This window comes from Cololabis saira, chromosome 2, assembly GCF_033807715.1.
Source record: "Cololabis saira isolate AMF1-May2022 chromosome 2, fColSai1.1, whole genome shotgun sequence".
NCBI lineage: Eukaryota > Metazoa > Chordata > Actinopteri > Beloniformes > Belonidae > Cololabis > Cololabis saira.
The window spans coordinates 42921905-43038520 of record NC_084588.1 but is presented as its reverse complement, the minus strand read 5'-3'; the positions used below and the strand labels follow the sequence as shown (position 1 = coordinate 43038520).

Here is a 116616-nt window from a genome sequence, read left to right as displayed (position 1 = left end):
TATGGGCAGGGAAGTCCATTCTATAGGAAGGTGAGGCTATGATAATATTGATTTCCTCCTCTTATGTAACATTCTGAAAACATCCTCACGTTAGTGATGCCCAATCACTTTTAACTTTTCTTTTTCATCTGTTTCCAGAGAGTGAATCAGTCTCTTGTGTTGAATCTTCGATGTTCATAATAGCTGGGAGGGAATATGTCAAAAATCATAAAGATTGTGCACAGGGTCGGCGCCAGAGCAAATATTCAGAGGGGGCACGAGGCTTATTAGGGCGGGCACCAAATCAGCATTTTAAGGAAAAAAGTGCATTCTCACTACTTTCCTATTAATAATCTGTCTAAAACATGTGGAGAAATAAAATCACTTAGGTGGAAATAATGCAAGGAAGCGCACATTTTACTTTGACTGAAAACGTTTTTAGCCTTTTTCATAGAGTTCGCACAGCAGCAGCCGCCGCTGGCTTTGCCATTCATTGTGTATGTGCTGCGGCTCTGCGCAAAAGCACAGCCGAGGTCGGCGGCACGCATCACGGCGCACGCCGGGATGGGCGTCTCTGTGAGTCTGTGTGAGGAGCTGTGGGATGCGACACTGCAGGCCTATCGGGACATGAATAAAAAGGGACAAAAGTGGAGAGAAATCTCCTAGAATGTGGACATGCCTGGTGTGTTTAAAAGTGGTAGAAATGTGATATTCTTTTGCTCTTTTAACAATAAAATGTTCATTTAAAACAAAATCTAGCATTTCCATGCCTCATATCAGGATCAATTGAATCATTTATCAATATATGGTTATGAAACTTTTTTTTTTCGGAGCAGAGCCGGCTGTCAGAGAGCTGACAGCCGGCTCTGCTGCGCCAGGCGAGGCGCAAAGTGGGGCGCAGGTTTTTGCGCAGAGCGAAAACGACCGGTGTACATAGCGAGATGGCAGAGTCTGGAAGTCAGGCTCTGTTGAAGGGGCTGACTGGACAGACTGCAACCAGGATGGCTGAGTCTGTGTTGGATGGAGAGGAGGATAGTGTAATGGAGGAGCGCTTTCGGGAAATTTGTTTACCGCCAAAGAAGAAAAGTGAGGGGGCACAGTGACTGAAGTAAGGGGGCACTGCCCCCTGGTGCCCCCCCATGGCGCCGACACTGATTGTGCACTTGGTGACAAGTTTTTGACATTTGGCATGGTGGTAGGTATGGACATAAGGTTTTCAAAAACCACCGCAAACAAATTGGGACGGCCCTCTAGTGGCCGGTTCGCAGAAAATTCAAAATGTCTCCCGCCGAAAAGACCAAAAGGTCATATCTCAGATTCTCTTAGTCCTACATTGTTGCATATTGTCACTTTCTTTACTTTTTTAGTGCTAGGAATTCAATTCTGAGATACACTTCCTATTTCAAGGTCATGTTGAAGGTCAAATTTAATTTTCAAGGTCATTTTTTGCACAAAAAACTGCATATCTCTAGAATTAAGTCACATCAAAATATTGTATAGGGCTTTAGACCCATATTTTCACCCACAAGGAACACAATTTTCTGTTTATTGGACAGGTCACTATCGCTGTAGTATCAATAATCTAATTGGGTGAGCATTATGGCCATCGTTCAGGTTTAAGATGAACTCAACTTCAGAACAAAGCCACAATGAAAGCATGATCTTTGGGGAAAAAAAACAAAAACTGTCCATGTATCTGAAACAAAGTCACATAGAAAAATTACAGGACTGTAGCCCCATTCACTCCCATGGAATTCAATGGGTTTTTTGGACATATATTACAGCCACTAGTTTTGTTGCAAAATGCAAAATCATTAGCAAAAAACTGTCCAAATCTAACGCCTCAAACATAAAGCACGGGAACCGTTCACCATAAACACTGAGTCACTACTATTATTTAGGACCCTAGACCCATATTTTCACCTGCATTTCAGACAAGCTTGACATGATTCTGCTAAACAACCTTCATCAGAGCTTCATGTTTGCCGATTAAGGAAAGGTACATTTTAAACCGATCGCCAATATGTTTGCGGTGGTTTTTGAAAACCTTATGTCCATACCTACCACCATGCCAAATATCAAAAACTTGTCACCAAGTGCACGATTTTCATGAATTCCCTCCCAGCTATAAGTAAAAATGGGATCCACTGTATAGATATAAAAAAGTGTTTAATATTTTTTATTTGTATTTATTTATTTATTTGACAGGGACAATGCAGTCAAACATAGATACAAGCTTGCAGCTGATGTGATGCATGTAGAGTTTATAGCTAGTGCTAATTCTCAACTCCAGTCCCCAGTTGGGCTCTTCCACAACATTGCAGTACAATATAAAATTAAAATACAGTACATCAATATATATATATAAATATAATATATATATATATATATATATATATATATATATATATATATATATATATATATATATATATATATATATATATATATATATATATATATATATATATATATATATAGGACTGTCTCAGAAAATTTTAATATTGTGATAAAGTCCTTTATTTTCTGTAATGCAACAATGTCATACATTCTGGATTCATTACAAATCAACTGAAATATTGCAAGCCTTTTATTATTTTAATATTGCTGATCATGGCTTACAGCTTAAAAAAACTCAAATATCCTATCTCAAAAAATTATAATATTCTGGGAATCTTAATCTTAAACTGTAAGCCATAATCAGCAATATTAAAATAATAAAAGGCTTGCAATATTTCAGTTGATTTGTAATTAATCCAGAATGTATGACATTTTTGTTTTTTTAATTGCATTACAGAAAATAAAGAACTTTATCACAATATTCTAATTTTCTGAGACAGTCCTGTGTGTATATATATATATATATATATATATACAAAAATGATTTTATTGAACCGCAATGTCTCCTTTTCTTCAGTCAGTTTTTAGTAAATGATTGTTTATCATTACTTCAGTGACCATTATGTTTTCTTTTTGTTTTTTAATGTGATATATATAAAGTATGTATATACAGGACTGTCTCAGAAAATTCGAATATTGTGATAAAGTTCCTTATTTTCTGTAATGCAATTGAAAAAACAAAAATGTCATACATTCTGGATTCATTACAAATCAACTGAAATATTGCAAGCCTTTTATTATTTTAATATTGCTGATTATGGCTTACAGTTTAAGATTAAGATTCCCAGAATATTCTAATTTTTTGAGATAGGAGATTTGAGTTTTCTTAAGCTGTAAACCATGATCAGCAATCTTAAAATAATAAAAGGCTTGCAATATTTCAGTTGATTTGTAATGAATCCAGAATGTATGACATTTTTGCATTACAGAAAATAAAAGACTTCATCACAATATTCAAATTTTCTGAGACAGTCCTGTATACATAATTTAGCATAAAGCTGGTGTAATCCATGCAGCATGCACTTGTTTCCAGCATTTGCCTCATAAACTGACAGCTGAGCCTGAGAGCACAGTAGCAGGTGAAACTCTGCAAAGGCGTGTCCATATTTGGCCTAAGAAAGCTGAGGTACCTGCTTAAAAGGATGAACGTAGTTGTGCCACATCAGTTTACCCAAGAGGCCTGTTGATCCTGACCTTTTCCTCCAGCCTGACACAGTGAGCCCCCCATCTGTACGAGGCTGGTGTCCAGCTCGTATTCACAAACAGAGGCTGGTCAGTCACCCAGTCCTGAGGAGACCAAATCAAATTACCAACACATCTCTCCCACAATCTACTGCGACAGGATCACCCTCCAGGCAGGGCCGAAATGGATACAGCAATATACAACCAGGGGAAAGCTGGAGGAAGGAGAGGGGGTGGCGGGGAGCAAAGAGGAGAGCAGGCGCTGTGGGTGGAAGAGGAGTCAAACTGTTGCAAGCACGGTAACAATGTGATTTAATTGATTCTATGCCATCTCATCAATTTTGATCAAAACGAAATAACCCTCTGTACGTTTGAAAAGGTTAAAACAAATTGAACGTGGAAATAACAGCTGGTAATCACAGCTTGTCCAACAGCAGGCTTTTAATGAGGAGATTCTCCACCGCATCCTTCATTTTCAGCTACTAGTGTGCGGTGTAAGCAGAGCGAGGCCGCTCTTTCTCTGTGTGTACGCGTGTGAAAGCACCGGCGTCTGTAAAGGGTGTGGAATGGCGAACACGGGCTGACATATTAACACCGTGTCCATTTCTGGCATAAAGGGTAAAAAGGAAATCCATTTTTAATGGGCAATATGACCTATCTGCTACCAAAATGACAAAAAAGAAAGTTTTTCCCTCTTTTTCCAACTGAAATTGAACATTTTGAGAATTATACACGCATTGTAAAGTAAATGTGTTTGGAAAAGTCTTCCTTTGGCTCCCAAATATAATGTCTGTTGACTCACAGTGTAGGCAGGCGGAGGTTTATTTATTTATTTTTTAATAATTAACCCTCTTGTTTTTTTGTTCCTCAGGAACATCAATAATGTTTCTGTGTCAGTCTTACCCGGGCCATGCTTCATTATCCAAACGCTCAAAACCCCCAGATATCCCAACAAACATCCTTTATATCTCATTATTAATGCCGTTTCAGCCAACATTCAGTGCAGTTCTTTACCTTTCACAGCTCATGGTTCATCGAGAATCATTCACTCATTTTCCGCGAAAGGCCTCCACGTAAAAATACGATCATTTCAAGCATGACCCTTGTACCCTGACTCGTCTAAGCAGCTTTCCAGGGTAAACCTGGATGTTCAGTGCACCCCTGGGGCCCATATTTTTATTTTTTTTAATCAAATATTACCTAAAAGGTCAGTGACCTACCTTTGAACGCCACAAGCGTTTCATACGGTGACGTTATCGGCTGGATTATGGATTATGGAAGCTGCTCTACCTTCTTGTCCCAGACTGTTCTCCCTCCCATCTGACAATCCACGTCTCCTGAGATGCTGCGGCACCAAATATCGGCTGTCTCTGCATCCCACACGCTCGCTGAGGATTCTTCCTCTGACTCCAGCGAGGATGAGGACCCCCTGATGTTCATGTAAATGCCTTTTATCCCCCTTAAAACACTCCTTCCATCTAGATCAGTCATTTCTAGAAGGATTGTCTTCATTGAGTCAGCTTTTGATTGTACCCAGCACAAAATCTGACTTGATGTTCATCACACAAGTCACTTCCTTCCTCGTGGGTCCTATTACCGTCTCTATGTTTTCCATTGGTTTAATTCACCATACGAATTGTTACAGATTACTTTTGTAATACTGTATTTGACCCGGCCTTCGTACGTTTTGACCGTATACAGGACTGTCTCAGAAAAGTAGAATATTGTGATAAAGTTCTTTATTTTCTGTAATGCAATTAAAAAAACAAAAATGTCATACATTCTGGATTCATTACAAATCAACTGAAATATTGCAAGCCTTTTATTATTTTAATATTGCTGATTATGGCTTACAGTTTAAGATTAAGATTCCCAGAATATTCTAATTTTTTGAGATAGGATATTTGAGTTTTCTTAAGCTGTAAGCCATGATCAGCAATATTAAAATAATAAAAGGCTTGCAATATTCCAGTTGATTTGTAATGAATCCAGAATGTATGACATTTTTGCATTACAGACAATAAAGGACTTTATCACAATATTCTAATTTTCTGAGACAGTCCTGTAGAAATGTAATTCTTGCCATTTTAAGAATGAGATGTATTGTATACCTGCTGTACTCTACTGCCCTTACTTTTTAACAACTTGCACTTTTTATTATTTTATCTCTTTTCTTATCATTTTATTTGTTATTTACTGTTTAATTATGTCTTGCCGCTTTTAATGTTGATGTAAAGCACTTTGAATTACCTTGTGTTGAATTGTGCTATACAAATAAATTTGCCTTGCCTATGTTTCCTGCAATCACTTTTGCCTGCTGTCTGGGGGCAAATATGTTAAAAGGAACCACTTTCATTTTATATATTGATTCCACTTAATAAGCTAAACAGAAGAAATTTCATACCCAAATAATACTCTTAATTATTATTATTTTTAAATGGGTCAATTTGGCCTGCAACATAACAGGAGGGTTAAAGATCAAATTGTTTTGAATGAAATCAAATTGAGATAAAATAAAATATCTTACACACTAACATTCTTGACTGCACATATGAAAATAAGCTCATGCGTTCCCTTAATCGTAAATCCTATTTTAACTTAAACTTGCCCCCAACGCTTGAAAACAGATGACAAGAAGGTCGGCAGACTCTCCCAGGAAGGAACAGTGCAGGACTGTCGCAGGTAACTGCTGGCACCTGGTGGCGGCTCGAGAGCAGCAGCACGTTCACCTGCACCGGCTCCCAATCATTAACAAAGTCTGAAAAAGTCATTACAAGTTTCTTAAGTGATAAATGCAGAAAAAAACAGAACACAAGCGAGGGAAGAGTATTTATTGTATTCTTGTTTTATTTTAAAAAAGCAGACTTTGCAGTGTTAACAAGAAAAAAAAAAGAGAAAAATCCACATTATGCGCTCTGCTAAATAAATAACAATGCCTCTTGTTAATCTCAAAGCATATTTTGCTGGGATATGTGGCTGTGAAGACGCGCTGTTGCCTTTTTGCTCACAAATTGGCCTATTTTCTGCGGCTGATATTCTTTAGTCAACTTAAAGCCGAACAGACGCAGTGCTGTCTCAGCAACAACATTCTTCTGTAGAAATGCAAATAGATACACATGCAGAGCAAACCTCTGGCTAATTATGCACCAGTTTTACAAGGTCTGTGTCCCTGAGCGCTGGAAAAAAGTGTAATGCACAGCATCTATGCTCGTTGTTAACATAACTTCAATACAGAATACATCTCTTGATTTGCCAGACTAGAAAGAAATTGCTAAAGCTTACTGAACGCTAATTAAACTGCAATGCAGAGGCTCCTCGCTTAATTAAAAAAAAAAAAAAAAAATGTTAGTTAGGCAGTTTTTCCTCTCATTTAAAGAAAAAACATAAAGACAAAAGGCTAAAGAACATGAGGATGTATTCATCTCAGTGCACGAACGGGGAAAGTCCCGAAAAAAAGGTCACAAATGGGGTGTTGAAGTTAACAAGTACATCATCTAAGTTAATTCCAACATTTGCAGGGTTTATGCAGCTACTTTAAACATTTAAATTGACATAATTTGATCCTATCACATTTCTTTTTTTTTCTAGTCCCTGGCAACTTGGGGAATTTCTCATTAAAATCTCTATAAGGCACTAATATTGAAAACAAAAGAAGTCTACCATCCTAAAGAAACAAACTCGACTTGAACTTTCTAATTCTGCTCCAGCGAGGCGGCAGCTGGGATCCCTGTGTTTTTTCCTGACGGAGCTTCGGAGTAAAAGGTCACATTTATTCTCATTTTCAGTCGTCTTTTTTGTCAGATGTGCTGTCTTCATCGTTTTCCCCTGGATCGTTGTGACCGGTCAGCTCCAGATCCCCGGGGTCGGCCTCCTGGATGGCCTGGTACCGCTGGAGCTCCAGGTAGGTGGTGAAGAGCTTGGCGTACTCTGGGTGGGTGGTGGCAAAAGCTTGAAATTCACCTAATGAATCACAAGCAGAGACAAAGATAAAACCCAGAAAATAAATAAAAGATTGAGATCATTTTTCAGGTCAAGGTACAGTATCTGTCGCAGTAAAAATGATATTGATTGCACATATTTCTCACTTCGATGGTGTAAAAAAGAATTTAAAGGGAACATATTACCCAAAAACAATACATTTTTTGTGCATGAGAACATACTGTAAGTGAGGCTATTTTAACCCTTGTGCTTCTATCCTTCTTTCCTCCTGCCATGCTCTCTCCTTCCTTTCCTCTTTTCCTAATTTTTTACCCTCCTTTACTCATTTTTCTTCCTACCTCCCTTTCATCATTCGTTCCTTTATTACCTTCTTTGCTTTTCCTTCCTTTTTTCCTTATTTTCTCCATTCCTTCCTTCTTCCCTCCCTTCCTTCTTTCCTTTTCTCCATTCCGTCCTCCTTTCTTTCCTTTTCTCCCTTCTTTACTTCCTTCCTTCCATCTTTTCTCCCTTCCTTACTCCCTTTCCTACTTCCTTCCTTCTTTCCTTCTTTTCTCCTTTCTTTCTTACTTCCTTCTTTCCTTCCATCTTTTCTCCCTTTTTTCTTTTGTGTAAATTCTTTGTAATTTTCCTTTAATTTCTATCATCTATAGATTTCTAACTGCTCATTTGTATATTTTGTTTTTATAAGTTTGATATTAAATTTTATGCCAACTATAGTTGGAGGCACCTGATAAGCCCTTTGAGTTTTCGCCTCTTCCTGTACTTTAAATTTGTAAAGTTGGTACTTTTATGTGTGTAATGTTTAACTGTGCAAATAGATAAATCTAAAAAAATCTAAATTGCTTCCTTCATTCCCTCTTTTCTCCCTACACCCTCCCTTGACCGAAAGACAACACAAGGGTTAAGTGATCACCAAGTCAAACACTCCAACATTAAACAATTATTCATTCTTTTAGAGGGGTCACCAATGTTATTGAGTGAGCTGTTCAGAGAAATTTGTGACATCATAGATTATTTCATCGATTATCCAGCTTCCTCATCTTTATCTCTACTCAGCTTCATTTGCTGCATCTTTGAAGTGGACATGGCAAAGCCTCAAAGATCTCCCCCCATGTATAGTTGCAATAATCAAGGTGTCAAGTTTTAAAAGGAGACTGAAGCAGCTGTGGTTCAGAAGGAAGTCACGATCGGTCCTAGGTATATATTGTGATTATTGTGCAAATTGTAAGTATATTATAAATGTAATAGTAAATATATTCTAAATTACTGTAGGCTATGAGTGTATATATAGTATAGTAGTATAAGTATATTATAATGTATGAGTATATTATGATATGTAGTATATTTATACTACTATGAATAGAGGTATGGGTATATTATAAATTATAAAGTCGTTGCAAACTATTTTGCTCAAAAGTGGATACAGATCTGGTGATAGTAGCAAATATTGTTACTTAAGATGTGGATGGTTGGATACTTAATCTTTTATTTTTGTTTCAATTTATTATTTCAGGAATTCTAATGAATGTTTTTCACCCTTTTTGAGTTTTATTATTGTAATCTTTTGTATGTCTATGTGTGGACCCCAGGAAGAATAGTCTTCCCATGGTGAAGACTAATGGGGATCCTTTTTAAATAAACAAATAAATAAATAAAAGAGATGCACTCTGCTAAAGAGGGGATGGGAGAAGAGGACTCCTCCTCCTAAAAGTGTCTGCTATAAACAGTGGTGTGAATACATGGTTGACAATGGAGCTTTTGTCCTACGTCAGGCATTTCAGCGACACCTCGGGCAGTAATGTTAACTTAAAAAAAGGGCATGATACGTCTCCATTAAAACACTGAAATGTGGCTTCTCTTTAGACCTCGGGCCGGAGGGAGGATCAACTCACTGAAGGTGATGAAACCGGAGCCATCAGCATCAATCTCCTTGAAGAGCTTAACCATGTTCAGATCGGACACACCCAGAGCCGAGCGCAGCAGAGCGGTGAACTCATCGTGGGTGATTTTCTCATCTTCATCTGTGTCAAACAGCTGCAAAGAAAAACAACGAGCGCAATCATTTCTTTTAATTATTTTTAATTAGGATGGAGCAGTAGACATAAAATGTGGTTGGTTAACGTCTGATAATTTAGCCAAACAAGAATGATCTAACAGCTGCCTTCGCATAAACACCAGCTCTTTGCCCAGAACTACGTCTGACCTTACGGCCAGCAAACAGACACACTTTGTTAACTTGACATTATCCATGGCTCAGTGAATGCTGCCTCTGTTCTTCCTACAGTAGCGCTACTACTGACAACAGACACGGGGATGGCAGCTGAATTTTTGCATTTGTTTTTACATTTTTACATTTCCTGTTCATCTTTTGTATACACATCAGCATCACACAGTTATAAAACTTGCGTGGTTGTAAGCAGTACTCGAGTTGTAAAAAAAAAATCAGGGGGGATGGTGGATTTTATCATATGGGGACAGATAATTTGTGCTGATTACAAATAATATAATATATTACAAATTATAGCACTGACCAAAACAGCTGCAGAAATACTGCAGGAAGGTTTAAATATCCACTGGGCTTACATCAAATACACCAAAACACAACAATAAAAAACGGTTTTCTGAACAAATCAATATGACTCTGTCCTTCACAGGATAAGTAAAATGGATCACTGCAAAAACTCAAAATCTTAACAAGAATATTTGTCTTATTTCTAGTTAAAATGTCTCATTTTAGTAAAAAAAATCTCATTACACTTAAAACAAGACTCATCACTGGAAAAAACAACAATTTTCACCTGTTTCAAGTATATTTTCACTTAAAATTAGCAGACAAATCTGCCAGTGGAACAAGATTTTTTTGCTGGAATAAGAAGATAAATCTTGTTCCACTGGCAGATTTTTCTACTTATTTCAAGTGAAAATTGTCAAATAAGTTATTTTTCTGGTGATGACTCTAAATGTTGAAATAGCAGTAATACCATATTCATTGATGAAATGACATAAGGGATGGAAAGGGGGGATGGCAGTTTTACAGGGGGGATGATTTTGACCGTTTTTATTTCAGAGGGGATGATTTTGACCATTTTTATTTCAGGGGGGGGATTCCATCCCCCCTCATCCCCCCTCAACTCAAGTACTGGTTGTAAGTCACTTTGGATAAAAGCGCCTGCTAATGCAAAGTAATGGATACCAATAGTACTTATATGCAATGTTTACTACAGTACAGTCCTGGATAACCCTCAGTCCCCAGCACAAGTACATCAGTGGCTTTATAGTTAACCATCCTACCTTGAACGCCAACTGTAGAACATCTTCAGTGTTAGCTGGTCGGCACAAGATGGTCACGCCGATAACATACTCCCTGAAGTCAATGGTGCCATCTCCATTCTAGGTGGAGTCAAAGACACAAGACAACCCAGATAATCACGACTTTTGATTTAATTTGATATGAATTGAACTGAATCAGTATCGACAAAAACAGAAAACGTCACATGGTTGAGAACGGAAGTGATCGCAGCTTCGTTAGGGATGATGATTAGGATGGTAAAGACTTTCCCAACTATAAGTGAAAAGATCAAGGTAAAGAAACGTAACGTAATGATCCTAAATTGGATTATATATCTAACACATTACCTGCAACATGCGTGAGAATTGATGTACTGGATGGATATATATACAGGACTGTTTCAGAAAATTAGAATATTGTGATAAAGTTCTTTATTTTCTGTAATGAAATTACAAAAACAAAAATGTCATACATTCTGGATTCATTACAAATCAACTGAAATATTGCAAGCCTTTTATTATTTTAATATTGCTGATCATGGCTTACAGCTCAAATAAAAAACTCAAAATATCTCTCAAATAACAAACTCAAATATCCTATCTCAAAAAATTAGAATATTCTGGGAATCTTAATCTTAAACTGAAAACCATAATCAGCAATATTAAAATAATAAAAGGCTTGCAATATTTCAGTTGATTTGTAATGAATCCAGAATGTATGACATTTTTGTAGAAAAATGTAAAAATGTAAAAAAAGTATATATATCCATCCAGTACATCAATTCTCACGCATGTTGCAGGTAATGTATTGGATATATAATCCAATTTAGGATCACATACTGAAATAACACAATTCTGATTTGAAATCAGGTTTCTGTGTCAGATCCAACAGGATAAAAATGAGAGAGGAGTCACATCAAAGAAAAAAAAAAGCTCTTCCAGCCAAGAAATGCGAACAGTGTCAAGTTCAATGTTTCAAAGGGGTCATATTATTGGTCTGCATTGTGAGGCAAAAATAGAACTAGCAAATGAGTTGAGATATTGCTCTGTCTGTGGAAGCCAAGTGCCCTGTTGTTTTAATGCTGCCTGATCTTACAGCAGCATTTGAAACCGTGGACCATGCAGTCCTCCTGTCACGTCTAAGCGATCATGTTTGTATCCACGGCACTGCATTGAAATGGTTTATGACATTCTGATCCAGTATAACCTTCTCCGTCATGGTTGGTGACCTGTCCTCTTCCAGTGCTCCTCTCTCCTGCGGAGTCCCACAAGGGTCTATTCTTGGCCCTATCCTCTTCTCATTGTTTATGTTACCACTTGTTTCAATTATTGCAACACACTTTATGTTGGAGTCTCCCAATCTTCTCTTAGTCGCCTTCAACTTGTCCAAAATGCCACCGCCTGTCTTTTAACCGACACCAACAGACATGTGCACATCAATCCCGTCCTTGACTCCCTCCATTGGCTTCCTGTCATTAATTTTAAAACTTTTGATGATCTTATTAGACTTTGTTGTAATTTATTGTTTTTCACTGTTCTTTCATTGTTTTTGATTGTTCTTACTTAGCTTCCTTTTTATTTATTAACTGCTGTAAAGCACTTTGGTGCACCGAAAGCTAGTTGTAAAGTGTTGTAACAATAAAGTACATTACATTATAACTTGGAAAAAAAGCAATGAAGCATAATCTACGAGGACGATAAAAGATTTCTAATGATTATGATGAAAAAGTCTAACTAAAGGAAATACGTGAGAGTAATACCTTTTCCACATCATCAGTGTGAAAAGAACTCAATATATTGGGACTAAACATTTGTGAAGCCTTAGAAAAACACTGGTCAGTGAAGTTAACTAAAACTCAGTCTGGTGAGTCCAGATTGAAGCTGTTCCAGAGTGAAACAGCATCCGTGTATGAAGACCAGTGTATGATGCGATGCATCAGCCTGTTTGGGAGTCTGTGGAGGCAGCTCCTCATAATTATCCTGATTTTAAAAGTGAAGAAGAGTTATGACAATTTTGATAACAACTTTGGTTTTCAGGAAGCATAAAACCACAAGTCTCTTACAGTTCAATGTCACTGATGCATGTGACGTCTCCACACAACGGTGCAAACCGCTGAGTTTACAATGCTGTTTGTCAGGACAGTTTTTATTTATTTATTTGGTTTTTGTACCAAGAGTTACTGAAAAAAATTATAATACTAACTTCGGTCTTCAATTAGTCATTCAAACTACAGGACTGTCTCAGAAAATTAGAATATTGTGATAAAGTCCTTTTTTTCTGTAATGCAATTAAAAAAACAAAAATGTCATACATTCTGGATTCACTACAAATCAACTGAAATATTACAAGCCTTTTATTATTTTAATATTGCTGATTATGCCTTACAGTTTAAGATTAAGATTCCCAGAATATTCTAATTTTTTGAGATAGGATATTTGAGTTTTCTTAAGCTGTAAGCCATGATCAGCAATATTAAAACAATACAAGGCTTGCAATATTTCAGTTGATTTGTAATGAATCCAGAATGTATGTCATTTTTGTTTTTGTAATTGCATTACAGAAAATCACAATATTATAACTTTCTGAGACAGTCCTGTACTGCTATTTAGTGATCTGAAGTAAGCTGGTTATGTAAAAATGATCAGGGGACAACGTTTTTGATTTGCAGGTCCTCACCCTGTCAAACAGAGCAAACAGCTCCTCCAGCATGGGGTTGACAGGAATCTTCAGAAACTTGGCAAACTCCTCAATGGTTATACGTCCTCCCTTGCAGGTGCTGGCTATGGTTGCAAAGCCCTCGAGCTCCTTCCTCACGTTGTCCCACTTCAAACTAAATATGAAACACAAAACAGAGTCAGTTCCTGTTATTAAACAATATCTTTGTAAGTGATCAACAAACGGAAGATGCTCTTACTTGAGTTTACGGCTTATCTTGGTAAACTCAACCAGGCCAGCCTCCATGGGAAGTGTCAAATCTCCGGCTGAGATCATCAGGCGACAGTCTTCATACGTGTGGTCGGTCACCGGGACTCTCAAAGCCCTGAAAGCAGAACGTTGACTTAGCTGTCAGCTTAAATCAGGGGTCGGCAACCCGTGGTTCCAGAGCCGCATGCGGCTCTTTAGCGCCGCCCTAGTGGCTCCTGGAGCTTTTTTTAAAATGTTTGACCTTTTTTTTTTTTTTTTCTTTTCTTCTTCTTTTTTCCTCTTTTTTACCTTTTTTTCTCCTTTTCTCCTTTTTTTCTTTTTTCTTCTTTTTTTCCCTTTTTTTCTTTTTTCTTCCTTTTTAATCTCGACGTTTCGACTTTTTTCTCGAAATTTCAACTTTTTTCTCGACATTTCGTCTTTTCTCTCAACATTTCGACTTTTTTTTAACATTTCGACTTTTTTCTGGAGATTGTACTTCAACATTAATTTCGACATTTCAACTTTTTTCTCGACATTTCAACTTTTTTCTCGACATTTCAACTTTTTTCTCGACATTTCGACTTTTTCTCGAAGTGCATAATGAAAAAAAATCTTCCCACAGTTATAACTAATATAGATACATGCAGCATGTGTTGCCTTCATTCTAAGACTTTTCATTTTTTGCGGCTCTAGACATATTTGTTTTTTGTGTTTTTGCTCCAATATGGCTCTTTCAACATTTTGGGTTGCCGGCCCCTGGCTTAAATGCTTGTGTGGCGCGAGAGGGAGCAGGTGAGGAAGAACAGCAAAGATCAGGAAGATCAAAGCAGGGCAGTCACAAAACTCGCCTTAACATACTCATAATAACTGTTCACAATTTACTTTACTGCTCGCAGGAATATGCACTTTTACTTTCCTATTGAACTGTATTTCACTGCAGTCTCGAGGGTTACAGTGGAATGTGCAATTCAAAGCAAGGAAGGTGTTTTTTATGGCACTTTTCATCAACTCAACACGCTTTCCATAGGTCATAACAGGCATATCACTGATAAACACCCACTTGGCCATAGCTTCTCGCACTCTGCTGGCAAAAAGAGTGGGGCTTTTCTTCTCCTCCTCTGTGGGGACTTGCGCCGGCAGGAACTGGAGAACAGAACAAACAGAAGAGAAAAGGCTACAAGGAAGCTCGGCAGAAGTTACACTCCTGCACCTCTGCACGAAAGCCAGACATTTTCTCTGAAGGCACTAAAACAAATCAGCGTACAACGTTTCATTTGGACGCACACATCTGTTACCTCTATCTCTACGGTGGTGTAGAGCTGGGAAAGTGTTAGAAGCAGCAGCGTCTTCCTGCACAGAACACAAGTATTATAGTCGACTGCAGATATTCAATCAAAGCTATTGCAAAACAAGCTGTCTGGAAGGTTGTTAAAGTAGTGATCACTGTCGAATACAGTGCCAAGAAGAGTGATGATGCTCCTATTGGGAAAGTACAGCTGTGAATTAATGCGTTTGCACTGGTGAGTAATTTAACCCTTAACTGTATTTCTTCCCATAATCCTTTTTAATTTTCTCCCGTTCAAATCCAATTAATCGTGTCGCGGTGGGGCTGATCTCTGCAATTGGAAGCCTTGTATAATAATTTTTAAAATCTGGGTTATTTTCTTGGAGGATGTCGTTAGTAATTGTTCGTTTTTTTCCCGTACTTATTCCACCAAACACCGAAAGTGTTTTTTTGCTATTTTCGGCCGAACAATTTCGGTTACCGAACATTCGGTGCATCACTAGTCTTCTTATTCCTTAAAACGATTCTCGCTACTAGCCACATGGTCCAGTTCCAACACAATTCTGATTTGGTGAAGATCTGGTTTGATGGTTCACTGCAACATGAAGTATTACTAGATTGAATTGAAAAAAAGAACGAGTCTTAGCTCTACTCAGCTTTACTCGATTGCACACGCCGGTGTTTTGTTTGTTTCCCATTACAATTCAGTACCACCTCAGTGTAGGTGGGGTCGTCGCACCGAGGCGGCCCAAAACCCCGGTGACGTCTCTGTATGCGACAACTCCGTTCGTGTAGAGCGACACATTGGTAACAGAACTATGGAGCACATTGAGGTGATGGTAGGCCTGCTGCTCGGTCTGTGTGCACCCATCATGCCTACGGGCGTGTCTGTGACGACCTGGGGTTGCAGGTCAAGGTCATAATAAAGCTATAGACTCAGCTTTGGCCAGGCACTGTAAAAAAAATGTTTTTAAAAAGCAGCAGAAGCCATGCACACGCTTTCACAAAACATGCAAATGGTCTTGTCCAACAGACAACATCAAACATTCTCTAATAAATCCCACTCACGAGGTGAAACCTTGCCACGTCCATGTCACCGTATCCTAAAACAAAACAAAACATAGATTTATAGACCACCAGAATAAGATGATTATTACCATTAGTAGCCGAGTTTCTGATAATACTACATTACAGTTCCAGGGGCTCACCAGTTTGTTTGGATATCTAATGAGGATCGGCTGGACGGGGACACCTGGGATAAAAGCCCCTGTAGGCGGAGAGGAGAACGCACAACAAGAGACAAAGAAGTGGTGGAATTTACTGTCAGGAAAGAACTGAAGAAGAAGAACAGCTTTGACCCTGTAATGCTGGATGCATATTTATTATTATTCTTATTATTAAAGGGTTTAAACTGTAACATCTGAACCGGTGGTTCACAAATGGATCCAGAAGCTGTGGTACTGTTCAAAAGTGTTAGGCCATGCATAGTGTTGTAATTACGTCAAAGTTTGATCACCTATATTTGTTTTTCAGTCCCTTTAAGATACAGACAGAGACAGACTCTTTATTCTTAATTCATGTAACTGCAAAACATCTGCATGGGACAGACTTCTGCACGAGTCACGACGCTGTTCATCCTTCTCAGGACTGATAGCAGGATGAACCGCGGAACAGTCTTCCAGTTGTGCAGCCTTTTCTGCTCAGTCGAGGAAGTTTAAAGCAACTCTCTGGTCTGCTTTGAGCCGCAGAGAAAAGAGGAACTACTCTATAGGAAAGAGCTGTTTTGTACTTTTATGGTTTATTTTCCTATACTACACAAAAAAACAAATAAACAATCACATTTACATGATATAATATATTTTTTACTTACCTTGTTTAAAAGTGATAAGACACGAGCGATTGGTACACGTTCCCTCTGGAAATATCAGAAGCTGAGGAACAAAGCATTGTCAAGTTTCAATCATTTTTATCAAGTTTACTGATGCTCGGACTATACATTCAGTCACTTTGATGTAAAAGCAAGTCAACACTGTACATGCTCTTTTAGTTGGAGAAAGAGTCATATTTACAGAGAGGTTTCTGTGATCTGTGCTGTTCAACAAACCTGTGGCCAGTGGCCTTCCGACTTGGCCCGACTCTCTATTTCCTGGATTGTATTCTTCCTGGAGTCTGGGTCCTTTCTGGACACCAGCACTGGCTGGAGGCAACGTACAAACCCTGCAGAGAGGGCAGCAAAGCAACATTTACACATACTTAAGGAGGACGCAGGAATTGTTTTTTTCTCGTATCTTTTCCCCCCCGATTACGCCGTGTATGCATGCATGCATGTATGTATGTATGCATATGTATGTATGTATGTATGTATGTATGTATGTATGTATGTATGTATGTATGTATGTATGTATGTATGTATGTATGCATGCATGCATGCATACACACACACACACACACACACACACACACACACACACACACACACACACACACACACACACACATACATACATACATACATACATGCATGCATGCATGCATGCGTGCGTGCATGCATGCATGCGTGCATGTGTGTAGGAATGCATTCATGCATGGATATGGATATGTGTGTATGCATGTATGCGCATATGCGCGTATGTGTGAATGTATGCATGCATGTATGTGTGTATCTACACATCTATGTCGGAATACATCCATGCATGGATATGTGTGTATGTATGTGTGCATGCTTGCATGTATGTACGTATGCATGCATGTGTAAATGTGTGTATGTATGTATGTATGTATGTATGTATGTATGTATGTATGTATGTATGTATGTATGTATGTATGTATGTATGTATGTATGAGAAAGTGAGCAACCCCTCCCCTTCTCACCATCACTGGACTTTTTTTTAATGTGTGTGGCAGAGTGGAGGATTGGGCGTGGTCTGCGGGGGAGCAGCACACAGGTGTGCCTGGTTCTGCTGATTGTGGCACACCTGTGTCCAATCAACCTCTCCACCCTGCCTGGGTTTATAAACAGCAGCTGCATACCAGAAGAGGGGTCTGCTGAATGGAGGAAGCTTGTTGAGAGGCTATGCCCCATTGTGCCATTTTTTTTTTATTTATTTTTTTATTATTTTTTTTTTTTTAGAAATACTGATTTTGCCCTCCGCCTGTATGTGTTTTTTTTTTTACATAAAATAAAAAGCCTTATTTTTTTGGCATTCTACGCTATGCAAGGTTTTTTTTACACCTCATCACCCGGGTCCAGTTTTGCCTTGTCCCCTTGTACTTGTACAATTATAATTTACTGTCTTCACCGAACACATGAAACGTTCACAGTGGTGCAGGAAGACGTAAGTAACCCCTTGGAGTTAATAGCTGGACGAACTTCCTTAGCCAAAGAAGCTCTTTCCTTGGCTACAGAATCCTGTAAAAGCACAGGTACAGACCTGCATATCATGAGACACACCCGGGGAACGTTCAGGGGTCATTGTGGACCGTTCATTACATGTCACATGTCTGGGATAAAGGGCTTTTCTGAAGTCATTCCTCTGCATCTCTCTGGGATTCAGGTCTGGGCTCTGACCAAACCATGGATTGTCCTTGTTCTGAAGCCATTTTGTGGTGGATTTACTTCCCTGCTCAACCCTTGCAAGGCGCTATGGGATAGGCAAGCCCTCTGAGGAGCTGAGGCGCCTTCGCGCTGGCGCCTTGGCGCCTTGCAAGGGTTATGCTCATTGTTCTGCTGCATTCTTTCGACTTCTACTGAGCCTCGGCTGGTCGACAGCGACCTCCACATAATCCTGCAGTATTTGCAAACCGTTACCAAATCTGGGAGCTCTGTGAATTCATCTTTCCCTTGATGAGCACCAGTGGTTCGGTCCCTGAGGGAGCAAAGGAAGCCCAAATGATGATACTCCATCCGCCATACGACTATTTAGGGTTTATATTTTGATGGTAAGCTGTGCCCTTTTTGCATCATACACAGTGTGCCGTATTCTTCCCAAACATTTTTGTCTCATCAATCCATACGACATTTTCCCAGAAGAATTGTAAATTGCTCTTCAGCAAACATTGGTTTTGGACAACAGCTGCCTTCTCCAGAGAATTTGGTGAAGGAATCCTGCCCGTTCAGGGACTTTCACATGGTCGACCCATAAACAGAGGGGTTTTGCCGGTTCCAGGGATGTTGTGAAGCCTTCATCTGATCCCCGTGACGTACTTGCCTGCTTTACATCGCTGAGGTTTCTGCGTCGTGTTTTTGGACTTTTGCACTTCTGGGAAGGGGCGGCTGAGAGAAGCTTCTAGGAAGACTGGCCACAGTACTGAACCTCCTCTATTTATAGATATTTGTTTAACTATGAACTGATGGATGTCTAAACTATTTAAGATGACTTTGTATCATTTTCCATCCTTAAACCGTTCAACCACTCGTGATTGTATACGTTCAGAGATATCCTGTTTAAAAAGGATCGTTCGACTCATGCTTCTTATAAACAGCAAATGTATGTTTGTCTTTTATCCGTGAAAGTGGCTCTAAACCAACAATGCCAACACCGACAAACTCTCCTCATTAATAAGACTCCAGCGGTGCAAACAGACTATTTTTATTACCTTTAAGTATAGTTAATTACTCAATGGCTTCATTTATTTTTTCCACCTTCACATTGTTTGTTTAAAGTGGGCCTTCAATAAAGATATCCAATATTTTTGGTGTGCTTTTGGTGACTATGCAGCTGCTACCGTTGCCAAATTAAAGCCCATTTCCCTTCAGCTCCTAAGCCTGACAAAGTTTCATACCCACCGACTTTCACAATTTCACACACAAGACATTGCAGAGGAAGTTTTTATAATAAGACAAGCTTCCTCGAAACACACACGCCCCAACTTTCCTGTGTTATAACAATGCAAATTAAAAAGCATCTTACTGCCAAAGATGGGCGTGGCCAGGTTCTCCACGCGCGAGACCGTGGAGGGCAGGCCGGCCACGATGCACACTATGCCATCGAAGAAGGTGGAGTGGGGGGCCACGGCCAGGATGGGGGCCTCGCTGCTCTTCACCTGCTTGCCCTTGACTACCACCCTGAAGCCCATGGAGAAGTAGTACGCCCTCCCCAGGAACGCCATTACCCTCCGACACATGAACCTAGTCATGGAAAAAAAAAAAAAATGCTTTCGATTAGTGAATTTAGGAGATTATGGAAAAAATAAAAGGAGTAAAAAGAGCAAATAGGCTTTGAAGGTAGGGCTGGGCGATATGGACCAAAAGTCATATCTCGATATTTTCTAGCTAAATGGCGATACTCGATATATATCGATATTTTTTCTGTGCCATAATTGGGGTTTCCCCCAAAGCATTATAGCATAGCATCTCTGTTAACTTCATTTTTCTGAGGCAAACCCTTGAAAAAACAGTCAGTTTTAATACAAAGCCTCGTGCCAAATGTCACACAGATACCTTTATTAACAGAGGTCTGCACAATATCAAAATGTATAAAACAAATAAAATAAAAATAAACTGCCTGCATATATAGAATAAAAATGCTTCTTGAATAAAATAAAACAAATATCCCTTTCCTGCATAACAATTAAATTAAAATACCCTGTGTAATTAATACAATGTAGACAGTAGCAGGCAGACTTTTCCACTGAAGTTGACAGTTCAGATAACAAATAACAAAACTTTTGTGCAAATCTCAAATAAAACATTCAAGTCAATCTGTCACAAAATAAGCTATATCAAAATCATAAAAAAAAAAAAAAAAAGAATGGATATAAACGATAGTGTCTCGTACCATATCGTGCTTGAAAATATATCGATATATATTAAAATCTCGATATATCGCCCAGCCCTATTTGAAGGCACATAATTCTTTCTGCAGACTTATACATTAAGCTGATAAAGGATTTTTCTTCTGACTTTCTTTAAGATATGACTCTCTTTCTTTAAATGAACTGAATAAAGGCAATGTAGTAATGGGAAGAAGTGCACTGTGTTGCAGGGTTTCCTCTGACTCGAGCATTGCAGCAAATGTTGGCTCCACAAGTTACTTCCTCAAGCTCTAGAGAAAAGGTATGATGTCATCATGCAGAGTTGTTTAGACTTAACAGAACTCTTAAAACTCATTCAGAGGCTGCAAACCCATTTGAAGCACTTTAAATCATGCCCCGCGAAGCTGAGTGCGATGTCACCCTGGGTCGGGTGAAAAAGAAACTCAAATCGAATCACTCGGTCAAGTCAGCGCGGCCGTTATTATATACAGTAGCCTCCCTTTTCGGGCAGCAGCCACAGAGCAGTAAAAGGGGTGCTCGGAACAAATCACTCACGCCAGGGATTTATCGCACGTGACGTACTTCTCCTTTGCTCCAATTCCAAAAGGCTTGAAGCAACATGTTATAGAGCCAGTAAGCTGAGAGCACTTCCATGCACGTCTACAAGTGGGGGTTGACGAGAGATTACCGGCCTAAAACAACACTGATACAGCTCGGACCACAAAACAATGGCTGGAATTTCACGGGAAAGTCGACAAAGTGATTTTGAGTTGGATCAGAAATGCACATTTTCCACAGAGACGACTTCTTTCATTCAATATTAACGATGCAAGTAAGGAATGTGCAGCATTGAGATATACGTCTTTTCCTCCCGTAGCAAAACCCTCAGACATTTTAGAAATACCGAAGACTGCGACAACCTTGGGAACGTGTAAGCCTGACAATGCACACGAAAGGTTTTTTTCTATTGTTTCCGTAATCTCTGAGGTGAATAATATGCAGAAGTGGCTGCAGTCTGGTTAGTGCACAGAGGCTAAACCAGGGGTCGGCAACCCAAAATGTTGAAAGAGCCATATTGGACCAAAAACACAAAAAACGAATATGTCTGGAGCTGCAAAAAATGAAAAGTCTTGTATAAACCTTAGAATGAAGACAAATGGTGAAAGGAGAAATGTCGAAAAAAAAGTCAAAATGTGGAGAAAAAAGTCAATATTTAGAGAAAAAGTCAAAATGTTGAGATTAATGTTGAAGTACAATCTCGAGAAAAAAGTCGAAATGTTGAGAAAAAAGTCGAAATGTTGAGAAAAAAGTCGAAATGTTGAGAAAAAAGCCGAAATGTTGAGATTAAAAAGGAAAGGAAAAAGCAAGAAAAAAAAGAGGAAAAAAAGGAAAAAAAGAAGAAAAAAGAAAAAAAACAAGAAAAGAAAGAACAAAAGGAAAAAAAGAGAAAAAAAGAGAAAATAAAGACAAAGAAAGAGAAAAAAAGGAAGAAAAAAAGAAGAAAAAAGGGAAAAAAGCAAAAAAAAGCAAGAAAGAAAAAAAGGAAAAAAAAGAGAAAAAAAGAGAAAAGAAAGAGAAAGAAAGAGAAAAAAAGGAAGAAAAAAAAGAAGAAAAAGGGGAAAAAAAGGAAAAAAAGGTGAAACATTTTAGAAAAAGCTCCAGGAGCCACTAGGGTGGCGCTAAAGAGCCGCATGCGGCTCTAGAGCCGCAGGTTGCCGACCCCTGGGCTAAACGAACCCACAATCACTAAATATTTGCCATTTATCAGTATTTAAATTAATATATGGATCTCTTAATATTCAAACATTCACCCCTCGGCCATCTATAGCTGCTCATTTAATGTATATTTGGAGTCCCAGCTCTGTTCGGGTGAAAGTCGGGAACATCCTGGACGGTCCATTACCGGTCAGCCTGACGTACATGTTTCTAGACCGCCGGAGGAGGAAGCCCACACAGGCGCAGAGAGAGCATTCAAAACTCTCACGGGAAAGAAATGTGACTGTTTGAAACCAGTAAAAGTGTTGCTGTTGAGCACCGAGCCGCGAGGCTGCCCCGATGCAGCGACACAATCAACCTGCTGCTGGCTGTGCACTCCTTTGCCTTTACTTTTGACCTTTGGCCTCTGTTAGCTTTGTTTCATCGGACATGACTCAGCAGAGCGAGGCTCTTTTGAGTTTGAGTTTGGTCCCACAAACATTCCTCGTCCCACTTTGGCCTAATTTTATCTTCCAGGCTGCGCCAAACGGGCACAGTCCGGAAGATAAATATTTTGTGCTCACAATGGAAAAATGTCCACATCATAAACATGTTTCCCAGGAACTGTGTCATCACGATGCTCTTAGTTACTGGAAAATATTTGGATTTGACCCATTTTATAACAATAGTAACAAAAAAAAAACATATGAACATATCAGATTTCTCAGGCAAACGATGCGTTCAAAGATACGTCCATCGAGGCCGAGATCATCTAGGAGAACCAGTCAGACAATCGACAGTTTCTGAGCAACCAGAAGTATCAGTCAGAGCATTTCTTGATCTCTTATCTGTATGTAAATGTATTAAGAAGAGACTCGCACCGTCATTTCCCCCTGCGCCCCTCTGCTAGCACCACAGATCACTTCCTCTCTGAGAAGCCAGGGGAGCAGAGCTGAGGTAATGCTGGTGGGAGTCAGCTTGTGCAGATATGATCTCGCAAAGCATGACTCAGCAGAAGCGGCTCCGGCGACACATTCTCTCTTCCACATCAGGGACCATCGGTTGGAGAATGTGCTGCTTCTGCTGTGTCTGTTTCACGAAGCTGCGACGCACGCCTCTCCTGTTCCTTCCCGTTTCAGTAAATATCGCCATTTTCATGCTTGAACAGAGTATCTTTTTCTTTTTGTTTCTCTGTTTTAAATGCACTGAACGCAAATAGCTCTTTTTTGGGGCAAAGACGTTTTAAAGGAGACATATTATAAGCTTTCTTTTTCTTTTTTTTTGAAAGAAAAACCTTTAATTGTTTAAATAGTGCACTTTTGCATTGTTTCAAAATAAAATATAAACACAGCTGGTGCAAAACACACAAGATAAGCTTGAGTTCAACCGCCCTGTCCTAATAAGAAAAACACACATGACCTCCTATATGTCTGTCTATAAGCTTTCTTTTTCATAGTTGACTAAGTTTCCTGAGGATGAAATGTCTGTGACATGGTTTGGTCAAAATACAACAGAGAACAAAAAAAGAAGTTCTTTCTGTTATGCATTGACAGTTTTGTTAGTAGGAGCTGGTGTAACACAAGGAAGTGAGCCACCCCGCCCCCTCCCTCTGCAGAGCGCGCCTCTTGTAAACTTATTTTAAAGCTTTGAATGTGCTTTTACTCTGATCTGAGTCAGATCGCCCGGATCCGAATGGACAGATGAGACATTTTTAGAACCAGATCGTCCCAAACGAAAGGGCGGCGTGATACTGGCGTTTCTGTTGGCAGTGAGGCCAGAATATTGAAATAAATGGCCCCGAGCAAAGAACCACGGCCGACCGCTGTGTTTCACAACTCGGACAGAAACATCATTTGCATATGTATGTAAATCAAACCCATATTTTCTCACTCCTCTCTCATTGTATATTACAATCAAAAGGAATCACAAGCACCCAAAACAATAAATTAATCCCATATTTCATACTGTCAGTGGTTTTATTTATTGTAAATGAACAGAAAACCACCTTGAAACACTATTGTGACCTATTAGGAGATATTTATTTACACAGATAATTTACCTTTGGAGCACTATTGAGTATGCTTCTGTATAAAAGAAATGTTAGAGACCTAATGTGAAAGAAAGGTCCCTTCATGGTGATAAAAGCACGTGTGTTTCATAAAATGTCCTTTATTCCAGAGGCTGCTCGAGGATACTGGTGTACTTTTTTCTTACAGATGATCTATTGATGCGTAACACAGCAGTGACGGGGCCATACTGGCCAGTGATGGCTGCGAGTCAATTTATTTGAGCTTCTTTTGAGCAAGATACATGTCTTACGCATTGTAATTATGTTATTTTTCCATTATTCATATTTTTTTAAGTGATTTAAGACTGATATGGATAGGGCCTGCGATGGTTGGGTGTGAACCTATGAGCTACGAGGGACGGGGAGGCTCTGTGGGAGCCTGTGTTGAGATGGGATGGGGTCTGTATCCATAGTTACCGTCTCCAGCCTGTCATTGGCTCCACTGTTCCTTTCAGGGGGTGGTTAAAGGTGATAATGGCAGCCACGGGCCATGTCACCATCAGGACCAGGGACATGAAGACCGCTCGAAGAGGGACCAGGAAGATTCCCAGCAGGACACACTGCAGGAGAAGGAAACATTGACACAGATGTGCACGCCCGGGCTGAAGGGTCAGAGAAACGTCAGCGTCAGCTGCAGCAGGATAACACCTGACCTTTGTGAGAGCAGACGTGTGCACTGTTCTGGAAACCCACATCACTGCACAGCTCTCTAGAGAGCATAAATGCTTTCATTGTGCACAGAGCCGATTGTCCAAGCTGCTGAAGATTATAGGCCGTGGCTATACACACTGTGTGCATGTGTGTGTGCATGTGTGTGTGTGCATGTGTGTGTGTGCATGTGTGCATGTGTGTGTGTGTGTGTGTGTGTGACTGTGGGCAATCTCACACGTCTGAACGAGTGTGAGCGCCCTGTAACTACAAGCATCGACTTCTCTCTGCAAGCCTGCGTTAACAGAAGCCCCAATACTCACTTTGATCAGGGTGGTTTTGCTTATCTTGGTGTCTTGCACGAAGGGGTTGATGACGGCCGGCAGCAGCAGAGACTGCTGCCTCGGCAGAGCGGAGACTCGCTGCGGCGGCATCGCTGTCCGGTCGCTCCCGACGCACAAACAGGGCCAAACCTTATGTTATCATGTCACTTCCTCAACCCGCAGGCCTGTTTGTTCTCATCTGTTCCCGTTTCAAACGACCTACGACGCGCGGCGCACGCAGACGTGCAGGGACGAGCCAGAGCGGAGCCGCGGCGGAGACGCGAGGCCACGCCCCCTGGGTGCTCGAGGCCACGCCCTTATTGGGGCGGGGCTACGTTACCCCGCCCCCTGGTGGGCGGGGCTACGGTGTCCCGTCCTGAAGTTAAACTCCCAGCCTTTGATTGTTTGTTTTTTTATTTGATTTGATTTGATTTGATTTATATTATTTTTTTACATGTAAAAAAACAACACTTCAAGAGAAGTTTAGGAAAACAAAACAACAAAACCAAGAATTTCATCCTAGGAAGAAGTGTAAATTTAATCCTACACTTCACAAATCATTTAACCCGTATTTATAAATACTCACACACTGTACTCACACTGTTAAATAACAGTATTATTATTATTATTATTATTATTATTATTATTATTATTATTATTATTATTATTATTATTATTATTATTATTATTATTATTATTATCATTATTATCATTAATTATCATTGTTATTATTATTATTATTATTATTATTATTATTATTATTATTATTATTATTATTATTATTATTATTATTATTATTATTATTATTATATACTGTAATTATACTCACACACATACCTATACATACATACACATAGTTGAATATTTCTATATATTTGTACACACATGCCCAGATAAATATTTATATAAATATACTTATTTACACTATACTGTCTCTATTAACTACATCTGCTCTATATCTATGTAAATATCCACTTACACACATAATCACACACACACACACACACACACACACATATATATATATATATATATATATATATATATATATATATATATATATATATATATATATATATATATATATATATATATATATATATATATATATATATATATATATATATACATACACATGCATACATACACATATAATTAGCTGCCCATCTTTGTACATAATTATAAACAAATCTACCCATTCCCCCAATAGTGTTATCTGCAGGCCCCTAAAAGCCGCTAAAGCCCTTCCTCTTTGTACCTCGTGAAAATCATGTTTTTATATTTGATTTTGTTATTTGTTTTTATAATTGTATTTGTTTTTCTTTTGAATAACAGTCTTTCGGGAGATGTGATTGTGTTACATATATTGAATTTAAAAAAAAAGTCCCACATACATTGACAAAAGGAGAACAAATTGTGAGTTCCAGGGATTAATGCCAGGCATTACAACGTAATTACAAGTTTTCATAAATGACCACAAGATGGCGTAGTTTCACAACAAATTCTAACCTGTATAAGACTTTACACTTTTTGACGGGGTAGGCATTCAATCAATAAAACATCTTGACTTTTCTTTCTTTCTTTCTTTTAATTTCTGTCAAATTTTACCATAATACATGTACTTTTATCCTACAAGTTATCCTTTACCTATGATTAATCTTTTAAAGTTTTATAACAGTCTCTCCTCTGACTGTTTATCACTGTGTGACCTTTGGGCCTATCCACTTTATATTGCATGTAACACATTTACATAAAAGTAAATGCAGGCAAGGACTATTTATACCCCCAATAGGCCTGCGTTTACTTATTACCTTTAACCACAGTAAAATGTAACAATAAATTCAACCATCATTGTTAATAATTTCAAATTGCAGCACGATCTTGACCCAATACTTCATCACCAGTTATGTCATCTCATTCGTGAGCACAGACTCTAAAGCCGAGATATTGGGAAAAATATTCTAATGGTGTCCAAAGATCAAGAGTAGCCATCTAGCGGTCACTTGCATTTTTTCTCTGATTCTTTCAGTTAATCATTTATAGGTACTGTATGTTCCTAATCAAGTAAAATCCAGTTTGGTAGAAGAATCATTGAATGCAAATATCCTACCTGGAAAACAGGTTGTACTGGAGATGCAACAGTGATGCTGTCTACAAAAAGGGACAGAGAAGATTGTACTTCTTGAGGAAGCTTAGTGTATACGGCAAGGTGTTGCATATCTCTAACATTTGTACAGACTCACATCCGACACTTTAAAAACCCCATATTGTACATTTCTGTCTATACTGTTTATTTCTGTACATACATTTTATCTGTCATCTGTCATCCTACGTCACTTTTTGTAAAGATTCATATCCGGCACTTTTTAATCCTCATATTGTACATTTCTGTTTATTCCTGTTATACATTTTACTTTATTCTATCTCTCAGTTTATCTCCATATATATTTGTTTGCTTTATATTTTTATTTTTTATTTTTATTTTTTATTTTACTCTATTGCACCAATCACCACAACAAATTCCTTATGTGTGTTGACAAACTTGGCAATAAACCCCCTTTCTGATTCTGATTCTGATTTCTGATTTTGATCTCTTATAAGTCTGCGTTAGAGAGTCATCGGAGAGTGATCTGTTGGGGTAGCAGCATCAGAGCCAGTGACTTAAAAAAAACAGACAAACTGATAATGAAAGCTGGCTCTGTTCTGGTGCCTGATTGTGCAGAGATGGATACTTTAAAAACTGAAAAAGACAATAGACAACGCTGAGTATCCTCTTCACAACACAGTGATTCAGCATCAGAGAGTGTCTGCAGTCAGATGTTTTTTCAGTTCTGCTGCAATACAGATCGCTACCTGAGATCCTCGAGCCAACAGCAGTATCATCACACTGAAATGATGTAAAGAGCAGTAATTCTCTTTTTGAGCCCTTTTCTTCAATAGTCAGGTCTCTCCTCTCGCGTTGACCAGTGGAGCTCTACTTACTTTAGTGTTCAGCATTAACAGCAGATGTTGAAACGTCTTCCTAGATATCATGTATGGTGTATATTTCACCATCTGCATTAACTCTTGGTGATGTTTCTTCATATCAATCTGTTTAGTGCTGTTGTCAAAAAACAACCAAAGCTACCTAAGATTTATTTCACGAGCTCATGTAAACAAAGACACATTTGATCTTAGGGCTGGGCGATATATCGAGATTTTAATATATATCGATATATTTTCAAACGCGATATGGTACGAGATAATATCGTTTATATCGATTTAAAAAAAAAAGTTTACATTTTTTTTTCATTTATGATTTTGATATAGCTTATTTTGTGACAAATTGACTTGAATGTTTTATTTGATATTTGCACAAATGTTTTGTTATTTGCACAACTGTCAACCTCAGTGGAAAAGTCTGCCTGTTACTGTCTACACTGCATTAATTGCACAGTGTATTTTAATTTAATTGTTATGCAGGAAAGGGATACTTGTTTTATTTCATTCAAGAAGCATTTTTATTCTATATATGCAGGCAGTTTATTTTTATTTCATTCATTTTATACATTTTGATATTGTGCAGACCTCTGTTAATAAAGGTACCTGTGTGACATTTGGCACGAGGCTTTGTATTAAAACTGACTGTTTTTTTTAAGGGTTTGCCTCAGAAAAAAATGAAGCTAACAGAGATGCTAACAGAGATGCTAACAGAGATGCTATGCTATAATGCTTTGGGGGAAACCCCAATTATGGCACAGAAAAAATATCGATATATATCGAGTATCGCCAATTAGCTAGAAAATATCGAGATATGACTTTTGGTCCATATCGCCCAGCCCTATTTGATCTATTAGCTTGTAAATTGAGAGGTAGCAATAATTCTGACATTCACTGTAATTAATATATGATTGATGAGTTTACAAGCCCAGTAATGTAAAACATCAACTTTTGAAAAACATATAGAGTTCATTATGTTGATGATTTTTTTATTGATGACAGTAACAAAGTGCACAAGTAAGAAAACAAACACAAGACATATTGACTATATATTTTTTTAAACCCAAAAAAGAAAACTTTATATCAAAAACCATAAGTAAACAATACTACTGCAGTTTTCTTGTCATGACTTCATCATGCAGCCTCGAGAGGCAACCGTACCATTCGTGAAGGGCGATGGGTTGCCATGGCAATATCCACGCATCCATAGACTTTCTGTACCTGCCCTCATCCCGCTCAGGGTTGCGGGACCATTGGCAAAATCTGGTCTCTTTACTCTGCTGTTCCCCTGTATAGTCTTACACAAAGTGCTAACCAAACGAAGAATAATGTGTGCCTGTGAATGCTACTTTCTGACATCCAGAGGATAATAAGTCGTCCCATCAGACATAGTTACACAGTATAAAATATACAGTATATATGTAGGACTATATGGAAAAGCGATCTCTAAAAGCACCATTTTCGGTCATATTGTGCAAATTCATTTATTTCAAATGTATTGCACAACAGTGAGAAAAATTAATTAAAATTGACACATTCAAAAAAAACAAAACAAAACAACAATCCCCCCTAAAAAACAAAACAACCTGCACTTAGTACACTGCACATGAAAGAAATCCACAGCCAACATGGATTCCTCATTGGGTGTAAAACAGTCTTTCAGAATCAAATTAGCATAAATGGGCAGAATCTCACAGCACATCATCGCACTGCGTTCAATGCAGCATGGACATACCTGATGTCTGATCTTAAAAATGAATACAAATATATAGAACGCCAAAACAAGGGGGTACACATCCCTATAAATCTGCAACGTCGTTACAATTAAAATGACAAAAAATCATACAATAATATGGCGAACATCCAGTTGCACGTGTTCCACCTGCGTAGAAGGTCTTGGGGCGTCTTTCTACAGAGCTGGAGACTGGTTATAACGGGGGACACGTGTCCCTCAGAAGCTTTTCTGAGTTGCAAGGAGGAAAACTTACAACAGTGTGCACTGCGGCAACCTCACGTCGTCGTGCGCGATGGCGATGTCTTCGTGAGGCGAAGCCACCGCCACTCGTTGCCAGGCGTTTTGTGTCTGCTCAACAACCAAGCCAGTCCTTCGTGATCTCACCCAACTTCACAATCTTCAGGCTGTTGTCTTCTAGTTTGAAATAGTGGTTTCCTTTGAAGAAGTAACTGTAATCTGTTTAAAAAAAGGGGAAAAAAAGCACAAAAGTGAGTTTTATAATTTTGAATTTAGGATACACAGTTTAAATTGCTAGTTAAAAGTCATCTCAATTATAAAGGACACTGGGACATTGAGTAAAATAACATCTAAACATGTAAAAAAAAGGTGAGACATGGGCGTCAACAAGCTGGAAAAGTAAGGAATGCTAAAAAAAGTGCACTTGCAGGAATATGGCGTGATTAATTAGCCGATCACGCACATGTTTGGGTATTAAAAAGAGCACCGGAGACATGTAGAGTTCCTCAGGTTTGTGAGATTTGCAAATCACTGCTTTCTGTGTTGTTCACACGTTGTTCCAGCCCATTCTGGAGGCGAGGTTTTACAGTGCAATTATAGTGACTATAATTACACATTTACAAAAGGCATATAAACCTTATGATCAGTAGAAATGACTGAAACAGGATTTGAAGAACTCAGGTCTCTGCCGAAGCTACAGTTGAGCCTCATTTTCTCTGAATATGCAAATCAAGCAGCACACAGAGACACCTCTGTGGAAGGTTCACAGACTTTCTTTATATAAAAGTGTATATCCGCAGTGTGGGGAATGGGGTTCTGCGACGTTTACAGGACTGTGTGTATGTTGGAAAAATCCCAACGTAATAAACTCCACAACCCCCTCCAACCTGAGGGACACATGGCTGACTGTGATCATCAAAAAAGTTTACTACGGTCGTCATGCAGACACAATTTATTTGCTGCACCTTAACTGCAATTCTCTTCTGCCCAGCAGGAGACGTGAGCTTGAAACATTCGGGCCGTTTTTACTCATAGCAAATGAAATCACTGACTAAGAGCCTCTGCTCCCCCACTGACTGTCCTGACTCCCATCCCTGTCAGGCCACGCAGTCCTGAACTCCACAACTACTCCCTTTTTGTTTTGTTCTACTTCTGTGGATGTTTCTGCAGTGAACTCATCCCCACACTTCATCTAGCTCTCAGACTTTCCTATGTTTCTGACTCTCTTACTGTCAAAGGCACGTCTCTAAACTCACTGATAAGGCTGATGGATTTCTTACACTCTTATCAGAAGAAATACTGAACAGTGAACTATCGCACATAAAGCAAGCAGCGCTGAAAAGCTAGAAAACAGCTGAGACACAACTATTTGATGGGTTTTCCAGTTCAGACTGGTGCAGAACGTTATGAATCCAGCAGTGTGAAAAGATTCTGACCTTTCCTGTACGACAAGAACAAGGTTCATTTTCACGTCTTGCAGTAAAATTTCTTGACATATTTAGCAGCATTATCATGCTGTGGTTTTTTTCACTGTATTCATTGAACATAAATGAAAAATGGCAGATAGAAAAATGCATGGTTTGATTATCAGCAAGGGGATGTTTCAATTCAGGTGCATGTCAACACAAAGCCAACCCGACTTGTGCAACGGTCTTAGAGCAGCCAATTTAGTTACTATTTGGTCATAAAAGAATTCCCAAACAACGTCGGTGTTCAACAGTGAGTGGATTATTGGGAAGTGGAAAGCATTCAAAACGGTTGCCAGTCTTCCCAGATGTGGATCTTAACAAATTTACCCGAAGGTCGGGCCGTACTATGTTTAGACAAAGACAAAAAATAAAACATGAGCAATATCTGAGACCCGACAGGCCTCAGTGAGCGAGTTAAGTATCTAAGTCCACAACTGCACATTTGGAAGAAGACCGAGCAAGTACGGTCTGTTGGGGTGGGTTGCCAGGAGAAAGCATCTCAGTCTGAAAGTGAACATGGAAGCATGACCGAGGTTCGGGACACTGCATCTGAATAAACCACAAGACCTTTGGAACAATGTCCTATTGACCGATGAGACCAAAGCGGATTCGTTCGGCTTTAATGCTCACTGCCATGTTTGACAGAAGCCAGCATTTCGGAGGAAACACCTTATCCCCACTCTCAAGGACAGCATTGGGATTGTTTTGGATTAGGCTTGTTTTGCAGCCTAATGTCACTAAATTGACTATGAGCTTTGTGTACCATAGAAATAAAGGTTTTATAAGCAAATATAAAACCATTTGCCTTGCAGCTATGCTTAGTCATAATTGGATCATGAAACAGGACAACAATCTGAGGCGCACCAACAAATCTTAAAGGGGACCTATTATGGCATCTAATACCTATTTTAAACAGGCCTTGAATGTCTTAAAAACAATCTTTTGATTGTTTTTGCTAAATAAATGAGAAATTCAGCCTCTGAGACATGTCTTTATCTTCCCATTCTCTAACCTCATTATCTATGCGGGATTCTGAGTGGGCGGGGCTATGATAATGAGGCACTGTGCTGATTGGCTGCCTGAATAACGCGATACACCGCTATGAAAAAATGGCGGAAGCTCCGGCCGGCGGAGTGAGTTGTGGGCGTGGTTTCACGCATCGCTCCTGTCGTTACGTAACGACGGGAGCAGAATCTGAACGGCTCGTAGAAACCACATCACACTGGACGGCTCATCCGGGCGGCTGTACTGACACTGCAGAATTTGGTTGCTTTCCTCCTTCTCTGAGTTGGCAGGCTGAGGGGAGACCACTTTATATATGTTAAAGCAAGAAAAAACATGTTTTTCATAATAGGTCCCCTTTAATGGGAAATGCTTACAAAAAACAACAACTTTTGAATGGTCTGATCAAAAGTCCCTTATGCACAGCATGGTCAGGAGATGGTATAAGAGGAGAAGAGGAAGGGAGAAAAGCTTTTATTAAGACTGCATTGCTCTTACCAACGGTGCTTATTCAACTCAGGTGAGTCAGCCATGTTGGCATGCTGTGTGTTATCACCAGTATATGAGGTGCTGTGCACTGTTGTTGGTTTGTGTGAAATACCAGCAGGAAACAGTGACCGCTTAACGAGAATGGTATTTTTTTTATTCATTCTTATTCATAACAATGGTGCAACCACTGTTATGAATAAGTTCAGACCTCATCCCTCCTAAAATGTTGTGATGAGCGTTAAAGAGCTGGGGCCTCATTTATAAAAGAGTGCGTAGGATCCATACTAAAAGTACACGTGCGCCCAAAAGCCGAAAATGGCGTGCGCACAAAAAAATCTGGATTTGTTCGCTTTATAAATCACAGTCCAGCTGGAAGGTTGCGCACGTGAATTTGCCTCATACCCCGCCCTCTACACGCCCACTTCATACCATAAATGGGCAATGCAAACTATATGATGATTGTATTTGCATATGAATGAGTCTGCTGAGCATGTGCAGCGGCTTCCTGCAGCCTGTTTCTGCTGCGCGTCAGGATGAATGAGACGCGTCGAGCCACCGTGCCACTAAATTTCATGGAGACTTAGATCGAGATGTTGTGGATGAGGTGGAGGACAGGAAAACGACATTTGGTGGTCACAGTAAAAGTATAAATAGTATATAAATAGTATAAAATAAAGCGAGTGAGTGGCAGCACGTCGTTGCTGCGCTAAACGCCGTGAGTGCCACGGACAGATCTGTGGCAGGAAAAAAAAGAAGTGGTGTGATCTGAAGGTGGAGGCCAAGAGGTACGGAGCCCCTAAAGGGACACGTTTTTTTTAAAATATACATAATGAATTTTACGTGCACGCGTGAAACCTTTAAGGTTGATTTATGGTTCCGAGTTACAGCAACGCAGAGCCTACAGCGTAGGTGCGCGTCGCTGCGTACCCTACGGTGTAGGCTCTGCGTCGTTTTAACGTGGAACCATAATTTAGGCTTTACGCGCGAGTAAAGGTTTCACGCGCGCGTAAAACTCATTTTATATTAAAAAAAAATCTGTGTCCCTTTAGGGGCTCCGTAGAGTGGCCCGGCACTCATTTGTTATGTCCTCAGTCACTCTACAGTTTGCATCGCCACTCTGCATCGCCAGTTCCCCATATCTTCAAAATGTTCGTGCGCGAGGGTCAGGGTTGGCGTAAAGATACGCACATTTTCCCGTTAGTTTTTTTTTTTTAAATCCCAACCTTTGCGTAAAAGGTGGCGTGTGCATCTCTCAAGCCCTGTTTTGTGCGCACGCAAGCTTTATAAATGATGCCCCAGGGCATTAGTGAACACCCCCAAATCCCCATTTGACTGTATGAGCACACAATCACTTCTGGAGTTACAACACATTTGATTTAATCCTTAAAATTTTTTTTTTTTTTTCAGAATGTTTCTTTTTTTTTAATAATGTTAGTCAGGTATGCTATTCAGGTAAAGACCTTCCCACAAATGTATAATTATTATATTTTTCATTTTTCAACTCTTCCTCGTGGTCATATATTCATTCTTTAAATCTAATTGTTGTATTAGTACAAGTACTAGTAGTAGTAGTATTTACCAATGCCATTAAGGCTGAAGGCAGCGCCGATGTCATCTGGGATGCCGTTCCAGGAATCAGCAATAAGTTTGGGGAAGCCAGAGTCCATTCGCTTTGCGTCTTCATCATATCTGCACACATGGACAGACAAAAGCACGAATTAGAGGGAATGTTTCAAGGTTCAGATGAAAAACACACTTGTTCTTTTTCATGGGGTAAGACTGAATCATCAGCACTGTAAATTCCAAGGTTGTGCAAGGACTCACGGGTTTGTTGTGGCTTCGAGTTCAGTTTACGTCTCACCAAACACTAACTCAATCCAGATGCAGCGCAGTACTGCAGTAAGCGGCCATGACATCGGTGGCACGAGCTAAGGGTGACTCTGAAGTCTCTTACCTCCAGAACTTGTCCCCGGAAAAGAGGTAGGTCTTCCTGTTCTTCCTGAAGCTGAAGGCAGCATCGATTTGCTGCAGGTCAGAGGGGAGGTCGAGGCTGGTGAGCCTCTTTGGATAGCCTCTCTCGAGCTGATCGGCTTTGTAAATCCACATCTCATTGCCTGCGAGAGGGGAGCCAGCACAGGGGTGGACATTTAAAATCACATAAGGAGACGTATTACGCCCACAGCTCCCTTCTGCAGCATGTCTTTACAGCTCGGTTCACAGCGGTCAGATTAAGTGGCGGAGACAACTGTGTCACTTCAGTCTTTTGAGACATGTCATACAGCTTTCCACTTCAAATGCAGCCTGGTGTGAAGTAGGGTGGAGATATGTACAAATGAGATGGATCATAGTCATGGATCAGCAGGTCTGAAGGTCTGACTGAGCAACGAGGGCAGCCCTTAAACAAGGTGGAGCGATTGTGCTACGCTGGCACTTTTCATTCTGTCATTTGAGAAGTCCCTTTCCTGCACAGAGAAACCTTTTTTTCTTAACCTAATGAAAGCTAACCTTTTCCTTTTTCCCACATCTGCATATATATCAGTGGCTAAAGCCATGATTTGGTAAAACCTTTATCCATGAGATACATATATAGGCCCTGTCCCAATACTCCCCCTACCCCTAGTTTTCAGCCATACCCCTAAATTTTGCACGTTTGCGTGAGGGTAGTGGTGTCCCAATTCCTCTTTGCATGTAAGGGTAGTGGAGAAAATGAGGGTAGTGGCTATGAATCTGGCCCTACGGATCGAGGGTTTTGGATGCACACTAGCTGAACTAGGGCCAGAAAAATTTCCCAGAATGCTTTTCGTCGTCATTTGCGGACTGAATAAAAAAAAAACAATATGGCGGACATTTCTTATTTTTTAGTGAATAAAATCAATATTTTGAGTTAGTTTCTGCATAAAAATGCGTTTTGATTACATTTCTAGCGAGAAATATATATTTTACTTTCATAATATTCACTCAGTGAATGTACATAATCACTCGTTTAACCGTTGTTGCGAAGTCTTTTTCAAACTTCGCCAGAATAAAGGCTGATTTATGGTTCCGCGTTACACCAACGCAGAGCCTACGGTTACGCGGCGACGTGCGCCGTACGCCGTACCCTACGCCGTAGGCTCTGCGTCGATTTAACGCAGAACCATAAATCAGCTCCCGAGTCGGCAGGCAGAAATCCCGAAAATTTCGGAGCAAATTTCTTAACAGGCGTAGCTACAACTGTTAGATTTCATCTATTAAACCAACATTTATCTTCCTAAATGATTTATTTCAGCCAGCGGTAATTCTCCACAGAGCTGCAGGTTTCTCCCAGGGACGACGGCGCAGGTCGACCTGGCGATCACGTCTGTACGTGAGCTGCTGCTGCGCCCCGGACTGTCCCTTATCTCTTCTCTGTCTCTTATCGCCGAAAACATCAGATCAAATTTCTTAACAGGCGTTATTTGGATAAACTGAGCCCAGGTTGGGGATCTTAACGGTTACTTTTACGCCTGAAAAAATATTAAAACTTAATAAAGTGGCATATTAACAGCGCTACAGCTGAAATTAAACAGCTTTTGGCTCTCAGCTTCCTGATTTTAGGGGTGGTGCTGAAAGTAGGAGTAGGGGGAGTATTGGGACAGGCCCCTGGGAAGATTTCAAGTGCCCTAAAATCTGTGGCTTCTTTTTTAGGGGTAGTGGTAGTGAGGGAGGGCTAGTGATAGAAAATAGGGCTAGTGGAAGAAAGTAGGGGGTGTATTGGGATTGGCCCATAGACTTCTTTGACAGATTGATTTAACATATTTTATTGACGTTTGAATTCCTAATTCTGACCAAGAGGACTAAAGTCACTAATGTGAAACATGAAGGGACAAAACGGAGAAAAGACGCTAGCATTCTGTAACGTATTTCACATCTATCGACTATACAGTGTGATCATCAGCAAGTTATTCACCAAACAATGTTAAAGTCATTAAAGCAGCAGTATTCAGGAAAGTTGTCATATCATTACAATGCTGAGAATGCATCAGAACCCACTAATAACTGGAGTGGAATATCTCGCACCACACAAAAGAGAGCTCCGCCAACATTCCTGCTGCTCCTCATACTTCAGCACAGAGAAATAGCTGACGGAGAGGTAAAATAGTGGAGACAACTGTTTATGCCTCCCTAAAAAGTGGATCTGATGGGAGGACCAGGCATCGCAATTCGGGAGGATCTGAATGAGTCATTTCTTTGGTTTTCTTTGTGCAGCATACCTGCGAAGAAGACTGTTTTCTCCTCCACCGGGTTTTCGTAGGCAGCATCTATCCTGGCAGGCAGGTCGGGCCAGTAGGTGGCCACTAACATCGGGCCAGTGGGTTTGCTTCTGAAGTTGACTGACCTGAACAAAAACCTGGCAGAGAGAGAAGGAGTGGGTGAGCGATGGTGAGGTAGCAGCGCCGGGGACGGAATCAGAGTGAAAGAGGATCAGAGAGGGTTGATGAGAAGGTGGAGGGGGAGACTGTGTGTGTGTGTGTGTGTGTGTGTGTGTGTGTGTGTGTGTCTGAGTTGTGGGCTTTAGTGCAAGTGCTTTACTGGTTCAGCCAGCCACAATGGCCTGATTCATGAGCATCTGGTTCTCGTTAGGGCCATGGCTGCAGACGCCAGCGGAACAAGACCCATCCTGCCTGGACTTCCAATACACAGCTGCACAACAACAGCAGCAGTCTCAGCTCAGTCTTTTCCACTGACCTATTTTACTTTCCTTTTGTTTCAGCAGGAAAGAAAGATCTCCCAGTAGCAGAAACGAGTGTGATTATGAATTAGTGCGAAAGACACTTAAGCTCATAAACACGAACAGATGGCCAAAACTTCACGTTACGATGAGAATGAGACGTATCCCAGCTCACCGACGGTTGAGAAACTGTTTACAGTGTTCTTGTGAATCAGTCTGTTTGTGTTCAGTCTCACAGCAGGACATGTGATAGTTGTGTCAGTACTCACCATAACATGTCACAGTTTCACAATCAGTTTAAAAAAAAAAAAAAGGCAGAAGAAGCAGCTTTTTTGGGGCTGAGTACCTAAATCATTGCTACATGCTGTTCCATGGTGTTTCTCTTCCTGTGAGTTCATTGGATGTTCTTTGTGATGTGCATGTTTGTCACTGATGCTTTGGACGTTCATGAGAAACAACAGGGGCAGCAGGTGGTGTTACTAGAGGTGTCAAAATTATTCACATTCATTACTCAGGTAGAAGTATAGATACTAGAGTTTAAAAATACTCCTGTAGAAGTTGAAGTATCAACTCAAGTTTTTTACTCAAGTAGAAGTATAAAAGTACTGGTTTCAAAACTACTTAAAGTGTAAAAGTAAAAGTAATGTAAGGGGGAAAAAAGCCATTAAGGACAAAAGCTATTGAAAATGAATGTATCTTAGTATAATGCAAATATATTAAAGAACCATATATGTGTACTATTGAGCATTAACATGTGTTTCAGAGAGCAGGAGATATGATGACTAGTTATCTATAAGTATTGTAATGGTGCAAAAAGTCAAACTTCAGAGGCATGTTATCATTTATCCTAACCTTTATTGGAATGTACATCCAAGTTTAGTTGCAGGAATCTGAGGGAACGGATGTAAGAACAAAACTGGACAAGAACATCTGAAACAACCACAACCAAATTCACTCTATCCGGATGGAGCAATTTAACTGGATAGTTTTTTTTTAAAGGCCGAAATGAAATAGAGTAACGAGGCTGTTTTTAAAATGTAAGGAGTAAAAAGTACAGATAATTGCGTGAAAATGTAAGGAGTAGAAGTAAAAAGTCGTCTGAAAAATAATTACTCCAGTGAAGTATAGATAACCAAAATTTCTACTTAAGTAAAGTAACGAAGTATTTGTACTTCGTTACTTGACACCTCTGAAAATAATTTATATGTATACAGTATATTTGAACTTAGATGTCCTTTTCTCGATTACCTTTATATTGTATGCTGCTCTTTAAGGAGTTTATTGATCAAATGGTTTTAAATCGTACTTATTTTTTGTTATAAATAAGTCTACTTCATGCTGCATTGACCTAAAGTGCCCGTGATCTTAATCCTCTGCTGGCTGTTCAGTGGACGGGTGTGTGGCAGGTTATGTAGAGAAGCCATCAGGCCATTGCACGGTGATTAATCTTAATATTGCACGGCGGGATGTTTGCAGAGCATCGCTCGTGTTGTATCGAGCGTGGACCAACGATAACTTATCTGAAACGAGTTCCTCATCAAACAGCTGGAGTTTGTTGGGATTTGGCTGCATGCTGCAATGTTTACAACTTTCTTATTCATACTACACGTTGCAAAGCGCCTCTCTCTGCTATATGCTCAAGTAAAACTACATGTTACTTACCGTGAATGTAATTAGTAGGTTGTTTCTGTATGAGAGACTTTATAATTGCCTTTCTCTTAAGTCTCCAGACAGACAGACACAGTTTTGTGCTGAGCTCAGGGAGAGCTGCAGGCATTACTCACTGCCCCGTGTTACGATTTGTCCTACATCTTGTGTGCTGATTTGGCAGAAAGACAGACTCCACTTCCACAATGGACGAGTCAATCGAGTTTAAACCCCCGAGCCAGGAGAAGCCTCCCATCTTGCTTGTGAAGATATACTCTAACACTTTGTTTACCTGAGAGCTCTGCAGCATAAAAACTGACGTGGCCTTCAGACGAGTCCGTGTATGAGAGAACCGGGGGTTTATACGTCTGAGACTTAGGAGCACATTGGGATGTCGTCTGAATTTCTCCCACTCAACTTTCAGTTCACCTCCCAGTCTCTGAGTGTTCAGCCACATTTTAAACAAGTACTTAAAAAGCGCGTCAAATAACAATGAAAACTTATCTGAAAATATCCCACAGTGCCCTGTGTGCTGAACATTAAACAAAAGGGATCTAAATCTTAAATCTTGTGCCTTCCCTCACAGGACCAAAGCAATCGCTCCAGTTTATAATAGCTTAAACATCGGTCAAACATGCCCAGCTGTAAATAACCCCAACAGGGACAGCACCATAATTCAAATAAGGAACACAATGATTACAGAGGCTCCTGACACGCAGCGGTATTTAGATGACATATTTGCTTTTGTATGCCAGCAATCGGTGAAGACAGGGCAGCGATGATAAACACACTGTTCATCTGTCTAAATAAATACGGCCCACAAAAAATTCTGAAGAGAATTAAGTTTCAGCTCAGCTTGATTTCCAGAAAGTGGGCCAAAGTTGCGCCGCTGGTGCCGTTCTGCTGCCGTTCTGCTGCGCAGCGTAAATGCGTGGAGCCGCGGCCAGGTGAAGAGTAATTCTGCACCGGGGCAGGATTTGCCAGCCGGGCTGTGGTTCGCTTCTCCCCGTTTCCAATTGGAAGTCCTCAGCGAGGTAAACGAAGCTAAGTGAAAGCCTAGACCCTGCGGTCGGGTGGTCTGCTGGCCTGTTTCCTCTTGGACCCGTTTCCCAAATGGCCGCAAGAAACACACTATCTCAAGTTTAAAATGACAAAGAGTTTGTGTTTGGAAATGGCTTCATAACTAGGGGTGGGCAAAAATATCGATATGGCAATATATCGCAATATTTTCCAGCTGATTCAATATCGATATTCAAAATTTGAATATCGATTTTTTTTTTTTTTTTTATCCCCGATTTTTTTCCCATTATATCACCCAGTGCTCCTACCTAAGTGACAGTCCTGGGCATTGCCACTCTCTACCAACCCTGGGAGGGCCCTGCACTGAGCTCAGGTTTTATTTCACGTTTTATTTCATTTTATAATTTTTTTTTTATATAACAACAATTGCCTGTCCTTAAAAAATGAAAAATAATGGACAGAGGTTTATTTATTTATGGATTTATATCTATACTGACTGATCACTGTGCCTGTCCTTGGTTTTAGTACCATCTTTCTTGTCTTTATTATCATTTGCCACATAATTAAAGCAACCTCATACTAAATTTAATGTTAATTTCATATGATGTAAATAATATGAAAAACATATACAAATATGTTGTAACTTTAGCTTGTATAGTTATAATAAAACATTGTTTTGACTCAGTTTGTCCCATGAATTGTCACTATAATCTGATGAACGTGCAACTCGGATTTTAAGATCCATCACTATCATCTGATGTACATATATATACAACTTGGATTTTAAGATGTGTAATGCATTTTAAAAATTTTCGGTGAACTATGTAGAATATAATAATCGGGATATCGCATAATCGAGATATCGCAATGTGTATTGTATCGTGGCTCAAGTATCGTGATGCGTATCGTATCGTGAGGTCCTTCCCAATACCCACCCCTATTCATAACGAGTTCCTGGTTAACCTTATTGTTGTTTCTTCATCACTTCCTGGGAATCTGTTTGCAGCAAGATTTCAAATGTCCTGATGAAATTGCTGAAAATACAGCTGAGACATACACTGACTCACAAAGACAGAACCAAAGGACCCCATGAATCACCTCCTCTAAACCAGCTCAGCCTGTAGACACATATGGAGCTTACAAGACTTTGGATTCAGTGGCGCCGGTGGGGAGGAGGACGTAGACCGTGTTCAAGAGTGATGACTATTTTGGTCATCCCTGAATGAGGAGAGGGAAGGCTTGTTTCCCCCTCGGACTAATTGTTGCATCCACTTAAACCGCAAGACTTGAGTTTGAAAAACAATTTAACCAAAACATCATGTCAGGCTGATTATTGTTTCGCAGGAGAATCATTATGAGAGAAAATCCCTGCTTTATCTCCTTTATATGTAGCGATATCGCTAAAAGAGGGCAGCAGGGTTTGAATGCTGTTCTTACTGTGGCTCACAGACAGGAAATTCAACCAGATTTTGGCAGTGAGAGCAACGTTCTGAAGAGTTCAAAAAAAACAAAAACAGCCTTCACATCCCATTTCAGACTCCAAAAACTAGTGGCAGCATTAAAGCTTGTGTTTTCAAACAACCATGTCAAGAGCTCACATTTTTCACAGATGTCCACGGCTCCTTCCTTGTTTAGTCTCGTGCTGAAATATGTAAACTTGACGGATTTTCGTCAAAACATCATTACCTGTCTTTAAAGAAAAAGGTCTCCCCTCGGATTTGTGCCACGGCATCAAAGATCACCGGCTCTTTGCAGAGGTCCATTGGGGTGACGGGACCCTGGGTTGGGGGCAAAGGCTGGTCTCTGGAACCCCCTCCTACACCTGTGAGTTTGTTCAGGGAGAAGACGCATGCTCACTTTTCTGCTCTCAAGTAAAAACATACTTCTTCTCAGTACTAGTGTCATATTCCTTCTCACTAGGAATGGGCGATATTTTACCGTTCATGATAAACCACCAAAAACATTCCCCACGGTAAGAATTTGTCATCTCCCGATAAAAACGATAAATTGCTGATGACGTTTTTGTGTAAAGCTGATTTAAGGAAGGAAGGAAGGAAGGAAGGAAGGAAGGAAGGAAGGGAGGAAGGAAGGAAGGAAGGAAGGAAGGAAGGAAGGAAGGAAGGAAGGAAGGAAGGAAGGAAGGAAGGAAGGAAGGAAGGAAGGAAGGAAGGAAGGAAGGAAGGAAGGAAGGAAGGAAGGAAGGGAGGAAGGAAATGAGCCTGAAAAAAAGAAAGAAAGAAAGAGAGAGAGAGAAAGAAAGAAACGAGCCAGAAAGAAAGAAATGAGCCAGAAAGAAAGAGAGAAAGAAAGAAAGAAAGAAAGAAACGAGCCAGAAAGAAAGAAAGAAAGAAAGAAATGAGCCAGAAAGAAAGAGAGAAAGAAAGAAAGAAAGAAACGAGCCAGAAAGAATGAAAGAAATGAGCCTGAAAGAAAGAAAGAAATGAGCCAGAAAGAAAGAAAGAGAAAGAAAGAAATGCACCTGAAAGAAAGAAAGAAAGAAAGAAAGAAAGAAAGAAAGAAAGATAGAAAGAAAGAAATGAGCCAGAAAGAAAGAAAGAAAGAAACGAGCCTGAAAGAAAGAAAGAGAAAGAAAGAAATGCACCTGAAAGAAAGAAAGAAAGAAAGAAAGAAAGAAAGAAAGAAAGAAAGAAAGAAAGAAAGAAAGAAAGAAAGAAAGAAAGAAAGAAAGAAAGAAAGAAAGAAAAAAAGAAAGAAAGAAAGAAAGTTGATGACACTTTTTGTATTGGTATTTGTTTTATCGTTATCGGGATAAATGCCAGAAATTATCGTGATCATTTTTTTAGTCCATACCGCCCATCCCTACTTCTCACCATAGAGCTCCTGGATGCCGTTGATGTCGTCTTGAGGGAGCCGGAAGTCTTTAGTGTATGTATAGACGGGAGCCATTAACGCCCCGGGATCCTGGGAGTGCTCCAGACCGAGAGCATGACCAAACTCATGGGCCGCCACCAGGAACAAACTGTAGCCTGAAAAGAAAAAGTCCAGTCAAACAAGAGCATGAGTCATATTTCACTGTTTCCAAAGTAAATCAGAATCAGAATCAGAATCAGAATCAGCTTTATTGGCCAAGTTTGAAAATGCCAGAGTCCGGTGACTCTGACTCGGTTATTTCGCTCACTGTACCCAGATAGTAAATAGTAGCAAACAGTAAAATAAACACATGTGGCTCTTATTAACATACAGGACTGTCTCAGAAAATTAGAATATTGTGATTTTCTGTAATGCAAAATATGCAAGCCTTTTATTATTTTAATATTGCTAATCATGGCTTACAGCTTAAGAAAACTCAAATATCCTATCTCAAAAAATTTGAATATTCTGGGGATCTTAATCTTAAACTGTAAGCCATAATCAGCAATATTTAAATCGTAAAAGGCTTGCAATATTTCAGTTGATGTATGACATTTTTGTTTTTTTAATTGCATTACACAAAATAAAGAACTTTATCACAATATTCAAATTTTCTGAGACAGTCCTGTATATACAATTAAAAAAAGTGAAAGGTGCAGCAGTATTAGGTAGACATTGTTATTGAAAGGTGCATTGTTACAGCATATGATTGTGGTTAGGCAAAATATGTCTTCAAAAGGGCCACGTGACCTGGATTTCCCTCATCTTCACATATGTAGATGTCTAAACCTGCCTGACATATTTCTTCTTTTTTTCTGGCTGTGGAGAAAAGCTTGAGGTTTGATTTAAGGAAAGAAGGAAGAAAAATCTCCAGCGGATTGTCCTTTGTGGTGGGTTCACCTCGCTGGTATCCCTTAAAACTACATAAAAAAAAGTTCATAAATGCCATTGGCTTATTGCTTCATACCTTGGTCAGGACAGAAACCCCACTTGCGGTCATCGTCGTAGCTCTTGGAAGTAGCGCACCACATTTTGCCGTCGCTACGTCCAGAGGTGGTGCAGGAGTCGTAGGTGTCTCCCAGAAAGGTGAACGGGAAGGCGCAGGGGCTTCCTTCTGCGTTTCCTCCCACTGTCGACATTGCTGTAGACGGCAAGCAGAAAGCCATTGAAGTTAAGTGGCTCTCTGTGAATTTCAGTTTCATACGAGCCGTATTTGCGTGCCAAAAATGTTTCACGAGTAAAGTATGGCTTGCGTTGTGCTGGGAAATGAGCGTGGATCATGTTGAAAACAGCATGAAAGCAGCTGGCACGGCACAAATAACATCCATAATTAATCCAACTGGGCACAAAACCCAAAATCACACACACGCAAATTAATTTTCTATCAAAGGGAGATCATTTTCAATCTGGCAGCATTGGTTTTGTTCTTCTTTTTTTTGAAGATTATCTTTTTTTTTGTCCCGCACAGGCCCATGCACCAAAGCTTCATTCCTAATCAGATAAAACCCCGATGATCTTACTGCCCTCCGACTATCTCCCTCCCCACTGCTCTGCCACAACCCAGAAACCAGTCACACTGACAGAATGGAAAATAAGCCCCGCCACTCCACATTAAAATACTTTCACAGCTATTCAGCCAACCATGAGCATGACCAAAAAACCCCAGCTGGAGAATTCCTGCAGGCCGGCGATGGCAAGGGCACCACTCAATGTTCGTCCAAAAAAGAAAAAAAAAAAAGGGTCACAGCCAGTACAATGTAGTCGATTCAGTCACTTGGGGACAAATACTGAAGGGGAGACACTAGGGCTGGGCGATTTTGGACAAATATAAAATTCTGATTTTTTTCTCTGATTTGCGATTTTCAAGATTTTCAATTTTTTTGGTAAAACTACAAAAGACAATGGAATAAATTGTTTCAAATATTTTATCTTTATTTTTAAAGAAAAATAGCAAACAAATGTCCCTAATGGGAATGAAGTGCAATTGAAAGATACTGTAAATCCTTGTTGAGTTTAGTAAAGTGACAACATTTACAATTTGTTTATGTGTATATATATATATATATGTATATATGTATATTTATATATTTTTTCTTTTGTTAATTATTATTTATTTATATGTTGTCAGCACAATTAAGAAATATAACGAAAAAAGAGTGTATGTGTGTATGTATGTGTACTTGTATGTTTGTGTGTATATGTATATTATGTACGTACAGTATGTATGTGTGTGTGTGTGTGTGTGTGTGTGTGTGTGTGTGTGTGTGTATGTATATATTTATATATAATTAAGAAAAGAGTAATGTAAAAATAAGAAGGACATAAATAAATATTGTTAATATTTTATGGAGAAGGGGCGGGATTAAATAAGTTATACTTCTTCCCACCCCTTTTCGGACATGCAAGTGAAATTACTGTGCTGTTTTTTTGTTTTATGCTGTTTTTTTGTTTTATTTTGTTTTGTAAAATTGTCTTGATCGGCCATTTTGTATTATTATTTCTGTTTTACTTGTTCATATTTACGTTATATATAATTTGCATGTTCGGAATAAATCACTAACTAACTAACTAACTAACTAACTAACTAACTATTTTCTTGACCAAACAAAGATGACTAGACGAGCTCTGTCTGTAATGCAGCCAGCTGCAAAAAAGGAAAATCGATTTTCCGATTTTCCTTTTTTTAACATCGTCTTGATTAATAAATCCGATTTAGATTTAAAATCGATTAATCGCACAGCCCTAGGAGACACCAATCTGCATTCGTGTGTGAACATCTCTGCCACAGTAAGCGATCATCAATAACTCTGCAGAGTGCTGATTATGCAAGGATCACATTCACCTACCAGTCTGGGGGCAGAAGCCGTAGGACGTGTCCTGATCGTAGTCTTCAGTGGTGGCACACCAGCGGTAACCGTCGTCCCTGCCCTCGGTGGTGCAGCTATCGTACTTCTCGCCCTGGAAGTTGAAGGGGAATTTACAGGGAGCGCCCTCTGCGTTTCCTCCCAGGGTGAAGAGCACTGGAAGAAGAATTAAACTGATGTAAGAATATAAAATGAAGTGAAAATTGAAAAGACTTGAACTTAAGAGAATACGCAGCTCCTGTACGAACAAGACTCAACTCATGCTCACATCGTATATAACAAGTAAAAACATGTGTACTTTGGCAGTTTGCTGAAACAGATGTGATGATCATGATAATAGAACTGACGGCAACATAAATGTTTGACAAAGTCCCATATTCTAAAGTGGGGCAGTTACTTGGAATAAGTTTGTTCCACAATCTGCTCCAAATGAAGGTAACAACACTTTCCTGGCATACCGTTCAACCTACTTTCTCCCGCTTCCAACATCAGCAGAACTTTGAACACTGCGGTAATCTAACGTGAAGCATGCCAGTATGGTTCAGGTGACCAGACTGTCAATGAAGATGCAGGTAGGATAAGTTTGCGGATGCGTTCAAAAATGGAGAAACGCTGGACAGACTCACATTCGTGGGGGCAGAATCCATATTTGGCATCCTCATCAAAGTTGTAAGTGGTGGAGCACCACAGGAAGCCGTCGTCACGGCCCTGAGACGTGCAGCTGTTGTACTCGGTGCCCATGAACAGGAAGGGGAATTTACAGAACTCCCCATCAGCGTTGCCAAACTTCACCTTCACCACTGACAAACACACAGACATTCTCATGACTTGACATGTTTTAACCCGCTTTCTTAGTGCTTTAATTAAGTGTGGAAAGCCTCCAGCAAGTAATCTTCTGAAAGTAACAGAAACAGGTTGGTTGCTGTCTGGAGATAAAAGGAAAAAATGTATAAGTAGACTTTGAAAAACGATCAGTAAAACAGCATAATGTTGATGTGATAATACAGAAATATGTAAATAACTACTTTGAAATAGATGGATAGATAGATAATGTGATAATGTGTTTTTTTTTCTATTCAGCATCCAGACGGAGGCAGTTTCATAAATCCAGTGCCAGAAATTCCAGACTAAGTTGAGGAAATAAAAAATAAAACAAAAGCATTTAACGGTCAACTGAGTTTCATCAGATTTTAAAGGGGGAATGGATCAACTAAAGCTGTTAGATTCAGGATTAGCTCTCTTGTGTGGTTTCTTTAAATGTTTAATGGATGACTGGGGAACGAGTAGTTTTGGGGCGGTGCCACAGCGGCCCCGGCTGAAATCTGATTGGTTCCCCAGTCATCCATCTGTTGTTTGTCTGAGAAGGATGAGCAGGTTGAAGGTGGATGTAATTTCATGTCCAAAAATGTGGTGGCAAAGAAAATAAAGGAATGTCCACCATCAATGCATTTTAGACAATACTGCTGCAGGATTGGATACTGGTATAAATTAATGCAACACTGCATGGTAAAAGTTAAGAACAGTCGATGTGTTGAGTTTGTTGTTAAGTCAGAACTCCCCGTGTTGATTGTTATTAACCCTTTATTTACCAGCCTGGTCTCAGGCTGCTGTTCTCAGATCTCACGTGCGCCCACTGGTAATTACCAGGATTTATGCATGAATCAACCTTTACTCATCGCTAGGGCTGGGCGATATGGACCAAAAGTCATATCTCGATATTTTCTAGCTGAATGGCGATACTCGATATATATCGATATTTTTTCTGTGCCATAATTGGGGTTTCCCCCAAAGCATTATAGCATAGCATCTCTGTTAGCTTCATCTTTTTCTGAGGCAAACCCTTAAAAAAACAGTCAGTTTTAATACAAAGCCTCGTGCCAAATGTCACACAGGTACCTTTATTAACAGAGGTCTGCACAATATCAAAATGTATAAAACAAATGAAATAAAAATAAACTTCCTGCATATATAGAATAAAAATGCTTCTTGAATAAAATAAAACAAATATCCCTTTCCTGCATAACAATTAAATTAAAATACACTGTGCAATGAATACAATGTAGACAGTAACAGGCAGACTTTTCCACTGAGGTTGACAGTTGTGCAAATAACAAAACATTTGTGTAAATCTCAAATAAAACATTCAAGTCAGTTTGTCACAAAATAAGCTATATCAAAATCATAAAAAAAAAAAAAATTTAAATCGATATAAATAATATTGTTTCGTACCATATCGCGTTTGAAAATATATCGATATATATTAAAATCTTGATATATCGCCCAGCCCTACTCACCGCCATCACTCAGATCAGGTTTAAGCAACTTAAATTAACAAGTGACTTCTAAACTACCAGCTCTACTAGTTAACACATATCTCACCTTGTTACTTTTAGGCCTGAATGTTAGCATTTTGCTTTCGCTAATGCTAATCCATGTGCTTTATGTGTTGTGTGTGTGTCATGTGGGGTCAATGAGTAGTGTATAATGTATCATTGGTAAGGAATTTTACTGTATATTATTTATTACTGTTATGACTCCACAAAGTTTTTGTAAATTCATGCTCCCACTCTATCATAAAAAAGGGTACGTGTGCATTGATCTTGGACAAATACCCTCTGTGAGATACAGTATGTGGCCCTTTGACTCAACTTAGAAAAAATGTGAGATCCACCACTGATGGATGGCCAAACTCTTCTTATTTCTTTGGGCAAACATTCACAACTGAAGCTGTTCGGTACAATCTGTCCTCTGTAGCAGTTAAGTAACCGGAGAAGTTTTTGCGAGGCATTGTGGATTTCTTCCTTGAACAATTTTGCCATTACCTGCACCATCTCCAAGGGTCCAGTGTTCGTCGTCGTCAAAGTGGGAGTCTCCCCCGATTCCTGGCCCTGGGGCAAAAGCATGAGCCAAGAGACCATCCTTGCCATCGAAGGGGTAACCGTCTCCATGCTCTATTGTTAAGACAATGTGGGGAAAAAAATACAGATATCTGAGAGGATCGTCTTAATCTGGCACGATGTGGTATTTGTGTGTGTGTGTGCATTAAAAAGGGTGTTTTGTTTCTGTAACACATTACAGTAAATGTCCTCTGAGGTATGAAAATAGTATTTTTGTTTGTCTTTCAACTGTAATTACTATTTTTTTCTTTCCCTCGAGAAGAGGTTGGCTAAGTCTAGACAAAAAAAAATATTCCAACACTGTAAGTAAATATCAAGCGCTTATTTTAGCTGGAATGACTGGAATGACCCGTGTCACGACCACAATTCCCACTGTTTTATTATACGCTCCTAAAATATACGTTAGCCGATCGGAGAGTCACAAGAAAAACTTATTTAAGCCAGTGAACTTTCATTCAACTGTTTTCTGCATTGTGATAAAATAGTCATAATATTAACTATTATGTATGCAGAAAAAAAGAAGACCAACATGTCCAAAAATATGTTACTATCAGAGGTGTCAAAAGTATTCACATTCATTACTCAGGTAGAAGTATAGATACTAGAGTTTAAAAGTACTGGTTTCAAAACTACTTAAAGTATAAAAGTAAAAGTAATGTAAGGGGGGAAAAAAGCCATTAAGGACAAAAGCCATTGAAAATGAATGCATCTTAGTATAATGCAAATATATTAAAGAGCCATATATGTGTACTATTGAGCATTGACATGTTTCAGAGAGCAGAAGATATGATGACTAGTTGCCTATAAGTATTGTAATGGTGCAAAAAGTCAAACTTCAGAGGCATGTTATCATTTATCCTAACCTTTATTGGAATGTACATCCAAGTTTAGTTGCAGGAATCTGAGGGAACGGATGTAAGAACAAAACTGGACAAGAACATCTGAAACAACCACAACCAAATTCACTCTATCCGGATGGAGCAATTTAACTGGATAGTTTTTTTTTTTAAAGGCTGAAATGAAATAGAGTAACGAGGCTGTTTTTAAAATGTAAGGAGTAAAAAGTACAGATAATTGCATGAAAATGTAAGGAGTAAAAGTAAAAAGTCGTCTGAAAAATAATTACTCCAGTGAAGTATAGATAACCAAAATTTCTACTTAAGTAAGGTAACAAAGTATTTGTACTTCCTTACTTGACACCTCTGGTTACTATGGAAAATGATACTTTGTCATGTTTTGGGTTTACTATTTTATTTTGTCCCTCATGTTTTATGTCTGGTCTTCCTGTTTTATTTTGTAGTACTCACCTGTGTCTCTGTCTCAGGTTCCTGTCTGCCCCTCCTGATCCCTGATTGTGTCTCCCACACTTGTGTCCAATCACTCCATCAGTCCGTGTATATATTCCCCTCTTTGCTTGTCTCATTGCCACTTTGTTGTTCTTCACAGTTCCTTACCAGTATTCTTGTCATAATCATTGCTTTTTGGATTTTCAAACCTTGCTTGTTTTTTTACCTTGCCTGTTGCCTCATATTTTTGGATACCTTTGCTATTCTGCCTGCTAACCCGTGTACCGACCCTTGCCTGAATTAAAACTCGTTTTACTGTTATAACTGAGTCACGTCATTGCATTTGAGTCCTACCATCTTGTGCTACGTTCTTGACATTGTTACACTTTTTAATTCCATAATTTTTGCATAAATTAAATATGATTGCGTACCGTTGCGACCAAAATTAATCATGATGTCGGCCTCTCCGTCCATGAGCCGGGTGAAAGTGAGTGGCGTGACATCACTCCACACTTTAAAGGCTCTGAAGAAAGCGTCATTTATGACCTCCTCATCCAGGTCGGGGGTGTGACCCAGAATTCTGCAAAGTTATCACAAAATACAGCTATAAAACCTCACAAGCAGGGGAAATCCAGACGTTTTCCCATCAAAATGGCAAAACGATTAAGCTGTTTCTTTTCTTTTTTTTTCAGTTTCAAATTTTGCAAGGCCAGTAGATTCGTCAGCTTTTCTTAAGATCCTGGAAACAAGACCGAACATTAATAGCATATGAGTCATCTGTGAAAGTGCGCTCTCAAACTGTAATTCGGCTGCAAAACCCCCAATCCCAGCGAGCCTGTCTACTGTGTGCTTTTCCTGAAAACAGTCGGCTCATGGCTGTGAACGTGATTGTCCCTGGCCTGCAGGCTTGCTTGCAAACACAGAGTCAGACTGGCTGCAACGATCAGGGAACATAAACGCGCTAATTTAAACAAACCGAACCCACATGACTATAAAGCGAAAACAGACTGAAAACAAAGCAGCTGACACATACTGTGCTGGAATGCTGGTGTTAGCAAGACATGAGGTAGGAGGGCTTTTGACTGTTCGGATGGGGGCGGGGTGGACTGGAGGTTGAGGCGAGGGTGGGGGGGTTTTTTAGGGGGTCAGGCGGGGGCAAGTAACATGTCACAATTTATCAAATGCCCTCCAGAGTTGGAAGGCACAGGGAAACATCATTGTGTAATAAATTAAGCCCTTATGTTATACACACCCATTCATTTAAGTGGGGGTCCGTTAGGCCCATTTGCCCCCACCAACCTCACCCCAGCTTGTCATTGTTTGACCATTAATGCAGATTCAGTCTGGCCCTATTTCCATCAGTAAACACGGGCCGGTTTCAGCAGAGGGATGGTTGGCATTTGTGTCTCAGAGTGTCTGACCTGTAGGTGATGTCCTTGTTCTTCCACATGGGTTTCCTGTGGAAGAAGTTGTAATTGGCCACATCTGGGACGCCACAGCGGGGCTTTTTCATGATCTCCACGGTTTTGGCATCTATCTCTCCAGTCTCTTGCAGAGAGAAGAACTTCTGCATTTTCTTCAAGGTGTCTTTGAGCACCATGAGGTTGCATCTGTCTTGTGGACATCCATAAAACTTATTCAGATAGTGCTGCAGGAGAAACAAGGTACAAAAGAAACTGTACACTAAGGGGAGACAATACTGAAGAATAAGCAGTAGAAAATGAGAAGACTATACACATCACAGTTAGAAATGACCAGCTTTTCCCAATAATTAACAGTATTATTTTACTGTAACTTGTTGTAATACTATGAAAGTCATGCAAAACTTAAACACACCAAAAATTTAGCACAAAGTAACGACCCTATTCTCAGCTGCTTTTCCAGACTGAGACATGCACAGTTTTTCTGTGCAGGAAAAACACATCAGCAAACTTACCAGAGCGACTTCTTTGTCTGTTTTTGGGGTGTCATCTCCGGGGAATCGGATGATCGGAGAAGGACGAGCCTGCGTTGCTTGGAAGCAGATGAAGTGAACCAAAAACACTTTGAGAACGATCCGACGACTGCTGAATCCCGTCGGAAAGCCCATGGTTGTGACGGTCAGGCTGACGGTGAAGGCCCGGCTGAGGTGTGGTGGACGAGCTGACTCCGAGCTGCGCTCCTTCTAAGCTGCTGTCGCTTCTGCTCCTCTGCAGGATTTTTCCCCTCTCTCCCTCTCTCTCTCTCTCCTTTACGGGACGTCCTGCGTTTCTCTCTAAGAAACTTTCTGAGTTTTGCTTGCTCTTGCACTTTTTTCCCTTTTTTTTTCCTTTTCTTTTTTCCTCCCCTGCGCAATCTCTCTCCAGACTAAAGCAAGAGGAGCCGGGAGCCTTGTGCAGGACTGGGCTATGAACTGATTATAGTTCTCACCCCTGTTCTTACTAAATCAGCCAGGGAAAACAAGAAAGAAACAACAACAACTCTTGAACTGAGTAAAGAGGGAAGTTGTGCGTGTTGTGAGCGCAGGAGAAGTGAAACCATTGGCACAAAATACGCATTGATGTTCCAATATATTTTATTATAAAACGGATAAAAACAACCTTTCTCAGTCAAGTGTGCGCAGATTTAACCACACTCCAACTCCTACAGGTGGACTCACATGGAACATTTAGGGGTAAAATCCTGCAAATGCGCATAAAATTATCAATTGTGCTTTTATACTTTTTCATCAGAAGTTTGACCCACTCCTTGTTTGCACTGGACGAGGCGATTGCTTTAGTCACATGCTCAAAAGTGGGTGTTGCCACGGCGCCATCCAGCACATCTGTTTATTTGAGCATCCCTGAATACATGTGGGATATTTTTCCACCATGTGGGGAATGTTTCAGCCTGCAGACATACAGGACTGTCTCAGAAAATTAGAATAATGTGATTTTCTGTAATGCAATTACAAAAACAAAAATGTCATACATTCTGGATTCATTACAAATCAACTGAAATATTGCAAGCCTTTTATTATTTTAATATTGCTGATCATGGCTTACAGTTTAAGAAAACTAAAATATCCTATCTCAAAAAATTAGAATATCTTGGGAATCTTAATCTTAAACTTACAGAAAATAAAGAACTTTATCACAATATTCTAATTTTATGAGACAGTCCTGTTGTCCTAACGGCGCAGCAGCGATTCTGATGCGGGACATTCGTGGGACTTTCCCCGTTGGGAGTGGATTTCCGACAAAAGCGAAAATAGACACTTTATTTCATGAGCACTTGTTGAAGGTGACACAGCAAAACCCATCTGGTTGCAGAAAATGCATACCTGCATGTCCCATCTGCACCACAAGTAGAAGAAAGTTGACTTCACGTTCACCTTTACGCGCAATTTCAAACCACAAGTCGGCCCTAACGTGCACGGTTTTTTTTTTTTTCCAATTCTGTGATGGAAAATCCGGGAAAACCCAATTGGAATCGCTTCCTGAAAACTGGAACCTGAGATGCATTAAAGCAGTCCAGTAGTGGCGCTATATTGACATCTGGTGGCAGGATATGAAAACTGTCCTCTGAAGAGGGAACCGTCTGCAATCTAACCTTTAAATCAGGATACCAGTAACAAAGACATTATCGTATTGTTTTCAAGGTCAGACAATGAATACATTTATGCAATTAACCCGACATAAAAATAAACTTGAAAATAAATCTAAAAAAAAAACTCATGATGTCAAGTTATGCTGGTGTTTCAAATGTACAGGACTGTCTCAGAAAATTAGAATATTTTGATAAAGTCCTTTATATTCTGTAATGCAATTAAAAAAAAACAAAAATGTCATACATTCTGGATTCATTACACATCAACTGAAATATTGTAAGCCTTTTATTATTTTAATATTGCTGATCTGTATTGCATTACAGAAAATAAAGAACTTTATCACAATATTCTAATTTTCTGAGACAGTCCTGTAAATGTAATTGTAAATTTACTTTATTTATATAGCCCTTTACAGCCACCTGTAGGTGAGCCAAAGTGCTTTACAGAATAAAACATAGAGAAATACAACATACAATCATAAGACAGAGCAAAAAAAATATAATAATATATAAATAAATGAAAAAGAGTAAAAAGTGTCACCACTACTGGGTATTAAAAGCCGTTCTAAATAAATAGCCGGGGGGGCGATTGAAAAGGCTCGGTCACCCCAGCGCTTGAACTTTGACCTGGTTGGCACCTCCAACAACAGTTGGTTTTAGGATCTCAGCGCCCTGCCATGCTCACGCACTGTTAAAAGCTCCTATAAATAGGGTGGGGCAAGGCCGTTGAGGGCTTTAAAAACAAACATTAAAAGTTTAAAATCAATTCTAAAATGGACAGGAAGCCAATGAAGTGAATAGAGGACCGGAGTAATCTGCCCATGTCTTTTAGTGTCAGTTAAAAGATGGGCAGCTGCATTCGGCACTAGTTGAAGGCGGCTAATAGAGGACTTGGAGACGCCAACATATACAGGACTGTCTCAGAAAATTAGAATATTGTGATAAAGTTCTTTATTTTCTGTAATGCAATTAAAAAAACAAAAATGTCATACATTCTGGATTCATTACAAATCAACTGAAATATTGCAAGCCTTTTATTATTTTAATATTGCTGATTATGCTTTACAGTTTAAGATTAAGATTCCCAGAATATTCTAATTTTTTGAGATAGGATATTTGAGTTTTCTTAAGCTGTAAGCCATTATCAGCAATATTAAAATAATAAAAGGCTTGCAATATTTCAGTTGATTTGTAATGAATCCAGAATGTATGACATTTTTGCATTACAGAAAATAAAGTACTTTATCACAATATTCTAATTTTCTGAGACAGTCCTGTAGTGCATTACAATAGTCTAATCTCGAGCTGATTAGAGCGTGAACAGCTTTCTCCAAGTCGTGACGATTTAAAAAAGATTTCACTTTGGCTAGGAGGTGTAACTGATAAAAACTTGTCGTAACGACATTATCAACTTGTCTGTCAATTTGTTGTGTTTCAACAAAAAGGGAAACTCAGAGTTTTCCAGTACGCATCTGTATGAGAGGGGGGCAATAACCTGCAGCCTGTCACAAGTTAAATGCTTTGGAGTAACTCATGTGCTGCCCTCTGGTGGCTGATATACGCCTAGCACCACCTTACTTTACTTATACATATGTGGCCTTAGTCAGTCTGCTTTAGCGAGCCTCAATCTGCAGCACAGATTTGGGATTTACTTTAACTCTCTTTGACATCTTTTTGTTTCCACCCTCATAATTGATAACTCTGAACAACATACGAGAGCAGACTTTTAAAGAGAGAGCTGAAGGACTTTTTTTTCAAAGAGATCTGACAGATGGATAGCTCACAAACAGGATTTTGTGGTATATCTAGCAAAGCAATTTCCCCTCCCCTTAGCCAGAGTACAGTTAATTTTTCATAGCAGGGTCTGCTGTTGGCGGATGCAGAGTGAATTTAACATCCATTTGCCAACAATATCCAGAGCCTGTCACTTTGGAACAGGAGCTTTATTTCATGCACTGATACATGCTGCCATCTCCTCTAACTGACAAACTCGCAGTGATCTCTCGCAGAGCTGGAGAACAGAATGGGTACCTATTAAATGTACATGGGCCTGCCTCTCCGAATAGAAAAAGCTGAGATGTGAGGAGTCGAGCCACAGCCACTGTAATTGAAAGCCTTTGTGCATCTGAATACAATTTTGCAGGTGAAAGTGGCACAAAAAGATTGAGATGATAACATTCAATTTGCATGTAAATTGTTTTTCTTGTTTTTTTTTTTTGCTCGTGTGTTTTGATGAAATACTTTTGCCTTAGAAAATAAGTGTTGATTCCGAGCGCACCTCCTCCATCTGCATTTGTTTGTGGCTGAAATGGTTGATTTAAACACAGTCATAATGCTTTACACTCTTACTGCTGACTGGTACTTCAGTGTTTACATCTCTCTAAAGTAAATTGCATGTGTTGCTTTTAATATTGATAATCACCTTATTAATATTTATTATTCTACTTGTTTCCATTTTTTGTTAGAAAAACAAGATAATTTGGATGTGCAATGTGGTTGCTCTGGTCCTGAATCACACGGACTCGTGTCATTAATGAGGAGGACGAGCAGCTTCGTTCGGCGTGCCAGTGAGACCTCCACTTGCATTCTGGACATGAAGGCCGGCTGTGTCATGGCCGTCCAGCTGGCTCCAGATCTTCAAGCCAACTTATTGACCCCCATCCAGCTGAACAGACTGCAGGTCTGGAAGCCACCCTCTTCCCCTCATCCTGGCCCTTTGGCTTTGGCGACGACCCCTACGGACTCTCAGATGGGTCATCAAATCAAAATCCCTCGGTGGCTGGCAACCACCGAGGTCATGAATGGTAAATATTGCTGTTCATCTGCTCTCCTTTCACCGCAACCCAAAGATGCGCGATGGGCGGCGTGTTTGGGAGGACAGTGGCTTGCAAAAGCTCCGTGCTGCTTTCGTCCCAGGCCTGAATGCATAGTTTGCTTGGGCGTGCAGTTAATACTGACACTGAGTGGTTTTGAATCAGTCTATCGGTATTGTTTGTTTTATTGCTTTGCAGGAGTAATTAAGCAATGGTTGCTGAGTTAATGAATGCAGCAACAGCCCTGTCAATAAATCTGTTTCAAGATAACTTAATTTGGCTAAGCACTGTGTTACAGAAGACTGTGACACATATTATATCACTCAGATTGAAACATTCTGACGATGAATTATTGAGCATAAATCCATTATCTTGAACATATTTTATTTATGAATGCACCAAGACACTGGAGGACTTTAACACTGCAGGGTAATTATTGTTCCACACTGTGTCACCACTCAACTCTCAGATGCAACTGCCAGAGCAAACTGCAATGAATCAAAGAATCACGAGTTATGATTGACAGTTTGTGTGTGCACAAGGCCCAAAGCGACATTAGCCGAATTGCTTTATTTAATGCTTTCTCCCTCATTCTGTTTCTCTTTTAGCGCGCCTTGTAAACACTGATGCAATAATGCATTCTATTATACAGAGGAGAGGGGAGGAGTGTCTCGCGTGGCTCCTCTCCATCTCAATAATAGGTCAACAGCTGTATTTGAAAAATTAATCACATTCTTGGCAGTCGCAAAGGTTAGCCGCAACGCTTCGAGATGCAATATTGGAAGCTAAGATCAGCAGCGAGTCTCGGCGGAGATGAGGAAGACTTGCCTTTGATGAGTACAGCATGTAAATGATTTGTGTGTGTTTATGGGACACGGGGCTGGCCCTGCCTCACTCCAGCACAGCAGCGCCGGCACCGCTCTGTGGCAGAGGCTGGCAGCGGCAGATGGAAATAAGCAAGAGAGGAGGGCTGACCCCAACACAGCACTCCGCAATTTGTTTTTCTCGTTCAGCAGAATGTTAATCTTTCTTCTCTCCAAAGCTACATCTGTTGCAACTCTGTCCTTGTTTGGATCTCGTCCTTTTTCATGCGGTTTTCTTCATTATGTATTGTGCAGATCACTCTCCTCCTGTTTTCTTTCTTGCTAGGCTGACATGTCCACAGATCTGAAGATCTATGATGTACAACTTAATCTCACTCAGGTCCAACTAAACAGCTTATTTGTTAATTGACTAATTCTTGATGGAGACTGTGCTGGCCTGCTCGTAGGATCCTTTTAGAAATTCAAATATTGATGCCTCCCTATCATCAAAGACAAATTACTCCCAAAGATATCCTGAGGTGTGAGGACATGCATATAAAATATGAATGTCTACCTTACACTGCTTTTAGTAATTTTGAAATATTTACAGTGGTATTTTGGAGCGCCGTAGCTCTTGCTTGCTAAGCGCGGGATGACAGTGATGACTTTTCGGATTCGACCATCTCTGTAGATGGATAACCTGGATAAGTCAGGAAAACTGCTACCTGGATTGTTGCATGATTGTTCGATGACTGTATGATGCAAGTGAGTGAAACTAGCGTCACGCTGCCATCTTCCTGGCACTCCTCACAGTTTTGAGACCTCCACGTTAGACGTAATGCTCTCTACAAATATTGCCTTTGTTTGCTTGTATCTCTCCAGTTCTCGCCTCTGGCAGCCAAATTAGTAAACTCATCTAAACCCATTTACTCAATTGAGCATCTTCCCATTTTATTTATTTATTTATTTATTTCGTGCATGGTAGTGCATAGTTTGATAATATTACAGTAGGACATTTGTACACTTCAATCTACACACCCATGACCGAAAAGGAGCAGGATGAAGACAAGTCTTATTTTACCTGCCCCTTATTAAATACCAAAACAAAAAGAACAGTCAATGTAACCAATATTTACAAAAATATACACTTAAATAGAACCAACCACATATATCAATAGTACTGTTTAAGTCCCAGCCTATTCATGATCATATAACTTAAATATTTTATCTTTATACATTTTTTGAACCTAAGTAAATTTGTACATTCCTTTAAATCATTCTGTAGAGAGTTCCACAGTTTTACTCCCACAACCGATGTACACATCTGCTTAAGAGTGGTCCTTGCATGCTGATGTTTGAAATTATATTTCCTTCTATGATCTATAACTTCTGGATTCGAAAAAACAAACAACTGCTGTAGATTACTTGGTAATACTTTTCTTTTTGCCCTATGCATAACTAATAATGTCTGTAACTCAACTATTCACCATTCAAACATCATCCTGTCCAGAGCTGAAATTCCAGCTGTTATTGGGCAAAAGTACAGTCCATCACTGAGCCACACGGAGACAAACAACCATCCAAATGAAACACATTAACAATTACACTTTTACATCACTTTTTTATTTTCATCAACACCAGAGTCTCATTTTATCAATATACATTCTGGCTCACGATCTGGCGGTGCTACCTCACACATGATTTACATTTTATCACCTGAGCTATAATGCAAATGTTAATTTCTTTTTTTTTTTTTTTCACCCTTGGAGTAAAATTAAGACAGAAAAAAAACAATTACAAGTTAAGTAATTATCTATTAAATCAAAATGAGCATAGTGTTTCCAAAACAACAAAGCCCCTTTGGGAAATCCCATTCATCACCTCTGATTTCTTTCACTCATTAAAGGAAGAGGACGACAAGGCCCGGCAGCAGCTTCCCTGCCTCCTTTAATCCTCCTTAGCCTCCTTTTTCAACATTTTGTATCACCGTGAAGTAACAAGGGCAGCCTCAAACGCGGGTATTTAAAACCAAACAGAGCAACACACCTAATTTGATTTGATGGGAGCCTCACAGCACCCCTCAACAACTGGACTTGATTTAACCTTTTCCTTTCTAACGTTTTCAGACATCAAACCGGCTTCCTTGATAGATAATACTAACGACTTTAAAGCTCAATAGGTCATTCATTATTTTGGTTTGGACGCACCTTCACAAATTCCAGACAAAAGTGAATTTCCTATTTCCTGCCTGTAACAAGCTCAATATCACCTCGGAGCGTGAAAGAGCATGATCCACTTTTTTTTTGGTTTGACCCCCAGTCACTTTGCTAGTAATGGAGAGTTGAATTACACTTTTTTTTTTTTCTTCTTCTTGCGAGTGCCCTCCAGGCCTAGAAACACACAGCAGATTATCTTTTCACCACACAAACCTCTCAGGGCACAGCAGAACTAGTATTCAGGCCGAGCAAGGGCCCGTTTGACGCTTACAGGGAAAAACGGTAGGAAAAAAAAACAGATTTGCATCAGGAAGAGGTGAAACGGTTGCTAGATTGTACTGCATGAAAACAGCTTTTCTGGTGTGATGTGACAGCGGAGGCATGTCAATGACCCGGCGTCCTGCCGTCGGAAGCCATGCCTCCTCCCATCGCTGCTACCTGTGATCTGCGTCTTGTTGTCTGCGGCCAAAAAAAGGACCCCTGTGTCTCGAGCACCGGATAGCGCGCGCGCCAGCGCAGTCTGTGTTTTCAGGATATTGAAAAAGACCTTTGGCAGGAAGTTGAGGCCCACTGGCCATTTCAGTATTGGGTTTGCACCGTTCCAGATGATCAGATCATATTTCTGTCTACATCCTAATAAACAACCGAGTCAGTGGTGTCAGCATCCTCAATGGGCTCTTTTGCTCAAAAGATCTCACCTTAAAACGTTGAACTGGATCCAGCTTCCAGCATCTGTTTAGCTTCTCAACACGTAAAATTTGTTGCCATATATTCATAAATAAATGAATGGATGAATGAATACATATAACCCACTTGCATTTGCATCTTCCTGAGTGCTTTCTTTTGGCAGCGTTTTGCAACGCAACTAAAAATGAATCTTTGCAAAAGCTATCTCATTTGCCATTACTATGCAAACCAGATAGATGGCTTACATTTAATTTATATAATACTCCCAGAAGAACGATTTTTATTACAGGGGGATCTTGGTGGTAATATTTGGCCTATAAAGAAATTAACTTTGTCTCTGCGCTAAGTACACCAATGCATCAAGCCATTATCTGTGTGATAGATGAATCATACTTGATATTACACGAGACAAATGTATTCATATTGCATATTTTTATTAATTTTTCCTGTCTGACCATCTGTGTGTTACATCTTTCCGAGATTAATCCACTGATCCTTTAGAAATGGAGGGCAGGTGTTTTTTTTAACACACAATAATAACTAAGAGCTGAAATCTGAGCATAATCCACTATATAATATTTAAGATCTTTGTAATGTATCGGGGACAGTGATTTCCATAAGTAGGCCACAGCGAGCCCTGATCTTCTCAGGCTTCTCATTTGTGAGTGTGTATGTCAGGACCAAACATATGGGGGCGGACTGTGGCCAGAAAAGTCATATGTGGCGCATTTAGGATATGAGCGGCATATGAAATAGTACTTTGTGTCCTTGGATCAGAAGAGTAAATCCGTTAAGCAGAATAACCGTTGATGGGATTGACGGGTGGATAAGATGGAAGTTAGGGGAGGCGGGGGGGACACAGACTCTTGATTGATCCATCAGACGAAGGTCAAAGGTCCAAACTCCATTCATCTGCACCTATGAGGTTTATCCCTTTTTTTTTCTTTTGTCCAGAGAATTGCAGCGTGTTATTTTTTCTGATTCGACGCAAACACGTTTATATGATTAAGTGTCTCAGGTTTACAGGGTTATAGTTGGGACTGAACTCAGACAGTGACTCGCACGGACAAACAACACACTGTTCTGGCCGTCACAACCACTGCCTTACATGCGTCCGCCTAAATTCACTCATGTAGAACACTTGTCTTTCCCAAGGTGTTAGACAGAATGAAGATGATGCACTGATAGTTTGCAAACCAGAGTTAATGATCGGCCTGTCAGGCAGAATCTGTATTACTTAATCTCTTGTTCATGCTGTACGTGATCAAAGCATTGCAAATGCGATCCTGTATCGATTTCTGCAGCATCCCTGCTCTCTGCCGTACAGTATAACACTCTTTTTACTGTTTCCATCCACATCTGTAACCCAAGAACTCATTTAAGTCACATGATTAATACAGACAGTCTTTTAGATTTCTAGTTAAAGTTGTAAGAATCTTGTTTTTAATTTTATACTCACTTATAATAACAACTTTAAAAAAAATCTCGGTAACACTTTATAATAACTACACACTATTAAGCATTAGTTAAGCATTAGTTAAGCATCAGTAAATGCTTAATTGATCATGAATTCACCATTAGTAAAACAATATTCACACAGTTATAAACCTTACAACTATACACTATTAACCATTAGTTAAGCATCAGTAAAATGCTTTATTGATCATGAATTCATCATTAGTAAAACAATATTAATACATTACTAAGCATTAATAAACACAGTTATAAACCTTACAACTATACAGTATTAAGCATTAGTATGATGCTTAATTGATCATGATTCTTATCATTTGTATAGCTGGATTCTCATACTTTGTAAATGATAGGTTTACCATTTATAAATAAGTATTATATGTCTGTTCATGGTTCATAAGATCATTTAGAAAGTAAATTATATACGAACCATTTGTATATTAAATCTCTATAGTACGATGTTGTCTTGCATAGTCATGTGTTTGTGTATACATATATATATATATATATATATATATATATATATATATATATATATATATATATATATATATATATATATATATATATATATATATATATATATATATATATATATATACAGTATATATATACAGTACAGACCAAAAGTTTGTACACACTTCCTCATTTGTTTGTATATATATATATATATATATATATATATATATATATATATATATATATATATATATATATATATATTTATACATGCATATCTTATTGCTGATTTAAAATGTGTCAATTGAGGATCATCGGATTAAATAAGATACAGAGCTATAACAGATGGTTTTTATGTGACATGCTCTGTGCACTAATCTTGTCTAAATACCCATCCACGTATCTGAGACGATGCTATCACACGTTGTAGGAGTTACTCTCTGCACTGTTCTTTAAGATGTTGATTTAACCTTTCTACATTCTTGTATAAATGCATAAAATTCTGAGTTTCCGAAGAAAACAGGAAGCTACATAGATTTTTGATACAGTTTTGATCAATAAGTAACTCAGAATTTCGTTAAAACCCCTGTTACCTTTCATTAAGTACACTCCTGAACAGCAGTGAAATCAATTTGGAGACCCTTTCTTAATATGTGAGCAGCCAGAGCGAAGTCTTTGTCACTGTGAGACATGGTGATTAAGACAGCCGGTGGGAAATTAAAATGAATTCTTTCAGCTCTGGAGAGGTGTTGTATAGAATTGATGCATCCCCACCCCGAGTTCCTGCCATTGGCAAAGTAATTCATCCAACACATTATCCCAATAATGATATATTTCATGGATTATGAATAGGGGATGTTTCCTCACACAAGACTTTAAATTATACTTAGGTAAAAGTTCAAAAGATCATCTTGCTTTTTCTAATTTCCCTCACATTGTCGCTGCACACTGGGAATGTATGTGTGCTAATGCTATTTGCAGGATCAGATATAGTATATTCTTGCCAGGCCTGTGCTTTGAATGATGCCACATCAAAAGAAATGATTTTTCTTTTTTTTCTTCTTCTTTTGGCCACTCAGGGGCAGCAGACACAAGGTTACGTACAAGGTTACCTTTTAAACTGTAAATCTGTTTGTAAGGAGAGCCGAGTTTACATTTAAAGCTTGTCAGAAAACTGCTATTCATTTGATGTGATGTTTCTGGCCTGGCGATGAACACATAACGCTCTTATTCAAAGTTAAGTATAGCTTCCATCTGCTCTCAGAGGGAATATCTGGGTCTATATACACTGTGTTAAACAGATACTTCAGATTCTGTCAGTCACTGGTAGGTTGTTTTTTTTTTCAGGCTTCATCCTGAAAAAGGATCTTGCTGTTTAAACTGTTTAAAGAGCCAAGAAAAAAGAAATGGAGTAAATGTATGGCTGAGGTCAGCTGTTGAATTAAGTGAAAATTCTCTCAAAAAGTTAGACGTTCTTAAAAAAAAATTTCAAACAAGGATATGAAATATTTGAGAGCAAAGTCTTCAGCAACATGCCAGTGCTCACTTAAGATCTGCTTTAAGGATGTTTTTTCCTACATGTGTAGAAGATCAGTAACTGTATAGGTCTTTGGAGATGTATACTTATCCACACAGAACTCCCTGCATGCGCTTCTTTGGAGTGAGACGTTTACATCGTACCTTGCAGGAGTTTTGTGGACAGACAAAGTATAACTACTCAATTTTAAAGTGACTTGTGTGACCTTTGCTGATGTAGTTCCTGTATACGATTGTTTTTTTTCTTTTTTTTGTTCAATTCACTCACTACTTGGTTTATAGGTTGGCTCAAATACTACTAATCAAAGTGAATCATATATCAAAGGTTTCTTTGTTTTCTGCTTTGCAACACCACAATGGGAGTATTTGCCACCATTAACAACCCCAGTTCCAAAAATATTGAAAAACTGTAAAAGTTGAAGAGTATTTTTGATCTTTTGTAGCTGTATTCTATTTTTATTTTTATTTTTTTTTACCTTGTCTGCACACATATTAATGATTGATACCATGCAGGTAAAAACCAAAGACATATATATGTGCATTATTGCTATATTTAATATATATACACACATATATATATATATATATATATATATATATATATATATATATATATATATATATATATATATATATATATATATATATATATATGCATACATATGCATACACATACATAAATATACACATACAAACCCAGTGTTTGTTTTTTTTAAGGTAATTTTAAATTGATGGAAGCAATAATGAAATGTAGCCCTGTGTAGTATCCCCTTTTCTTTTAATGACAATTCATACATTTGGTAATTAAAGAGACAAGCTTGAGGTTTCAGAAAATATTGGTCTCCAATTAAACTGTTGGACAGGATGTTCACCTGTCCTAGGTCTTCTTCCATGTAAATATTCTTCGTTTCATGATGCTTTGCATGTTTATACGAGAGGTCTGGACTTAAGTCACTCCGGTCCAACTCCCAGAGTTCTAATAGAAAGCTTTTGCAGCGGATACAGTATGTGGTTTAGCATTGTCTTGCTGAAAGATGCAAGGCCTTTTCTGGATGGATTTATTTAACTTTCAGCATTGATATTTCCTTTCCAGATGTGCAGGCTGCCCATTCTCTTACCACCATGGGATCCCCAATCCATCAGCAATGCAGGCTATTGAACTAATCTCTGATAACAAGCTCAGTGTTTTTAGTCCGAACGATGATTAATCTGTCCACAGGTCAATAACTTCGCCTCACTCCATTTAAAAAAAGCTTTAGTCAAGAGAAGAGAGCAGTCTTCTTGAATCTTGTTCGCATGGCTACTTCTTTACGTGGAAGAGCTTTAAAGTGTTTTTCTCAGACAATGATTTACAGAACTGTTCCTGAGCCCATGCATTATAGAAACATACTCGTTTTAATGTAGCATCAACTACAGATTTTTCTGTCTTACCAATTTATAGCAAGAAAAAGAAAGAAAAATGACCCTCAAATTGCTTCACAATTTGTATTTTTTTTCTTTTTACATTTTGATGAACTTTGACTTTGCTAAGATGCTATTTTAACACCCAATCATTTCCTGACCTGTCGCAAATTAGCCTTGAAAGTTTATTAGAGGCTGTTTTGGGTATTTCTGAGGTATCGCTAACTTCAGCCTGTTCTGGACCATATCCCAGTTTTTTGTCACTGGGGCTGTGAAGAAGAATAAACATGTATACCTAAAAATTAAAATATGCTTCGAGTGTGTGGCTATGAAAAGAACTGCAAAAAATGCTGAAATCAAATTCTACATTTGTTCATATTTTCTAGAATTAAGTTGGTCAGTAACACTATTGCAAATATTTTTCTTAATGTTTGTGTTTAAATGAAATAAAGTTAACAAATCAAACAAATTAAAGAAGGCTTACACAAAAAATAAGTATTTTTTTTCCTCATAGAAAACTTCATTGGAAATGGGATTTTTATTTAAAATGGTGCTGTCTGCTCAAATAATACCACAGTAGTGGCTTTGCTGCTGTGTGTGGATGGCACCCTTCAGTTTTCTAATTGATAAACACTGGGTGCAGTCAGACGGAAGTAGGGCTGGCAAACACAGGGGAGGAAACCGCTGCCAAGACAGATTTTCTATCAGATTGCTCTTTGAACTTCAGGCTTATGAGCTGCTGACAAACTCGGGCTCTGCATGGCAGCTTACCACAGTGCCCCTCACCTTCCTTCCTCCGCTCAATCCCTGAGAGCTTGTGGAATATACAAAGTCAACACTGAAGTCTAAAGAAAGGAAATATCCTGCCGTTTTCCTTCATAAATGTGCACGATCTCAGGTGCTCTGTGATTCTGTCTAAACTCTGAATGAAAACAGTGTTGTTTCTTTTCTTTCACGCTAACGCTCAGCAGCAAAACAGCATGTCAGACCGTTTTCCCCAGGATAATTTAGACATGAGAGGCCCAGTGCAGACTACTCTGTTGCCTGCACGGCATGGGCCTTTATTAGTCCATCTTATTGGTTGCATGTGTCCAAAGTGGACCCTATGTTTCCCTCGTGCAGTAGGTGCTGAGGAAATTGCTGTGTCTTGTGTCATAAGACAAGTCCTGCAAACGATTTCCTTGGCTCGCTTTGCACGCGTGGTCTGGCGTCAGCTGGGTGGGAAGGGGGATAATGCAGCTTAGAGAACGCAGGCTCATTGGTGGGCCCTCATTCTTCAATGAAAACTGATATGTACAGTGGGCTGGACATTGAGCCCTGAGGGATCTCGAGGGCTTCCTATGGGAGATTAGTTTTGCAGCCCTTCGCCTTGTCGACAGCCTTTTTTAATTCACTAAACCAATAATGATTTTGCACATCAAAAAGATGAAAATTAGATGAAACAGTCTCAGAAAATGGCTACTGTGAGGGTTCAGGAGTTCGAAGTAATTCACACTTCCAAGACTCAGATCTGGTTTACATTTTCAAAAAGTAGACTGCAAAAAAACAAATTTGTCTAAAAAATATTTCCTACATTTCAATTTGTTTCATTCTTATAAAAAAATATTTATCAATTTAAATCCTGATCTATAATTGTAATTGTCTAGTCGTTCAACATGTGTAGAATGTCTTAATTTTAATGTAATAATGTTGACACTGCTGCGCTCCCTAGCAGTGTAATGCTTTGTTCCCAGGGTAACAGGTATGCACTCTTGTGCCTTTTGAAATGAGTGGAAGAGGTAGGTGTTGGTACGCATACACTCCTTCCCTCTGATTTTTGATTTTGAGTTTTTGATTTTATTTATTTTATACTTTTGGTCCATTTGGATACAACATAATACAACATAAAAAAAGGTCCAATATATTAAATGGCACCGAAAAGGTATAGGCTGAAGCCAAGGCTTATTATGCCTAATCTTTTATGAACCTCCGGAGGTTTTATACAAAACAAAACTAATAATTTGGGTTCAAACATTTAAAAAGAATGGATATATTGGAAAAGTAACAGAGGTATCTAGAGAAGAAGCAAAGACAAATACACTCCTTCCCTCTGCTGGAAAGTAGCAGACAGATGGCGATGGGAATCATTCACAACAGTGTTCAGAGGAGACTGTAGAATGTCTGCTAATGTACCTATGTGAAGGTAACACACGGGACATCTCCAACAGGCAATGTGAGCAGAACAAAAATCTTGAGTTGCTAGATCAACCTCTAAGCTAGGAATACATGTCAGATAAAAGGGAAAAGAGAAGAAAGTTAGAATGACACTTTCATTTTTATTGTTTTGTTTTAAAAAAAAATGTAATGCATCATATTATATTCGCAATTCTTCCTGTTTTTTTTTTTCATTTCTCAGCATTCTATGAAAAAAGTTTGTTCATTTCTTTTGCATTTTTATTGTTCTGGTAATAAAAACCAGCAAGAGGACTGTTCCGCACCTCACCACCGCGCTGTCAAAGATTTTAACAGACTTCTATACAAGCTCTATTATTACACATAATATGCCTTTTTTTTACGTGCGTGCTCTTGTGCCTCGGGTGAAGATGAAAAGTTTTTGGACTTGTAACCCCACTTCCCCTGCCGGTAATCACCTCAGAGCCCTGTAATCCCTGGAGCATGCAGATGCCGCCGGGGGAATATTACTGTTCATAATATTAATCTGCTCTCAAATTCCTTTCTGTTACCAAGATGAGAGTCCTTGTGCACCATGTTCCTATGGGTATTAAGTGTGCTACATGAGATTCATCGAGAGGTAGATTCTGACTCGTCAGCCTCAGGTCGTATAACTGCTTTAAGGAACACCCACGAGCACGCAAAACCCATCTCCATATTCCCATAAACACACTGACATGAAAGAAGCTGTGCGAGAGCAGGGGACTCAAAATCCACACCCAGCCCACATGAATCATGTCAGCCTGATCCAGAGGAGGGTTAAAGCCTCTTTAAGGTGCTTGGTCCCCGGCTGTGATACCTGACTTAGCAGCAGGTAAACCCTGGTGCCACAGGGCTGGGGAGAGCAGCATTGTCTCCATTAGTTGATCAAAGGCATGGCAGCTCATCACCACCGCACACCCGCTAAAACCACACAAACACGAGTGAATAGGAACCTGCCAGATGGATTTGAACCCCTTTTCCCCAATCTGCAGCTCCTCGTGCTGTACCTGGAATTTAGCATTGTAACATTTGTTGTACATAGTGGAGCACTCGGGCGGATGTGTGGATTTTTTATATTGCAGGAGCGCGAGAATTATAATCTTCCTAAGCCTCTGGGAATGTAATATTTAAAAAAGGCAAGTCTAATGACGACAGTTAATTTAATCACAGAGTAGTTGTCTTTGAGGTGTAGAGACACAGAATATTTAGCTAATGTGAACTATTAGGAACTCTGATGGTGCTTTTCCCAAATGATTAATTTCCTAGCTTTTCTCATTTTCATGCAGATGATGTTCATCATTGCTTAAGTATATATTTTAACCAACGCATTGAGCTGATTTTGCATATGAAAAGCCCCAAAGTGCCCTTAGCCTGCGCTCTGTGGTTAAAAGTCATTACCCCCTCCCTACGCCACATTATTTCTGAGCAGGTGGGAGACTGGATGGAGTCCCCCTGTTTCACCAGGAATATTTATAGGAATGTGGAAGTCAGAGGTGGCGCTTAAAAACCCGGCGACAGGATCAGAGCTCGGGTGACAGATACTTGTATAAGGAAGGAAAAGAGTATTTGTCTTTGTGAAGCAAAACACTGATTGAAACCACATTACTCAAGCGTCTCCCATCGTGACTTCAGTAAGGACAAGATCAAATGAAGACCTCTAACACAACACCGAGACATTTTTAATGACTGTGAAATCCACAGTCGGTACTGAAAGCAGCGCTGCATGTAAAACCCCCCTTTTTTTTTGTCTTTCCTAAACAGAAGAACCAAAATTAGAGCTTGAAATTGAGTCATTTTCTCGAATCATTGAGCCTTGACTTGCCAGGTGTTTATGCTCTGCCTTTCGCAGAAGACGAGATGAAAACCTACATTATTTCCACATTAGGTGTCTCTATGTCTCATATTGTATTGAGGAACAAAGAAAGATGGAGGAATTTGAAATGCTAGCGTATTGATCAGTGTTAGCTGGTGTTTCAGTCTCGTTTCCCTGTAAGTGGTATGACTTGTGATCATCTCGGCGACCCTCTGTTGCAATATTAGTCACCATTAGCCAGTCTGAGGTCACCTTGCGATGATCTAGGTGTCCCCGTGGAGGTGACACTGTCAGGGTGTTACTTGGCATATGCAGACTTGCATCTTAACCTTGACCAAAGAAAATGTATTTTCAAGTAGTTAAAGATTTCCGATGGGGCTGGATGCTGTCAGGCCTCAGGGATTTTGCTGTCCAACCCCCTCTGCTTATGCTACCGCCTGCCCTGTTAGCTATCAGTATGAATGCAGACCACCAGTCATGCATTAAGCACATAATTATTCCATTTCCAAGATAAATCTTTTGTATAGTGTCATATCCATCATGACTGTCACCTCCTACGTGGAGAGTAGGGCACTAAATGAAAGGCTTTTTGCTCATATGCACTTCTATATAGTCATCAATTTTGAGCAGTCTATTCATTGTTTGCTTTGACAGACGTGAGCTAATAATGAATGATCAAGCAATGCCCCTCAAACAATAATAGGCCACATAAGCATCCACAGGCACTGAAAAGAGGAAAGGGGAGTGCTCGGGGTGTCATTCCATAACACAGCGAGAGCTACACAGGCAATCCTCTTCTACATTAGCCCTCTCTTTTTTTTAACATTGCTACCCTGGCAATAAGGACGACGTTAGAAATTTGTTGCGTATCAATATTGGTGAGTGTGTCTGATCAAGAGAGGGACCAATTTACAAGTGTTAACAAAGGGCCTAGACCGTAGCGAGGCGGGTTTACAGCGTGTATACACCGGGATATGATGTGAAAACAGTGGTTCTGTCCTCAGATGGTGCTCAAAGAGGAGGTCTGATCCTTGTCCCCGCCTTGTTTCAAAATAAATAACATTGCTTGTCCACTCAGGCGGACATGGAAAAGAGATTTAGGCCTTGACCACGGGATGATGTTTATTTTTTCTATTTATTATGTGTTATTCCTTTTTACCATGGGATTAGGCATGTTACTGCTGATATAAAGCTGAAGTAGGGCATCTGGGCTGATTGGAAGCAAAGAAGTTTACGTGATGTACATAATAAGAATATTCGGTCAATATTGGGCTTATTTTGAAAGGCTTAGTTGACAGCGGCAATCCAAAAGCCTCGTTTTTACTTTTCACTTGCAGGATTTTCCTTTTTTGAAGACAATCTTACAGTATGGAAGTGATGATTTAAAAGTATGAAAAAAATTATAATCCAATTGTTAGCTTTGTTAACTGTTGTATTGATATATTCCCCTGACAGTTTTACAAGATTTTCTACAACTGCAGCTGAACTATGACCACGGGTGTGTATGATATATGAAATCTGAAATGTGTTTAACGCTGTTGTAGAGCTTTGGGCCTATATGCCATTCGCTCCAGATATTCATTTACAATATAGTGGCTACATTAAAGAATTTCACAATAGATAATCCCGGAGCTTCTTCAGGCTCCTCAAAGATATGCAATGGGTTTCATGCTTGACTGGGCCTGTTGCATTTACAGTAATTGATTCCTTTCAATAATTTTTAAATTCTGTGGCGCCCGCTGGCATTGCATGTTTAAAGGGAGAGCAGGCATGTCACGCATGGCTTACCTCAACAGATATGCTGCTTTCGCGTAATTCAGTCCAGCCTTTTTGCACCTACCAAGGTGATTAACTTCCCCGGACACAAGCGTCGCTGTGCCGCCTCCCCGGGATTACGCCCAATGACTATCATTCTTCCATGTAATCTCATGCATAATGACATGGACTGCGTACAAACAAACTCCCATCGCTTATCTGACTTGGCTTTGGAAATGTGGATAGAAGTGGAAGGTTGCAGCGTCTGGTGGGGGTGGGGGTATGAAAATGTTGTTATATAAATTTATCTTCCACTTTGCCACGGATGCAATTCTGCTTTTTTAACTCTTTAACCTAAAAATCCCAATTACAGCATTCAGTTTTTTTTTTAGTTTGCAGCTTTCAGTCCGATAACTCAACCCAGTCTCACATAAAAACGTACGTTGGTCCAAAGTGCAAAAACGTAGAGGGGCTACAATATTAGCCCTTGAAATGTATAACTGTTACATTTTGAAATGTATAACTGTTACATTTTTCTGCCTATTCATTTTGCGTCCAAGTCACGTGACTTTTAAGATTCTGGCCGTGACAGCAACAAACATGGTGGATATTTTTCATTTTTGAGTGAAAGAAATCAATATTTTGAGTTAGTTTCTGCATAGAAATATATATATATTTTACTTTCATAATATTCACTCAGTGAATTTACATAATCACTTGCTTGCTCGTGGTTGCAACGTTTTTTCAGATCTCGTCAGAATAATGTAAAACGGTAACGTTTTAAAAATGTGAAAAAGTAACATTTTGGTTGTTGACCGGTGCTGTGAAAAAAATCAATATTTTGATGCTTCCTCGTTGTTGGGAATTATTTCCAGATCACGGTACGTTTTTATGTGAGACTGGGTTGGATAACTATACTAACTATACATTCATTGTTTCCAGAAGAAGAAGTTGCTCAAATGGACAAGTATAACTGGAAGAACAGCTTTTGTTGGTGGATGCTGTACAACATTTTGTCCCTGGCATTCCTACCAAGACAATATGTTCTTTACACACGTCAAGAGAGTCTCTGGCTCTGAATAAGTGTAAGTAGGAATGGCATGTTGCTGCAGTGGATAGCACTGTCGCCTCCTGTGCACCGGCCTCTAACTCACTGTCAGCTTTGATAGTGCTCCATCTCTCACAATCCCTCCATAGATGGAAGAAGCCTGTTTGTGATTTTGAGATAATCCAGAAGTGTTCCACTCCATTTAAATGATGTTTCCATGATTGTGGCCATGAAGAGGACCTCGTCCTGCATCACAGTGTGTTTTCGGAGGGCAGCCAATGATTATTTGATAAACACATAACAGACCAAACAATGGAATCATGCACTTTTAATCCGGGGGAAATACAAAAGAAAAAAAAAAAAAAGGGATGTGCTACGGCTCCACTACGCACAGCCTGTGTCTGTATTGTGCCGGTAAACAACAGAGAAGTTATTTTAGAAATGAAGCAATTAAGCAGATCCAAAACGAACACAGCCCCCTTGTAAATCAGCACATGGCGATGTCATTTGCATGCCTTTGAATAACTAATCTCTGAGGGGAGTTCCTTCAGATGGAATTCTCGATGCCATGCGCTCTTTGTTTTAAACACAGCAAGCAAACAAACAAAAGCGTCTTGGGTCCGGAGTTGCTTCGGCTGCCCCCTTTTTTCTCACATCCTCTCCGTGTCTCTTTGTGGTCAGATGACCTACAGCTAACAGGCAGTAGGGCGCTTTTTTTTTCTTTTTTTTTACCCTTTATGTTTTATCTGTTTATAGTATAAAAAGGAGGGAAACTAACATCCCAAAATGGGTGGGTGGTGGGGATCTTAATTAGAATCACTATCCATCATGGTCACAGCATTTCTATTCATCCAGCTTACTTGGGAAATGACAAATGAATGTGGGAATAAACGGGGTGTCAGGCTGAGGAGGGAGATGGATGTTATCTCAGCAGGGAGGAGTGGGGACAAGTACAGTTAGCACTGGCAAGTGTCCAGAGTTTCTGGGTTGCTTGTCTTTCCTTGCATCCCCCCCCAGGGGTAATCAGCAGGAACACCCTCCCTCCTCTGGTCCTTCTGTCACCCTCTCCTCCATCTATTTATTAGTTAATGAACGCCACGTCACATGCATACACCTTCACCCCCACCGCCACAGGCATCAAATGTCCCACCTTGTCTCTGCAGCCTTCAGTATCTGCATGTCTGTCAAAGAAAAGTTTTGAATTTATGCAAGCATGCAGGACGGACCTTTTTCAACAGCACATGCTCCCCATGGTGACATGGAAAGATAGGCTGCAGGAATGAATGTGAGAATGATGTACAAGCTCAACATTAGCCCAGCCTTAATAGTTAATATATTAATAACATGTAGCACAATGCTGTGTCTCTGCAGGAGCTGGAGGGACACAGTGTCTATTGATGTGTGGAGCAGAACAAGTAGAGGAGAGGCTTGTCGAGTTAGACACCATTAGATAGGTATTTGACTGACACAAAGTAAGCCCCTTCCTCTTCAGACATTATTAGCAAACTCACTTTGATCCAATTATGAAAGAGACAATTGTTATTCTAAAAATGAAGAAAAAATAATCACGTAATCAAGATTAAAGCTTCCCTACACCTCATTCCTCCATCTGCCACCCATTTCTGCACCGAGCAAGGCTCTCATATAAATTTGAATTGGTTTTTCAATGACTCGAAAAGCTCAGCTCTCGCTGGCTAAACAATGAATTTCCATCAGATCCACTGAGATGAAGTTCGGTTATAAATTACCGCAATATTCAGTTTAATAACTTGGATTTTCCTTTATTGTTTTTTCTTTTTCTTCCGTTTGCATTGTACTCCTTTAAATGACTTAACCAGGCTGGATGGGTGGCTGGCGTAGACAGGGGCTCTGCTGCTTTGCAACGCTGACATTAGTGACTGTGAGCTCAAATAAATGAAGGCCCTCCTCAGTAAGAGTAAAAAAAAATTAAAAAAAGTTGATTTCCTCCTTCAGCTAACTTAGAGGAGCATAATAAATGTGATTAGATTATTGCATTTTTTACAGCATCAATCACTATCCCTCTGTGTCGCTGTCTCCCAATTTCCTTTATACGTATACATAAATAAAAATCTCCACTTCTCCACTTTGGGAAGAGTAACAATGTCACTGATGTCATTTCATATTTGAAGAAATGTAGTGATATAGCTGCATAACCAACCTGCAGTGGAAGTCAGATTTCCCTGTCTCAATGTCACATCCAGATGCTTTAGTTTGGAAAACAAAGAGAGTGGAAAAAAGGATTGTGATCGCAGCTCCATGGCATGTTGGAACAAAAGCCCAACCTGAATGATTTATCTCCTTCCCCTCTTTGAAGCAACGAAACGTTCTCTCCCCACTGCCTGTGTTTGAGCTGCGCTGCTGGAGTACCTGGGGAGGGCAGCGGCAGGCAAGACGGTAGACTGTGAAGCTCATGTCCCCACATTTAGTCTACACAGAGACACAGTGCATACAAAAGGGAAAGAGTGTACAGCAGCTCTGGCCCGAGGCTATCTTGTGTAGGGCTCCCCGCGCTTGAACAAAGTGCGTGAGACATTTTCCGAAACACAGATGCATTTTGTTACAGAAGAAAAGAATAGATGAGAAGTAATGGCAATTCATGAAAATTAAAAAAGGAACGCTCTGATGCATGCCATGTTTCAGCAAGCTCCCCAGGTGATAACATCCTATTGAAATATCCAACACGATGCCAGTGTTGTTTAAAACTTAAAGGCAGTGTTAAATAAGGCCATTTGATATAAAAAATCTGTCACTTGGCACCCCGTTTGCAACCCAGCAGTGCATGATGTAAGGGAAAAGCTCTTGAACTCTTAAGGTGCCACGCCTGATGGGGTTGTTATATCCGCATCTAATGTTTTCATTTATTCATTTATTTCTGAAAAAGAGAAAAAAAATAAATCAGATTCCCCTTATTTATACAGGAGATATGATATTCAGAAGACATCTGTTATGTTATAAATTTCACATAAATCTTAAGCTACTCTATGGTTGAAATGAGGCTTCATTGGAGCTGAATTAATGAAACATGATTGTAGGTCCCTCACGTTGAAAAGGCTGTCATGCAAAATTGAGGCGCTTATGATCACAGTGTAATCTCACTGTCTGCCAGGGGAGGGCGGCGCGAAAGCCTGGCGTAAAACAATGTCTTGAGGAGATCAGAAGCTTTTTTACCTAATCTGGCTGGATAAAACGACAGGGAGCGTGCGAAGGAGGAAAAAGCATGACTCACTGCTCCTCAGCAGAGAAAAGCTGCAGATTTATCCTGTGTACCTGATGACTGTACTATGCACTAATTGCTTAAATCTGCCACCGTGCGATTGTTTGAGTTACCTGTGAGAGAAGTGTGTGGGCTCTGGCCTCGTGTAACAGAGATGGCGGCTTAACGATGCAACCGGACTCGCCATCAGGGGGAAGCTGTGGTAGGTGCTCGTGGTGCAAACATAATGCATGCAAATCTTCACGAGTTGTGAAGCTGAGAGGCTTCCGCCGCACGTCTCAGGTGTGTTTGTGATGTCAGTCACTTCAAAAGAGGGACCGCCCCAGTGGCTCACCACTCGCTGCGTACTACATGAGCGGGGCTCACACAGGGCCACTCTCGTCGCATCACGCAGCGCTTGTCACACCTCCATTACAGCACCGTCGCATTATTTGGCAAGGTTTGTAGCGCACCTGCCCTGCGCCTGACAAGTCTCCAAAATAAAGTCATTTTGTAAATCGTTTTGCTGTGCCAAAGTCGCACATGGCATTCACTCCGCGTTAATACCCAGCGAGGTGTAATGTACTTCATCACCTGTGTCAGTCAAGGGAATCTTGTGGGTTTTTTTGTGCAAACTCCATCCAGCACTGCTGCTCAAACCTAGCCTAACTATTAATGTGATAATTATTTCATGCGCTAAGCAATCGCAAGAGGAGTGAGTGACACAAAAACACAGTTGAAATTGGGATAGACCTCATCATTGTTTGGCTGCGCCCACGACTTAATTAAAATTCACAAGGAGCCCCGCTCCTTTGTTCCCTCTGTATTGCAGCATTGTTCATCAGAAGTGAGCAGGAGTACAAATAATGGAGTGCAAACACTTCCTCTGGTGAAACTAGCCCTTTCTCTAGAGGTTTACCCTACTTTACTTTTCAAACTGACAGAAATGGGTTGTCTGAAATCTGCCACAGCATTACTTCATTAGAGAAGTAGCCTGCTTTAAAACAAACAAACAAACAATACACCCACCCAAACCGGCCCCGATCCCACCCCACCCCCCTAAACTAAAGCTACGCACACTTGCCACCCCACCCTCCCAAAATGTGTCACATCCCAGGCAATCTGTAATTTTGGACTCCAGGGGTTAATTGCCTGCCATGGCATCAAAGGAAAGTTTTGATGTGCTTTTTGAGGGCTGTCTTTAACCAAGCTAGGGAGGAAAAAGGGAGAGAGAGAGAGGAGTGAAAAGAGGAAGGGATGCGGTGAGAGCAGAAGGAGAGGAGGGCACATGAGATTTCACTTGCGGCGTAGCAGCGCAGGCGTCTCCTCAGGTAATCCTGCCTCTCAAAGGCATTATTGAATTTTCTTGTTTTTCTTCTTCTCTTTGTCAAGGCAGGGAGGAGAGTGTGTGTGCGGAGGGAGAACCAGGCGGGAGGGTGGGAGGAGGGTGGGCGGGGGGTTAAACAGAGTGAGCCTGACTTCTGAAGGGTCTGCAGCGGGTGCTTGATTCTCATTCACCTCTGCAGATCCACGTCAAAACACAGCCAGACCTTTTAAGGCGCCCGGGCTTTGAAGTGAGAGGAGAGCCTCAAATCCACGCACCCCTGCCACATATGCCCGGCCTGAAAAATTAGCAGCCATGTGCGTCTCCCTGCCCCCTTTGAAGTTCCACGGAGTGCTCCTCTATCCATTTTTCTAACAGAGAAATCAGAAGGTATGCAGCCTGACTCCAAGATTAAGGATAGCGATCCCGCTGAATGGCGGGGCAGACGAAGTGCCTCATCTCGGGGCTTTTGTTCCCGTCAGACCGTGAAAAACCTCGGCCTTGTTAACACTGTTTACCTAACTCTTCAGAAAATCTCCGCAAAGTTGGAACAACGAGTAAAAGAGTGAGCGGTGACAAAACCCCCGTGTGATCTGCCCCGACGTCGATCTAAAGAGATTCGAGTGAATCAAACCAGCAGCCAAACACGTTTAAGGCTAATTTTCTTTTCTTTATTGGCGTAGCCTGAGGAGAGTTCACGGTACCTGACAAGCCAAATGTTTAACACCAGCAAATAAGAAATTAGCCACGACTGACATCTTTGATAGAAAGTTGCTTCGCATTTAATCAGATGTTTAGTAACAGGGGCTGAGTATTTGCCCTGAAGGATAGTTGGATTAAAAAAAGAAAGAAAGAAAAAAAGAGCAAAGGCTCCTGACAATATTCCAGTTTGCCCTTTGGGGAATAAAAAATATAGCAACAGCCTTTTTTTCGAAGTTGCTTCAACATGTTTTGTAACCTACTTTATTACCGAAAATGTCCTTCAATGTCTCAGCATAATGCAGACCTAGGGCTGTTCGATTAATCGATTTTAAATCGTAATCGCGATTATGTAATTAGAACGATGTTAAAACATGAAAATCGTAAAATCGATTTTTCACTTTTTTTTTTTTTTATCTTGTCTGCACACATATTAATGATTGATACCATATTAATGATTGATGGAAATACCTCTCAATACCTGCGACAAGTGCCCCATGGGAGAGGCTCTTTAGTGTAGGAGGGGGCGTTGTAACATGCCACCGGGCATCCCTCAAGCCAGATGCGGTAGACCGGCTCGTGTTCCTTGCAAAAAACTTGCAAATGTGAATAGCAAATGTAATGACTGACATTACACACCTCTACCTCCTTCATGGGTTGCATAATTATTTAGCATGCAAAGACCCAGTTTAGTTTAATTAGAAAATGTCTTGTTTTATTTAATTGGAAATATAACTTACTGTATGTTTGCAAGTGCTCATTTGCAGATTTTTTTTTCAGAGATAAAACTTTATATTTTATTATATTTTTTAAAACTTTTTTTCAACTTATTTTACAGAGTTTTGCACTTTATTCATTCATTTTTGGTTTAATAAGGGCAAAGTTTGCACTTAAAGCCCAATGGGGAAAATGTTCAATAAAAAAACAGCATATTTGAAATAATTTCTTTGCCTTTTGTCAATTCACAAAATAATCGTAATCGTAATCGAAAATCGGATTTTGAGAGAAAAAAATCGAGATTTTATTTTTGGGCAAAATCGAACAGCCCTAGCTTCACGATGTTTTGTAACCTACTTTATTACCGAAAATGTCCTTCAATGTCTCAGCATAACGCAGACCTTTTATTTGTGCAAGGAGCATAGATTTTGAAAGATCTTTCAATAGAGTACTAACCACACAATATGCTGAACCTGCTTATCCTTTTGTAATCTGACCTGATTGGAAGGGTTTGATTAAAAGTGAAGGGGGCCACACGCCTCCTAATCCCTGCCGAGCAACGCTCCATGACCCCGTCTAACCTCCTCAATTGCCAAACGAATCCTTCCTGTCATGACGGCTCAATGCACAGCACCAGACGGTGGAGTGTGCCGCGCGGGGGTTCAGGGCCACTAATCCTCAAGCTTGTCTTGTCCCTTTCTCCTCTTATGCTCATCAATAAGATGTTTTCTCCCCACAAGAAGATTTGAGAGATGACTGCTATTTTGGTGCCGGAAAGTAAGGTAGCCCAGGGGTGGTGGGTGGGGTGGGGGCTGTGCAAACATTGTGGCGTAACGCTAACTGTCATAAGTGAGGCTTTCGAGACAAGTCTCCATACTTCTGAGGTAAGCAAATCCGCATTTCGTTGTGAGGGAATTGACAGTGCTAAAGCCTTGCTCGGTGACATATCTTGTTGTCAGGGGGTTTGTCTAAACAGGTATCACAGCTGTACGCTGTCATATCACCGCACACGATAAGCATCCTCTGAACTTACTGTCATCACATCATCTACCAGTTTATGAGGAAACATCTCTACCTGGGCTTTAGTTGGGGGGTAAAATGTGTCAGTAACACAGGAATAACATCTGGGATCCACTGCACCTATGTTTGTTCCAAAAAAACATGCATTTATGTATTTAAGCAAACCCCCATCCTCAAGAGCATCTTTAAGGTACTCCATTTTTCTGTGAGTGTCGGAAGTCATCTCTAAAACCTCCCTAACTCCCTGCCATTTGTCAGCCGACTACAATAATCTACGTTTTCAGGTGGAGATGATTTTTGTGTGCGAGTGTGACAGTGGGAGATGATGGGAGGGGATCAGCCTGCTGTCAGAGTCACTCTCAGATGGCTTCATGTAGGTGAGCAGAGAAGAAGGGCATGTTTGCATGTTTACACTCAGGATTTTCACATGCGCTACATGCGTGTTCAAACGTGTGTTTGAAAGCAGCACAGTGTTTTTGCCGGTCGTCTGTAGACACGTGGCTCTGATCAGACCTTCCTGAGACCAGAGAGGAGGCTGTTGCGAAGCGTCTTGACAGCTGGGTGGGTCTGGTTCACGTGTCAGAAAAGAGAAGGGAAGAAAGATTAATGGCTTTTTCTGAAAATGGACGCCTTCCTCCAGCGTGCCCCGGCTCTGCCCATCAGCGAGGGGTCTATTAACTTACAGGGGGATTGCTTGGGACAGGTAGGGGGGATTTTTTTTGAAGGCCTCTTTGCTGATTGGTTTGGCGAACCCTGCAGACGGATCAGTGAGTGATGGAGCGGCAGGGACAGCGAGCGGCTTCTGGTAGGCCTCTCTCCGAACAGCTCGCTCATTCATAGCCGCGTCTCTCAGGAGGCCATGCCTGCAGATGAAAACGCCCCAACAGATTGTCAGTCTGACTCAACGCTCAGCAGTCGTCCTTATCTAAGGAGGATATGAGGGGAGGTAAACTTCCAGTTCTTGTTCTGCAAGTTTTTTTTGACAAGAGCCAAGTTGAACAGTTTGTACAAGGCAGGAACATGTCGGGACACAATACATAAAAGCGCTTGTGTCTTCACAAAACTTTCTGAATGCATTTCGAATTTCTTTTTTTCCCCCCCAATGCATTTTGTAATCACTATATTATATTAAGGAGGAGGAAAGTTAAGAAAGGAGGAAGTCTCTTTGCCTGGCTTTCTTTTTATATTGGCACTCGAGGCATTTTTCACGATTATTACACAAGAGATGATTCGGTGCCATGCTTCATTGTAAAACATGTTCTTTAAGTCAATAAAATACTTCCATTCAAAGCACAGTATGTTCAATGATTTATTTATTTATTTAAGTCAGTTGGTTACTTATTCAGTTATATATTAATCCTACATTGAGTCCCTATGTAACAGGTAAACAGTGCTACTTTCCCAGGTTTGTCTGTAACTCTTGAAGGAAAAAAGAAATACAGGAAGAAAAAAAAAAAACAATAAATAATGCAATTTCAAACCAAATTAATATGTTATTATGCGCCTGCCCATACCTTTGGGGTCTATAAGGAGGCAGAAAAACTGTAAGCATAGCCAGCTTTGTGAAATAATTATGAATTGCAAATTCGCTGTGTTTAATTAGGAAAAGCAGCTCAGGGAGACTTTAATTTTTATCATTAGTGATGGCAGGCAGAGACTCAGGCCTTTGGCAGGAATATGTAAGAGGCTCCTGTATTTGCCTCTCCCGTTGTACTCAGACGCTGCCGTCGTCTTGACTTACACATTAACACTGGATCAAGCACTCAAGCAGCCTTTTGTTCTGTTCCGTCTAAGCACCTATTAGTCTCCAACAACGCTGTTGTGTATGATGTCAGAGCAGCTATTTTCCTCTTTTTCCGCCTTCTGATTGGCCAAACTGACCCTTCCTTTTCCTTTTTTTTTCATTTCGGGGGTGAGGGGGGGGACTAAGCTCATCGTTATAGGCTTATATCGCATAAACATGTTGACAAGGAGGCTCTTCTGAACTTTGAAGTTGACGGCATTTAACCGGTAGCAAAGCAGTCACTCGAGCCGGCTCCTTGGACTTTCTTTTCTATTGAGAGTAGCGATCCGTTGTCTGCATGCCAGTGGCCCCTGGGCTGCTAGCCCACCCATGATGGGGGGCTCCTTGAAGGAACTTATTTGTAATTGCAACTGAGGAAAGGTTTTCTTAAAAGCATTTTTCGCTTTAATGAAGTTACTGGCACCGGTATAGGTTGGTGTGTAGCCAAAAGGTTTTAGTATTCTTTAGTAGTGTGTTAATATGATTTGTCTTGGCAACAAGCAAAAAAGTGAATTTGGCAGTGAGTGGCCATGAGCTGGAATCCCTATGCCAAATTTGTCATCCATGTTTTTACTCTGAGGTGGGGTAGGAGAAAAAAAAATGTAATTAAGGCCATTGTTGCAGTTCTCTGTGGGGGAGCATTTGCTTTGGCTAAGCCTTGTAATTATGAATGATATCCTCTTTGCCCTGCTTTACTTTCTGTCCCCGCAGCAAAAATTGGATTTGTTCCACACATCCCTGCAAGACGCGAGATAATCTTTGACCCGAATTGTCATCACCTGTATTCGCCGTGCAGAGCGATGCCTCTCCCGTTCCTCCAGCTCATTCACTTAAAAGCTTGCCATCTCATGAGTGACCGTGCTAACATGATGATCACAAAAAATGACCGCCCTGCCAACAGAGAGGCTGAGTGATCCCATCAGCGTTGGGTTACCTGGCTGCCCCCCCTGCTCACTGTACCTGTTGAGAAAGACATTAGAGCAGCAGTTTGGTCAAGCTAAGGAGGGTGGGGATGCCCTGAGAGGGTTGGGTTGATGGTGTGAAGGCTCTTACATTCCTGAGTGCTCCCTCACTGTGTGTCTTGCCTGACCTGGCCAGTTAGGCCGAACACAGACTAGGCTTTCATTCCAACAAGCCCTGCGGCTTCAGCGCCTAATAAAGCTACCATTTGATCCCCTTGAATTTCTAAATCGGTCTCCCTTTGATTCCTTCTCTACTTATGTTTTTTTTTCCCACTTTGTTCTGAATAGGATCAGGTTTCCACTCTCGCTGATGGACTGTTTTGTGAGTCGTGTCGTGGGCTGTAAGTGTGTGTTTCACAGTTTGTCGACAAGAATGTCAAGTGTTGCTGAAGTAATACTTTTTTGTTTTGTCTTGATTATAAATGATATTAAAGAAACTTTCTAGAATTAAAACATTAGGACAATGTGTGATCATCAAAAGAAAATGCTATTTCAAACCTCAACCAGCTTAGAAATATAATTTCACTAAAGTGACAGTGTGTCCTTAGAGACACACAAAATGAGGTGATTTTAACTTTGTTATGTGTACAAAAAGTGTTTAAGAAGGACTTTTTCTACAGGAACCTGCATTTGCTCGCTGCTATCATAAGTTTGCACAAGTTAACTGCGGATGTTGTGCAAACTACTGTAAACACACAAGAAGGAGTTCATGAACTCTCCTTCTACCAAATGCCTATTTTGTCATAAATATTTAAGTTTCTATCCAGTTCTGTGGGAACAGAAGCATGAGGTGTCAAGTAACGAAGTACAAATACTTCGTTACCTTACTTAAGTAGAAATTTTGGTTATCTATACTTCACTGGAGTAATTATTTTTCAGACGACTTTTTACTTTTACTCCTTACATTTTCACGCAATTATCTGTACTTTTTACTCCTTACATTTTAAAAACAGCCTCGTTACTCTATTTCATTTCGGCCTTTAAAAAAACTATCCAGTTAAATTGCTCCATCCGGATAGAGTGAATTTGGTTGTGGTTGTTTCAGATGTTCTTGTCCAGTTTTGTTCTTACATCCGTTCCCTCAGATTCCTGCAACTAAACTTGGATGTACATTCCAATAAAGGTTAGGATAAATGATAACATGCCTCTGAAGTTTGACTTTTTGCACCATTACAATACTTATAGGCAACTAGTCATCATATCTTCTGCTCTCTGAAACACATGTTAATGCTCAATAGTACACATATATATGGTTCTTTAATATATTTGCATTATACTAAGATGCATTCATTTTCAATGGCTTTTGTCCTTAATGGCTTTTTCCCCCTTACATTACTTTTACTTTTATACTTTAAGTAGTTTTGAAACCAGTACTTTTATACTTTTACTTGAGTAAAAAACTTGAGTTGATACTTCAACTTCTACAGGAGTATTTTTAAACTCTAGTATCTATACTTCTACCTGAGTAATGAATGTGAATACTTTTGACACCTCTGACCCTTTGCATCGTAAGTTATAAGCCTTCTGTTCTTCAATGGTTTCCTTATTAAGGCATGTTTATTTGTCAGTTTGCACAAAGCATATGATCATCTGTGTCAGATCATATAAAGGCTTGGTTAATAGTTGTGATCATTTTTGCAGGGGGTATTCCTTTAGACATATACGATGAAGATGTAATAGATAGAAAATAGCTCACAGCACGCAACTTACACACAGAGGGGAGGATTCGCTTTGAATTTACAGTACGATTAGTGACTAAATGAGTAGACCTGTGCACTTTGGCGCCCAGGAAAATAATATGTTTACTTTAAAAGACTGATTCTCTGGTGTAATGGGTGAACTACACCTATAAATTTACACGGCTGCCTCGAGGCAGGGTCCAGTGTGTTATGACTGCACTATGTTTTCTCCCTTCCACCCATCTTTAACTGCTTAGGATGGTGTTTAAGGAAATTACACCCCATGTGGCAGGTGTCCTCAGGCTTTGTTAGCCCAATCCCCTTTTTATCATCGCTGTCTGTGGGGTTCCGACTCTAGATGATTTTCTTTCTTTTCAACTGTTGCTTTGAATACACAACTTAAGAAATTACCGTGTAAGCTGCCTGTAATCACACATACTGAAAAATATATTAGGCTATCAACTTTATCTGCTGCTTTGAACTCGTTGGGCTTTTACCCTCTGGTACAGGACTGACTTGTTAGACTTCCATTCACCGTGTTGTCGATGAAATAACAAGCTACAACAGGAACTACATAAAAAGTCTTGATTTCTTTTTGTTAGAAAAATCATCACCTTGCATTTTGATGTCGTGTCATGATTAGGGATGGGAATTGATAAGATTTTTCCAATTCTGATTCCATTTTCGATTCTGTTTAACGATTCGATTCTTTAACGATTCTGTTATCGATTCTCATTTGGAAAAAAGGAGAACAAACAGGTCGATTAGCATCAACTTTGTTTTATATCTTTGAACAAAAAAAAAAAAATACAAGTGAGGTCAACAGGGAGGTCTTAAGACGCCCCCAGCCTTGGGCTCCTCGATTTGTTTTGAAAATAATAATAATAAAATAAATATTCTTCTGTAGAAATTAACTACGGTAAATACAACAAATGATTCTGTGGCAATTACACAAGAATGTCCAGTAACATGTTCAACATTTTTGCATGTTGCTGTGTTTCCTCCCTTTGTTGAAATGTCCACATTGCAAGTCGTCCTTGTTTGGTAAAATATAACCAAACTTTCAAGCATTTATGCCGCTTTGTCGCCATGTTTTCCTGCTGGGCGCGAATGCGCACGTCGCCCACTGGAATCGATAAGGGAATCGTTTGCAAAAAAGGGCAAACGATTCCAAGGAATTGAAACACTGGGAACCGGTTCTCAACAAGAACCGGTTCTCGATTCCCATCCCTAGTCATGATGATGCGTCATTTCACCCGCGGCTTTATCGCATTGGTTCTCTGTTACGTATGACAAATATGATATACTGTATGTTCTTGTCGCGTCTCGCATTACTTGATTGCTGCTTTGACACTGTGTTGTGTCAGATCAAATTATAAGGAGTGATAGTATATGTATTTACAAAACAGCCATATGTTTTCAATGAAGTGACAAAACCTTATTTATCTAGGAGGGAGGAACTGGAGGAAGTGAGGGTGGGGAGGCAGAAGACTGGGTCAACAAAGACTTAAATGTGTGACACAGCTGTTCATTTCTTGTTTCTGTTCTATTGCATGTGTGCATGTGTGTGTTTCTGTTTGTGCAAACTATAAATATGAATGCTGGTTAGCTTTCACCCCAGGATGTGAAGTGAAAGGACTGGTCTTGTCTCTGTCCAAAGCAGCGCTTGTTCAACTACGTTTTCTGCGTAAAAGGCGCCGGTAACTGGATCACGCTGTGTTTCGCAACACGTATCACCTTTCATTACTAAACCGCTGTATCACATTGTCTCGTGCTGCCATGCCTTATTATACTGTGTACATTTTATTTCAGTCAGAATTAGGGGCAGTTCAGATCACCAGTATTTCATTTATCTTGACTGCCATCAAGTTACTTGAGGAAAATGTAAAAGCAATGCTCAACGGAGCCAGGCCATATCATTGATGAACAAATATGAGTAGTGTGTGGAAAATACAACACTGAAACATTTGTCCGTTTTCTGAGGTCTACATCCGGAGCTGAAGTGGCTTTCCTCTGGAATTTCCTGATGATCCCTTTCTCTTTTACAGTCCCTGCAGTGTTCGCTCTGCTGTCCAAATGTCGTGGAAGCATTTACTCGCGCCATGCTCGCCACAGATCACAGAGAAAGTATTTCCTGAAATGTGTTGGTGCCCTGGCCTGCACCAGCGCCTGTCTCTGTGTGTGAGTGCCCATGGCACTCGGCAGAAAAAGAGGGGGAAATGAAAGAGCTCTTATGCCGGTGCCAGCCACAGATGCCCTGCACCACCACCCACCCATGTCGCCGCCTGTTCTTGTCTGCATTCCCTTCTGACACTGTCCGGACGGGGCCCTGTGCAGACCTGCAGGTGGCCCCATTAGCAGGGAAAGTATGTCATTGGAGCTGCTCAGGGAGTGCGAATCGAGCCGGCTGTTCCTAAATTCTGGCTCCCCGGAAAAACAAGATTTATAGGAAGCGGCGCTGTATAATTGATATATGAACATGGAAAATTCCAGCATTTGCAGTTTCTTAAATATCAACGACATCATGCGTCTGTATCATGTTAAAACCAAAAATGTATTCGGTGTGTTTTCTGTTAAGTATATATATAATTTTTTAAGGGAGGGTTGACCCTGGGGAACTAGGCTCCTGGATGAGCACCATCCACTACAGCATCCAAATCCAGGTCCAGCCTCACAGCTATCTGTTCCACAAGATGAGATCAAAGTGATGGTTCTGGCAAATGCACCCGGGCTCCGGTGCTGCCTTGCTCCAGCAGCTGCTGAGCAGGAACAGCCCCAGCATGGCTTGCAGAAGTTGGGGAAAAGAGCTGAAAGATTCATGGGCTGGATGCATCATTAACTCACTGCATGATGGATATGCCACATGACTAATAACATCGCAACTCTAAAGGAGACAGGGAAAACACAAATACTTTCAAACACATGATTTTTTTAAATATTTATTTTTCTTGATCTCAGTCAAGCAGAAAGACTCTAAAATGACAACTCCGTCTGACATCCTTTTGGGTTATATCCACAGGACCTGGTCAGAAGTTTGGGAGTGCAAGTTTGGTCGAATCACTGATATTGTTCCTGGAGTTGGTTTCTGAATCGTGTTGCCTATGTCGGTCGTCTTGCAGCTACTGCAGCCTCAAATTTATTAACCTCTCTATTAATCCATCCATCTCCAGGCATGTAAGCAAGGACAAGCTGGAAAGCCCCATGGAATACCTTTAATCCATCACAGAGGGAACACACAGAGGCCGACGAAGGCAGTCAACGGCACTTAAATACTACGCTGATTTGTCTTTGGGTCATAGAAGAAAGCAAACAGCACAGTTGATACAAACAATTGCAGGAATGAGGAAGTGATGCAATATCAGCCTGCCACCGAGACACCGTGACGGGTGTCTCTATACGGTGATGCTATCTGAATATGTTGATCACTTATCATGCAGTAAGTGAGGGAAAAAAACATGTACTGCACCAATATATGCATATTGTAAAGATTTAAAGACAGTAAGCTGTTTAAATGAAAATAGCTCATGTTAAGTTTTGGATTATCATCGTATAACGCCACCAACTAGACTCTGAAAGTGTATAAAAAAATAAATAATAATAATCCAGTGTGACAAGTCTTTCTGTTGGCTTGTACATTATGTCCGGTTGATTTAATTTATTTCCCTTTTCAGTAAAGGGCCTCCTGAGGCAAGGTGGTGCACAGAGACAGACATGCGAGCCTTTGACCGTCTGTGAGTGTCTGCTCATTAATTAGGCCAGGGAATTCCACCGGCCCACGTTCTGAGGGGAGGCAAAAGGTACCAGATGGACTCTGGGAGGGGTGCTACTATGAGGAAAACAAAATGATCAGAAAAACAGAGAGAAAGGAAAAGCTGAGATGGAAAACACAACACACATTCACACACACAAACAATTGTCAAAATGGCCGTGAAATATCAACCATCCCAGTCCGTCCCGGACGTTGAAGAACGAACGATGCAGACGAGATGTTGCACAGCGATATTGACCAAGGAGCTGGAGGACCAAGTACAATTCAAAAAATGACTGCTGTGAAATGTTATCAAACCAAATCAAACAGAATTTGTGTTCTCTCTTGGAAAAAAAGGGCATAATCTGCCACAAAGCCAGCTAGACTCGTGTTTGACCCATAAATACCCTGTTTGCATTCTGCCGCCGCAAATCCTCCGCCCTCTCCTTGTAAATGCCAAATCAAAGAAGCTTAAGAAAAGATAGAGCAATGAAATTGTCGCTCATGAATACAGTTAATGTTGTTTTTTCATGTTTCATATGTTACTTGATTTGACTTTCTGTTATTGTTATTTCAGGTCTTAATCTTTTGGGATTGGGGAATCTGCCGTGGTGGTTTCACGTCAGCTGGGTACAAAGACAATAAAATCACCACCAGACGTGGCTCTTCAGCCGTAAGATGTTTACTGTTTTGCTATAAGGGATTGTGGCCAGAATGGTCATCACTCTGCCAAAAAACAACAAGATTCACAACGTAAAGGATTAAATGTAGAAGCAGCTTCCTGTCACCGACAACAAACGTTATAAAAACAGCTTTGTTCCAGCTGCAGTAACACTGGTGAACAAGCTGTAGTTTGCACAAAAGTTGCACAAGTCACTTTTCGGAGCACGATGTATTTTACAATGTTTTTATCTTATTGCTCTTATCCATTCCTAACTTGGAGGAAATTTTGCTCTTGGTGTTTTAATTCTTTTTTAGCCTCGTGTCTTTTATTTCTTATATTTATTTCATGAACTGCAGCACTTTCTGTCGAGCCGAAGCTGTCTCTAGTTTTATGTGTATGTGTTCTTCTTAAATGTCTTGTTCCTGAACTGATTGTCTGTTTTCTGCTGCTTGTTTAACTCTCGACTGCAAAACCAGTTTACCCTTGGGTATCAATAAAGTAACCTGAACCTGAACCTGACTGGATGAAAAAAGAAAAAATGCTTCTGGAAAACGCTTTGCTGAACTTGTGGAAGTTGTGGATAAGCAGATAAAACAATACAGGGTCCACTTTGATTGTATAAAATAAACTGTACATTTCCATTTTGGTCGGGAGGAAAATGATAAAGAAAGGACAGCTTGAGGATGAATTTTGATAAGGAGATTATTGCGATGGACTCGGAAACTCAGATTAATAAACGGAGAGGCTGAGGAGGACGACTGAGCCAGAGAGAAGAGGAGAAATTGAGAGAGTCCCGAAAGATGTTGCACGTGAATGACAGTCATTTTGCGCACACGAAGGGGAGCTGTGATGCCCGGATAAACGGGAGCCGAGCGAGCGAGGAGGCGAGAGCGTCTTGATTGCTTGTCTCGGGCTGTTTGACTGGTCACTGACAGCACACTCCTGCTCCGACCATACGGCCTGTCTCTTTAGCTAACAGCCCAGCTGCGCCGCCCATGTCCCCGGGCCTGACATTTTGACACGGGCACCACGTTGACAAATAGCTGGAGTTTTCACCTCCTGCTACACTGTCTGCTTACTCGCCCTATGAAGTGTGGGGGGCCGAGGGGGGGGAGGGCTCGCAGATCTGCTGTCAGGCGGGGGGGCTGCTGATCGAGGTCTCTTTGGGTGGCAGACTCCGACAAATATGGAGGCCTGGCCACCGACAGAAGGATGGCGGCAGTTTTTCGTGGGGCTCGGTGTGTGCTGGTGGCTGGAGTCGTCTCCCTCTCCCTCACCCCCCCTACTAACTCTTTGACTAGTACGCTCCCAGCTGGGTTGGCAGGGGGGTTGTCAGCTCGCAGATGGATGGGTAGGAGTGTAATCACAACGTTGTGTGGCATTATATGTAGATGGCTAACCCAAAGACGAAGGATTAGCTCCTTTTTCAAAAGGAGCGTCATCCTTTGTAAACATTTTTCAATCCTATTTATAACAAGTACCCTCCACTGGAATTGCATTAACTCTGTGCATGTGATTGTCACTTGTCAGATTATCAGTTTATTTTTTGTTTTCAACACTTACTGAGCTCCTGCTCACCGAGGATGGGACGGAAATGCGTCGAGTCTGTGCCATCCTTTTACGCCCAGAGGTGTCAAAAGTATTCACATCCATTACTCAGGTAGAAGTATAGATACTAGAGTTTAAAAATACTCCTGTAGAAGTTGAAGTATCAACTCAAGTTTTTTACTCAAGTAAAAGTATAAAAGAACTGGTTTCAAAACTACTTAAAGTATAAAAGTAAAAGTAATGTAAGGGGGAAAAAATCCATTGAAAATGAATGCATCTTAGTATAATGCAAATATATTAAAGAACCATTTATGTGTACTATGTAGCATTAACATGTGTTTCAGAGAGAAGAAGATGTGATGACTAGTTGCCTATAAGTATTGTAATGGTGCAAAAAGTCAAACTTCAGAGGCATGTTATCATTTATCCTAACTTTATTGGAATGTACATCCAAGTTTAGTTGCAGGAATCTGAGGGAACGGATGTAAGAACAAAACTGGACAAGAACATCTGAAACAACCACAACCAAATTCACTCTATCCGGATGGCGCAATTTAACTGGATAGTTTTTTTTAAAGGCCGAAATGAAATAGAGTAACGAGGCTGTTTTTAAAATGTAAGGAGTAAAAAGTACAGATAATTGCAGGAAAATGTAAGGAGTAAAAGTAAAAAGTCGTCTGAAAAATAATTACTCCAGTGAAGTATAGATAACCAAAATTTCTACTTAAGTAAGGTAACAAAGTATTTGTACTTGGTTACTTGACACCTCTGTTTACGCCTCAGGTGTCCGCATGTTCTTCTGGGTGCATTGAACAGTAAACCTCCAGGTGAGAGCGTGTGAGCGTCTCCACGCCTCCACGTATCTGTGAGTGAAGTCCTAGCGAGCCGGCCCAGTGACTGTTGTCGTACCGTGGTGGCACCGGAGGGGCTTTAAGTGGTGGTGGTTGCTGTTATTATGGGGCCGTATTGATTAATCTCCCCGCTTGTATAACCTCCACCTCACTTTGAGGCGTCCCCAGCGTACCCGTGTTCTCAGCCGAGCACACGCTGTGATTAATGCCCATCTCCTGAGTCTACCCACTTCAGAGCACTGTGTCAGGCCAGATTTGTCACTTCACAGCTATAGATTAGTCTAAGTCTCTTCCTCAACTTTGGAGCCACCGGTGCCCTGTAGTGTAAATCTGTACCCTCTCTCCCCTCTCACTCGGCACTTGTCCCCGGGGTGATAGCATGGCAGATGCATTAAACAATTCACTTAATAGATAACCTACAATATGCTTGACTGTCTTTTCTCACACCGCCCCTCGTTCCCCCACATCTTTCCTCCCTCTCATCCCTCGTGTCTCCTGCTGCTGAAATGGAATTGGATCAAAGAAGGAAAGAAGGGGGTTAGAGAAAAGAGAGAGAGGGGGGGGGGGGGCTCATTGGGTTTTGTTGAAATATTTATAGGTCAGGGTTGACTGGTTAAATTGAATATCTATGCTGATCTCACTTGCCTGTTTAACTTGCGCCTAGGCAAATATGTTTCCTTGGTGATAACCTTTTATGTACCAGTCTGACTTCATTGAAATGCATAGAGATAAAAATGTGTCACACTTCACAGTCAAGCCAGGCATCCGCTGATGCTCGATTATTCAAATGATAATTGACCCCCACCTGTAGCTTGCTTATATTCAGTAGTCAATCACTGCGCTCACTGTTAAGATATGGAGAAAATGCATTCTGTCATTTACATTACAAACCAGCATTGAATGTCAAGTACCCCAGGCGAGCCATTTGTGTGGTGAAGAATAGGAAAAATATATGGCCAATTATGATTTCCAATATTTTTAATAATTTAAATGCTGTTGATATGTGAATTACTGGCAGCATAGCTCTCAGTTCTGTGCCCTGTTTATTTCCAGCTGTATTACCTAACAAATGACTTGATGTTAATCTTCATATATAATTTTCGTTTGTGTGATATAATGGCTTCTAGTGGCATGCTGTCAAAAGCTGATAAATTGACATGGAGTATCATAGCACGAGAATCAAGAATGCAGAAATGTTTGTTGGCCAAGACTGGAGCCTTTTTCTATCGTAGAGCACTCATAGTAATGAATGAATGCATATTCATGTATGCAGAAAGGCATGTACACACATGCACTTGAATGTATTTCACCATCTGATACGTTTGCGGTCCAGGTTTTGATCGCGGCTGCTGTCCTACCGTCCTACCTGTGCAGGGTATTTCCTTCAAACTTCCAACAGCATGTCCGCCTCTCAGCCCTACTCTCCGCGTAAACGTCTTGTCTTTGTGAGCTTAACCATGTGTCCTAATGTTGTCAGTTTCATCTACGAAAACACACAATACGGGTGCAATTTGCATAAATTTCCAAATGGAAAGCGTGCAAAGCATGCGCGGCAACTGTGCCTGTTTGTTTAAAGTCAGCCAAAGCTCTATAATTAGCAGTGTTTAATTATGGAAATGGCTGCCGAGGAGAATTTCAAACGTACTCCTTCCCTAGATCATTAGTCACAGGGGCAAAAAAAAAAAAAAAAAAAAAAAATGAAATGCTTTCAGCAATGAAGGGTTCATATTTCAAGCTTATAGCTGCTAAAAGGGTGTACTCAGAAAATCAATTTTATGAAAGTCCGTTCAGCACTAAAGGGAGTTCCATGCAACTAAGCAATTTTGAAATAATGTCGGTGGGGATCTGATTCATGGATGGTAACAGGACTTTGCTCTCCTTGCCTGGGACATTATCCTCTAAGCTAAGGTCAGAGTTCAACCTCTGGTTTAAATCAACCTCTGTTTAGCATAACTCGATTCTTAAAGGGCTGCTGGCAACGCCACACTGAATAGATAAGTAGCTGTCTGCAGGCAGAGAGCATGCATTGTGGCAGATCAAAGCCGTTGAGAGCTGTCTGAACACTTAAGTGGGAAGGGGCAAAGTTCAGGTAAACTATGGCATGAAACCTAACCTTGACCCCATGAAGTGCTAGTTACCTTAACCCACAACAATGATGTCTTAATCTTAACCGCAGCCTCACACACTGACAGTAAACATACAATTTGTGCATACCTCCCAGCGCACAGGCGCCCTCGGCGCTATAAATCCAGTCCCTGTTGCTTCTTTGATTGGCTCCCACATCAAGCGGCGTGTTGTTGCCTGGTAGGAAGGATATGGACGACACATGTGCAGGGAGACTAGAGGAGACAAATGGGAATGTCAGGTCTCCTAGCCTCTGCTTCGGGAACCACATAAGCAGTCCGCTGTGCCCACACACTCGGTGGGAGGCCCCGGGCTAATAGCTTGTTGTGGGGACTCGAGTCCTTTGGTGTGCGTCCCGTGCTCCCTGGTGGAGGCGGCCACGGCCGCACCGGGGACTTTGGTGTGCGTCGTTTATGCTGGGAGGTCACACATAAAAACCCGCTACAGCTGCACTGGGACGGCTGGCCCGCGTTCCTCACAGGGGATTCCCATTAGGCAGATTGATTGTTTCCTCTCCTCTCCTCCTTTGATTCATGTCTTCCATCTGAGCTCTAATGAGCCATCGGCCGTATGGCACCACTCAGGGCATCTGTGCATCAGGCCAGCGCGGTACAGCACTGTACATGGCTATCAGGAAGCACAAATGGCGCTATCAACACATGCGTTCACAAAAATACTGGACATAGTTACAACTATGTGTCATCTGTAAACACCCTTTTCAGATAAATATTTCTTCTTTGCTCCACTTAAAAATAGCTTTGCATAACTTCAATGATACAAATCACACGCAAGCGAGATTTCAGATGGCTGCATAGTCGAGTGTACTCTCTCCAAAGAAAAGTAGGGTCAGTTTTACAATCCTATATCACAACTGTTATTATAAATATAAGCAGTACTGGAGTTGAGGGGGGATGAGGGGGGATGGCATCCCCCCTGAAATAAAAAACGGTCAAAATCATCCCCCCTGTAAAACTTCCATCCCCCCTTTCCATCCCTTATGTCCTTTCATCAATGAATGTGGTTTTACAGCTATTTCAACATTTAGAGTCATCACCAGAAAAAGAACACCAGAAAAATAACTTATTTGACAATTTTCACCTGTTTCAAATAAATCTTCACTTGAAATAAGCAAAAAAATCTTGTTCCACTGGCAGATTTTTCTACTTATTTTAAGTGAAAATCTACTTGAAACAGGTAAAAATTGTTGTTTTTTCCAGTGATGAGTCTTGTTTTAAGTGTAATAAGATATTTCTTACTAAAATGAGACATTTTAACTAGAAATAGGACAAATATTCTTGTTAAGATTTTGAGTTTTTGCAGTGATTCATGTTACTTATCCTGTGAAGGACAGAGTCATATTGATAAGTTCAAAAAACAGTTTTTTATTGTTGTGTTTTGATGTATTTGATGTAAGCCCAGTGGATATTTAAAGCTTACAGAAGGCTGCATTTAACTGCTGCTATGTCATTCCTGCAGTATTTCTGCAGGTGTTTTGGTCAGTGCTATTATTTGTAATATATTATATTATTTGTAATCAGCACAAATTATCTGTCCCCATATGATAAAATCCACCATCCCCCCTGATTTTTTTTTACAACTCGAGTACTGAATATAAGCTATTTATATATTCTTCATCATCACACATTCAGAGATAATTTTTACAACAACTACCCACACAAAATACCTTTAATGCATCTAAGTACACACAAGCTCTACTCTTTATCAGGTGGTCTGTGTTCCTCTGCAGGTAGCTCAAGTAAATAGTTTCTGGTAAATAAAACTTGCATCTGACATTAACTCAAAGCTACATTTTGGAAAGTTTTCTTCAGGATAATGTTCTACCTTCTGGACGGTAAAGGCTCCATTGCGAATCATTCAGCGTATTGCGAGATGCCATAAAATCATTCCATTAAGCCACAGTCCTCTAGTTTCATGGTGCACCTGAAGGTTGCACGCTTTGTTTCTTAGTGTGACAGTTATGCACATCAAAATGAGCTGGGAATTTGTACATCTCTGTCTTTTCACCTCTCAAAGAGATTTTTCTATTTGCTAAGAGGAAGCGTTAAATAGTATTTGGCATCTCTCCTGCTGGAACGGAAAGTGTCACAGATTTTAGCTCCTGCCTTCAGACAGGCGTATTTATTCTGAAATAATGGTATTAAATAAGATCCCCAACCCCAGCTTGTGAGAGGAAGATAAGTGATAAACTAGTCATTGACTGAAGTGGGCTAGAGGGTAAAACTGTTTCAGGTTCGATGAACTACAGATGAACTGAGTGAGTTAAGGCAGAGCCATAAACATATGCTGCTCTGTGTTATTGATTGGGGAGAATAAATGACTGTTTGCTAAACATATTAGATCAGAGAAGACGTGGCTCTCACACTGATCAGCGTGATCTGTAGGGTGGCCTGGGGTCATGTCTTTTTGTGTTTGTTTAACTGTGTGAGTGCATGTGAGTCCCCGAATGCTCCTCTCGGGGTGTGTGTACGTGTTTTTGTGGGTTTTTCTTTTTAATTATTATTATTATAGTGCAGCTCTGAGTGACTCCATCTGTGCACGTTTGTATATTTTTCAGCAGAAAAATCCAGGTCTCGGGGCCTGGAATTGTTTGCAGCCTCAAATGCTTCTCTTTCTCGCAGGCATGCATGTATGCATAGACACATAAACCCCACACAGGCGAATGCGTGCACTCCCTTCACCTAATTTGTGCCAAAACACCTTAGGTCACCTCCACAATGTATGTGGAGAGAACTGTCTCTAGAGGTCACTGCAGTTCCACGGGTGACAGGCACAGCTGGGGCCACAGCACCACAAGAGCCACCCAGACAAAACTGAAGGGGAAGAAAAACAGCTGGGGGGGTGTCACGACACGGAGGACTCCACACCACAGAAGAAAAAAAAACAAACTCGCCAGTAAAAGCTGAAGTTCCCAATCCAGCTGGAGCTATTTTGGGTGCTAATAGCAGAGATTTGATGCTAACACTGTGTTTGTACCCCAGCTCATACGTAGGGTTGCCACCCGTCCCGTAAAATACGGAATTGTCCTTTATTTGAGAAAAAAATGTTGCGTCCCGTATTGAACTAATATGGGACGCGATTTGTCCCGTATTTTCATTAATTTTTACACCATATTCTAGTTGAATTATTGACATAAATTAACTTTTACACCATATTCTAGTTGAATTATTGTAATAAATTAACCTTTACACCATATTCTAGTTGAATTATTGAAATAAGTTAACTTTTACACCATATTCTCGTTGAATTATTGAAATAAGTTAACTTTTACACCATATTCTAGTTGAATTATTGAAATAAATTAACTTTTACACCATATTCTAGTTGAATTATTGAAATAAATTAACTTTTACACCATATTCTAGTTGAATTATTGAAATAAGTTAACTTTTACACCATATTCTAGTTGAATTATTGAAATAAATTAACTTTTACACCATATTCTAGTTGAATTATTGAAATAAATTAACTTTTACACCATATTCTTCACCTGTATGTATATTATACATCTGGGCTGATGTGGACATACGTAGCATAGGAGGCTATTTCAGTTGCTATATGGTTGTCTGTCTCTACAGTAATGAAAGTGCAATGCTATTAAAGCATTTTAAACTTTAAATCAAAGCATTTGTTTTTCATATAAAATAAACACATTTTTATTCAGTTTAGAAGTTTTAGGGCTTTTTTTTTGGCTCCTGCGCTGCTGAAATCAGGGCGTCCCTTATTTCTATTTCTGAAAGGTGGCAACCCTACTCATACGTCTAAGGCTGAACAAACTTACAAATCCTGTCAGAGTTGTTATTTAATTGCCATAAACTACTGTCACATGCACATAGTGAAATGAGTTAATACGCGTTCATTTTTGAAATTTTGCTTTCAGAGACACTTGTTATAAATGACTAAAATCAGAAGCCAGAGCGTTTCCCAGCCAAAGACAACTCATGAGAGTGAACTTAAAAGCACATCAGCAACCTAATTCTTTCTTTAGTTTCTGTTATGCTTCTAAAACTGTTATTTTAATCTGGTACATGAGTCAAAAAAAAAAAGAGGAAAACATGCTGCCAGGCGCCTCTCTCCCACTAATTCTATTACGTTGGGTTATTTTTGAAAGTTCCTTTTCTAAACATTTACTGTCAGTAGTACACTAGGAACTGCTGTTCCATATGCTTTGTTTGTATTGTGGTTGTGGTCGCCGTGGGGCTGAACCCGCCTGCTTCCAGTGAGCGAGTGGCAGCTTCGTGGTCTGCCATGCCAAGTTTAAAATTAGTAACAAATTTAATATGTACTCTACTGGCATCCGCTGCTTTTTTGCTGAGTGCAAAATGCTCTGATAGCTTGTCGCGGGGTCTCTCTCGAGGACCACAAACAGGCCTGATATAGAAACTCCAACTGGAAGACAGAGGTAAAACAGAAAAGTGAAATCCGGAGCAGATGCCAACGACATCTGCAGCGCTCCAGCAAAGAAAGCCGGAGCACTAACACAGGACCACCAAGACAAACTCGGCTCCTTCTTGCCAACAAATGGGAACATACGTGGCCACAACCTCAAGCCCAAACTATTAGCATGACCTAAACGACAAAACCATGCTCCTGTTAATAGTATAATCGTGGAAGGAAATGATTTATGGCTTTCATTTTTTAAGGAGCATTCTCCTATAACTTCCAATATGGAGGAAAAAGTGTGTTTTTACCATGTACACCCTCCCACATCGCCTTATAGGCTGTTAAAGCATGGAAAAGAACATATTAGTGTCATAAATTCTAGTTTTAAACTAAACAGCATAAAGCCTACTGCAGGATTTCAGAGGGTGACAACAGTGTAAAAGTTAGACCTGAGCAACAGATTTCAGTTTGGACTGCTTTGGATTTAAACCCTAGAAGTGTAATGTCATTTTTATTAATGCACTTCATCATCCTTTCTCTTCTTGGCTTCATCCACCATCCGTCTAGTCCTCAATCCTGCCCACATCCTGCTCACAATAATACACGGGAGATTTACAACACCTTGTAAAACTGAATTATACTTGCCTTAACTTTTTTTACTGATACTGTATAATTCATGTTTTTTTTGTTGTTTTTTTTTGTTTGTTTTGCTTTGGTATTTTCGTTTTTCGGGTGGAGGGGGTGGGGGGACGGGGACTTTTAAAGGGATTTAAGCTCATATGATGTGGAAAAAGTATAATCCACTTTCATCCTCTGGTGGGTAAGTGCCATTTTTCTTTTATCCTAAATGTATTTACCTTGACACATAATAATAATAATAATAATAATAATAATAATAATAATAATAATAATAATAATAATAATAATAATAATAATAATAATAATAATAATAATAATAATAATAATAATAATAATAATAATAAATATGTTTATGATAATTAAAATAATAATAAAATACATTTTATGTATATGTGACTTTCAGGGCACTCAAGGTCACAAAACATAAGACAAAATTTAGACAAACCACAATTAAATGTCAAGATATAAAAAGAACACAATGAAACATAATAGTAAAAATTGAAAGAAATAAGTGCAAAATTGATGTCATTCCAGTCCCTGAATTAAATTGAATATTCCTGTCCAGGATATGAGCCCAAATCAATACTACCACTACTATGATAATAATAATAATAATAATAATAATAATAATAATAATAATAATAATAATAATAATAATAATAATAATAATAATAATAATAATAATAATAATAATAATAATAATAATAATAATAATGTAGAAAGTCACGGATTAAAAATATATATTTATCTTCGCTTGTGATAATTTCCCTCTTGTGTAGTTTGGCCTCTGACCAGTAGAGGGAGGTCACTGATTTATTTCTGCTACAGCATGAATTTGCATTTACCTCCTTTGGGCTCTTGATTGTGAAGGATTCTAAAGAAATGTGTCAGTTATTATTTTTAGACAACAGCATAATGCAAGCACAGAGGGCTGTTTGAAGGCTCATTTATTACCGAGGAGATAAGCATGTTGCAGCAGCCAGGTTCTTCTGGAACGGGTCACCGGCCCTGATTAAAAGTGACTTCACGTCAGGGCCATAAATATGTGTCAGGCCTACCTTTGAGAGGCAGGCGAGCCGTGGCTTCTCTGCTCATTTACCACATGAAAGTGCAAATGGAAACACTTTGGGGTTGGGAGCTACATCAGTCATAGCTGGAATAAGATGGCCAATAAAAAGGGTGTAATTATGATGCTTCATCATTTGACACAGCTCAAGGGTTTTGGGCTGTTTGCCTGCGTGCTGTAAACGAGAGACAGAGAAATCCCACCCGTGAATAATGGGACCTGTACTTTTATGAGCGTATACTGTGTTTAAGAGTGAACTTTGAAAACGTGTGGTCTCTGTGTCACCTCCCTCCACTGCTCCCTCCCCTTTTCCCTTATATATCCTTTCCTCCCCTTCTCCTCACCCTCTCTCCTCAGCTGTTTGTGGTGTGTTTTGCTATCCCTTTTTTTTTTTTTTGCTGTCTCCTATTCGTCCTCTTTATCAAAGCAGCAATACACTATTTTTACCTTGTTTGGGATCACCTTATTCATTTGCCATGAGGCACTTAATGGCTCATATAGCGTCTCATGTCACCGAGAGCCCATTTGGTTAGTTTGTAAGCAGAGGTGGGTAGTAACGAGTTACATTTACTCCGTTACATTTACTTAAGTAAGTTTTGGGAAATGTTGTACTTTTAGGAGTAGTTTTGAATCACTATACTTTTTACTTTTACTTGAGTAGATTTGTGAAGAAGAAACTCTTACTCTTACTCCGCTACATTAGGCTACGTTGAGCTGTTACTTTTCTTTTATCCCTTTTATCCACGTACGCCGTACGTACGTCAATCTCACTTGACGCTTGACACATCACTGGGTTATTCTTTGGGAAAAATGTTTGTTTTTGCGTGTTTTGTCACATTTACACAGACTCAAACACACACAGAGTTTCTATGAGTTCATGGGCTTGTTCTAGTTCTGCCTGGTTAAAAAAGAAAAGTACAAAGGCTTGAAATTTCGTACTTGTGCTTAATTTATTTTTTTATTCTGTTATTATTTTATTTATTTTATTATTTATTAAAGTACTTGAATTTACTTTAAGATTATTTTAATTTAAGCTATTTTTCATTAATTTTATTTTATTTATTTAATTTGCCTGAAGATGATTATTTTGTACTTTTGTCTGTTTGAATGGTTGTAAAAAAATAAATCAGACGTTACTCAACAGTTACTCAGTACTTGAGTAGTTTTTTCACCAAGTACTTTTTTACTTTTATTCAAGTAATTATTTGGATGACTACTTTTTTACTTCTACTTGAGTCATATTATTCTGAAGTAACAGTACTTTTACTTGAGTAAAATTTTTGGCTACTCTACCCAGCTCTGTTTGTAAGTAAACAACACAATTTTACCACTTTTCAAGGATCAGGAGACCTCTTAAGGTATGTCACATAGGTTTCTGTCACTTCTATCCATCTGCATACATGTCTCTGAGGTTTCGGAGGTCAGCCTTGCCACAGGAATGATACGTTCTGCAATCATGGAGATACGGTTCTTGGAAGTGCCTCTGCATTCCTTGGTGTGTCTGTGTGATAAATGGTGGCCATGAGTTACAGTAAGCAGAGCAGATGTAGACATCAGGCAGGTGTGGAGACTCAAACTGGCCAGGAACCGCTTGACTTGCACAACCAATTGTCTGATCCTATACGTTTCAGTAGGGGTTTCACACGGAGAGGTTGAGCCCCATGTAGAGTCCATGGAGAGGTGTGCTGTTGACGCTGTAATGTTACACGGCCCTGCTGAGAGTTTTCTTCCTGTCCGCGTGATGCCAATGAAACTAATCTTCTGGAAATACTGTTCACCGTGTTCAGGAGAAGGAGGCTGTTCTTTAAATATGCTACTGCTCCTCAGTTTGCATACCTGTAAAAGAAAAATGCTAGGGTTCACCTATGAGGGTTAGCCTATAAAATCCTCAATGGTATTGTATAAGGCTGAATTAAGAAATTGGAGACATGAATAGCAAAATAAATTGATACCGTGACTGCTGCTTGCTGAACGCTGCTGTTAAACATTGTTTTGGTCTGCAGTCCAAATGAACTTTTAGTCACCTGCAAGGTTCATCAAAAGCCAATCAATCCATCATTACTTGATTTTTATTAGACATTTGCAAATGTTACCTACAAAACAGTCAAACTGGATTTTAATATGACTGGAATTTCTCTGCTTAACCAAAATTACAATGAATGAGAGTATTTTAAGGAGTCCCATGACAGAAATAACTCTGAATCCATTTTTTTTTGTCAGTTCTGGTTTCCTGAAAACTCCCTAGGCTATCTATGATAGATATTTACTAGAGCAACTAAGATACAATGCTCAAGGCTAGGTTGCATCAGGATGAGAAGTTCAATATGGAGGCAGAATGAAATAGGAAGTAAGGCAAAGAGCAAAATAAAAATTGATTAGAAAATCAAACATAAATGAGGCAGACTAGAATACTCCATAAGGAACTAAGGAAAATATTGACTAAACACAGCATAGGAGCTTTACAAAGGCAGTGAGCATAAGGAAACAAAGACTACACTTAGAGAACCAGAAGATCTCTACAAAACAACATAACATCAGAAGCCGTAAACCATGACAGATTAAAGCTGCACTGCTCAATCTTCAACCCCAACAGACTGGGGAAAAACATGCAAACAAAAAGCAAACAGGCAACATATACCCAGACTAATACACTGTTATGGCTTTATTTTGCCAGAGGATCATTTTACAGCTCTAAAAACATGTCAATTCACTAGTTTTTTTTAGCAACTGGTATAAATAATGGTTTCTCACAAAACCAAAGCACACTTAAAGCAGAAAGTGTGTCTAATTTGTATTGTATTGTGTGGAATCAGCAAGGTTTCCTTTTAACAATATATATTACACCCTTTTCTTAACAAGTTGTTAGAATCAGAGTCTTATGAAAAGTCTGTGATATGCTTTTATCAAGATGCAGCCGTGATATAATATAACAGTTCCCATTTGGGTCATGTCTTTACATTTCTGTTTCTAGCAGCTGGTTTAGTTGGTGCAGTGAGCCACTTACTCTCCCCCGCTAGTCCCCTTTCGGATTTCTGTGCCTCTTTTTTAATCTGCCATGCAGCTTTGTGCTACCAACTTCCAGGGTACAGGGAAGGCAGCTTCTTTTGACACTGGTTGTCTATAAAAAATATTTTGATCCGAATAGCTCCCTGAATTTCATATTTTTGAAATGTACCTGAGACGGGAGTTATGTTTTTTCTTTGGGATCTGCATTTTTATCCTTTTGAAAACCTCTCGAGTTCAGTTTTCTTATAATATTTCCACCTTACACTTCTGCTGTACTGTGGTATTTTGGTGTCGGACACCACTGCTTTATTGGGATTCTTTCTTCAGCCTGCAGTAATTTTTAGATTTTAAAAGAAAATATTAAATTCATCTTGAATTTGAGATCATGGCATGGTTTTTACGAACTGCAGTATCTGATACTCATACCACTATGTGCTGAGACTACAACACAACGTATAGTCGGTTTAAGAGACAAAGAGAGAGCAAGCAGCAGGCACGAAAGGCCAACAGATGCCCAACATAGAGGCGAAGAAAAACAGAAGGAGAGCATGAGATTAAAAAAGGAGATGCCGGGGATTATTAAAGGGCATTAAATGGCACAGAAGATTATTCAGATGTTGGTGATGCTGACCTAAGGTCAGTAAGGAAAAACTGGCAGTGCAGTTGACAAAAAACACAGAACAATCAAGATCATTTGAACAATAGCGCACAGGAATTAGTCTTTGAATTTGGGTTCAACATAAATACTTCAGTCATTTTACCATTTGTACTCTTTTTAAACACTTAGGGAGCTTGCCCCATTTGTTTAGCAGTAAAAGTGCCATTAAGAAGAAGAAAAGATGAGCAGCAGAAACCATGGAAGCATCCTCAACCTTTGTTTGTTTCTTTATTATTTTAGATGGACTCTTTTAGTTTCATTCTCTAAGGTCACTTTGGCTTAAAGGTAGATGCACCATTCCACATTCAAACATGCAATTAAATACTTTTAGTGACCTTATGAAAGAGGGAAACCGAAATATTTGACTCTCTTCGACCTCTGAGTAGGAAGTCTTCACCAAGTTGAACAGACAAGAGTGGACTTGAAGATCCCTCATTGTCTGAACAAACCGAGGCCTGGGAAACGGGAGCATGAATACCAACGTGCGCAAGTTCGGTACATTACGATCCATCTGGGGACAATGGCAAGAGGAACAGGAGCGAATCGCTCTGCCGCAAGTACTGACGGAACTGAGGCCTGGATTTTTGGACATGAAGCACGGGTCAACCGCAGGTTAAAGTGAGATCCAGGGGTCGCAATGCAACATCTACCCAAACCACACAAAGCCACCTTTTCATCCCCTCTCTGTCCATTCCACCAAGTCTGCAATTGTCTTTGACAAAACTCATTAGCAGAGACCTTGTAACAACATCGGCAATCAGAAATTCCATGGAGGGAGACATGCACAGAAACAATGTCCCACGCACATTTCATTGCGCCTTTTGACAAAATGTAATGAACTGTGTATATTGTCCCCCTCATCTCAACTCCGAGCCATCGGTACAAAGACTTTGTTTTATGAGCCTGAGCTGCCCAGCGTGGGACACATCAAATGGCACCTTCATGCTGGCTCTTTTGTCAGACTGGAGGGCAAATTATTGTTTGCACTGTTGCTGTTGTTATTATGGCTCCTATTTATACAAAGAGGCCATTGATATCGTGTCAGAATAATTCATAATCTTTTACATCGCGGGCACATGCTCATTAAGTGGGGGCCTAAATGAAAAGTGCACATGTGATGGACGTTTCTGACAGTGTTTTGTCAGAAGTTAACCCCTCATTGACCTTTAGCTTAACATTATATGGCATAGAAGACTCATTGTGCGACTGGTGTCGGGTCCCGCATGAGCACAGTTAAAAAAGTTTAAAAATGCATGAAAGAGGCACGTTATGTTCGTGTGCTTTTTTGTTTTTCATCTGACTTAACCATGATGAACAACAAATAGTGTTTAATTAGCTTAGCTTTTGGTTACAATTTGCTGTGACAAATCTTAATAAATGAATCTAAAATTGAGTCCATCGCTCAGATATTTCATCTGAAAAAGGACTGTATCTAAATAAAATGAGAACATTGTCCTTGAATCTTCTGATGTAATAAACTGTGAAATAATACACATTTTACGGTGTGAGAAGAGTACGAGCGCAGACAGAAATTCTTCAAATACTGTCAACTTTCTACATTGTAATAGTAATGACTTGCTACCATCACTGCTTTGAGTGAGAGGCTGAAAAATAGCAAAGGGTCACGGAGAGAAAACAAGATCAGCTGAATGAATTAAATGATCTGTTTTTCCCTGCTGCTGACATGGATTATGTTTGTTTGCAGTTACAAATGTGTTGTGATGTATTTAGCCCTTTTGTTTGAAAGTGAAGCTGCAGCTTGATAAAAAAAAAGGGGAGGGGGGGTACGATTCAATTGCATACAAACATAATCGCAATTAATCAGAAGTCTTCTCCTCTTCGTGCGTGTTATATGGTCCAAACACTGACTTAACAGACCACCTGTCATCTCTGGCAGTCATGTGGCCCCCTAACTTGAAAAGAGCAGAGGGTGCAAGCAGCAACCTGGCCCAAATAGAACCAATGACGCGTGACAGAGCAAGAACGGCGGGGGCTCGGGGGCATTTGGATGTACACATATTGAGTTGTATGATGGCAAAGTGCGCATAAGAGCACCCAGTGGGTTCATATAAGGGATGGCCACAGATTAAAGTTGTCAAACCAATTTAAGTGTTTGTAGTTTGTTGTTCTTTCTTTAACTTTTCTTTCTTATTCTTCCTTTTGCATATCTAAGCCTCATTCACAGATTATCTAAAATCTGTTTTGGATTATGCAAACACACTCTCATAAGCGTCCCCCCCCCCCCCCACACACACACACACAATCCCTAATGAAAAATGTAATTTATGAAGAAGACGAGCAGTATTAGGAAGATTTTGGGGTGCAAACACGCTACCTAAAGAACTTATTATGTTGTAAGATCGCAGTTTGTCACAGATTTCATGTCTCGCCTCAGATTAAAAGATGTCAGACAAAGATAAAATCTTGTAACCCCCCTCCACTTCCCCTCCACCCACTTTGATGCTATGTCATCTTTACATCCTATGTTGGTGACTTTGTTTTAAATATTTATTTATGGTTAAATAAATCCCAATTTTTTTACTATGTACAAAAAATACAAATAAACTTTCTGATGCATGACATCAGGAATGATCTATATCTAGCTCATGTATTTCTTGCTTGGCTCTCCACTTCGCACATGTTGCCATATCAGTGCATCATATGTAGTCCATACTGTGTCCCAGGTACTGTAGATCGTCATGGTAATCCCATCACACATGCATCATTACCTTTAACAGCACATTCTTTACACCCTGTGATTTAATTAGATTGTGAGTTAAATATTTGATACACACTAACATTACAAAGCAAAGCATAAAGCATGGTAGATAATTATTGCTGAGATGGACAGAAAGAGTAGTAGCAGCATGTCATCGCCACACCTGCAGCCACAGCTGCTTCACCTGTAAAGTTGAACTTTCTTTCTTTCTTATCTTCCCTTTTTTCCTGCAGACATTTCGTTTGATGATTGCACTAGTGTTACTGTTATAAGACATCTATTCATCTGCTGGAAGTACTTTTATTGCCCACAGGTGAATTCCAGTAGGCTGTGCCAATTTGAGCTGCTGCAGCAAGACTGTCAGGGCTTTATTTCATAGATCCACATTATTGCCACTGGCAGGTAAATGTCAATCAGTAATCTGGGATTCATATGAGATATTTGATGAGATATACTCCCTGTGTTTAAAATAACTAGTCTCCCATTGCCTGAAATGTAACCTCCTGGCCCTTTTCTTCTCTTTTTTGTGTCTTTCACCTCAAACAGATCACTTATTGACTTCCAGATTAAAACAGAGGGGAAATTGAACTGGAAAAAAATAATCTAAATAGGCCTAAGTTATTATTCCTGAGCTTCCTCATCCTCATCCTCATCGTGTAGATTTTCCTGGATTTAGCCTGCCAGCCTACTGTGCTTTAGTGACAGTTGCACCACTGGCCGGGGACGCGCAGGATGACCACAGCGCCCCAGAATTACACTAATACGGAAAAAAAAACCACAAAACAAAACTGAAAAAAATAAAGCAATAATAAAAACACTTATTGCAAGCGTAATCCTGCAGATACGAATTGAAATTACAATTTATAAAACTGTGGCGTATTTGCAGATATCTCTCTGTAATCAAGTCTGCAAATCTTTACTTGCTGATTTAACAATGATAATAATAAATATAACAATTCTGTGTTTTCAGTCATCAGGTTTAAACCGAAGCTGCACATAGAAGATCATCACTCTCGTACCAGGAAAGTTATTGATGATGTAATAAAATGATCACTGTTAATGGAGCATCATGGCTCACCAGGGTATGGCAAAGTATGGCAGCCGCCAGACCTTGGCTTCAAGGGTTAAATGTAAATGTTTGTTTTTTTAAATACATTTATGGAATTACTCTGTCTCTTTGTATTGATTATTCTATTACTTAATACATATAGAATAACTACAAATGCAAATCAGAACAACATGATCGATTTCACTAGTTATTTTACACTGCAAAAACTCGAAATCTTAACAAGAATATTTGTCTTATTTCTAGTTAAAATGTCTCATTTTTAGTCAAAAAAAATCTCATTACATTTAAGACAAGACTCAAAAACAACAATTTTCACCTGTTTCAAGTAGAATTTCACTTAAAATAAGTAGAAAAATCTGCCAGTGGAACAAGATTTTTTTTGCTTGTAATGAGAAGATAAATCTTGTTCCACTGGCAGATTTTTCTACTTATTTCAAGTGAAAATTTACTTGAAACAGGTGAAAATGGTCAAATAACAAGTTACTTTTCTGGTAATGACTCTTAAGTGTAATGAGATTTTCTGACTAAAAATGAGACATTTTAACTAGAAATAAGACAAATATTCCTGGTAAGATTTTGAGTTTTTACAGTGAGCGAGACGGCATTTGAAAAAGATCCAATTTTCTTGACCACACAGATAAGCTACTGTACATAGCAGACTTGTGTGATGAGTATTTGCTGGACGTGTTGATTGATACTCTAGTTAAGTTCTGTGATTCGTAACCTTGCCATACCTTAGCTTCCACTGAATTGACGCCACTGTGGCTCACTAACAGCCACATGTTCCCTGTTTCAGACTAAACCAGTTGTTTAAATGTGATCAGAAGGCAGAGGTGGACAGAGTACTCGACCCCAGTACTTGAGTAAGAGTACAAATACTACTGGTCAAAATTTACTCCGTTACAAGTAAAAGTAGCTCAGTCAAAATATTACTCGAGTAAGAGTAGAAAAGTACTTGCTTTTAAAGGTACTTAAGTATCCAAAAGTAAATGCGTTTAAATTTACTTTAAGTAAAAGTAAGAGTAAGAGTAAATTTCTTATTTTCCACATCAGTAAATTACTATATTTTTTCTAAATTAATTTAAGGATCTTTTAAATCTTGTTTCTGAGAATTAACTCTTTGAAACCAGCTGCACTGATGTGCTGCTTTTAGAACCACAATGTTATATAAAACCTGAAGAAGAAAAAAGAGCAGACCTGAAAGTAACGAGTACTTTTCAGCCTTCCTAGAAAATAAAATATTTGTCTTGGAAATGTATTCAAGTAAGAGTAATAAGTACCAAAGAAATCTAATACTCAAGTAAAGTAAAAATCCTCTGGATATGTACTTAAGTACAGTACTCAAAGTAAATTTACTCCGTTACTGTCCACCACTGTCAGAAGGCAACAAAAGGCCGTTTCCTCTGAACCGACAGTCGAGTGTAACCAAGTTTGCGCAGATGGGAGCAGTGCGTCGCAATATCCCAACAGCAATTAGTATTTCCACAGCACCCCCTTCGGCTGTGTTTGACTTAAAAAGTTGGACGCTCTTTTTTTTTTTTTCAGACCGTCAGCGTGGATCACGTAATACACCGATCATCTTATTACGTGTGTCTGTGGGAGCGGAAGGCTTGGCCCAGAACGAGAGGGTCCACGAGCAAAAAACAGCGGAATCAAAGGGGACCCTGGTGGACCATGTGAATCTCTCTGCAGGGTTTGATCCTCCAAATCACCTTTTAATTAACACAATGTTAAGTTAGTGCAGCAGCTCGCTCCACCAGGGACAAAAGCCGCATTCATTCCTGCGAGCCTGCCTCGCTGCTTCTGCCTGAACAGTAAAGGCTGATTTATGGTTCCGCGTTACACCGACGCAGAGCCTACGGCGTAGGGTACGCGGAGACGCGCACCGTACGGGGCGCGTCTCCGCGTACCCTACGGCGTAAGCTCTGCGTCGAATTAACGCGGAACCATAATTCAGGCTTAACAAAGTGCTTGATGCCACTTCTGATTAGATCCCGACAATGGAGGGACGATGTCCCCCTTTCTTCAGCGACTTGTGCATTTCACTCACGTCCCTCCTCTGAATTATGACCTTCCATCTGGGCTGCGGCTGCAGGCGCCGAGTCAAGACTGCGAACTTTGATCAAATACACATCTGCAAATGTTTTTTAATTGGCTGCTTTGGAAGTTCGCATCTTTTGAATAACACAAGTGACACAGAAGACTAAAAGGTCTTGGAAAAAAATGTATTGTTAGAAAATTGTCATGGGTGGCAAAACACGGCAGGAGTTCACAGTTTAACACAATGACAGATAAAAAGAAAAAAAAGAAAAAGAACAACAGTGTACTCGCAAAACGGCGGATTCGGTGCTTTTATAGTCAGCTGTGAGTCCAACCAGCTTTTTTTTTCTTCCTCTTTTACATCAGGCGAAATGACACGAAGAAGCCACGGTGAAACGAAACATTGAACAAAACACAAATGCAACAAGTTAAATAATAATCAAAGAGACAACATAAAGTAATAAATACACAGAGAAATAAATAGGTTTTGCTACACTACACGATTGCCATAGACAGATTCTTCCATTCCCATTGGAGCCACGGTCGCACGTTTGCATCTCGGGTTATTTTTGCATAAAGTCTTTCACGTCATAAAAACTGCGTTGTGCAAAATGATAGTCAAGTCCACGGTTTGACAGCTTTCTCTGCAGCAGAGCCTGCAGCTCCTCGGCCGCTCTGCTCGGCCAGCGTGGCCTTTAGTGCATAATAAATATCCTGTTATTTCTTCTTGGCATCTCACCAGAAAAATCTGTTAACAAAAGAAATAACGGAGATTAAAATGAGTTGCAAAAAAATATCTTTATAGTGGAAAATGCTTCAAAAAGTGCTCCCTAACTGGATTTATTTTGTATGCTGTTTTTGCAAAAGATTTCTCATCCTGCATGTTGTTTAAAAGTAATTTAAAAAAGAAAGAATTGCATGTGTGCATATGCTTCTACAAGTTTTTCCCTTGCCTCATGCTCTTATGTGTGTGTATGCGTGTGGGAGAGAGAGAGAGAGAGAGAGAGAGAGGAGAGAGAGAGAGAGAGAGAGAGAGAGAGAGAGAGAGAGAGAGGAGAGAGAGAGAGAGAGAGAGAGAGAGAGAGTGACTGTAATGGTTTCTTCCAGTTCAGTGCAGCCTCTCACCTGCTTCACCTCTTCATGACTGGCCTGAATGCAGTGACCTTGTCATCCTGCAGGGTCCCACAGGCTTCGCTGAGGTCAGACGACTGGATCTCTGCTTTGCCGCCAGAGAATCCTGCACAACAGATAAAAGCACATCTCTAGAAAGCTGCTCCAAGTGAAAGTGGACAGAAAGTTTTTCCATCACTCCGTGACCTTAAAATGCATTCTTGAGTACAAAATAAATAAATAAACGATGAAGAATGACATAAGGAAGAATAAAAACGTAACTCCGGATGAAACTGTTTCATCTGTTATATGATTGTGTCGTAAATCATATATATATATATATGCATATATACATACGAGACATACATACCTTCAATAGTGGAGTACTGACATGTCTCTGGAAGTGCAGAATAGGAAGAACAGTGAAGTTGGAGGCCCTTGTGGCCGTAGCTGCTAGTGCCATAAACTTTGGAGTGCAAGGATGAGCCCTCTGGGAATGTGCTCTCAGCATTGTTGATGCTGCCGGTTTCATGGAGGCCTCTCATGGCCCCGCACTGTCCAGTAGGAACCCCCGCAAGTCTGACGCTTTGTAGCTGGCAATCCCCAGTGGAGTTCCCCGTCCTCAGCTCGGGGCCGAGCTGCTGAGGGCTCAGGATGACCCCGGAAGCTGCCGTGCGAGCCAGGGACCAAATCCGCGGCTTCTCCGACGCCTCAAAGTGGGACAGGGACACGGTTCCTGCCGATGGGCCAGAGGCGGGTTTGGGGACTACAGGATCCAGGAAATCAGACGGGAGAGGGGGGAGGGCGGCGACACTCTTGATGGCGCAGGGGAACGAGTGGAAGCTGTTGGTCAAACTCAGGTGCAGCTCGGAGCTGCAGTCTTTTTTGGGGGGAGCTGCAGATACGGCCATGGCCCTCTGGAAGTCCTGCTCGTCCGCTGCTGTCTTTTCACAGTCACTCTCTAGCTTGTCACAGTCGTCCTCATCCATGTCCTCCAAGTCACTTAGATGCAGATCCTTCTCTTCCTTGCAGTCGCTGGAATCTAAACAAAAAGAAAAAATGTTTGCTGTGGTGCAAATCACTTTTCTCATTGGCTTAGGAAAACTTTTAAGTTGACCCTGACACTACAGTTCTCCCAAAGTGACTTCATTGGCCTAAATTAACCATAAATATCATATTTTAGGCTAATAGAGCTAGAACTGAACTGAGTAAAAAGCCAAGGCGTTCAAGTTTTCTGCCCCTTCAACTTGGAATGATGCGCAGAAGGACTTGAAATTGGTTGAGCTTGTATCCTTAGGTAAATTCAAATCCATTTTAAAAGACAGAGAAATTAGCTCTCTCGGTTCTTGCGACTGCCCCGTTGTGTAAATTTTACTATTGTTTTACTATTGTTTCCCCGGAATGTGTGACTGACTGTCAGTGTTCGTATGTATGTATTGTTGTATTGTTTTTATGCTGCCATTTTGGCCAGGTCACTCTTGAAAAAGAGGTTTTAATATCAATGAGTTTTTTACCTGGTTAAATAAAGGATATATATAATATCGATAAAGAAACGTTTCCCTCTATAAAGAAAAGGAATGATTACCTTTGGTGACGCAGTCTTGGTCACTCTTGTTGAGGTCATCCTTCTTGTCGTCACCGGTCTTATTCTTTGGCGACCAGGTCATCTTGTTCTCCTTCTTTAGCCGTCTCCTGGCGTTGGCGAACCAGGTGGACACCTGGGTGAGCGTCATCTTAGTAATAATGGCCAGCATGATCTTCTCTCCCTTGGTGGGGTAGGGGTTCTTGCGGTGCTCATAGAGCCACGTTTTCAGGGTGCTGGTGGTTTCACGTGTGGCGTTCTTTCTTCTGGCTGTGCCGTTAAAGTCTACCGTCCCATATCTGGAGCAGGACACACGCAGGGACAGAGTTGCCATTAGAGCAGTTACTGAAGCATATCACTCAGGGCTATTTCCTCAGACATCCTGTACTTGTACTTCTCAAAGCTGAAATATGTACCGCTTTAATTCATGCATGCATTTGTATGGAAATACACTAACTTCTGGTAAAAAAATTATGCAAATGACCCCACTGAAAGGCTACTTGTACTAATAAGTGCTGCAGTGCTCATTCACACCTTCACATAAGGGTGACTGGACCTACCTGTCATATTGGTACTGTCCCAGGGAGTGATCGTAGGGATAGTAAGCAGCAGTCTGAGTGATGCCAGAGTGTAAAGTGCTTGTGCTGTCCTTGATGTCATATTGTGGATTCTGTAGAAGAGACAGAGGTTGAGGTTTAACTTCAGTGCAACTCATTTAAATGTTAAAGCATTTTTGAAAATGGTCCCTTTTTCAGAGGCATTAAAGACATTTCTATAGTTTTGACATTGAGACATTTCTTAGCTCTCAGAACTCAGGTAAATCTTTTCACAAAGAGGGATATGTGATAGAAATAACTATTCATGGAATCCATTTTTTCTCACTCAAACAATAATATATTGTATGATCTAAAAACTGAGTTATTCTGGATATTCTTCTACTTTGATATTATCATGAGCTATATTGTTGCATAACATTTTTTATAGGCTTTACATTTTTATCGGACTGAAGTTACTGATATTAGGAGCACAGAAAGATAGAAAGGATTCAACTGCACTGCAACATATCCATTTAAAACAACCTTTAGTCCTTTATCTGCTCAAAAAAATCTATTATTTTTCATCCCAAAGATGACCTTTCTGACAATGGACTAAGATAATTTCGCCTAATTGAAACAAAACAGATCGAGGATTATCATGTTATTGAAATAACATTTTATCTCAGAGGAGTCAAGTCCATCTTTATGATAAGAAGTGCAGTTGGATTAAACGGCTTGTCTTGTCCTTATGGATATGTTTGCAGTGTGAGATAAATTGATAAACCCAGATGATCGATCATCACATCAGCCCATCACCACGACCCCCCTCCACCACCCTTCCCTTGCCCACCAGAGTGGAGTAGAGCGCGGACGGGTCTGTTCCGTAGGGGAAGTAGTTGTAGTTGTGGCTGGCTGCCGCCGCGGCGGCGTAGGGGGAGCCGTACATCCCCAGCGCCGCGTTCAGCTCCGTGCGGCTGCGCTCCAGCAGCCGGTTCTCGTAGGGCGGGCAGCAGAAGGAGGCGGCGGCGGTCTGGGAGCTGCCTGTCCCGTCAGAGACCGACCTGGAAATCGAATCGCAGCAAGTCGTACTGGGGTTTGCCGACACGAAAAACTGCATGAAGAGAATTGTGGACAGATATGGTCATTGGCTGTTTTTCAGTTCTTATATATCTGGAGGTCTGTGATTACTATAGTGACTGTCGCCGTGCGATTTATCTGTCTGCAGGCATTGTGGAATTTGGAAAACGAGAGAAAACGGGAGGCAATTTTATTACTATCTGGGTCATATTAGTAGTTATAATGAAAAGACTCCGTGTTTTGCCTTAATGCAAGGTAAGTCGGAGAAATCCTGGAATAAAACAAAGTTAGGCTGTGTAAACGGGAGTTAGAATCTCATTTCTGCATTTCTTCACGATTAAACGAGAAACGTTGAACTTAATATTGTATTTTCAGCATAATGTTTTCAACGTAATCGTTTTCAGAGAATATTAACACGACGGCAAGTTTTGCGCCACACGTGCGTAATAGTCACCCTTGTTTTCATCGTCTCAAAAAGTGTGTTTTCACTATCGCAAGAGAAAAAGTAAGAGTCGAGTAACCACCATCTCACTTCAATTGTGAAAGTTTAAATGTCCCTTTTAAGCACACTGCTGGAGGTTGTTATGTTATCCAGCTGAAAGTTGAGTTAACTTTGCCAGGAGAGTAACTTCTCTACCCTCAGCGAGCCGAACTTCCTGCTCGCCATTTGGAGCGATTACACTTTTGTCACACAAAAAAAAAAAAAAGGCAATAAGAAAAATAAATCTTGATGAGGTTAAAGGACTGTGTGCATAAACAAATCTCACAGGTCGCATCAGTTCCGACAGTTTGGGGAGACGCACAGTCACAGCCCAATTACACCTCCCAGTGTGCGCGATAGGTGACATTCATCTCCATTGTCATCAGAAAAACACGTGAGTTCATTCATAATTCAGTGTAATTGGACATGGGCGCGTTTAGGTACATCGATATTTAGTTCAATAATGAAAACAGCACGCCAAAATAGCCGTCAGTGCATTCAAAACAGCTGCTCAAATGTCAGTGTTGCTTATAAAGCGAAAGTCCTCTGATGAGTGAAATGATAAAAAAAAAAAATGTGCAAGAGCCGCCAGTTTACAGTTTACACATAACTTAAGAGAAATAACAAAAAGCAAGGAGGCTTACCTGTGAAGTTGCATTGTAAGGGTATCCAAATTGCGAGAAAGACATTGCTGCTTCTTTTGTTACCATCAGGAATATTCTTCACCCTTGATCGATTGCAACCAATTCTACTTCAAATCCACCTTCTTACACACATTTCCACGCACGGCCTTTCGCTCAATAATAGATGACTTGACTCAAAGGAGGGAGACTTTTTAGGCTGGCACCAGCTGCAGATTGTTTTATATGAATGAATAATCCCCCCTAGGACCCGATAAGAAATGAAATTAAGCGTCATTAAGTGCAAAAAAAAATGTTGTTGTGTTAGCTGAAGGAGGCTTAAAGGATAACGTAAGTCTTCCAAGATATGGACTCTGCTTGTGCTATTATTTGTGGCTCTATAGTTCTTTAGCATTCATCCATGCAAGGGTATCAGCGTGACGTCACTGTAATCCCGGAACGGCAGGGTACCAAGGATAGAAAAATGTCTTTGCCAATCACATCCAACGCAGGCTTTTCTTAAGGTGCACAGTACACCGTCTTGCCCCGGTTTTCTAATAGATTTTTTTTCTCATTAATAGTTTTGAGAAATGTATTTGTTCTGCCACTGAAGTGTAACAATGCAGTATTGTGAAGTTCAATAAATCAGAATAAAACAGAAAAACTTGGATGTTCCGACTGTCCTGCATTAAACACACATGTTTTGACACTCTGGCACATAAGAAGTAGACATGAAGTCCTGCTTATTGCATTGCAAAGTCACACAGATACACATTAAAACTTTCATTTTATTTACAGTGCATTACAGATAAATGCAGAAATGCATACTTTTTTTTCTATCTTTCTTTTGTAAATTCCTACCTCTGTTCGCACCGTTGTTAATGACGATGATGTTTCTACCTTTCTCTATTAAAGATAGGGGCAGTCCCTGCAGGAATGGTTCGAGGGCTTTTTGGCAGGTCAATAGACGGGTGATTGATGCGCGCCTGGAGACCTACGTGACCATTACGCGTTGTGCGTAATTGTATCAATTAACAAATGGATACATGCCCTTGTTTAACCAACGAGTAACAGAGTGAAAATATGCCTTAGAGGTGAAATCCTAAGAGCTGTGTGGAGGGGGAAAAAAGACACTGGAAGCCGTGCTCTCCACTCTAATTAAATATCCGTGCATGGGGTTGACAAGAATTGCATTTTAATTGAATGACGCTCACATGAAAGATGGGTAAGGAATGATGCTCCCGCACACTGAATGAAACTAGAAATAATTGTAAAGCGTTATTATTTCGGCAGCTCAACCATCACCAGTGCTCACACTCTTCTTTAAACACAAACAAGCTTTGCCTTCTCCCCCTGTGCCGAGCTGGGACAGGCGAGGGGAGGAGGAGGGGTAGTTATTTCCCCTATAGTCTGCACACAGTTGTACTGACAGTGACAGCGAGGATCAGTTCCACTGAGTCATGTGATCCACCTCTTTCTGACTCTTTCAGAGCTGCAGAAGTTCTCCGCCGTCACGACTGTTACCTTGTGCCAAATCCCCGTGCCCTGACTTTCCCTCACTTATGAATGGCGTTCACTCTCCCCACGAGACCCGTCTGCGATTACGGGCTTTCTCTCCAAGGGGCGCTAAAGAGCTGCGCGTAAGAGACGGCGCTCTCCAGTCACAGATTCTCCACAGAGATAAAGTGGACAGACTGGCCAAGATTCCGGGAAGTGTCCTTTTTCACAAAAAAAAGAAAAGGAAAGGAAAGGAAAAAGCAGGCAACTTACACACACACACCACGCCTTTGTTCCAAAGTGTTCACAATTTCTGACAGGCAACTCAACTCCAGCAGGGGACTTGTTGGACAGGAGACCACAGTCCAGCTTTACTCTTAAGGACACTATAACAAACATTAAATGTACTGTATTTTTGGTACTAATGTGGCAAAAAAAAAAAAAAAAATGGGGCAAAAAAAAGTGAAAAGTTGGAGTAAAAAGGCTGATCTGAGCCACATGAACAAAATTTGTAAAAGTTTATTTCTCAAACATTCTGACTCCAACATTAAAAAAAAAAAAAAAAAACATTAAGACAATATAAAATGTTCAGATAATATCATGGTTCTTTGACTTTAAAGGGACACATCATTTGTAAAACCACTTTTTCTATTCGAGAGCTTTGTTTGGGTGTTAAATCCTGACCAATGCCAAAAACATAACACAACCGTGTCACTTAGTTTTAGCAGCCTATAACTCTAAAAAATCATTCAGAGAGCTGTTCAGACAAGCAGGGTACTGTGACATCACAGACCCAAACCAGTCTGGAAAGGTTCCAACCTCCCCTATTTTATCGGCACCCAACTTTGCATCCTATAGCACTGATTGTATTTTGGAAGTGGCTATATCACAAAACTTCAACCCTTATTTCAAAACAGACCATGAAAGATGAGGGCGGAGTGAAGCTAAATAGCTGTCTCCACCCACCATAAGTGGCTGCTATGACAAGAATTGTTATGACATGGTTGAAAACTGAGTTTTTCTATTGTAATTGTGCTGTAATTTGACCAAAGCACGTCAAAAAAAATCTCCATCACTACTTTAGGAAATGTTGTCAGTTTATAAAAAAAGGTCACAATATACCTCCTTCCAGAAATACCTTTACTTTATTGTTCAGAATCATGCTAAAAACACTTAACCCCTGATGTTAAAAAACAAAAATAGAACAAAAAACTCCCAGCATGCTTATATAGAAACATCTTGTTCTTGCTGGATGCAGATGAAGATAAACATTTGTATTACATGTATCAGCAATAAGTCAAATGCAACATTCTTTTAACGCTACAATAACTATTAATAGAGCCTATTAGTACTTAAAAGGGGAATA

At 40.0% G+C, this 116616-nt stretch overlaps 3 protein-coding genes across 4 annotated transcripts; all 3 read right to left on the bottom strand.

The window, feature by feature from the left end:
- Positions 1 to 6378: 6378 nt before the first annotated feature.
- On the bottom strand, positions 6379 to 25731 carry lpcat2 (lysophosphatidylcholine acyltransferase 2). The gene is made up of 14 exons (XM_061745935.1): positions 25467 to 25731; positions 24913 to 25055; positions 19889 to 20106; positions 17083 to 17195; positions 16849 to 16909; positions 16187 to 16245; positions 16047 to 16081; positions 14989 to 15043; positions 14754 to 14836; positions 13704 to 13829; positions 13466 to 13619; positions 10792 to 10890; positions 9393 to 9534; positions 6379 to 7521 (listed from the first exon to the last, which is right to left on the bottom strand). Exons 1-14 carry the CDS (start codon positions 25575 to 25577, stop codon positions 7343 to 7345), a joined length of 1578 nt encoding a protein of 525 aa, XP_061601919.1. The 5' UTR covers positions 25578 to 25731; the 3' UTR covers positions 6379 to 7342.
- A 3686-nt stretch (positions 25732 to 29417) lies between these two features.
- Positions 29418 to 52918, bottom strand: mmp2 (matrix metallopeptidase 2). Its single transcript, XM_061745923.1, has 13 exons — positions 52589 to 52918; positions 52074 to 52300; positions 51084 to 51232; positions 49292 to 49420; positions 47096 to 47269; positions 46452 to 46625; positions 44573 to 44746; positions 43566 to 43721; positions 42421 to 42556; positions 37610 to 37746; positions 35332 to 35491; positions 34957 to 35066; positions 29418 to 30636 (listed from the first exon to the last, which is right to left on the bottom strand). Exons 1-13 carry the CDS (start codon positions 52739 to 52741, stop codon positions 30533 to 30535), a joined length of 1983 nt encoding a protein of 660 aa, XP_061601907.1. The 5' UTR covers positions 52742 to 52918; the 3' UTR covers positions 29418 to 30532.
- Positions 52919 to 108524: 55606 nt separating this feature from the next.
- irx6a (iroquois homeobox 6a) lies at positions 108525 to 114144 on the bottom strand. 2 transcript variants are annotated; one of them, XM_061711191.1, is made up of 7 exons: positions 113778 to 114144; positions 112426 to 112686; positions 111600 to 111709; positions 111043 to 111338; positions 109828 to 110499; positions 109473 to 109584; positions 108525 to 109095 (listed from the first exon to the last, which is right to left on the bottom strand). In XM_061711191.1, exons 1-6 carry the CDS (start codon positions 113841 to 113843, stop codon positions 109478 to 109480), a joined length of 1512 nt encoding a protein of 503 aa, XP_061567175.1. In that variant the 5' UTR covers positions 113844 to 114144; the 3' UTR covers positions 108525 to 109095; positions 109473 to 109477. The 2 variants fall into 2 exon arrangements, with proteins under 2 accessions (XP_061567175.1, XP_061567181.1); XM_061711197.1 differs by having other exon boundaries at positions 112426 to 112636.
- Between the last annotated feature and the right edge of the window lie 2472 nt (positions 114145 to 116616).

What these genes read in the sequence shown, in the direction of transcription:
- lpcat2 (XM_061745935.1), bottom strand. Translation starts at nt 25,577, where the DNA reads ATGCCGCCGCAGCGAGTCTCCGCTCTGCCGAGGCAGCAGTCTCTGCTG. An exon ending in TTAGATATCCAAACAAACTG is followed by an intron (nt 16,082 to 16,186) that starts GTGAGCCCCTGG and finishes GTTTTGTTTTAG; the next exon opens with GATACGGTGACATGGACGTG. An exon ending in CTCCGGTTTCATCACCTTCA is followed by an intron (nt 7,522 to 9,392) that starts GTGAGTTGATCC and finishes GTGATTCATTAG; the next exon opens with GTGAATTTCAAGCTTTTGCC.
- mmp2 (XM_061745923.1), bottom strand. Translation starts at nt 52,741, where the DNA reads ATGGGCTTTCCGACGGGATTCAGCAGTCGTCGGATCGTTCTCAAAGTG. An exon ending in CAGACAAAGAAGTCGCTCTG is followed by an intron (nt 52,301 to 52,588) that starts GTAAGTTTGCTG and finishes TTTCTCCTGCAG; the next exon opens with CACTATCTGAATAAGTTTTA. An exon ending in GAAAACAGTCTTCTTCGCAG is followed by an intron (nt 35,492 to 37,609) that starts GTATGCTGCACA and finishes CCCCTCTCGCAG; the next exon opens with GCAATGAGATGTGGATTTAC.
- irx6a (XM_061711191.1), bottom strand. Translation starts at nt 113,843, where the DNA reads ATGGTAACAAAAGAAGCAGCAATGTCTTTCTCGCAATTTGGATACCCT. An exon ending in CTTACAATGCAACTTCACAG is followed by an intron (nt 112,687 to 113,777) that starts GTAAGCCTCCTT and finishes CTCTTCATGCAG; the next exon opens with TTTTTCGTGTCGGCAAACCC. An exon ending in GGACAGTACCAATATGACAG is followed by an intron (nt 111,339 to 111,599) that starts GTAGGTCCAGTC and finishes GTCCTGCTCCAG; the next exon opens with ATATGGGACGGTAGACTTTA.